Source organism: Castor canadensis, chromosome 1, assembly GCF_047511655.1.
Source record: "Castor canadensis chromosome 1, mCasCan1.hap1v2, whole genome shotgun sequence".
Taxonomy (NCBI): Eukaryota; Metazoa; Chordata; class Mammalia; order Rodentia; family Castoridae; genus Castor; species Castor canadensis.
Genome location: NC_133386.1, coordinates 112106166 through 112250344, shown reverse-complemented (window position 1 = coordinate 112250344; position 144179 = coordinate 112106166). Strand labels below are relative to the sequence as shown.

The window sequence follows — 144179 nt, the reverse complement described above, 5'->3', positions numbered from 1 at the left end:
TGGGTATGGCCTGAATGAATAGCCTTAAGTGATGGGTATTTTGTCCTGTGTACCCTGCTCTTTGTGCTCTCCTCCCTCTTATAGTCTGCACCTTGGCTATAGGTACCCCTCCCTGCCCTCATGATTGCAGTCACTATAATGCTGCGCCTGGTTGTTCCAACAGCAACTTTTAATGTTTAAGAAATGGGCAACTATATGGAAAGGCCTTAGGCACAGGCTTTGTTGGCATGTATGGTCCCAACCAAAGCCTTGGAAGAGAAGACCAGTGGGTCTGTTGGCCACAGAAGGAGACAGAGGGAGAAAATTTTAAAAAAAGAAAAAAAGGAAACTTTAAAAACAAAAGTTGAAAAACTACCTGACATGTCACATAAGGATCATGTAAACTATGTATGATGGAGACTCCCACTTCACACTCCCCCTCCCAGAAGAACAATAAAACCCCTGCAGCCTCAGCCACCTATAAATCTAGATCCTCAGCTGTACAGGTTACTAAACTCTGCCCACCATCTTTTAAACTCTACAAACCCCACTTTGGCTGAGGATTGCTGGCTTTGTCTCTCTCTTCTAAGACTTCCATAGGTATTGGCATGGACTCACTTGAGGCAACACCAGGTAATAAATTAAACCCTCTTCTAACAAGACCTAATATTACCAGTATGAAACTAACCCATCCTGCTCCCCAGTGCCTCCAAAGTTTACAGGAGTCAATTCCACTGAGGGAAATCTCCAAAAACCTTTGCATCAATATCACACAGTCAACAAATGACACTCTGTGTTTGTTTTCTCCTGGAACTTTTTTTGTTTGTGGAACTGCTGCTTACACTTGCCTACCTCCTGGTTGGAAGGGGATCTGTAATAAGGCTCTCAACCCCACAAGTTCATATTGTCCTTGGTAACGAATCCCTTCCTATTCCTCTAGAGGCCTGCAGCTGATCAAAGAAAGCTATCCAAATCATTCCTCTAGTGATGGCTATGGGGATCACGGCTGGAACAGGTACTGGCATTGTGGACATCTCCTTGTCAGTCTATACCTACCAAAAGTTGTCAACAGAATTTAATTATGACATAGAACAGGTCTCACAATCAATGGAGGCTTTACAAGACAAAGTAGATTCACTCGTATCAGTAGTGCTCCAAAATAGAGGTGCACTTGACCTACTAACTGCTGAAAAGGGTGGAACATGCCTTATCCTAAAGGAGGCATGTTGCTTTTATACTAACAAATCTGGGGTGGTCAGAGACATGGCCTGACAGTTAAGAGAACAGATTACAAAAAGGAGACAAGAGCTAGCCAATTCCCAGTCCTTCTGGAATATCATATGGAACTGGGCTCCTCAGGCACTACCTCTGGCTGGCCCCCTTTTTATGCTCCTTCTAATACCCCTTTTTGGGCCTTGCATAATAAATGTTCTCTCCCAGATTCATATCTCAACAGGTCCAGTGGATAAAACTCCAGCTCTTAGTCAAGGAATACTCACCTCTGCCTATGCATGAGCCCTCCGTCCTATTCTATTGGGGGCCTCTGGAGACTACATGGGTCAACCCCTGAGACAAGAACCACAACCCCTACCCCCCTGTTGCCCCATTGCCAGCATGAAGTAGTTAGATGAGTCATCACCCCTGTCCCCAATAGTAGTTGGGTACTTGTCTCAGAGGGGATTTGTTGGGTCTGGAGACTTAAAGGGCAGATGAGTGAGTATCTCATCCCCATGGAGAGCACTGTGATTCCTCATCCTAAGAAGGAGGCATAAATCTGCATTCCTGCATCCTGAGAAGGAGGTGTAAATCTGCACCCTGAAGAAGAGATACAGGGTCTCATAGATATGCCACAGGGTTCATGAGCAAAATGCTATCAAGTTTGTCTCCCTCTCCCCTCAATAAGGGGCAAACAGACCAGATCATCTAAGAGAGCCCATGAATCCAGGGCCAATGAAAAGAGCCCACTTAACCCTTACCCAAATGAGAGTTAAAATATCCATAAAAGCCCCAGCCTTCACCTGAGCAGGGAGCCACTGGTTTCTAGGCTCCACTGCACCGCTCTAGCTGTAGCCTTTCTCTCTATTAAATCCTACTTCATATACTGGCTTTGGCTAAAAAAATCAATCAGCTGCCTCATGAGTCAATTCTCTGGCCTATGATGGCATGGACCCTTGACACTGGCCCACAACATTTCACATCACTACGTAACAAATGATTTTAGAAACCCTTGGATATGAAGAAGTTGACATGGTGTTGAGAGCCTTTACAGGATGTTTTCATCTAAAAAGTTTCCTAGGGGTCTGTCTGTCCCATTTCACTTTCACATGTAGTCTGAAAGACCAGCCAAGATTTTTCCAAGCTACTTTCTTAGCTTGGAAAGGTTCTAGGAAACATCCTTTCTCAAGTGAATAATGCCAAATGCCACGGAAGAGTTTTCAGTAAACTGTGTGCTATCACACATAGACTTAGGTTAATTATTTTATCTTTTTCTTGTTCAGCAACTAGCAGCTACTTGATCTAGAAACTCCTACAGCTAAAAGAAAGCAATAAGTTTGTCTCCAAAGGAGGACTAATAGTTGGCACTAAGACACCAATAATAATAAAAAAAGTCTTGCAGTAGAAAAGAAAATCATTGAATTTATGTGAAAATCTTCAGTTGCTTATTCAGTGTATTAGTTGAATAATTTTAAAAGATGCTGTTCAAGGATCACAGGAAGCACTTCTTAACAGATGAGTCCACATTCTTCCTTCCTCTATTTACTTTTTAAATAGTCTTTTAACAATAGGTTTCAAATTAATCCAGAACATTCACATTGTAATAGGAGATTTTAACAAAGTATCCTCATATTTAGATTAATAAAACTAGAACACTGAATATATATATTTTTGTCTAAAGTCTTTTACCTACTTACAATGAATAAGCAGGATATTTAATAAATGCTTTATTTGTTGCCTGTCAGGACAGGCTCTCATTCTTCTCAGCATTTGTCAGCCTTTAAAATTGAAACAAATTCTTCACAGTTGACAAGTGACAAAGAGAAATACGTCATTTTATTCTTTCACAAGTCACATTGGACAAATAAGTTAGATGTCTAGATTATATCTATTATTGTGACTAATTTATTGCTAGGATTTTAAAATCTGGGTGATTTGTAATGGCTTTTCAAATAAAGTAGGTGATTACGTTTTCTTTAGTTATCTTAATACTCAAGTGAAAATAGGAATGAGTTCTGATGAAAAGTAAAATATCTCATTGCCTGTGTTTCTTAATCTTGATTTATATATGGATTGCTTTAAGACAAAGAGGAGGCAGAAGCTCGGTAGGAGTGCTTGCTAGCATGTTAAGGCCCTGGATTTGATGCCCAGCACCACATACAAGAAAACAAAAAGAATTCTTGTGGACTCAGAATAATAACTCTTCAGTTATTTTTGTTAAACATTTAATGAATGAGATTCTAGTAACATAGATGTGTACATTTATGGTCTTATCTCATCTAAAGTTATAAAGTAAGTTTTGAACTCAGTTTCACAGTTGAATTTGAAATAATATGGGGATGTTATAGTTCTTTTTGAATTGTAAATGTTAGTGTCATATCTTGTTTTGTTTTGTTAATAACTTGCCATGTCTACACTATTGTGTACTACTGGGCCTGAAAGGAAAGTGAAGAAATGGAAAAGAGATATACTGAGAAAGAATCTGTGACCTTCATAAGCAGCAGGTCATTATTAGGGAGAGGAGACCCGAGAGGGACCCTCAGCCATCAGAGTAACTCTCTGAGAAGGGCAAAAGCATGCTTTTCTTGCAGGCTGGGGATTTTAAACATCCTGTTGTGGGAAGAGGGAGGCTGGAGGGGTTGGGCATCAGGTAAGATGGTTGGGAAGGAGGATGGGGGAGGTGCTGGACATTAGTGGAAAGGTCATTGTGGTTGGGCAGGTATGCTGTGTTGTCATGACATTCCAGCAATTCCAGCATTTGCATTGTTTCAGTGTTTCCCAACATTCCAGCAGGGCCTCACAAATTTTCTTATCTTTTTGTCAAACTTTGAAAACATTCTTGTTAAATATCTGATCTTAGGTCCACCTAAGTTCTTTTAGAAAACTAAATCTTGAGACTTTTGATTACACTGTGAGACCAATATTGATTATGAAGAATTATAGAAATACTTACTTTGTGGAAGTTGTGGCCCCCTACAGGAATAAAAATAATTTATCATTGGTGATAATAAATGATTTCATATATTAATAATTATAAACTAAGATGACACATTTTAATCAAATCTTTGGTGTTATTATTTTTTTTTTTTTGAGATGGTCTCCCTATGTGATCTAGGCTGGTCTTGAATTCAAGATACTCCTCAACCTCCCTTATGCCAACCATGTCCAGCTTTAATCAGTGATATCTTAATACTTAGTCATATGATTTCCCTGAGCACAGGAGGAAGGAGTACAGTTATATTTACCTGGTTAGGCAGTAAATTGGCTAAAAGTGCCCCTGCCCATGTGCATGACTGTTGTGCTGTCACATTTCCTTGTAACTCTCCCTTCATCTGCTGCTCTCTTTACACCTCCCTTTTAATCAGCATGGTCACTCTTAGGACCAGTTCCATCTCTGCTGAGCTAGTCCTTCATTAAACTTAGTTCTGTCAGTTTTCTTCCCCACATCCTTGACATCAGTACTAGTCATGAATTTGAAGGTTACTCAAAAGATTTCTCACCCATGAACCATTTTCTGTGTAAAAACCTAGCTCAGTTCTAGTGTTCAACTCCTTACACCTGTGCCTCTGTTAATTTTTTATTCCTGTTAGGTGTGAGAAAAACAGTGTTTTCTATTGAAAGGTGTTGCCATCTTAGCTGCTTGCAGTTCCATGTTCTTGTTCACTAAGCTCTGTTACTACCTACTCCACCCCCAAATTCCAAGTGTAGCATTAGCCGGTCATAAGCAGATTGTGCACCTGAACTCGATCAATCCCAGTAAAGGTGTCAGGGCCCCACCACACCAGGGATAAAATGCAGACCTATGGTCTACTCTGTGTGCTTGCTGTGCCCGTGTGCCTGCACACCCTTCTACAGAAGTAATTTTGGCCTTGCTGAGACAACTCTGTTTCTGTGTCTTCAATTGTGATTCTGGTGGTCTTCAGAGGTCTTATTTCTAACAATTTGGGCACTTGTCCAGGATAATTCCATCCAGGAGAGGTAACAGGAGCCCCTTCCCCTGAGGGAGAGACATTCCTCCACCTCATTGCCATGGCCCTGAGGTATTGGGCAGCCAGAGCCCTTGGACTGGAAATTCATTCCAGGCCTGAATTATCTCAGTAACATAAGGAGAAAGGGCCTCAGTAAGCACCATGGCAACCAAGGATCTTGGAGAGTGTGTGAGAGTGAATGAAACCTGAGACATGGGGCAAGTGTGGAGTCCCAATCCACAGTTTCGTAGCTATCCAGGCAACTACATGTGGCTTAATGGCAGTCCATATGGACCTAGTTGGGGGCTTATGCTGACCTGCTAATTGCCAAGTAGTGCCACCAACTGGATATCATCCTGTGAGAGAATTGATCTGAGATGGAGGAAGCATGTGGGGAAGTGTGTGTAGGACAGTTCCAGTAAGTTATGGAACTTCCAGGAACCAGGCATGCTCACAAACCAGGTAGACCAGGATGGGGAGACATTGCAAGTAAAAAGAGCTCTAAGGAAGGTGAAACTAATCTAAATGGCATGTGGCTGAGGTTTGGAGCTGCTTCTCTCCTGGACTGTTTTCCACCTAATTCTAAGGCTCTAAATCTACTCTACTAGAGTTTAGACAGATTAACCCCTTTAAGTCTTGCTTTCAAGATGGGACACTTTTCCCATCACAGACATGTCAACACTAGGAGAGGGAATGGGTCATGTCCAGGTGCCTGCAGGCAGGAACTGGCTTGTTCACTTCCCTAGCAACACACTACACAGTTGGGATTGTGGACACATACTCTCTGCTTCATGTGGAGGACCAGAGAGGGAATTTCAATTTCCTGTCTAAGATCTTCTTTATCTTGAGGGGGGGGAGCGGGAGGGAGTGGAGTGGGTGGTAAGGGAGGGGGTGGGGGCAGGGGGGAGAAATGAACCAAGCCTTGTATGCACATATGAATAATAAAAGAAAAATGAAAAAAAAAATAAGATCTTCTTTATCTACTACAAATGCCCATGTGTTTAACATTGGGACCTTAGTATTCCAGGTTATTACATTAGCTAAAAGGCAGCAAGACAGCCCCCTTCTTGGGTTCTGTTATGGATTCAATAAGACATTTTTAAAAAATGATTATAAGGGACTCCTTCCCTGTAATTAACTCTTGATGGGCTAATTCATTCTACCTTTTCTGTGCTTACTAAGATAGCCAGATATCACCAGTTTCATTGCAGATGTAATCCTTTCTTCCTTGCCTGACATGCAGATTCTGATTTAAAAAAAAACAACAACAACTTATTTTTGGTGTAAATTAAGAGGCTGGACTCATGCATCCTGTATCCTTTTTCTGGAGGATATAGGATGCCAGATTTCCACCCAAAACTAGGTTCTCTAAATTTTCTTTAAAAGGTTTGGCTAATAACAAAGTTGCTGTAGACAAGGTAAACTATTAGTAGAGGTTGCTTAAAAAGCACCCTCTAGGGGTCTGAAGTCTTAAAAGATACCATTTTAAGATAAGATCCTGCTCTTTGATCCTAGTTGTATGTCTCAATATGCCTAGTAAGGGGACCCCCTAAAGGATGGGGAAGTCCAGGGACTCAGCAGTAAGGACTGGTGAGGTGCAATGATTAAAAAGGGATGCCGCCATTAAAAATAACTGCAGGTGTAATTAATCATGCTCATTAAGATGTAAGGAGATGTCCATCCTTAAGGGTATAGATTAATTGTTCCAAATAACAGCAACAGATGCAGATATGCATGGCTCCTTTTCTGTCTTTTTTTCCTTTGATCTTTCTTCACCAGCATAGGAGAAAACACAGTTCTGATGATTCTCCCTTAGAATTCTATGAGCATTGCTTACTACACTAAGGGTACTACTACATGGATAAAATTTTAAAAAGGAGGGATTAAAAAATAATAATACATGGCCAAACCTAACATTAAGATGCCTCAGATTTGGGCCTTTTAAAAAAAACTCTAATTGCAACTTTGGTATTTTGAGCTATCTGTGTTACTTTTAAACTGAATTTGAGTTTCTGCTGTTTGTCTAACAGTGAAATTTGGATTCTATTTTGGTCTTTAGCAGGGAAGGTATGGTACATATTAAAACAGGAGGTTTAAAGAGATCTGTTGTGATTTGCATAAAAATTAAAGGCCCTGGGCTTATCTTGTTGCTACCCTGAGAAAAATTGTAACTTACACATGGTTTAAAAGGTTTTATGAGTGCACTCTAGTTATTTTTGTATGTCTTTGTGTGTATGTCTATTTGATGTATGGATGACATGTGCAGGAATTTCAGGTGCTCAGGGTTCTTGAGCCTGCTCTGAAGATGAAAGCACTGGTGGACTCCAATAGCAGAGGTTGGAAAGATTTTCTTTGTAGAGAAGAGAAGAGAAAGACTGCATACTGGAGAATACAGGGGGACCCGGATCCCATGGGTCAGGGTGGGGAGTGGGTTTTATAGTCTATTTTTGCATTGCCTGAGGGTGGAGATGCCTTTCAGATGCAAACAGGCATTTCTTAGGGAGGAGAAGTATCTCCTTGACCACTTATCACCTTTTGGGACCTCCTGCAGTCTGTCCTTCAGTCCTTCATTCCCCCCACTCAATGCTCACCCTAACTGCTGTTAGGGATAGGGACAATGAGGTCTATTCAGTAACTGCTTCCTGCTGACAGGGGGTGATGAAGGGGCCAGCAGCATCAAAACTGACCATGAGAGGGGTTGTCAAAGGGACCATGGTAGTAGGTCATTTTCATCTCCACCAGAGGCATTTGTAGTTTGATGGATTCTAGGTGAGAAGAAACAAACTTGACAAGTAATTTTAAAATGCAAGGCCCAAACACAAGCAAGAGAGTAATGGCAACTATAGGGCCCAGAAAGGGTAGGAACCAAGTCCTGGAGGGGAGCCAGGATTTTATTTGTTCCCATACTGCGTAGAAACCTGAGTTTTAAGAGATTGCTCCCAGAGCCCTTTAGCCTGTTGGAGAATGTAATCTACACGTTCCTCTACAATGCCTTAAGTGTTTATATATGTGCAACAGGAGGCATTTCGATGGCACATACCCCACCTTGTTTGGCCAAAAGAAAATCTAGGGTCAGGCAGTGGTCCATTACCATACAGGCAAGGGAAGACAAAGACCTTTGTATGTCCTTAATAGCAAGGCCTACCTGGTCTGAGGTGTCCTCTATCACTTTGGTTAGGTTTTTTGCAGTTACATGATTGGCAATAGCTGATTCCAGCAAGGGCTGCAACTAATGCTGTTATCCCTAAAGCTATTAAAGTAACCTCTCTTATTTCTATGGGAAACTGTTCCTATTTGTTAGCATTTTTCTTTTTTTTATCCAAATGGTTGCATGAGCATGCAGGATCAGGAAGGCATACTTAGAATCTGTATAGATGTTTACTCTCTGTTCTTTTGACAGTCTTAGGGCTTCTGTTAGGGCCACTAATTCTGCCAACTGAGCACTTGTATTATGAGGAAGAGGACCTGATTTGAGGGTGCCAAATTCTGCCACAACTGCAAACCCTGAATGTCTGACACCATTCTTGACAAAGGAACTACCATCAGTATATAATTCTAGATCAGGGTTTTTTAAGGGCCAATCAGTTAAGTCAGGTTGGGCAGCATAATTTTCCATAAGTATCTCCTCACATGAGTGCTCAGGATTTCCCTCTGCCTCTGGTAGAAGGGATGCAGGATTAGGCTCTGACAGGTCCTTAAAGTTATTTCTGTCCCTCCCAGAAGCTGGGCCTGATATTTAAGTAGACGGCTGTCAGATAGCCAAAGTTCTCCTTTTGAGTTTAAAATTCCCCCTAGGTCGTGTGGGGTATAAACCATTAGGGGGCGGTTTTAGGATAACTTTCTGAGCGTCAAGCACTAGAAGGCTTACTGCGCCCATTGCTCTGAGGCATCCTGGCCATCCCTTGGCTTCCTGATCTAACTCTTTGCTTAAGTAACCTACTGGCTGGGGAGTGATGCCACAGAGCTGAGTCACCATGCCCAAGGCCAGTCCTCTCTTTTCATAGACATATAATTGAAAGTTGTCTTGTATTGGGAGACCCAGGGCAGGAGCTGTCATAAGAGCCTTCTTTAACCTGTGGAATGCATTTTCTGACTTGTCATCCCAGTCAATAAAGGGCTGGGTATCCTTCTGTGCTCCCTTAAGGATTTGATATAAAGGCCTGGTTAGGTCTGCATATCCCAGGATCCAAATTCTACAGTATCCTTTGACACCCAAAAAGACCCTCAATTGCTTTATAGTTTTAGGTAGAGGAAACATCAGGATTGGACAGATTCTATCTTCTCCTATAGACCTCATTTCTTTCTCCAGTACAAGACCTAAATATGTAACCCTAGACTGACACAATTGGGCTTTTTCTTTAGAGATTTTATAACCTCTATCTGCTAAGAAGCTTAGTAAGAACTCAGTGGCTCATGAAATGACAGGCTCATTTGGTCCACAGAGCAGGAGATCATCTACATATTGTAGCAGAGTAGGTTGTAGATATTGCCATTCTGCCAGGTCTTGGGTTAGAGCTAACCCAAAGAGGTGGGGGCTGTCTCTGAATCCCTGGGGGAGGACAGTCCAAGTGACCTATGCAGACTTTCTTGTGGGGTCCTCAAAGGCAAGGATAGGTTGAATTTTAGTGTGTAAGGGAATGCAAAAGAAGACATCTTTTAAATCCAGGACAGAGTAGTAAGTAGTACCCTGATGTATTTGGGCTAAAAGCGTATAGGGATTTGGAACTACAGAATGGAGAGGCACTACTGCTTCGTTGATCAGGCGGAGATCCTGGACTAGCCTCCATTGTTAGGTCCCTTCCTGACACCGAGAATAAGAGTATTTTAAGGGCTGGAGCATTCTATCAGCAGTCCCTGTCTCTTTAAGTCTTTGATTATGGGAATTAGCCCCTCCTTAACTTCTGGCTTTAAAGGACATTGTTTTTGATGGGGAAATCAGGAGGGGTCCTTGAGATGAATTAGGACTGGAACAGCTGTTCGTGCCCATCCCACACTGTGTCCATCTGTCCACACTGTGGGGCCTACTTGTTCCTCTATTAGGGCAAGCAAAAGTACTCTCCTGGGGTAAAAGTAGTTGTAACCCCAATTTGGATAGAAGGTCTCACCCTAGTAGAGGAGTAGGGGTTTCTGGGACAATTAAAAAGGAGTGAAAGAAACGGAAATCTCCCCAGGAGCAGGCTAAAGGCTGAGTGAAATAATGTTCTAGAGGCTGGCCTGATATGCCTCCAACAGTAATTTTCTTGGAGGGCCTGAGTCTGAGAGAGAAATGAATAGCTGATATGCTGGCTCCAGTATCAATAAGGAGGCTGACCTTGTGCTTTTCAATTATGAGTAAAACCCAGGGCTCCCCTGCTTTTATGGTGGTCACAGAAGCCTGTATGGGAGGCCCTGGGACCCGTCATTGGCTGGGAGGCTCTGACCTCGGTTCCCCTGGGAACCGGGGACAGTGTGCCTTCCAATGTTTTCCCCGACAAATGGGGCAGGGTCCCAGAGGTAGCTTTCTCTGGGGGCACTCCCTCCTAAAATGGCCTGCCTGTCCACATTGAAAGCATGTCCTTGGGTTTGGACTTTGCCCCAGGGAAGCCTCTCTGAGCGCTGCAATCAGAGTCTCCTGCCGCTTATCCTTGCTCTTTTCCTTTTCCAGGTCCTTCCTTTCTTTTTCTAAGTCCCTATTATAGTACACAGACATGGCTACATGGACCAATTGGTCCAGATCTCTGCTCCTTTCAGCCACCAATTTCTGAAGCTTTTTACGGATATCTGGTGCGGACTGTGTTAGAAATTTATCTTTTAGGACGATTTCCTCTTCCTGTGACTCTGGTATAATGTTGGTATGCTTTTGTAAAGCATCCTTAAGTCTCTGTAGGAAAGCTACTGGAGTTTCTAAGGGTCCTTGCTGTCCATCTGTGACTTGGGAGTAATTAAGAGGTTTCACCTTGGCTCTCCTTAGACCCTCAAGAATGCAGTGGATGAAATGGTTCCGACTCCATTCATCCTTGTCATTTTCAGGGTCCCACTTAGGGTCATACCTAGCCACTGCCTGATCTCCTGTTGGAATTGGGAATTGAGGCTCCCTTCTAGGTATCCAGTGCCTTTGTCTTTCTTCTTCCTCCCCCTCCTCCTCCTGTGAGGGTCCAGTATGAGACAGGCCTGTAGGGCCACTTTTATCGAAGTGATAATTGTCTCCAGCTGTGACTGCCTGATCTTGTACCCACTGTTTCTCCAGAGAATTGAGGGTCTGAGATAGCAATAGCATTACATCTTCCCAGCTCAGTTCAAAGTTTTGACTGACTTCTCTAAATGCCTGGATGTACTGATCTGCATTTTCTGTGTAATTTCCTAAATCCTTTTTTATTTCTTTAAGTTCACTCACTCTAAAAGGAACATGAGCTCTGTCCCCTCCAGGAATTAACTGGAGGGGGTAGAGTCCAGTGGGTCAGCATCCAATGTGTGAGGTAGCTGGGTAAGGGGGAAGAGAGGGAGCTGATGGAGATTAGATGGATTTTCTGGTTCAAGGGAGTTTGGGGGATTTTTTCAAAGAGTTATTATGGTCTGGGTATCTAGCCTGCATTTGTTTAGCCATTCTGGGTGGTCTCTTAGGAAAAAAAAACAATTGAATGTGTGGAACTTGTGGTCTACTTTCCCTCCTTTTTACAGAACATATCATCTAAGTGAAGAATGGTATTATAATTAATGCTCTCTCCTTCTGGCCATCTTTCCTCATCTCCCAGAGGTTACTGTGGCCAAGCTTGGGTGCAGTAAAACTTGAGTCACTTTTGCTGAAGACTTTCTGGATTGAGATCTTTCCAATGTTTTAATAAGCAGGCAAGGGGGGATCCTTCCCAGATCCTTGAGGCTTGATTGCTCATCTAAAAAGGGAAACAGGGAAAATTGGTTCACCTTAACAGAGGTTTCTCCTTTTATCTAAGCTTCCCTAGATGAGGAGAAACTCTAGTGGGAGAGGGCGTCCCACTCCCCCTTCCTTCTTCCACTGCCATTCATGGGTAGAGTCATGGAGGATTTACAGATAGATATCTCAGTTGCACCCACCCCCCTGAGATGATCTTTGACCAATCTCTCATCTATTTTGACTTGCCTGTTTGCCCTGTGACCCAGGTAGGCCTAGTTCTCCTCTATCAGCTGAACGCTTGTAATTAAAAATAACTCTATCAAAGTAACCAAGAGGGCTTGCATGGCCAGGAGGACCCCTTTAGAGGCATGGATGGGGACTCCTGATGAAGTAGACTTTTGTTCCCCTATATAGCCTGTGAAGCATATATGCTTTCTATGAAAGGAGAGAGAGAGAGAGAGAGACATCTGAAGGCTTTTGCTCCAATAAGGGGCAAAAACAGAGACCTGAGGTTTTTGCCTTTTAACTTTTTTTTTTTCTTTCCCTGAGGGCAGGCTGTGGAACCTGTTTAAACAGTTAATCTGATGCTTGACAAAGATAGTTAAGGCTAAATTTGAGACTATCACTTTCTGGTGCCTGTAGAGACTTTTTCCCAAACTCCCTGAAGAAAGAAGCTCACTGCTATTTACAGCAAAGGCGGGGAGGGGGACACTCATCCTGAACTGCCTGGGAAAGGGGAAGGAGAGGCTGAGGGTTGGGGGAAAAGAGAGTTACCAGGCTCAACATATGAGGGATTATTGATCATCCCTGCTGTCCAGGTCAATCCTGCCCAAAGGCAGTACTGGAGTACTGGAAGCAAAAGGTGACCTCCACTCTTGGGCCACAGAAACCATGAAGGAAGCATGAGAGATCTAATCATCTGTTTGCCATGGACATGGCTGGAGGGGTCCGAGACTTAGCCACCTTTGGGGCCTCATGGCTGGCCAGGAAGTTGTGTCTCTAGCCTTTGGATGACACCAGGGAGTACCCCGGCCAGAACACCTTTTGTGGCTGGAAGACAAACTTTCCTTTCCACTGGCTGTTTTCAGACCTTCCCTTAAGCTGGTCAGATCTTGAAAGAGAGTGTTAGTGTTTAAGGAAAGGAAAAAAGAAAAAGCCTTGGTGCACTGAAATCGAGTTCCACCCATGTAGCATTGGCAGTGCAGTATAAACCCCTGCCTGGCATCTGAGTTTCCTCAGATTGCCTGCCATACAGCTGTAGTGGGCTCGGACCTTTTCCTCAGTTTCCCAAGGAAGAAACCCTCCTTAACAAGACAGAGAGAGAGGGAGAAAATGTCAACCTGAGAGTTCCGCCATAGCTAGGCCGTGGTGGTGGGGGGGGTCTATCCTGGAAAAAAGACTCCACTGGAGTGCCAGATGCTCACAGTTACATTCCTAGGCAGTCTTTTCCAGTTTGGCACAACCTATACTGACCTCAGGTGATGGCTGGTCCCTTCGTGTGTCACCAAATATGATGCATGGATGACATGCGCACGTATTTCAGGTGCTCAGAGTTCTTGAGCCTGCTCTGAGGATGAAAGCACAGGTGGACTCCAACAGCAGAGGTTGGAAGGATTTTATTTGTAGAGAAGAGAAGAGAAAGACTGCATATTGGAGAATGCCGGGAGAACCAGAAATAGGTGATCCCATGGGTCAGGGTGGGGAGTGGGTTTTATAGCCTATTTTTGCATTGCCTGAGGGCAGAGATGCATTTCAGTTGCAAACAGGCATTTCCTAGGGAGGAGAAATGTCTCCTTGACCACTTCTCCTGCAGTCTGTCCTTCAGTCGTTCATAGTAGTCTTGCATTTATAATTGTTCTGGAATTCCAGGTCATCGATGCACACTTAAATTGACATTTATGGCATGCCTAATTTAAAACTGTTTTTGTATATGTGTGTGTTTAAAGAACTTTAAAATGATTCTTATTATAGAGTTAATATAAAGGAATTGCTGATTCTGTCTCTTCTCTCCCTCACTTCTCCTGATACTACTTTTTAGAAAAACCAGGTTTTCAAGGTTTTATTTTAACCAGATCTAACTAAAATCCAAGCATTATTTTATGGGCAGTAATCTTGACCTCTTTCATCCCGTCTTACATTCAACTCTTTCATAATTGTATGTGTCTTTAAGTTACTTGTATAGACAAACAGTTTAAAATTGCCTTTCTTCATGGGTCTATAAAGTAAAAATAAAGCTAATTGAAAACACAAATTAAAAATTCTTGTAAAAGTTATTTTATAAGTTACAAAGTCAACAAGTAGAAAGAATATAAAAAAGTATTGAGTGTGTGTTTGGAAAAAAGTTAAAGGGAGAAAGAGTGCTTTTGGATGAGAAGAAATTTTGTAAAGAAAGGTTTGACCTAAAGATCATTCCAAATAAAGAGGGATAAGGTTAAACCATCAGAAGGTTCAGAATGTCATATAAAGGTCCTGAGTAAGTCTTAAAAGTGTATGATAGATATAAAAGTGTATGACAGAGTTTATAAAAGTTTATGTGTGTAATTAAGTTGACTGTAATTTAATCATTATCTAATGGATTTCCTAAAGTAAAAATATTGCTTATGGAATTCATCAGGGTTTTCACTCTTTAGGAAACCAGGTCCTAACTAAATGTCTTTTCAGTGATTTTAATACATTTATCATGTTAAAAATGTGTGAGCTGTATGTCTAAATTTCATTTAAATGCCATGCAAAGTTTATGGGGTTAAAGTTATAAAGTTTAAAGTGACCAACAATTGGTCAATAAAAAAAAAAACCAAAACCCTAATTCTATCTGGGGGCACTAACACTGTCTCCTTTAGCTTAAAAGAGATCTACATGCTTTGCTAAATCTTACTCTAAAGTTAAAATTTTAAATTAACAACCCTAGCAAGGAAAAAGCAATGCAGCCTATTGCTTCCTATGGGGAAGCAAATGTAACTTATTTTAGGGTAAAAGGCATTCAAGACTGTGAGGCATCCTCATCCCCCAAGGCCTATAAATTTATGCTAACTGTAAGAAAAAGTATTTTTAAAAGTCATAGTTCAAAAACCATCATTTGCTCACAATAAAGTTTCTTTATATTTAATCCGGAGGCTAGTACTGTAACTTTTTGGAATATAACCTTTGCATATGGATCAGTTTCTCTGAAATTATTAGCTCAGTGTCTTTTCAACTCTATCATCCCCATCAGGGACTGCTGGCCCAGACTCCACCACTTGAATTTCCAGTGCATTCACACTAGGGGATTGCATCCTGATCCAGACTTGGAGTGGAAAGAAACTTGAGCCATCCTGGGAGGGACCTCTTCAGGTGGTTCTCACTACCAAGACTGTAGTGTGTACTGCTGAGAAGAGATGGACTCACTACACCTGAATTAAATGAGTTCCTACAGAGGAAAAATGGACTGTGTCTTCAGTCTGGCAATACCAAAGTAATTTTTAAAAAGACTCTAGTGCTACCATTTTCCCTATTTCACTTGGGAAACTGTATTTACCATTGTTGTCACCCAAACTTCTTCTCTGTTAAGTTTGATGCATGCCTTGTACTTCCCTGTGGTAATTCCCAGGGACCACATCAACTCCAGGCTAGGACTATATATATGTGCTTATACCCTGGCCCTTGAGAGGACTTTCATGATGATTTTGATAAAAACTTAGATGGGCCATGTGATGGATGGTCAGATGTGGGGTGGACTACAGAGTATAAGCCTCATCAGCCTATGGGAAGGAAAAGTGGAAACAATTACAAAGTAAGATCCAAATTAGTAGAGCTCCCTCTCCCTAATTGCCAACTCTACCAATGCAATCCCCTTTTGTTGGTCATAGATGATTCACATACCATGACCATATAGCCTTCCATCTTGAGGCAGTATGGATTGGGAGCCAATGTCTCTGGAAGAGATCCCGTAAGTACATTCATTTTCAGATTAATTAAAAATATTACAATTACATCATCTCCTGACAATAGGCCCCTATCTCCAATGTCACCCTTCAAACCCAACAGTGACCAAGCCAAGGTAACTGTAGTGGAAGTTAAAGATTTAAAAACAGACCATTGCTACTAAAACTGCTTATGGGGAAACTAACACCAGGTTAAAATGGATTAAATGTTCTATATGCACTTTAAATAAAAGCACAGTTACATGTGTGTGACAGGAAGTCCAGAGCCTCAAGTTTCCCTTTGGGATGGACATCAGACTCTGCTAAAATGAAATATATGAAATATATAATAACACTCTTCCAAAAAGGGAAGAGATTCATTGCCTGGGGCAATAAATCTTGTATAATCTGTCACTACTGTTTCCTGTTGTCAAAGATTGTGTGTGGGGGGGTGGGAGCAAAAATCATCCCAGTTGATTAGACTCCCATCCTAAAACTCTAACTACACCTCATGACTCTGAAGGTTGGGGAAGGAATTAGAGTGCCTGAGAAATGCATCTAGGTGAAATGAAAGTTGATTCTGAAGAGATAAGCAATAAGTCTGCTCTAACCATTGTCAGGGCAGATGTCTGGTAGTATTGTGGTGGCCCTTTACTTGAGACTGTTCTGGTCAAATGGAGTGGGACTTACATTCTAGTCCAATTGGATATCCCTTTCACTTTGGCATTTGGAAACCCAAACCCTCCTTAACCGAGGAAAGACAGAAACAAGATCTTGTTTCCCCTGGAGGGTCATTTGTCTCCCATGCCTACATAGATGCCATTGGGGTCCTACAAGGAGTCCTTGATGGATTCAAAGGAAGGAGCCAGATAGCAGCAAGATTCAAATCAGCACCATTCTGGTGGTCCACTATTAATAAAAATGTGGACTGGATTAACTATATTTATTATAACCAGCAGAGATTTGTCAACTCTACTAGGGATGCAGTGAGAGGACTTGCAAAACAACTAGGCTCCACCAGTAAGATGGCATGGGAAAACTGAATGGCTCTAAACATGATTTTGGCAGACAAAAGGTGGGGGAGGGTAACATGTCCTGATTGGGGGCAAATGCTGTACATTCATCTCCAACAACACAGCTCCAGATAGGACCATAACCAAGGCTCTCCAAGGCCTGACAGCCCTGTCAAACAAACTGGCCAGAACTCAGGGATAAATGAGCCCCTTACTAACTGACTAGACCAATGGTTTGGAAAATGGAAGGGGGTAATAACCTCAATCTTAATATACCTCTTTATTGTATTTGGGGCAATGGCTCTAATTGTGTGTTGTCTTATACACCATATACGGGGAGTAATTCTTAGACTCATAGAAACTGCCCTAACTAAACAAACTCCCAAATCATACCAATTATTGTTGAGTACAGATAAAATACAGAGTCAGATAATTTTAAATGAGTTTGAAGAAAAGAACAAAAAACAAAAAGAGGGAGGAACTGTGAGGAAAACAGTGTTTTCTATCAAAGTGTGTCACCATCTTAGCTGCTAGCAGTTCTGGGTTCTTGTTTACTGAGCTCTGTTTTCATGCTGAAATTACTACCTACCCCACCTCCAAATTCTAAATGCAGCATTGGCCAATCATGAGCAGATTGTGCACCTGAACCCTATTAATCTGAGTAAAGGGGGCAGGGCCCCACCACATCAGGGATAAAATGCAGACCTATAGTCTACTCCGTGTGCTTGCTTACACCTTCCAGATGCTGGGATTACAGGTGCCCACTTTTTTCATGATTAAAATTTGTGTTAGCATATATGGCACAAAAATAATGGGTCTCATTATAACATTTTCCATATATAATGTACTTTGATTAAGTTCAACCCCAATTTCCCTCTATTAAGGCTTTTCTTTTTTTGCTGTACTAAGATATGAACTTGGCTTCATGCTTACTAGGAAGGTGCTCTACCACTTAGATACATCACCACGATACCTTTTCTGTTTTAGTTTTTTTTTTTTTCCAGGTTCTGTCTTTTAGTCTTGCCCAGGGCTGGCCTCAGATCTCTCAGCCCTCCTCTCCATGGGCCTTCTGCATAGCTGGGACCACAGGCATATGGTATCAAACCCAATTTATTTGTTGAGATGGAGCCTTGCTAAATTTTTTCCCTGGCTGGCCCCAATCTATGATCCTCCTGTCTCTGCCTCTGAGTAGCTGGGATTACAGGCATCAACTAGGCCTGGCTTGTGTCTTGCCATGAAATTCAATTATATATTCCTCAGAGAAAATTTCTTTTGTGGGACTAGGGTTTGACCTTACAGCTTTGTGCTTGCAAAGTAGGCACTCTACTGCTTGAGCCACACCTTCAGTCTATCTTTGATCTGGTTACTTTGGAAATGGGGTCTGAAGAACTCTTTGCCTGATTGGCTTGGTCCTCCTGATCTCTTATTCCTGAGTAGCTAGGATTACAGGTGTGAGCCACTTGTTTCCAGCTCCTATTTTTTTTCACTTCTTAATGTAATTTGTTGCAAAAAAGCGTTTTTTTTTTTTTAATGCAGTTCAAGGTTTTTCTTTAGTTACTATACTATTTGTATTTTATTTCAGGGACCAATGCCAGTCAAAGGTATTAAGGTTCTCCAGAGAAACTGAACCAATAGGAGAAGATAGATTAGATAGATAGATAGATAGATAGATAGATAGATAGATAGTATGCTGAATTGCCTCCTATGATTATAGAACTGAGATGTCTCATGATCTGCTGGTTTGGAGACCAGCAACGCTGGTGGTCTGTGTACAGAGCCCTAAGAACCTAGAGAGCCAATGACAAAAGTCTAGATCCAAAGGCAGTAGATCAATGTCCCAGCTGAAGCAATCAGGAAGAAGGAATAAATTTTCCCCTCTGATTTTTGTGTTATTCATGTCCAATTTTGTTCTTTCTCAGGGTGATTTTGACTACTCTGGGTATCTTGCATTTCTATAAGAATTTTAGGATCAGCTTATCCATTTATACAAGATAAAGGCAGATGACATTTTGATAGAGACTGCATTGAATTTGTAGATCACTGGGGAATATTGCCATTTTAATCTTAAATCTTCCAAACCATGTACATGGGATGATGGGATTCATTTGTTTTGTGTTACTAGAACAAAATACCTGCAGTTGGGTACTTTTTGTGTACATGGTGCTAAGGAATCCAAGCTTCATGGATGCTATCAAGTGCTCCACCTCTGAGCTACACACTTAACCTCCTGAAGCTGTGTACTTTAGGAGGAAAAGAAGTTTATTGACTCATGATTCTGCTGGCAAAAGGGTCCAAAAAGCATGGTGGCAGCATCCTGGCGAGGGCCCCTTGGTTGCATCACAGCATGGTGGAGAAGCAGAAATGGAAGCAGTCACATGTACAAGGGGCTAAGCACATGGGATGGCCTCATTTTATAATAACCCACTCTTGCACATTCTAGTGAACTAACCTCTTGAGACCAATGTTCATCTCAAGAGTCTCCATGACCTAATCACCTGCCACTAGGTCCCACCTCTTAAAGCCTCCAGAACTGCAATCTGGCCATGCTGGGGACCAAGCTCCTAGCACATGCAAACTATAGCAATGACTTTCCAGTTATGTCTTCTTTAACTTCTTTAAGCAGGTTCTGTGGTTTCCAGTGTAAAAGTTGGAAACTTTTTAATTAGATTCCAAAGTATTTTATTCTTTTTGATGCTATTGTACATGGAATTGCTTTCTCAATTTTATTTTCAAATTATTGCCACAACTAATTTTTGTATTGTGATCTTGTGTCCTGCAATCTTGTAGAATGTATTAGTTCTCAGTTTTTTCATGTAAATTCTTTAGAGCTTTCTCTATATGATTGTGTCATCTGTGAATATAGTGTATTTTTCTTTTTCTTGCCAAATGCATTTCCATTATCTTCTGTAGTTATGAGTTCTACCAATTCCAAGTTTCCTAAATCACTGTTTCCTCTTCTATTTATTTATTAAAAAAAAAACTTTTCAGGTCTAAATTCTACCACTAGCAGTTTAAAGCCATGGTCTGATTTTATATCAATTGTTTCCAGCCATAATGTTCTTGATGAATTATATAACAGACTGCCAAGTCAAAGAAATATTAAAGAAAAAAAAAAGGACTGTTAAGATGTGCTTGGTTAATCAAGGCCATGTGTTCCTGAGTTGCTCTATTACCCAGAGTTGGTCCATGGTCTTACTCCCCTAATTCTTCATTAGTCTTCTGGGCACTGAATACTTTTTCTCTACATGCTTTGTGGAAAAAATAACCAACCATGAGGATTCAATTGTTCTATAAGTCCAAACAGTGAGATTAGTCACATATATCAAACCAACACATGGTGCTCCAGAAACATATACAGTTTTTATGTCAACAAATAAAATTTATTGTACAGCCTCATAAATAACACTCAGCAACTTAGATAAACAAGGACAAGCCAAATCTAAGGTTAGTAGGTAGAAATAAATAATAAAGAATCTGATGAAATGGAGACTAAAAAAATAACACAAAGAATCAGTGAAATGAAAAGGTGGTTCTTTGAAAAGATAAACAAGAGTGACAAACCCTTAACCAAAGTAACTAAAGAAAGAGGAAAAAGATCCAAATTAATAAAACTAGAGATGAAGAGGGAGAAACTGAGCAGAGATAACTGGAGGAAGAGACGGGTAAAGACCTCTGAGCAGATGGCATCTCCAGGACACAATGACACTTCCTTGAAGAATGGAGACCAGGAGGAAGAGAAGGGGAGGGAAGAGGTTAAGAAATGACCTGTAGTTTTTCAGAACAGGTCTGCTGGGGAAAAACCTTAAAGAGTTGAAGTGCATGGGCTGTTCTTGGGTTAGAGAGGTAAGTATTGGGAGGGACACTGATGTACTCACGGAGGATCAGAAGGCCCCATTGTAACTTTGGTGTGGTCCTGGTTTGGTCCTGGAAAAGAATCCAAGGAGAATGGCTGATTGGACCAAGACCCACTCTGAGTGGAGAGGAGTACCTTTGAGGTGTGGGAACCACAGTATCTAGGAAGCAGGAGACCAGGACTGGATCCATCTGGGTGGTGGTCATACACTGTACTGAAATCAGGGACCCTCAGGAAGTTAGGTGGTGTGGAAAAGGGGACTGTGTGGAGGACTGGATGGGGGATACCCTGGATGTGATTTCTAAAACATGGAATTATGGGACAGCTGTGAGGAGTCAGGAAAGGGACTGTAAAGTGATGCACTGTCACCTGCTGACCATTGTTTCCCACCTCCTGAGGCTTGAGGTTTGAGGCCCCCATGTCAGGGGTTTGCAATGTAGGAGGTCCAAGGAGTGGCCAGAAAGAGGCCTCTTAGGTGCTCCAGGAAACAGAACTCTGTGAAGGATGCCAGGAGCCATTGCCTTTAAAGCTGTGCATAGGCACCCAGGGAGACCTGGCCCCACCCTCATCTTTAGTGAGTAGGTGGGGTTGGGGGAGGGGCTGCACCTGCTCTCATTGTGACCCTGCCCATCCTTCACAAATCTTTTCTCCATCTTACTCACCCACCAATGGGGTGGGATGACTTAGGATATGCCCACTTTACACACTGCATGCTGCCTAGCATCCCCCTGTGTCTGCTTCTTCCAGCTTACACTGCTGCAAGATGTTTGAGTAGGACACAGTGCTGGCTAGAGATTGAGGAATGTGTCGTGCTGAGTGTTTCATAATGATTGTGGTGTGGGGGGGAGGAAGATAGTTTCTGTGTGTTGGATTAAGATTGCGGTGTGTGTTGGAGGAAGACCATTGTGTTGGAGAAAGATCACGGTAAGAGTCAGAGGAAGATCACTGTGATGTTGGACAAAGATTGTGGTGTCAGAGGAGGATCATCATGAGTGCTGGGGAAAGATTGTAATTAGTGTTGGAGGAAGCTTGTCAGGAGTGTTGGTGAAAGATCATCGTGAGAGTTGAAGAAAGATCATGGTAAGTTTTGGAGAAAGATTGTAGTGTGTGTTGGGCTACACACTACAAGATCTTGGTGAGTGTTTGAGAAGGAGCTCGGTTGATTTTGGGGTCATGTGGACCCCCCCCACCTTCCTCTGAGCCCTGTCTAAGGAAATCAGCTGTAAGAAATTGGTTGCAGTCAAGAAAATGCTAAATGCATTTCAGCATAGGAACAGTCCTGGTGTTCCTGTAGGAGTGGGCCAGCTGCAAGAAAACCTAGATGACCTGAAGGCTTTCATGGAGGTGAATAGCCAGGAGGCTCCTGGCTTGCAGGAGGAGCCAGACCAGTGCCTGTCCCACCAGCAGGAGGACATAGTGGCCCATCAAGAGCATATGGATACCAACCAGGAGCCAACCTGCAAGACAGAGGCACCAAAAGGCCACCAGATTATGAAGACCCAGCCCCTGGAAGCAGAGAGCCAAGAATCCATGGTGACTGGGGAAGAGCAGCCACAGCCACAGGAGCAGCCATCCCTGACCCACACTAAGGTGGAGAAGGACGCCCTGGGCTTCAAGAGTGGGAACAGCAGTGTGTCTGGGGAGGGCTGCTTCCTGGATGTCATGGCAGAAGATCTGGGGCCTGAAGAAGGTGCACAACAGCTCCCAGGAAGACAGGTGATATTGGAGGATGCGTTGCTCTCAATGAAACCCAGAGGGCAGTGTTGAAGGAGGTTGAAGATGAGAAGGTGGAGACCATCTGCAGGCTGGTGGAGACCATATGGAAATAACGTGGGATCTTCAGAATCTGAAGTTCCAGCTTGAGGACCAGTACAAAATGTGGCAAGGCAAGTTCTGGCAGTCACCCACAGCTGTGCTGCTGAGCCTATCACAGGGCCCCAGGGTCCCCAAGGGCAATGAGTTTTTCTTTTTAAAATTGTACATATTATTGGTGTACTGGATGTTCATTGTGACATTTTTAAGTTCTTACAGTATATCATAGTTAAATCAATCCTTTCCATAATTATCCTTTATCTCTCATCCTGGAACTGTTTCAAAATGTCTCATTTTTTCACTTTCATACATGAGTATATTGTTCTACTATGTTCACTCTCTTACACCCTTTCCTTATATCCTCCCCCCTTCCACTGGTACCAGTCCCTTTCCTGTTCTGTTTTTGAAAAAAAAGACATTTTTGTTTGTTTAATAGCACCTCTATTTTTCTCTTTCTACCTTAGCCCTATTCTTATGGTGGTTTCAAAAGGTTTAAAAATTCTATATTCATTTTTGTTTAGAAAATACATCAACCATATTCACCTTCTTAACTTCCATTACTCTCCCTCTTCCATTAGTGACTTCCCCTTAACATGACCTGTTTTTCATAATATTGCTTGTATTTGTATTGGGTCTGTATTCCACATATGAGAGAAAACATTTGGACTTTGGCTTTCTGAACCTGGCTAATTTCACTTAAGATGATGTTCACCATTCCTTGGGATGAACATAAAGTTGCATGCGATGAAGGGGAGTTTGAAGATGTCAGCCTCATGATGATGTGCATTGTGAGGAACCAGTGGAACAGCTTCACCACTCCAAATGCAACAGAACCTGCACCTGTGGGGGGACATCCCAGACCAGCAAGAGTGTGTAGAATTGGAGAACGACCTCTGCCTCCCCTTTTTTTACAGGGGTGACAAAAATGGTCAAGTGACCCTTACATGTATTTAATGTGGGGCCAGGGCTCTGCCCTACCCGTTTCCCTGCCATCCTATTCCTGCCACTCTTTCCCAATCACCCTTTCATCTTTAGTCAGATTAAACCCATCTTAAAAAGAGACGACAAAAATGTGCAAAGACTTTGGTGTCTTTGTAAGTTGAGAAAATAGAACAAAATGTAATAAATAGCAGTATTTTATTAAAGCTGAAAACATGATAAAATTTGATATACTCTTTTCTTTCCACCAATCATCCAAAATGCTAGAGTCGACCACCATAGTGATGAAGGGAGGTATGAGATGTATATGTGATATGAATCTATCACCAAGAAAGACTATGTCTGTCTGCAAGACACAAATTAAACTATTACATGCAGGATGCCTACACGATTCATCACTCACCAAGCTTCTTTTTTACATAAACTGCAAGTATTATTGACTAATATAAATTGAAAATTTCTTCCTAACAATATTGAGAGGAAAGCCAAATGTGTAGAAGAGATATTAATAGATAAGAGTTTTAGCTATATCTGACTTTCTATGCCTGAAAGATAGCTTTGATGTGCAATACCCTGGGTTCAGTACCACAAAACCAAAACCAAAGGAAGAAAGGCCAGGACTGAACCCTGCAGCTAGATATGCTCTAGTGTCTCAGGCTGTCTTTGAAAATCCCAGTAGGTGTATCTGTCAGTGAATTCTCAGTGCTCCCACACTCAACTGTGTCATCCAACTTCCTTGAAGGCTGAGGGGGCTGCTTCTGAGCTGAAATTCCTTAGCCTTTTAGCTTTTTAATTTAAAAGCTGAGAAATGGCTTTTAGGCTGATTGGGAATCAAGTCAGGCTTTTTCAATCTTTCTTTTTTCTAGTCTACTGAATGAAAATAAATGATCTAGTTCCTCCACCCCAGCCTTAGGAACCCTAAGTATTCTCAATGATACTCATTTGTAGCGGATATTTTTGGTGGAGGTGGGCTAAAGTATCCTACAATAATTTTAAACAGTATCCACAAGTTTGAGTTTGGGTGAGTTCTGATTTAGGCAAAATAAAAATGTGCATTTGTGTCAGCTGTTCTGCTACCCCCAAATAGGTTAGAATAGATATACACAGTAATTTTGTAAGTAAGTTGTACTTTGCTCCCTCCAGAAAATGTAACCAGGGTCTCACACTTAGAAGACATCTTCTAATGATGCTTTTAAGTTGGGGAGAATATAGGGCACAGGCATATAAAATGTCACAAAATTTTATTTAAATTTCAAAGATATCTTTCTTTTGATTTATATGGTTGCTGTAAGCATTTATATATGTTCTAGGTTCTGAAAAAATTAGTTCTAAAAGTTGTTGCTGGATTTTTAGAGGAGCTTGGAGATGCCTATTATACCATTTTGTTAGTGTCACTTTAGAAAATATTTGCCAAACATAATAAAGGAGGCAGCAATGGAGGAAAATAATAAGCAAAATGACACAAGACCTATAGAAATCAAATAGCAAATAGGCATAATTCTAATATCATTAATGCATTATATATAAAGCTTTTATATTCCAATTAAAAGAAAGATTAGCAAAAGAGATCTAAAGCCTTGTCCTATTACACAATTACTAAAAGAGAGACGTTATATTCAATGACACAAGCAGGCTGCAAATATGAAAGTTAAGACATAACATCAAAAAGTTAAATAAAAGAGAGTTGAAAGGGCTAAGTTAATTTCAGAAAAAATGTACTTACAACACAAGGAGACAGAGAAACAAAAGTCATTTTTATCATGGTTATGGTGCTAGCCCATCAAGAATACTTAACAAGGGCTGGCAGAGTGGCTCAAGTGGTAGAGTGCCTGCTTAGCAAACATGAGGCCTTAAGTTCAAACTCCAGTATTGCCTTAAAAAAAAAAAAGAATACATAACAAATATAAACATATATGCACCCCAAAACCTGGCCCCAGATATATTTTAAAAAACTAACAGATCTAAAGGGAGAAAGACATATTTAGCAATAAAATGTTGTGACAAAATATTTCTCTTCCAATAACAGATAGAAAATGATACAGAAGACTTAGGAAATAGAATAAAGATGGATGGAAAAATGAGTAGATTCATTCATCTATAATACAATCTACTAAACATTCAACAACAGAACTGGCATTCTTCTCAAGTGTTCATGGAATATGTTTCAGGAGAAACTTTCAGCTTAGCCATAAAATGAGTACCAATAAATTTAATAAGAATTGAGACTACATAAAATATCTTCTCTGCCCACAATGAGGTGTAATTGGAAATAAAGAACTTAAAAATATGAAAAATGTGGTAATAAATCATGATACTTCTAAATACTCAAATAGTCATAGAAGAAATCCCCAGTAAAATTAGAAAGCAATATAAAATAAATTGAACTAAAAAATGTCACTGTAGCTAAAGTGATGGTTAGGGAGAGATTTCTGTAGTAAAATGTGTACTTAAAAGTATAAAGGTCTTAGATCAATAACCTAAAATCTACCTTAAAACTAGACAAATAACAACAAAGCTAGATTGAACACAATCAGAAAGCAAGATACGATAAATATTAAATTTAAATAAGAGAAATTGAAAAGTGAACAGTATGTCATTTAAACCAAAATACTTTGAGAGAAAACAAATCTCTAGCTAGTTCAACTAATAAAAAGAGAAGACTCAAATTACTATAATGATGAAAGAAAGAAGGTCTTCACTGCTAATGTTACAAAAAATGAAAGGGATTATAAAGGAACTTAATTAACAATTGTATACCAACATATAAAATGGCCTAAATGAGACAACAAATACAACCTACAAAAATACAAACTAATTAGAGGAAACATAAATGCAAATGAACCTATAACAAATAAAAAGAACTAGCCAGGTGATGGTGGCTCATGCCTGTAATCGTAATTACTCAGGAGGCAGAGATCAGGAAGATTGTGGTTCGAAGCCAGCCTGGGGAAATAGTTTGCAAGATGTTATCTTGAAAATACCCATCACAAAAAAGGGCTGGCAAAGTGGCTCAAGGTGAAGGCCCTAAGTTCAAGCCCCAGTACTGCAAAAAAAAAAAAAAAAAAAAAAAAGAAAAAGAAAAAACAAACTAATAAAAATATCAGATAGAGAAAACATAGAAAGAGAGATTTTCTTTCAAATGTTTAAAGAATTAATGACAATCTTTCACAAAATCTTCCAAAAGAAAAAAGAAAAAAACACTTCATAGTTCATTCTATGAGGTTAGTATTATCTGAATTTCAAAACCAAAGAAATCACATTAAAATAAAACTACAAATCAGTATTCTTTGTGAATATAGATGCAAATATATTCAACACAACACTGGAACAGCAACATACAAAAGTTATACACCATGACAACTAGGATTTATCCTAATAATGCAAGTTAGGCTCAACATATGAAAATCCATCAGTAAAACATGTTATTAGTAAAATAAGATGATAAAGCATGATAACCACACACACAAATATTTATCGAAATGCAATTATTATTAATCATAAACACACTCAGAGAAGGGAACTGCCACACGTGATAAAGGGCACTTGTGAAAACCTCACAGGTGGCATCACACTTCATGGTTAAAAATTAATGCTTTCCTCCTGAGATCCAGAAGAAAAATAGGGTACCTAGTCTCATCTTTTTAAAGTCTCACTGCACTTAAAAAAAAAAGCCATTTAGATTGCAAGGCAAGGGCTAACTCTGCTTCTATTTGCAGGCAATTGTGTGAGGATTCATACATTCCAGTTTAAAAGCTTAAAATTAAGATTATAATGGCACAAGGAATTCAATGGAATGGAATTTCAATGCTAGGTATAAATATACACAGCTCTGGACAAATGATTTCCAAAAATCTCTCAAGATCATTCAATAGGGAAATAAGAGTCTTTTCAACAACGGTTTGGGGACAAAAGATTATCCATATAAAACAGAGTTAATTTGTTCTTCTACCTCACAACATATGCAAAAATTAAGTCAAAACAGATTAAAGACCTAAGTAAGGCTATAAAACTTGTAGAGGAAAATGTAGGTATCAATCCTCATGAATATGGATTAGGCAATGGCTTCTTAGACATGACACCAAAATCACAAAACAAAACAAAAATTTGGATTTCTACAAAATGTAAAACAAAGCAGACATCCCAGCTAGTGACAAGGTTGGCCCACAGAATGGGAGAAAACATGTGCTCCTGCTTAACAAAGTTTAAAAGTAAGACCTGAAAGAAACAAGGTGTTTCTAGGAAATTTAACTGTGTTCCATAAAAACCCAAGGAATATTTATAGGAATGCAAAAGATGTCTAGCACCCAATAATCACATTGTCTGATGTACAATAAAATAAGATGGCATGCAAAGAGGAAAGAAAATAAGATCCACATTGAAGACAAAAAACAAACAAAACCCAATCACTTGAAACTGACCCAGAAAAAATATAGGTGAATGAATTAGCAAACATTAGTACAGTTTTTATAATTGTATTTGATATGTTCAAGAACCTAGAAGAAAGATAGAATATGCTATGTAAAGGCATAGGTGATATTAAAGAGACCCCAATTAACTTTTACAAATAGAAACTACAATGTATGAGATGAAAAGTAACATTGATAGGATTAGGAATTAATAGGAACTTATCCTAACTGAATAAGATTGGATAGCAGAATGGATACCACATAGTGAACTTGAAGACACAGCAATAGAAACATCCAAAATGAAACACAGAAAAAAAGAGCAATAAATTAGTGTGTGTGTGTGGGGGGGGGAGGGCAGGCGGAGTCTCTTCAAGTTAGAAAGGATTCCTCCTGCTTGATTCCCTGTGTGCTGGGATATTGACTTTCCCTGTCATCAGTCTGAAACAGAAACACCATTTCTTCCTGGGTCTTAAGCCTGTGGCCTTCAGACTGGGATCACATCACCTGCTCTCTTGGATCACTTGCTTGCTTTCACAACCTGCAGATCTTGGGGATACTTGCTGTCCCTCCATAGCCATGTAAGCCAATTCCTTATTGCAAATGTATTTATATTTATATTTCTACCTCTACCTCTCTGGATCTCCTGCATAGTTCTGTTTCTCTGAAACAGAGAAATATTTATGATACCTATTTATCTCCATTTATGTTTCAATAATATTTAGTAGTTTCAATGTACCTTTGCTATTTTAACTTTTTGTCCAATTATAAATAGCATTTTATGCCAAAGTCTGATTTCTAATAGAAACATAAGTATACAAATATACAATATAAAATAATATAAGGAAATTTAAAATACATATAAAAACACAATTTTTATACTGATCTTAGGTTCTGAAACATTGGTAAGCACATGTATCAAATTTCTTATCTTTTTAAATTCTCCCCAGTCTTCAGAAAGAAATACACCTTGTCAAAGTTTTGATATTTTTTATTCCATGAGACCCATTTCAGACTTCTGACCTCAAGAGATGTAAGATAATAAATTTGTTAGACCTCAGTCCAGTATATATGTGGAACTGTCAATAATTAGTAAAAATGCAGTCACTCCAATAAAAAAATGGGCAAAATATTTGTACAGATACTTCAGCAACAAAGGGAAAACGTGGAGGAATAATCACATAAGATGGTCCCCACTGTTAATAATTAGGGAAATGCAAATAAAAATCATAATAAGACACCACAACATGCCCGTTAGAATGTCTAAAATTAAAAAGAAACAACTGTGTCAAAGCTGGTGAGAATGCAGATCAACTGCAATTCCCATTTGCTGCTGGTGGGATTACAAAATGGTACTAGTTCTGAAAATGGTTGGGCAGTTTTGTAAAAAGGTGAATATACACCTATCGCATAACCCAGCTTTTCCATTCCTACACATGTATTCAAGAGAATTAAAAGTATATGTTCATACAAGGTCTGAAAATTAATAGAAACTTTAGAAACAGTCCTATTGCCCCTCATCAAGCCACTGGACAAACCAACCACGGAAATCCGTATGCTATGGTTCAGGTGTGGTTTGAGTGGCCCCCAAGCATCCATTGTTATCACAGGTTTGACACACAGGGTGGTGGTATTTGGGGGGTGATGAATTTTGAGACTTGGGGCATGGTGGGATTTGGGTTATTGAGTGTGCCCTCAGAAGGGATTGTGGGACTCATCTCTCTCTGAATTCCTGTTTGGTGATGTGACTCTTCCACACACATAAACTCTGCCATGCACTCTGCCTGCTGATGCAGGCACCATCAGTCCTGAACCTCCATCTTATGAAACTGTAGAAAATGCAAATGTAGCTACAGTGGCAACAGGTTAGTGACTGCCTGGTGATAGGAGGATATGGCGAGATACGTTACAAATGGTCATAAGAAACTCGAGGATAAGGGATAGACTGTCATGATTGAACATGTGTGTACTTGAAAATTATCAAATTGTTCAGTTTAAATATATGCAGTTTATTTTGCAACAATTCTATCTTAATAGTTAAAATATAAAGATACAGAAAGGTTTCAAAAATGATGGAATAAGCTGTGTGGTGCAACAGTATTCAAGGACAAAGGTGACTTCAGAAAGCAAGTAGGAAATTGTTGAAGATAAAGGAGTATATTCATCAGGAAGATAAAAGCATTCTATATTTGTTCACTTCCAGCCTTGAAGTACAGAAAAATTTAAAGAACTGTAAGGAAAAACGGCAGTCATAGCATTATGTGATACCTTGATACAGGTTCTTGTTATTGTAGCCCAACCTGGCATGGAACTTATGATGTGGGCCAGGTTGACCTCAAACTGTGATCCTTCTGACTCCACTTTTCAAGTGCTGGCATCATAGACATGAGCCACCATGCCCCACTTACATGTGGTGCTTTTGACAGAGTGCAGATGGTAATTGATAACACAGGTCATTAAGTTTATGGAAGATTCTTTGGAAGTCCTGGGGATTGAGTCCAGATCTTGTACACACGAGGCAAGTGGTCTACACTAAGTTATATCCCCAGCCATTTCTTTATTTTGAGACAGGGTCTTGCTAAGTTGCTCAGGCTGGCCAGGAACTTGAAATCTTCCTGCTTCGGCCTCCTGAGTAGCTGAGATTACAACTGTGTGCTGTCATACCTGGCTAAATTTTTGGAAGATCTGAACATAATTTGCAAACTTGACATAAAGGTCATATCTATATCTATCATATGTATCAACAAGGGCAGAATGAAAATTTATTGGAAGTTCTCACAGATCATTTACCATTGAGTATGTTTTCTGACCACATACAGTGGAATTAAGCTAGGAATCAATAAAAAAATTAGAAAGTTATTAGATTAGTTCTGGGGGTAAATGTAGCTCAGTGGTGGAGTGCTTGTCTATCATGTTCCCAGCCCTGGGTTCCATCCCCAGAATTGCAAAACAACAACAACCAAAACCTCAAAAAGCCAAAAGAAAGAAAGAAAATGATTAGATTAGAAATTAGATAATACGTGTGTAAATAGCTTAGAGCTAATGAAAATGTCACAGTGGAAACTGAAAATATTTTGATTGAATGATAATTAAAATGCTACATAGTAAAATATTTGGGATGCAGCAGATACAGTACTTAGAGTTAAATGTATAGACTCAAATACATTCATAAAAAATTTAGAGAAACTGAAAGTTAGTCATCTTAAAATCCATCTCAAGTACTTAACAACGAAAAGCAAAATCTATCGCAAGGAAAGTAGAAAGGAAAAAATAAGAATGATGAAAGAAGAAATAATGAATAGAAAACATATTTACTAGAAAACCAGGAACTCCAAAGTTTCACTCTGATAAAATTTCTAAAGTTGGCAAATCCTATCAATTTTTATCAAGGAAAAAAAAAGAGAAGGACAAACAATATCAGGGACAAAAAAAAAGTGAAATTCTAACACTAAAAACATAGCATCTTTGAGTATGTGAACTTTAAAGGATTTTAGACTAGTTTACTCTTTCCTTCAAGAGTCATGCATTTATTCATTCATTCACTAAATATGAATGCTTGGGAAACAGAAATGAATTTTCCATAGCGTCTGCCCTTAAGAAGCTTACAGCTAAAAAGGGAGATACACATGAACACAAATATGTAAGTAAGTGTAATGATGTGCCAAAATTACTAGGATAGAAAATATTCAAGGTTCAGTGGGCAACAAACTTGTGAGTGGTAAGCTCGGAAGGAGGGATAGGGATGAGAGAACTCTTCATGGAAGAGGTGGCTCAAGCTGAATATTAAGAAGTAAGTATCAATAGAATTTCTAAACCTGTTGAAACCAACATAAGAAGGGAACTAAGGTAGAAAGAAGAAAAATAGAGATGAACCAATTTGGGTTGTAATACATATATACATGAAAATGTCCCAAGTTGTGTAGCTGTCTTAAACAAACAAAAATGTCATTTTCTTGCTTTTACAAAATCAGAGAACAGGAGGGCAGAATAGGTCCTGCCTGCAGGGGTTGGCACCAGTGGGAGGGGGTAGTAGATGGGGAAATGGTGGAGGAGGGTGAGTATGGAGCAAATACTGTGTACACATGAATGTAAATGGAAAAACGATACCTGATGAAACTGTTCCAGGAATGGGGGGGAAATAAAGGAGAATGGTGGAGGGGTGAATTCAAGTATGATATATTTGATTTATTGTAAAGGCCACAATGTACTCCCACCTAGCACAACAATAAAAAAATTTAAATATAAAAAATAAAAAATTTGTAAGAAACGAGTATCAAAAGGTGGGAATACAGAGAGGTGGCTGACTGAAGCATATGAGCAGAGACCACTAGCTGTTTATCAAAACTTCTCATCCTCTTCAGGTACCCTTGGGATTACTTTTCTCAGTCTCCCTTGCAGTCAAGCATGGCTGTGTGAACAAGGTCTCTGTATTGAAAGTCGTGTGTACCACCCCAAGGCCTGGCCAGTGAAATCCTCCCACACATCTTACTTCACTCTCACGCCCCTCTCCCACCAGCTGCATGCACAACGAGACTCTTGAGGAGGGCACAGCCACAGGTGGGAAAGAGCCAATAACTACAAGGAGGAAAGTTGCCCACCACACTCAATTCCTGCTGAGAAACCCAAAGAAAGATCATTGTTATTAGAGAGCAGTAGTTTATAAACACGGAGAAGTTATAGGTTGTTTGGGGCATTAAGTTTGTTTGTTTGTTTGAGATAGGGTGCCGCTATGTAGCCCAGGCTGGCTTTGAACTTCTGGTTCTCCTACCTCAGCCTCCTCAGTGCTGGAATTACAGGTATGCACTACCACGTCTAGCACACACTGTTCCTCTTTTTCTTTTGTGGTACTGGGGTTTGAACTCAAGGCCCTTACCTTGAGCCACTCCACCAACCCTATTTTTATGAAGGGTTTTCAAGATAAGGTCTTGCAAACTGTTTTCCCAGGCTGGCTTCAAACCACGATCCTCCTGATCTTGGCCTCCTGAGTAGCTAGGATTACAGGTGTAAGCCATTAGCGCTTGGCACTTTTCCTCTTTTAAAGGCAGTCAGAGGGTGAATATATACATGTTCCACTTTCTACTTAACTCCTAGATGTAAAGTTAAGAACATCCTTTTTGGAAATATGTTCTTTTGGACTTAATTTCTCATGCATTTTCTTTAAAAAATCTCTTATTTTTTTCTTCCTTTTGGGGAGCTGTAACTGGATTAAAATCCGTATGTAATGGATTGTTGGCCCTGCTTTTCTCTACATACACACCCCTTTGACTACAACTTAACTGAATGCTGGGATAACAGGTGTGCATCACTACTGGTTCAATATGAAGTTGGGTTTTTTGTTTTATTTTTTGTGGTGCCAGGGACTGAACTGAGGACCTTGCATATGCTAGGCAGGTGCTCAACTATTGAGCTACATTCCCCAGTTGTGTGACTACAGGTTCTACAAGTTAAAAAGGTTCATTGTATCTCTTTTCCCACCCTTTAGAGCATGATCATGCTTGTGGATAGTACAGGCTTAATACAGGCAAGGTTATCCTCTTGTACCAGGGACTGTCATCTTGGGAACACACCTTCATCAGCTGGATGGTATAAGAATGTATGAGGTAGAGTCATCTGAATGACCTGTAGACATACCTTAGAACCAACCAGCCTAATCTCATAGACCTGACCCTCAATCTACCCAGTGTGAGTCAGCACAGTTGAGATGAGTTAGTGTATTTTGTTTCTCTCCTGAAAATCTGCCCCCTCTCTTTCTGTCAGTAGGGAATGACTCCAAGTCAACCTCATATTCCGAAACACCTGAAAGCAGTTGATCAGAACAAGACTTGGCAAAGGTTCATAACTGATATGCATAATTCCTTAAATTAAGCAGTTTTGCAATTAAAAAACCCCATGTTTCCCTGTAAAATCATTACTAATGAAATATTTTCTTGTGGACTCAGGGACTGAAGTTACAGCATTGCTTCTTAATACTGTAAATATAACTTAATCTCACTAGGAAATGAAATAAATATTATCAATTACACGTTACATGCCAGAATCTTTGGTTTGTTGGAGACATTCGCTGTCGCGGAGTTTACAACTAACGGCAAACTAGATAACGAACTGAAGTACGCAGTGTAATTTTAAGCGCTGTAAATTTAAGCACTTAAAACTGCGCCTTAACTTGTACTCTTCGTAACTCAGACACGTTTCCACTGTAGGTGTGAGCCCGCAAACCTCAGTCCTCTCCGCGGCATTCTCATTGCCCAGAACCGGGGCCCCACTCATTTACTCTTCTCGGACCCTCAAACAAGTAACAAGCACATCGTAGACCGACACCAGCACGCGTGTCTCCACAACCCGCAACCGGACCGGGCCAACTCTCCAGCAGTCTGCCCTCCTCTCACAGGCCGGAAGCTTTCCGGACCAGCAGTCGGATGCACCGGAAGCGCTCCCAGCCGGAGCTCCCGCGCCTGCCCAGTTTTGTTCCGAGAGATTTGCGGGGCGGGAACCTCGCAGTGCCTTCTGGGAACGCGCTGCCCCTTGGGCTTTGTTTCCGCGCAGAGAGCGGGGTTTGGTTTCCCAGCGTTGAGGGCTTCCGCTGGGGGCCTCCGCCGCAGGCAGCATGTCGGGGGTCCGCGCTGTGCGGATCAGCATGGAGTCTGCCTGCGAGAAGCACGTGCAGGAAGTGGGCCTGGATGGCACTGAGACCTACCTGCAGCCGCTGTCCATGTCCCAGAACCTGGCGCGCCTGGCCCAGCGGATCGACTTCAGCCAGGGTTCGGGCTCCGAGGAGGAGGAGGCGGCGGGGGCCGAGGGCGACGCGCAGGACTGGGCGGGCGCCGGGTCCAGCGCGGACCAGGACGACGAGGAAGGTAGGAAGGTAGCTGCTCGGCCGTGCAGCAAAGATGCGCGCTTGGAAGCCGCCCCGTCGCGTCTCCATTGCAGCGGGACTTTCAGGACACGGCCTAACTCCTGATGCTCCTGTCCTGCGGGTCTCTGAGTGGCAGCGTTTGAGTCACTGTCACCGGTAACGTCTGATACGGTTTTAAACGGAGCGCCTGTAGTGTGGCACACTTAGTGGTTGAGAGCTCAGCAGCTGTGTGACCTCGGCATTTACTTTGCTTCTCTGCAGCGGGCAGGATGGATAGGAGCACCTGCCATTGAGAGGTTCTGTGTCGGGCTGGTGGAGTGGCTCAGGTGGTGGAGCGCCTGCCAGCAAGCGTGAAGCCCTGAGTTCAAATCCCAGTGCCGCCCCCCGCCCCCCAAAAAAGAGGTCTCTGGCGACTGGAATGTGAGATCAAGTTTAAGGTAGGCTGGGGGCGTGGCTCAAGTGGTGGAGCACCTGCCTCGCAAGCCTGAGGCCCAGAGTTTAAGCCCCAGTGCCACCAAAAAAAAAAAAAAAAAAAGTCTAAGGGAGAGGTCGGATCTTGTAGACCCTAGTAGATCAGGATAAGCATTTGGCTTCTATCAGAAGAACAGCCTAAAACTTTTGAGGATTTTAAGTAGGCACGGTGATTTGCTTGTTTATAAGATCACACTGGATGCTTTGCAGTAAATGAGTTACAGGAAAAAACTAAACTGGAAGGGAGGAGGCTACATAGTAGGAAATTGCAGAAGCAGCATGAGTGGGTTTTGTATTCTTATTGTCATTGTCAAACTGTTTTTTTTTTTTAAATCACAATTCTTGATTTAGTTATGCAACAGACCCAGTGTAAGTGGGAATTTAAAGATGCCCGTTTCAATATTGAGTGTGGTGGTACATGCTTGTAATCTCAGCCTGCAACTCCAGCGCTTGGGAAGCTGAGGCAGAAGGATCACAGGTCTACGCCAATCTAGGCTAAATAGTGAGAAGCTGTCTCAAAAAGAAGAGGGAAAAGATTGTCATGTATAAAATTGACAGAAATTAAAAAACTAAAAATATTAATATCCTGTGTTGGGAATGTGACTTGGTAGAGCTTTTCTTGGAAGGCAGTTTAGAAGTTTAATATGTGCTGGAATTTTAAATGTGCATCTCTTTTGGTCCACTAATATCACACCTAAATATTTAGCCTACAAAAAAAGTTGTACATTTACACAAGTATGTGTTTGAGATGCTTACACTATCAGCATTGTTGGAAGCACTCCATGTCTGTTGAATAGGAATGGTTAAAGTTATTGTACATCCATGTTCCAGAATATCATATAAGGAAGTGGACCCATGCATATGTGCTGATGTGGAAGTGTCTCTAGATCATATTAAGTGTGTGTGTGTGGAGGGGAAGCAAGTAACAGAAAAATGGAAATATATGTATGTAAATGTATAGGAAAGCCTTTGAAAGGATGCACTCCAGCTATTGCTAGTGGTTATCTCAGAAGAGAATCAAGGGTGAGAACAAAGGAAAACTTTCACTTTTTACTCAAATAGTTTGTCATCTGAACACTAAACAGTGAGCATGTATGAAATAAAAGACACTTGCAAGGAAGTGTAAGTATGCTAGTGTAGCTAATACCAGGGCTGGCAGTACAAGCCAGCTTTGGCTTCAAACTTTTCTGTTTCAATTCTTTGTAATTACTTGAATTCAAGTTCTAAAAGCTGGAAGTAAGCAGGACATTAAAAGGCTTGTATAAATTTAAAAGTGTCTAGCTGTAATATTGTATTGAGAGAGTTAACTTCTGGAATTGAGACATTTGTCATATCAAGAATGCTGTATTAAGTCTTAACAAAGATTCAAGAAAGGTTCGTGGGAATAGGATAAAAGGCAGACAGTCTAAAAGAACATTATTTCTTCTTTTAGTACTGTAAGCCTTCCAAATGAGCTTTTCTGTCTTCTATTCAATGTAACTTATACTTCTGTATTTCTTGTTCTTTTTTTTCTCTTTTTAGGATTGGTGAAGTTTCAACCTTCCTTATGGCCTTGGGACTCAGTGAGGAACAATTTGAGAAGTGCCCTGACAGAAATGTGTGTTCTTTATGATGTTCTCAGTATTGTTAGGGATAAAAAGTTTATGACTCTCGATCCTGTCTCTCAGGATGCACTTCCTCCAAAACAGGTATTTGTAGGCTTTAATTGAAACTTTTTATTAAGTCCCTGAACCATTTTTTGGTTGTATGTCTATTGTCCAGATGAAGATTTGGACTTTCTGGTCCAAAGCAAAAGCATAAAACTGCTTTGTATCTGTATCAGTATTTTTTTTTTTTTTCTGTTTGTGTGACTCTTGGAGGTGTTGAGATTTGTTAATGTAATGCTTTAAAGTTTCCCAAATCTTAGGAAATTCTTACAGGCTGGGTCTTTAGTCTGTGATATATTTCACACAAAATGTGATAACAGAATGGCTTTGGACTTAAACAGACTCAGTTCTGCCTCTACCCTCACTAGTTGTAAAGCCTTAAATGTCAGTTCTTTCCCCTTCCTTTTGTTTACGAGATTGGTTAGAAAACTAAGGCCAAATTATGGAGCATATGAATTGTTGGTATTAGATAAAGACTATATTCAGTATTTGAACATTTGAAGATGAAAGCGAGGTAGCAGAATGATGAATTAGTGAATGAAGCGTCAGAAACCAAGGAGACTGCTATGAAAGTCCTTAGGAAAACAGGCATCAGGAGTGTGGTAAGAGTGTGTCATGGAGAGGAGGTAATGATTGTTAGAACCCATGTGCAAATAAAATTAATTAAATATAATTGCTCATATAGTATATACTTCCTTCATTTTAAAGAGAGAAAAGTAAGGTCTAGAGGATTTGTAGTATGTCAGGTTTCAGTCAAGCTTGTAGTTTGGGAACCAAGACTAGAACTCGCACATCTTACTTGTGGCACATTGCTTTTTTCACTCCGTTGTAAACAGTCTCTAGGAGCGTAACGTCTTCAAGAAATTTGGGTTAGATTGTCTAATGTGAATTTTGACTGTTATACAACCAGAAAACTTTCTTTTATTAAACTTGTATTTTTGGAAGGATATCTAGGTAATAAAATACACAAATTGGTTATGATTGTGGATATATATAGAGAGATAGATTTACTGAGCTCAGTTTTCAGAAGTGAAGTACATTTAATATTAATACTGTGCAATTTCAGTCATAATTCCAAAAGCCCTTTGCCTCAAGAGGTAGAATGCCTCCTAGCAGGCACATGGAGGCCCTGGGTTCAAACTCAAGTACCACCAAAAGTACTTTGATAGGTTGTAGTGATATAATTTTATATTCATTCTCACTGAACTCATTCATTAAATCAGGTATTTCAAGCATTGTTGTAGTGTCAGTGTCTGTATAATGGTTTCTGCTGTCACCTAAATTACATTCCAGCAGGGATTATAGACTTTAGTGTCTGAGTACCACAGAAGGGTATATATGTGGGTAGCAGTTGAGATAGCAGTATACAAGAAGGGGTATTTCTAGTCCATTGTGGTACTTTTGGTTTAACAGAGGTCTTTATGTTAGTTGACTAAAAAATAGGTTCAGGCTATTTTTTATTATTATTTAAAAAAATATATTGTAAGGTGGCAGAGTGGCTCAAGTGGTGGAGTACCTTTCTAGCAAGTATGAAGCCCTAAGTTCAAACCCCAGTACCACAAAAAAAAAATTTTTTTGAAGTGCCAGGAGATATAAAGCGGTTCATTGTCCCTCTTTGCTTTTCCTTAATTTCTAAATTTTCTCTTGAAACGGTGTCTTGTTATTGAGAAAATGTGTAATTTTAAAGTCATCTGAAAATAATACAGAACTGCAGTTTTGGATAGAAAACTTGATAGATTATTTTTGATAGAATCCTCAGACATTGCAGCTGATATCTAAAAAGAAGTCACTTGCTGGAGCAGCACAAATCCTATTGAAGGGAGCAGAAAGACTGTCTAAGTCAGTTACGGAAAACCAAGAAAACAAGCTACAAAGAGACTTCAACTCTGAGCTCTTGAGATTAAGGCAACACTGGAAGCTTAGAAAAATTGGAGATAAAATTCTTGGTGATCTGAGCTACAGAAGTGCAGGTATGGATAATTGTTAAAAACTGTGCTTTTTGTGTACATAAATGTGTACACAAAATGTGTAATGTTACACATCCTTCAATAATACATTGCTTGTCAACTACATGTTAAAATTTCGAAAATTTAATTTCTTTATACTTCAGCCAAAACCATTCTTCTCATAGCCCTATAATAAATAACCTAGCTTCAATTTGAAAACCTTTTAGGCTCATTAAACAGAAGATTCGAAGATATTGTATATAAGGTTCACAGGTCAATGGGGTAAAAACTTTGAATGCTGAGAGATGAGGCAAGGAGTCCTGGTTGGGATACTTGAGAAAACAATATTAGAATGAGGTCTTAAAAGGAATCACATGGCTCACACCTGTAATCCTAGCTACTTGGGAGGCAGAGATCAACAAGATCAGGGTTAGAAGCCAGCCCAGGCAAATAGTTCAAGAGATCCTATCTTGAAAATAACCCAGCACTAAACAGGGCTGGTGGAGTGGCTCAGGTTGTAGAGTGCCTACCTATCAAGCATGAGGCCCTGAGTTCAAACCTCAGTACCACCAAAGGAAAAATAAAACCCAGTGGATTCATGTGCTAGTGTAAGCCATCGTTATCCTAAAATTAAAATTAAAGGAAGGGCTGATAAAAGGAAATGGAATCATGCTAAGATTCCACCTCACTCCTGTTAGAATAGCCATCATCAAAAACACCAACGACAACAGGTGTTGGTGAGGATGCAGGGAAAAAGGAACCTTCATACACCGTTGGTGGGAATGCAAGCTAGTGCAACCACTCTGGGAAAAAATTTGGAGACTTCTTAAAAAACTAAACATAGATCTGCCATATGATCCAGCAATCCCACTCCTGGGGATACACCCAAAGGAATGCACCACAGGTTACTCTAGAGGCACCTGCACACCCATGTTTACTACAGCACTATTCACAATAGCCAAGTTATGGAAACAACCAAGATGCTCCACTACTGACAAACGGATTAAGAAAATGTGGTACTTGTACACAATGTGGTACTTTTACTCAGCCATGAAGAAGAATGAAATCTTATCATTTGCAAATAAATGGATGGAACTGGAGACCATCATTTCTGAGTGAGCTACTCAGGAGGCAGAGATCAGGAGGATCGTGGTTCAAAGCCAGCCTGGGCAAATAGTTCAAGAGACCCTATCTCGAAAAAACCCATCACAAAAAAGGGCTGATGGAGTGGCTCAAGAAGATATAGACCCTGAGTTTAAACTCCAGTACTGCAAAAAAAAATAAAGGAAGGTAAGTCAAGGTGATTAAGTTAAATACTAGAAGACCTAAATACTTCACTGATGCAAATTTGAGAATTTTGACCTCTGAAGGTAAAAAAATCCCACTACAAAGCTGATAAATCCATTTTTTTACATGGTCTGTAGAAGCAGTACTTTATGGTTTTAGACATTGTAAGTTCTTTCTCACAAATAATTATGTGCAGATACTTAATTTCTCTTTGGGATGATCATTTATGATTATGAAAAGATTGAATTACATTGTTTTTAATGGCAAGAAGATCTAGAATATCTTCCCTTGTTATAAGACAGGAGTTGCACTTAATCATCCACTCATGTAATTTAACTGCACAAAAATACATCCCATAAGAATATGGGAATTGGCTGGAAAAGGATCCTGTACACAGTGTTCTTTTGTCTTTCTGTTGCTGGATTCAGAATACTTCACTTGCAACCAGATTACAGAGGCTGAGCTCCGGAAGTATATTATCCCTGAGGCTTAAATTTGAGAAATTTAGAAGCACACTTATTTTTAAAGTAAAACCCCACTGGAATACACAATTTGTGTGGCCTATGGAGTTCACATTATAATGATACCCTTACTCTAAGACCTGTTTGTTTTGCTTTGCTTTTGTGGTTTTGGGGATCAAATCCAGGCCCTCTAGCATGCTAGTGCTCTTCCACACAGCTGTACCCTAGCCCAGGAGTGTTGTTCAATTTTTATTTTTTTGATGGGAGTGAAGTTTGAACTCTGGGCTTTGCGCTTGTAAAGCAGGTGCTCTACTGCTTGAGCCACACCTCCAGTTCAGTTTGTTCTGGGAATTTTGGAGATGAGGTCTAGTCAGCTATTTGTCTGATTGGCATCAAACCATATCTTCCTGATCTTAGCCTCCCAAGTAATTAGGATTACAGAAGTGAGCTACCTAGCTGCTTTTTTTTTTTTGAAGATAAATATCTTTTCCCTGCTTCCTTTCTTCCCTTTGTTCACCATTCCTTTTCTTTTCCCACCAAAAAACCCACATTTTTAGGGGGAGCTTGGTTTACGGTTCAGTGATGTGGATATGAAGTATTACATGTTTAGTATGTATGTTGAATTAATGTGCTTTCTGTTCATTTTCCTATCTTTACTCTGTTAGGATCTCTCCCCATCATGCTACATTTGAAGTAATAAAGAACACAGATATTGATCTGGATAAGAAGATACCTGAAGATTACTGTCCCCTTGATGTCCAAATTCCTAGTGATTTAGAGGGTTCTGCATATATCAAGGTATTGATCAAAGTATTTTGTCAAAGTTGGGCTCTGGAGGCTCACACCTGGAATCCTAGCTACTCATATGGCAGAGATCAGGAGGCTCTCTGTTCAAACCCAGCCCAGGCAAATAGTTTGTGAGACCCTATCTTGAAAATACCCAACACAAAATGGCTGGTGAAGTGGCTCAAGCGTAAAGCACCTGCCTAGCAAGCGTGAGGCCTTAAGTTCAAGCCCCAGTACTGCTCCTCCCACCTCCCCCCCCCATAAAAAGAGTATTTTTTAAGTAATTTCTTTTTTTTTTTGCAGTACTGGTGCTTGAACTCAGGGCCTACACTTTGAGCCATTCTGCCAGCCATTTTTTGTGATGGTTTTTTCAAGATAGGTTCCCACAGACTATTTGCCTGTGCTGGCTTCTACCTGTGATCCTCCTGATCTCTGCCTCCTGAGTAATTGGGATTACAGACGTGAGCCACCTGTCCCGGCTCTTTTGTTTTTTGTTTTTCTTTTTCTTTTTTGTTAAAACTTTATTTGTGCTTCCAAGTGTAGGCCCAAGGCAGCGACTTCTCAAGAAGTCTACTCTGAGAAACGCTTTTCTAGTTTATGCATGTTCCCCGTAGTCTCCCCGAACATGTTACACACATGTTGCTTAATAGTTCACAATCACTGCAGTCCAACCTGCACATGATGTTAGGCTCACTCCACCTACACTAGAGTTGTGAGTGTTCTCCCTCACTCTAGTTTTGCTTATTATCAAAGGTTTTTTGGGATGATCTTAGTCATTTAGTTTCTTGGCTACTTTTGAATATGAAACCTAAAGAATTCTTAAGTGACTGTGTTTGTGGGAGGTTGTTTTATAGGCATTAGCAGTAGAAGCAAGACTGTAACTAATCCTGTCTGGCATTGCTAGCCATTTCGGCTAACTCACAGGGCCTGTGCCCCAGAGCCATCAACAAGGGCCGGCACTTCAGCAGGGCAGCTTTGTTTTGAGGTTTGGAGGGATGATGCACTAGGCTGGGTCTCAGCAGGGCACACAGCATCCTGTCAGGTCCTCTCAGCTTGATCCCTTATAGAGCCTGAAAAGTTTTGGGAGCATGGGTCATACTCCTCAGCCTCAGAATAGATTATTTTCCCTCAGTCGAGATTTTCAGACTCAAGTAATGTCTTATTACCCTGAAGCTAATTTGCTAACATTTTTTCTCTGTTCTTATTGTTCTACAGGTGTCCATTCAAAAACAGGCTCCAGACATTGGTGATCTTGGTACAGTTAATCTCTTCAAGCGACCTTTGCCCAAATCCAAACCAGGTGTAGTTATGTTCCACTCTCTAACTTCTTGACTTAACTTACATAAACCAAACATAAGTATAGCAAGGGGAAATAGGTGCTTTGGAGTATGACAGTATAGAACTGCTTTTTTTTGGGGGGGGGGGGGCTGGCCTTGAACCATGATCTTTCTGATCTCAGCCTCCCCTAAGTAGCTAGGATTACAGGTATGCGTTACTGGTGCCTGGCTTTTTTTTTAGACAGGGTCTTACTATGTAGCCCAGGTTAGCCTTGAACTTGCAGTCCTCCAACCTAAGCCTTCCAAATGCTGGGATTACAAGCATGTGCCACCATGCCCAGCTCTGGAAATATACTTTTTATAATTTGTAAATCAATGAATAGCTATACTTTTTTTTTGGTTCTGGGGCTTGAACTCAGGACCTACACCTTGAGCCACTCTACCAGCCCTTTGTATAATGGGTGTTTTTGAGATAGGGTCTCTCAGGCTATTTCCTTGGGCTGCTTCGAACCATGATCCTTCTGATCTCGGCCTCCTGAGTAGGTAGGATTGCAGGCATGAGTCACCAGCACTCAGTCTTTTTTATTTTTTAGATTGAATTTATTCACTAGTATTCTCTGGTTAAAGGAAGTGGGATTTTTATTTTTGGGGAAAAATACGTTGTACTAGGGGTTAGCATTTTCTGAACTTATATATTCAGGTCATCATTGAGGCTAGTTAATACATAGGTAGTATGGTCAGAGAGTCGAAATATACCCATATCTCTTGTCTTTCAGGTTCCCCACATTGGCAGGCAAAATTAGAGGCAGCACAGAATGTTCTCTTGTGTAAAGAAATTTTTGCGCAGCTCTCTCGGGAAGCTGTTCAAATTAAATCACAGATTCCTCACATTGTAGTGAAAAACCAGATTATCTCTCAACCCTTTCCAAGTAAGAACAGCCAGCCTTTTTTGAGACTTAAATGGTACTTTGTATTTTAGGGAACAAGATAGCTACTTGGGTGTGTTGGGAGAATAATAACAGCAAAGAGGCGACTAATAACACAAAAGTGTGCTGTCCATGATGGTGGCCAGGAAAGCACGTAACACAGTGCCAGTTTTATTGAGTGTCCTAAGGAGTGTAACTCTTGGATTTTAAAAGCATATAATAAAAATTGTACTCACATGGCTACTGTTAGCAACAGTTGTTTCCAAGTGAGGTTTTTCACCGATACTGCTTTGACTAAAGAAAATGTCAGTTTAAAAAATTTACTCATAATATTCCTACATTTGTAGAAGCTAGATTTTTATTCAAATACAATTAGACTTACTCTAGAAATCATTTTTTCATTAACTTTGCACTTACTCTTTTAATATAAATTCTTATGACTGTATATTAAGACTTAAAGTTTTAACACTGTGCCTTATCAAGGGAATAGGTTATAGAAGTGAAAAATTCCATCTCAGTTCTCATTGGAGCAGAGAAGAGTATCTGTTTTCTACTGGATAAGAATCAGATACGAATTCTGTATTAAAGAACAATAAAAAAAACCTTGGTTTAAAATTTTTTTTTTAATTTTAAAGGCAGGAAGAAAAAATATATAGCTTGTTCACCAGTCTTTAACCACAGCTCAAAGTCAGCAACCATATTATTATATAGAATTGACATGAACACTTCAGTTGTTCAACAGAATTTGAATTGTTAAAATGCACAGGAGTCTGTTATATTCATGAGTGGTCATTTTGGTGAGGGCTGATCTTCAAGTTTAGAATGTGTAACTTTTGAGGATGCGTTGTTATTGTACCTTATGAGGGAAGACATTTTGAGAATGGGCTGTGATGATACTTCATGAAGATAATTTGTACCTGTCCACATTGTAGGTTATTTGCATCTGTCCTTTTTATAAATAGGTTTGCAGTTATCTATTTCTTTGTGCCATTCTTCAAATAGTAAGAAATCCCAGAAATCTGCTATTGAGAAGCAAAGTCCAGAAGATCATCTCTATGTCCTGGAGCATAATTTGCACCTACTGATTAGAGAGGTAATAAAATAAATGTTTTCTTTGCATTGTGGTGAGCACATCCAGGGCAGTGAATATGTACAAACCTCCCCTTCGCTGAGTTTCAGTTATGCACATAGCAACAGCATTCACTACCTGATGAGGAAGATCCTTCTGTGTGCTGGGGGTTCTAAAATAATCAGAATAAAGTCCTTGTTTGCAAGCATAGTGGTAGGAATATTTATACAATGAAGTTTTTTGTTTTGTTTTGTTTTGTTTGTGGTACTGGGTTTTAAACTTGGGGCCTACACCTTGAGCCACTCCAACAGCCCTTTTTTTTTGTGATGAGTTTTTCGAGATAGGGTTTTGTGAACTATTTGCCCAGGCTGGCTTTGAACCACAATCCCACTGATCTCTGCCTCCTGAGTAGCTAGGATTATAGGCATGGGCCACTGGCGCATAGCTACAATGAGTTTTATAGTAGGACTATAGAAAATACATACTGAAGGGTGCAGAGGGAAGGCCAATTCTGATGGGGAAGGGGAAGAGAGAGATGGAAAAAGGTATGCTGTGGTCTGTGACTGGAAATGGAAGTCATCTACAGCTATGTTTCCAAAGTGCTAGTTCACAGTACAGACTCATTTCAAAGGGAGCTCCTGAGGTACTTCACAGAAGTATGTATTCTAGCCTCCCTACCCTGCCCCAAGATCTGGTGCAGTTGATTGTGATGGTGTGAAAGCTGTTGTTTTAAAAAATCTCCTCAGGTTGCTCATAAGCAGCCAAATGTGGGGCTCTCTGAGTCTAAGACATAGTGGAATAAATATCTACTGATGGCATATATTTTCTCGACGAGACTAAGTGAAGTACAATTGTTTTATATTTTAAATAAAAATTATAGCTCGGTGGCTACATCGGTAATCCTAGCTACTTGGGAGGTTAAGATCCAGAGGATCTCTGTTTCAGGCCAGGCCAACCCAGGCAAATAGTTTGAGATACACCATCTCCAAAGTAACCACACTGAAATGGACTGGAGCTGTGGCTCGAGTGGTACAGCACCTGCTTTGCAAATGTGAAACCCAGAGTTTAAACCCCAGTCCCACAAAAAAAAAAAATAAAAAAATAAATACAAATAAAAAATTATAACCTCGAAGGGGTCCTTCTCTTTACAGACTTGTATTGTGCATGATCTGGTAGATGCTAGCATGTATCTTCTGTGCCACGATTGCTTTTATGTGTAGTTCAAGCCTATTGCTTTTAGTGTTTCCAAGGTGTGAGCCCTGCTTTGATTAAATACTGTGTTGTATTTACTTCGTGGGTATTGGTCATTTCAAATGGCTGTTTTTGTCAGTTTCATAAATAGACCTTGAGTTCCATCATGATGCCTCACCCAGCAAGTGCACCTTTTGGCCACAAGAGAATGAGACTTTTGGGTCCTCAAGCTTTTGATAAAAATGAAATTAATTCTTTACAGTCTAGTGAAGGACTTCTGGAAAAAATAATTAAACAAGCAAAGCATATTTTTCTAAGGAGCAGGTAAGGATGAAGAAAGCAACTTTTTCTGTGAAATTGAGGTCCTTTTTCCTGTATTGCTTCATGTAATTAATTTTTGGAGCTTTAACCTTTTTTCCCCCAGGAAGAAGGTGGCTGTAGTGTAAGAGTTTATGGAGATAGACAAGGTCCTGACATGTATGGGGAAGGGTTAGATGCATGGCCAATATAACTTAATGTAGTGTTTCTAACACTGCACTAAAATTTTGCAGACAAGTGACTAGACATATGCATTAGGAAACTAGACTTTTTTATTTTACTAAATCTATGTTCATAAAATTTTATATCCTACCTTCTCCTAATACTGTATTGCAAATTTTTCTTCTTTCACCAAGTTCTTAAAGATAGTTTTTTTTTTTTGTGATCTGGGGATGGAACTCAGGGCCTATACCTTGAGCCACTCCAGCAGCCCTTTTTTTTTCCCATGATGGGTTTTTTTGAGATAGGGTTTGGAGAACTTTTTGTCCAGTCTGGTTTTGAACCTCGATCCTCCTTGCTAGCTAGGACTACAGGCATGAGCCACCAATGCCCAGCATTCAAAGATACTATAATAGCTGAGTCATATACTCTTAAGTGAGTATTCTGTAACTTCTTTCCAAATTCTCAGTCACTACCCAGTTTGTTGACAGATGCTGAGCAGAACATTCTTGCATCCGTGTCTGTCTGTTGTAGGAATTTTGATTCACTGTCAGGGAAGCAAACGATGGAAAGGGAAAGTTAAGAACAGATTAGAAGATACCACTACTGGAGCAGCAGGGGAAAAGAGCAAATCCTTGTTGTTTATGTGAAAGTCCCTTTCCACCATAGCTGTTGTCATTTCTTCCCATTTTCTCTAAGCTCTTTGTCTTTCCAATAAATTGCTAGAGTTAGATAATTAGAAAGTAAGGCCGTCCAGTAGTTTGATCAATTTACATAATTTATGTTTTGGATCTAAGCAGTGTGTCTAAGGTACAAAGGAAAGAGTACTTGCTTTGCAGTTGACTCCCAGGTTTTATACCCCAGCTTACAGCTATGTGACCTTGGCAAATTGCTTAACATTGCTAACCTTTTTTCTCTTTTGAAAAATGAAGAAAATAGTTCCTACCCAGCATATAGAGTTGTAAGATTAAGCAATACAATTCCTGAAAGCACTTAATTATAATATTTGGTATATAATGAACGCTTAATGTTATTTCTCATTTTTATTTATCATATTTTTCTTTCTTGGTGTGTAAGATTTTGATTGTGCTTAAGGTCTCTAGCTTCTCTTGAATTTGATTTTAATTCTATTATAATAATCTAAGTATGGGTGTCTCCTATGTCATTTGTTACCAGGGATCAAGTACTGATACTTGCGAATGATTTGTTTCAGATTAGTTAGGGCCTGAGAAGTATCTTTCTTACTTGTGGCCTGATAAGCTTTCCTGAATGGGACAAAACAAATGGAGTTGAAAGAGCATAAGTCTGTCATGAATTGTCATAATCACGAATGTGTGATTAATACGAGTTGTGAGATGAAGCTAAGACCAGCACATCAGTGCGGTGTGCAGAGGTTCTCAGAACTACCTCTACCTTTGTTCAAAATCTTTGCTTTTCAGGCTGGGGGTGTGGCTCAGTGGTAGATGACCTGCCTAACAAGTAGAAGGCCATGAGTGCAAACCTCAATAAGGAGGGTTGGGGGGGGGCTTTGCTTTTCAAATGGTGGTATTTTCAAAAAGTAGTCATTTGATTTCCATGTTTTCATATAATCAGTTTAAATCCTTTCATTTTATATGGTGACTTTTTAAGAACTTTAACTTTTCTTTTAAAGAACTGCTGCAACCATTGACAGCTTAGCAAGCCGCATTGAGGATGCTCAGATACAGGCCCATTGGTCAAATATCAATGATGTTTATGAGTCTAGTGTGAAAGTATTGATCACCTCACAAGTTTATGAGCAAATATGCAAGTAAGTGTCAAGATAAAAGTCATGTGTTCAGGATGTTAAGTTGCTTGTTAGGCACTGGTGTTTGCTAAGGGATTCTATTAAACTTTTGGTTTTTGTTTGCTAGGGTGCAGTAACATTTCAGTAATAATATCAACTGTCATGTTTGTAAGAATGTAAAGTAAGAATGTCTAAAATAATATCTATTAGGTAAATGTCACACATTTGAGCTACAGAAAAAGTGAACCCAGCCTTTCAGCTCTAGTGACCCCATCTCCTTAGACACAGGCCACACTGCTTCAGTTATTGTCTCTAGGCTATGACATGCCTAGTGCGCTTGAGACAGGACAGCCATTTATACTAGAGCCTGTACTCTTCATGTTGTGCCTAGAACAGCCCAGGATTTGAAGTTCTTTCTTGGCTGGCATTGATCCTGGGTCTAATCCAGTTCATGATTATGCCTTTTAAACCAGTTGATAGTTGTGTATCTGTGAAGTGGCAAAATGATTTTTGTCCCAGCATTCTTTGACATACTGTCTGCTTGATTTTACATTCACAATTCATAAGTTAATACAGTGTCTAGGAGCCACAATTTGTACCTCTTTGAAATTTAACAACTGATAAGGCACAGCTGAGGCCCTTTCCCAAGTTAGTCTGCGAAAGCCTCAAGCAAACATTTGTTAGGGTCTGTGAATACTTTTTATTTATTTTTCAAGGGGCAGATTTTATTTCAGACAGATCTAACTAGTTATGGTGAGTAAAACATGGTGAGACACAAAATCACTGATCTTTAAAGTAGGAACAGAAAATGCATTTATATTGCTTTTTGTTTTTGTCTGTTTTTTTTTGTTTGTTTGTTTCTTTGCAGTACTCAGGAGTGAACTCAGGGCCTTGTGTTTGCTAGGCAGGGGCTCTACCACTTTTGCCACTCCACCACCCCTATAATACTACTTTTTAATGGGGCAGTTTTAATTCACTATTTTTTAGTGAAAAATGGTAAGCATAAGCTCATAAAAGATAAAAGAGTATACAATGTAAAGGAAATTAATTAGTTTTGAAACTTACATGAAAAAAGATGGAATGAAACTGAATCATAATTTTCTCCTCTATCTAAAGAAATAAAATAATTGGGTGTTTTTGGAATGCGATGGAAAGAATGGGTGTTGAATACAGGGGAAACAAATTTGGAATGAGTTTCTACCTTTTAAGACTGGGTAATGGGGTCAGAGGTTATGATTATACTATAGTCCACTTCTGCTTGTGTTTAAACTTTTCCATAATAAAAAATGTTGAGAGAATGAGTGCAAAAAAAAGAAAGGAAACAATTAATGGCATTCAGTAGTTTATGTCCAATCCAAAGACCAAAACAACCTTGTGATTCTGGTTACAATATTCGATGTGAATTCTGTAAAGAAAATTTGATGATAGATCCTTGACAGAATCAGGAAGGGAGAGTTGAGTGTTGTGGAGCACGACTGTAATCCCAGCATTCAGGAAGCTGAGGCAAGAAGTTTTGAGTTTGAGGCTAGCCTGGGAAATATAGCAAGAATTTGTTTCAACCAAAAAAAGAAAAGGACAAAAGAAAAGGGGATCACGAGAGATCCTCATCTTTTAGAGGCTACTTAGAGTTGAAAGCAATTTTCAGAACATCATTCTAGGAAAGTCTTTGTGTTCTCAAGTATGTATATCCCACCTGAACCTTACTTTTTTTGTGCAGCCTTCTAAAAAAAATTAAAAATTTTATTTCCCTGTGTTGTGTAATCATCATAGTTATCTAGTAGTTTAGAATTTCTCCATCATCCCAAAAAGAAACTGTATATTAGCGGTCATTTACGATCTGTACTCTTTTTTTCTCCACCTTGATGAGATAGTCTCACTATATAGCCTAGGGTGGCCTTGAACTCATGCTCCTCCTGCCTCCACCTCCCAAGTGCTGGGATGAAAGGCCTGCACCATCATTCCCAGTTTGTGTGCTGCTTTTTACTTAGTAGCAAATTAGTGAATTGACATTCCTTATATGGATCTGCCTCGTTCTTTTCTTATGCATATAATGTGTTCCATTATATGTATCAAGTGAGTTTTGTTGTTGTTGTTATTTTAAGTTGGACGCTGCTGGCTCACGTCTCTAAACCTAGCTACCTGGGAAGCTGAGTTGGGGAGGATCACAATTCGAGCCAGCCCAGACAAATACTTTGCGACACCCCCCATCGCCAAAATAACCAGAACAAAATGGACTGGAGGTGTAGCTCAGGTGGTAAGCCCTGAGTTCAAACTCCAGTCCCACAAAAAAAAGAATTTTAATTTTCCCTAGGTGGAGATTTTTGTTGGATGTCAGCAAAATAACTTGTGTATGCTCAAATATGTGTGTGTGTATATACGTACATGTATGTATTATATATGTATACATATATAATACGTGTATATATATATATATATTTTTTTTTTTTTCTGGCAGTACTGGGGTTTGAACTCAGGATCTCACAAGGCAGGCACTCTGAGCCACACCTCCAGCTCCTGCAAATATATCTGTAGGATTAAGTCCTTATAAATGTAACTGCTGGGTTGAAAGTGAGGACATTTAAATTTTTGACTAATACCTTCAAGTTGTTCTTCAAAGTGGTTGCTATAAGTGTACCTCATCAATAGTGAGTGATAAGAATTCCTGTCCCTTCACACTCTTGTTTAATTTTCTTTTTGTTTTTTTGGGGGGGAGGGGAGAACTCAGGTTTGAACTCAGGGCTTCAAGCAGGCGCTCCACCTCTTGAGTTACACCTATCTGCCTGGGCTGGCCTCGAAACACGATACTTCCGGTCTCATCCTCCCAAGTAGCTAAGGTTATAGGCATGAGCCACCAGCACTGGCTTGTTTAAATTTATTTATTTTTTAATTTGCTTAAGTCTGTGTCTTTTCCTTTAAGCCTTCTGAGCTTTGTTTTACTTTGAAAAAATAATGTAAGCTTTATCAAAATTACAATTTAGAGCCAGCACCAGTGGCTCATGCCTATAATCCTAGCTACTCAGGAGACGAACAGATCAGGAGGATCGAGGCTGAAAGCTAGCCCTGGGCAAGTAGATACACTCTGTTTCCAAAAAACCCATCCCAATAAAAGGGTGGAATGGTTCAAATGGTAAGAGCGCCTGCCTAGCAAGCACGAGGCCCTGAGTTCAAACCCCAGTTCCACCTTCCCCACCCCCCCCAAAAATTTACAGTTTTAGAGCTGGAGGTGTGGGTCAACTGATGGAGCACCTACCTAGCAAGTGCAAAGCCCTGAGTTCAAACTCCCTTCCCACCAGGATAAACAAAAAACAAAAACAAAATGCTTTATTCCCAAATATGTACTGTAAGATAAAGTTAAAAACAAGAAGTTCTAGTATCTAACATATATATTTGTTAGATTCAGATTGATTGATCGATCTGCTTGCTAGCAGACACTGCTTGAACCACGTTGCTAGCCTCTTTTTTTGTGGTAGTTTTTTTTTTTTTCCACAAGATAGGGTGTCCCAAACTGTTTGCCTTGGGCAGACTTTGAACTGCTATCCTCCTGATCTCTGCCTCCTGAGAAGCTAGAATTACAGGTTTGAGCCACAGGCACCTGGCTGTAAGTTGTTTGGAATAGTACTGTGGTCTGAATGGTATGTATTAAAAACTTTATGACTTTTTTGTTTGACCTACGCCAAGTTAATAGAGTGCATATTCTGATTTCTTTGCTGATTATTTCAGGATAAACTTTTTATAGTTAGCAAAACTTTTTCCCTTTCTGTGTGAGGTTTTTGTTTTGTTTTGGTTTTTTGCAGTACTGGGATTGCAAAGCAGGCTGTACCACTTGAGCTACCCCTCTACTCCATTTTTCTGTGGTTATTTTGGAGAATCTTCTGTATTCCCTGGGCTGGCCTCACACCAGGATCCTTCCAATCCCCTACAGGCATGAGCCACTGGTGTCCAGACACACCTAGTTTTTGTTGGTTGAGATGGGGGTCTGTTAAACTTTTTGCCTAAACTTACTTCAAACTGAGATCCTCCCAGTCATCTTCCAGAGTAGCTAGGATTACAGGCATGAGTCACCATGCCAGCGTCTATGTAAGAGTTTGACCTTTGGTTAACTCTGGGAAGATGTTGTCTATATTACTAGGCTAAATTACTTATGGCAAAAATGGTCCCAAACTGATGAGATACATCTAGTTTGGGAACAATTTTATATAATGACAGGTGCCTTTGGACTTCCTGAATTGTGTGACTTTTAAAACAGGGCTTCTCTTAATGGGGACCTTGGAAACCATGCCTATGGAGATACTACAAGAGCTTGTAGCTCTAGTGAGGGATGTCAGGGCAGGTCCATATATGCCCAGTATGAATCTTGTCACAAGGAGGTATGTGCTGCTGTGTAGACAGCTGCGTGTCCTGCTGTGAACTGCCAGAGAAGAGCATATGCTGTTGGCCTACTGAGTAGACTGGTGCTCTGTGTGGTCTGATTGTTTAGTGGAAACTAGGAAGACCACCCCACTCCTCCGTAAATGTTAGTATAGATTGTTAAAACTGATTTTTCATGATATTATAATTGAATGTTTGTGGCATTGTGAAAGATAATTTTGAATGTTCCTGATTTTTAGCGTGTGTATCTGTAAAGGTCCATTCAGCTGCAGTTGAACATTGGAGTTGAGCAGGTCCAAGTTGCTCACAGAGACAGAAGAGTGATTACACTATCTCATCAGGAGCAGGAGCTACAGGATTTTCTTTTGTCTCAGGTAGTGGTTGCAGACAAATCCTTAATCCCTTTCTCTCACAACTGCTTGAGGAACAAGCTAAGAAGTAATTAAAATGTAGCCAATTATAAAAGGAGGACCCCCCCCCACACCCTTTATTGCCTTTTATTCTTTGGTTGTACTGAAGGGCTGAACTTAGGGACTCACGCTTTCTAGGAGGGCACTCTAGCACTTCAGCCACACCTCCAGCCTGGATTTCATGTAATTTCTAATGACATTTGCAATCTGCTGGTTAATTCAAAGTGTTAATGAACTGCTGTAGATTTGTTTCCACTCACTTTATTTTGGTTTATTTGGTAGGTTTTTTGAGACAGGGTCTGTGAAGCCCAGACTGACCTTGCGCTCTCTATCCTTTCCTCAGCCTGTTCTTTTTTTTGGTAGTGGTGCTATGGATTGAACTCGGCCTCACGCTTGCTAGGGAGTTGTTTTACCACTTGAGCTACACTTCCAGCCCTTCACCTACTTTTGTTTTAGATGAAGGACCAGTTCTGAGACTAGCAAATTTTTGTTTCTTATGATTTCCAGGACTTACAGCCTCTCCAGGGCTAGGAGTTGAGAAGTATTAATCCAAGAAAACTAGAGAAAGGGAGATCAGATGCCAAATAATAATGAACATTATCCATAGTAATAAGTTGAATGTTGTACTCTTACAATAGCAGTATAGAAAGTACTGGAGTTTGGTCCCCACTTGACAACCAACTTGCTTTGGGGCACTAGATACATTTCTGGTCCTTTCTTTCCTTATTTGTAAACTAAGAACAGTATTTTTACCGCCTTCTCCCTGAAGTTACCACAGCTAGTCTAGTGAGATACTGAATTATGGGAGAAAGGGTAGAGGGTGGATTTTTGAAATGTTAGGGTGAGATCCTGTTTTTTCACATAAAAGAGAAAAACATTCCCCATCCCAGAAGCAATAATCTTGTGTTCTGATTTGCGTCTTTGGTGCCAAGTCAATAAAATGTATCTGTGAAGGATGGTAGCTCTTAGCCGATTAGATACTAAATGGCTTCGACCATGTATGCTTAAGCATACATGCAAACCTGTTGAATTGTTACTGCATAGCTTGTAGAATGAGTGGAAAGTCTAGAGACCAAGATTTGCAAATGGATAGAAATCCAAGGAGGCTGGGGGAATGGCACTGCTGCGCTCACTGCTGGGGGCAGAGTCTAAAGAAGAAACAGGCAGCATGTGTGGGAGGGTCCGTCTACAAAGTTGTGGGTGTAGGAGAGCCCTTAACGGTAGTCAGCAGCCCTAGCCCAAGGTTAACGGGAGGGACAAGGTACACCACAAAAGGAGAGTCACATAGAGTAAGCCACTTGAGAAGACCAGCGGCCTTTTGTTAAGAGACTCCGCCAGCCTAGATAACCTCACAGGGACGGTGCCAAGGGAGAAAATACCCTGACTCACTGTCCTCCTTGCTGTCTTGCTGGCAGCTATTGGATAGCCCCCATTACTTGGGTGGGTGCCACTACCTGAACCCCACTTGAAGCCAGAGAACTTAAGAGGCTGTTAACAGTTGCGCCTCCCAGGGCAGAGAGTAGGGTAGGGACTAGACTTGAAGAGTGAATGGAGGTTATTTAGCATACCTGCTACTTTTAGTGTTGCTTCACATTCAGTGATCCGGGTGGGAGACTCCATTTGGAGTTTAGGTCATGTGCCTGTGCTCAAGCTGCCAGGGGACAGGGAAAGCAAGTACCAGGAATTCAGTCTCCTGCAATGGCAGGAGGGGTCTTGCTCCCTCTTTGTAGTAGTCACACAGAGGAGGGCTCCTAAACATAAGACAGGGTTGCTGTCTAGGTACTGCAAACCCTTAACAGAAGCTTACAAGGATGATGTCAAGTCACTGCAAGTAAAAGTACTGACTGTCATATTTCCTTTTCCTTTCACAGATGTCACAGCATCAGGTGCATGCAGTGCAGCAGCTGGCCAAGGTTATGGGCTGGCAGGTACTTAGCTTCAGCAATCATGTGGGACTTGGGCCCATAGAGAGCATTGGCAATGCCTCCGCCATAACAGTGGCCTCCCCGAGTGGAGACTGTGCTATTTCAGGTACTCTCTGCAGCTCTGAGTGAGTAGGAATCATTGGGATTTTGACTTTTAACATTTTGCTTTAATAGTTAAATATCCATAAAAGTAATTTATCTCTAGTGAGTTGATTTTTTTTTTTACAGTGATGTTTATCTGATCATATCTGTTACTCAGAACAAAAGACTATTACTTCTCTTTCTAGTACTTAAAACCATTTAGCTTGTGGGCTGGGCTGTAGCTAAGGAGTACAGCACTTGCCTAGCATGCATGGGGTCATGGGTTTGATCCCCAGTATCACAAAAAAAAAAAAAATTTTTATCTTAGCAGCACATTAGACCTTGGTAGATCCTCTAAACAGTCAGCATTGTTATTCCTGCAGTCCCAGGTGTTGAATGGATATGGTGCTATACACATGGACAGAACCACAGAGGTAGAACCAAGAGGAGGTACTTAATAAAACACCTACTTTTGAGGGGACTCCCTTTTTTTTTTTTTTCAGATGGTTGTACTAGGATTTGAACTTGGCCTTGAGCTTGCTAGGCAAGCACTACCATTTGAGCCATACACCAACCCGTTTCTGCGTAAGGTATTTTTTTCAGTTAGGTTATCGTGTGTTTATATGGCCTCTGGCCATAGTCCTCCTACCTATGTCTTCTGGATAGCTAAGATTACAGGTGTGTCCTACTACACATGGCTTGTTTTTTGAGGTGGGAGTTTTGCTAACTTTTTGTCCATGGTGACTTCAAATATTGATCCCTCCTTTCTCTGTCTGAGTAACTGAGATTACAGATGTGTACCACTGTGCCCAGCTTATCTTGCATGATTTTTGTAGTGCACACAGTTTAGAGATATTTACAGTAGCTTGGTGCGTGTGTGTGTGTGTGTGTGTGTGTGTGTATGTGTGTGTGCATAAATTAGTTTTTAAAAGTTAGCATTTTGGGTGGCTCAAGCCTGTACTCTCAGCTGCTCTCTCCGCTATTCAGAAGAGAGAAACCAGGAAGACTGAGGCTCAAGGCCAGCCCGGGCTGACAGTGAGGCCCTGAGTTCAAGCCCCAGCACCGCTCCCCACCAAAAAGCATCATTTAACAAGATTGTTTAAGTTGTTGAACAGATAGGTTTTTATATTCAATAGAATGAAATGGGATTTATTTCTCTTTTTTTTTTTTTTCCCCTTATGGTAGTACTGGGGCTTGAACTCAGGGCTTTGAACTTGCAAAGCAGGCACTCTGCTACTTGAGCCACACGTCCAGTCTGTTTTGCTCTGGTTATTTTGGAGATGGAGTTCTCTCGACCTGTTTGCCTGGGCCGGCCTTGAACTGTACTTCTCCCAATCTCAACCTCCTAAGTAGCTGGGATTATAGGTATAAGCCACCAGCACCCAACTATCCTTGGAATTTCCTTGTTTACAAAATGAGTCTATTGATATTTTGTTTTTTCCTCCATAGTTCGTAATGGACCTGAAAATGGCAGCAAAATTATGGTTCAGTTTCCTCGTAACCAGTGTAAAGATCTTCCAAAAAGCGATGTTTTACAAGATAACAAATGGAGTCACCTTCGTGGACCCTTCAAAGAAGTCCAGTGGAATAAGATGGAAGGTCGGAACTTTGTTTATAAGATGGAGCTGCTTATGTCTGCGCTTAGTCCTTGTCTACTGTGATCTTTTCCAGGACAGCTTCCAGAAACCTTGACTTGAGATGTTTGCAGATAAGTTATAAGCACAAGGAAGGGAAATCTTCCAAAGGTGTATTTTTTTTTTTTTACGAAAATAATAAATGTTTATCTAGCAGTTTGAAACCTTTCACTTTACAGGTAACAAGTACTTTGAAATGCAGAAGTTTAAAAACAGTTGTAGGTCTATATTAGGGGAAGATGTAAGATAATATTTTTATACAGTTAACCTGAAAAATGTTATTAATTTGCTTTTTAAAATGGCCCTTCTTTGATGTTAACATCAAATAAAGTGTGTGTTTCAAATCAACTATTCATTCTACTGTTTATTTTTGTTGTTGTTTGTTTTCTTTGGCAGTATTGAGGGTTTAAACTCAGGGCCTCAGGGGGCTGTATAACTTGAGCCACACCCACAGCCCTCTTACCATTTCTTAAAAAGATCACATAATGTTGAAGAAGCACTCTTATGACCTAGCTTTCATACAGAGATTCACTTACACTGAGCAGACCCAGCTCTTTCCCAGCAGAAGGAAGTCCTCTCTTTATTTCTAGGACTCTTAAGCTGTGTATGTTAGAAAGCCGAGTCCCTCCTCCAGCTGTCTTCTTTACATGCCCAAGTCATAAACATAAGCAGTTTAACAACTTCCTCAGAAGGGGCACAAGGCAGATTGTACCTTCAGGGCTTCCTCCTGTCCTGTTGATCTGTTTTCCCATTTGAGTGACCTCTGTCCACTTGATACTCTTAGCATACTCATACCCAGCTGTCCCCTTGCCTCCCTTCTGCCTCCTCAACTGACCTGGGTTGCTTTCTCCAATTTGTTCTTCCATTAGATCTCTGCTTTCTCTAGGGAAAAAAAGAACTAATGGACCCATGGGTTGGTTTTTCTAAGTAACGTGTTTATATTTCTTGAAAACAGTGCCCCACTCCTAAAGTGTGTGTGAAGAATTCACATTATAAGAGATGCAGACTTGGGCTGGCAGAGTGGCTCAAATGGTAGAGCACCTTCCTAGCGAGTGTGAGGTCCTGAGTTCAAACCCCACAAAAAAAAAATACAGGCTTATGGACCTTTTGGTACCACCAAAAAAATACATAGTAAAGTTTCCTTTGAAGTAAAACTGAATTTTTTTCTTTTTCTTGTGTCTTTTTTTTTGAGGGGGGCCAGTATGGGGTTTTGAACTCAGGGCCTTATGCTTGCTAGGCAGGCACTGTACCACTTGAGCTACTCTGCCAGCTAAAACTGAATTTTTAAAACTTGTTTGGACTGGAGTTGTGGCTCAAGCAGTAGAGTGTTTTGCAAACTCAAAAGCCCTGAGTTCAAACCCCAGTTGCAATGAATCAATCAATAAAGTCTTCTGTTTTAATAATTTCTAAGATAATGGCAGTAATCCATCTTCCTCCATCTTATTTTGCTTTTAAAGAAAAATGGAGCGTATGGGCTGTGATGCAACATCTTTGTGCTTTTGTTTGCTTTTTTCCTCTTCGGACCAAGATTCTGCATCTTGGCTGAGGGTGTAGCTCAGTGGTAGAGTGCTTAGCCTGCGTGCCTGAACCCCGAAGTTCAAACTCCATACCGAGAAAAAAAGAAAGCCCTGCATCTTTCCATGGAAATTTTAAAAATTGGTAAGAATTTGCAGTTATTTATTAAAAGTCTTTAGTGCTTCAGAAATTCTGGTGGCTCACAAAATTTGCCTTGGCTAGCAGGCTAAACTGTACAAGTCTCATGTGTGATTTTTGGAGGCTTACACCAGAACAGTGACACATCAAGTTTTTACTGAAAGATCAGTTTTTGGTTTTTTAAGTTTCCCTTAATTGCAGATGAATACTTTGGTAAGTTAAAAAATGAATTACTCGTATAAATTTTTAAAAAGATAAAAGGTCTTTTTATTTGATTGTCATAGACATAGAATTGCTGTCAAATATAAAAGTCCTGAACAGCTTACCGACCAGGACCACACTGAGTAGAACAGATGAGAACCCATGCATAGGAGTGGATAACTGATAGCTGTCAAGATCTTATGTCTTCCTTTCTCCATTCAGTTAAGTCTCTTAGTGAACAGCCATTACTCACCTACAGAACGGTAGAAACTGAAGCAGCTGAGTTGCTGAACCAGCCTCACTCTGCCTTGTGTTTACATTCCCAGCTTGTTTCAACCTGAATTACGTGGATCTGAGGGGGTATGTGCAGAGGAACTTGGGAGGTGATAGGGGAAAACCAATTAGTCCCAAGTATTCAACAGGTTGGCAAAAGAGCTGTATTTGGATATTGGCTCTACTGTTCGCTATCTGTATGAGCCTGGCAATGTTAACCTTTGAACTTGTTTTCTTACAAAGAAGTAGGGATAAAGAAACCCCTTTGCTAACCTCACAGCTATCAATAAGGTTGGTAATGGATGTTAAATTCTAAAGGTGCCATGCAAATATAAAGCAGTAAGCAGCTGTAATTCTAAGAGTCAAGCTGTAAGAGGTGCTTAAAGCCCTTTTGCTGAAAAGCACAGACTCCTTACTTAGTCCCACAAATTAACTAAAAACAGGAAAAAACCTTGGCATTTCTGTCTCCATTTTCTACTTGTCCTTTGCTCTGAGCCATTCTGTCCTGCAGCCAGCTGCAGGCTGAGATCAGGAGGCTCACATTTTGAGGCCAGCCTGAGCAAATACTGTTTGAGACCTCCATCTCCAAAATAACCACAACAAAATGGATTGGAGATATGGCTCAAGTGGTAGAACTCCTGCTTTGCAAGCTCAAAGCCCTGAGTTCAAACCCCACTCTCCCCCTCACCCAACACAAAAGCATTTAGAAGTTTTAGAAACCAGATTTATAACCTGGAGAGAGCATTTCACATGTCCTATATCCTACTTTAAATATTTTGGATGTGGAAGAAGATTTGGGGGTTTTCCAGGTAATTTTTAAAGCCATGCTCTGTGTTTTACCTCTCCTGAGACTCCCTACCTTTGTCTTTAATATGTTCAGTCTCATTTCCCCAGTCTTGCTCTTTGTTGATGCTTGACATACTTGGGAATAAAATAAAGTCTCTTTGATCTCATTTTAGGATGGTAACTATTTCCCAGGCTGAGAAACCCTGTGACACAGTACCATGGTGCAAGTTCTCTGAATTCAATAGCCATAACTGACATTGTTCACTATCTCCAAACCACATGTTCACATCTAGAAATGTATCCTATGAAATACCACACAAAGCACAGATTCATAAGAGATCATGGTGTAAGGATTATCAAGTGGTCTGTAAAAGTGAAGAATTAAAAGAGAGCTCTAAATGTCCTGCATAAATGAAAAGCAAGTAGACGATACCAGAGGAGCCCCACATTCAGGTGCTCATTTATTACTTTTCTAAAAGTACAGCTGGGTACTGTAGGAGTTTTCTGGCTCCCTTATCTAAGAACCAGGAACACTTCCATGTTTCACTGTTTTCATTTCCCTTTTACTGGCTGTGAATGAATCTTGCTTTATAGAAAAGTTTTTTTTTTTTTTTGTGGGACGATAGACCTTATTTGACTTGAAATTTGACAGATGAGGACATCTGAGGTAGAAAGGTGACATACAGACTGATAACTTAATGAATATGCCAAGGAGAGGTCAATGGCAGATACTACTGCCAAAATGTATTCATGACTTTTCTTGTAACTTTAAGTGTGCTCAATCTGAGCCCTGTGGGACCCAAAGAAACAGTAATGGAGATCTATGATGTGTTCAGTATCTGAAAAAGCCTACTGGAAATTATACATTAACCCTCTCCAGCTTCACCAGATTGCTTTGCTGTGGCACTGTTAAACGGTACCCCTGATTATCTCATTTAGTTAGAAATTCTAATTGGCACTTAGGTATTGTCAATGAATAAGAATAGGAAACTGAATTATTTAATAAGTTCACCTTGTTTAGTAGGAAAAAGTCCTACTAAAGGTAGGCAAAATTTGAGGTACCCAAGGAAAAGTATTTCTACACATAGAACTGCCTGAATAATCACTAGTTTTTTACAACAAAGGGAATTTAACCAAAACCACAGGTTTTCTACAGCTAAAACTTTTGACTTTTTTTACATTGGCTATTGCTAATGCAAGGCTATTCTCTTTCTCTCATCCCCAAATATTAGTCTCCCATAAGCTTTTACATAAAACCCATTCATATAAAACATTGACTCTGAATTTCCTGAAAGAGGTAAGAGTTGAGTGCATTCAGTAATGCGGAAACAGTGTTGGGTGAATGCAGCATGATATAATAAAGTTTGTCCAAGGTTTTTCATTTGTATTTTAAAAAAAAGGTTTTCAGCAAACAATTATATCCATGCTATGGATTGCATTGTGCAGGCAAAAAAAAGTGAAATTTAGGAATAGGTACAGACATGAAGTAACACCCATGCCACATTAAGGAAGATCAGGTAAGTTGTAGGGTACATACGTACAACAGAATGCAATTTAACTACAAGCAAAAATGGTTGAATATGTTGTAGAATGTAGACTTGCATATGCATAAATGCATAAGGGTTCACACCAAATTTGACTATTGTTCCCTCTGGGAAGTAGAATGGAAGAAGGGGAGAATTTTTATTATGTATCATTTAGCCTTTTGAGAAGGATTTGTATTTAAACTAAATCAAACATACCCACCTGGTTTTTAAAAGACTGGAAAAAGTGATCTCTGCAACCATGCTCTCCTTAAGGATGGGAAATGCTGACATCTGGGCTAGAGGGTTCAGATGTACAGAAAGGCACAAACATTGGTAGCTCACACCACCTGTAAGGGGGAGTTGATTTGTGGATAGTCGTGCTAACAACTACTGAGATTTGCTCTGCTTTCAATAAACTTGAAGTGTCTGACACTTCCCTGACCTATACTGGATATGTGAAAGGTAATGATTGCAGGAGGCAAGAGTTTCCTCCGTGTTCCCCAGCTTGTCGAGGAGACTGTGCTCAGAGTGGGATTTGCCCCATCACTTTTGAGTCCTTGGCTGGTCATGGCACTCGGCACCTCTTCTCTCCCTATGGTTACACTTAACCAGCCATGCTGAGTGGTATCCTCCCCAGACTGCATTCTTGCACTGGGCAATACCCGATAACAGACCTCTCACTGCCCTCTTGTGGCAGTGCTTCAGATCAGAGTAAGTCTCAAGTATCTCAAGTATTTGTTGTCTTATGTGGATTGTGGAGCACATGGGTTCTCTGTTTCAGCTCTTCTGCCAACCAGTAGAGCATGAAATGAGAAAGAACAATATCTTTTTGGGTTCTTAGGTTTTATTGAGAAGATACTGTTGACAAAGCGTGTGTGTTCTATAGGGTAACATATGCAACACTGAATAAGGCAGACCGATCATCAGTAGTTTAAGCCCTTTCAAGAAGAAGGAAGGACACAATGGAAATACTAATTGGTCTTTTGGCTACAGTAAAGACAGGGAACATTGGTGCTAATAAGGTGGTGGTTTTCTTAATTGCTAAAAAGTACTTACTGTTAGAACCAATGTGATTAGTTCCATTGTCATTTAAGATCTGTGCCTCACCCAGTGCTGTGGTTGAGAGTTTGGTGTGCATTCAACATTAACTGGAAACATCACCCCGAGCCTTTGCATTCTTGGCAGGCAATGGCTGGCACAAAGGACAGAAGGACCAAGGCTTTATTTTCACTCATTTTTTAAAACATTTTTTCACAGTTTAAACATAACATTATACTGGACAATCTCCATTATTTAATATTTTCTTCTCTTTAACAACAGTCAAAAACTCACACTCTGGAATTTTTAAATGGGGAAGCTTTAAAAGTGCCCAAATAAATTTCCTTTTCAAAGAACTAGTAAGCATAGAAAATCACCTTTTATTAGTTTCTTCGGGATATGTAATTTACATCTGAGTTTGCCCATGGAGGCCTCCACTGACCATTCTTTTCCATTACCACCCCTGACCCCTGACAAGCTGAGGGGCTCCAGCAGCATCAGTGCCATCCTGCTGGCAGGCCTTCTGTTACAAAGAAGAGTACGCATCAGCTTGTCCTCCATCCCCTCTTTTCTCAAGCACTCCTCATATCACTTCTCCATTGTCAGTGCGGAAAAACGTCTTGGCACGGGGCCTGGTTCCCCTGGCTGCTGCCTGGGGAAGGAACACAAATGTGTGTATCTCCATGTGTGTGCCAGGTACTGGAGTGACCTGTCAGTTGTGCAGCACAGTTGCTGTCTTGCCATCTGAGTTAAATGCAGTCCTTTGGAGCCCTTCTCTACAGCACTGTCAGTTCCTTCTGAACCTGTCAAAACATTCCTTCTTATAGCTCTGGATTCATTATTTAGGAAAATGTCACCGAATGACTTCTCCAGATAACTCCTTACCTGCCACACGGGAAGTAGAAAAGATACGGACATTGAGGACGTGAAAGGAAAGGGAAGAAAAGGAATACCTAGCTCTTCTTCACCTTTGCATGCACGACTTCAGTTTCCACCCATAGCTATTAATATTGGAGAGGGAAAATTGAGTGTAAAATAAATTTATGCTTGCTTATAGGGCTTGCCTGATAGAAGATGGCATGAAGAAACTTTCAGGTAAACGTTGTCACTAACAACCTGAGAGGATAAGGGCAAAGGCCAGCTGTGATCCAAATCCCCAGACAGCTGGAGCTCCAGTACTCTAGGACACTTTAATTTTAAATACACAGTGTAGCACATTCCAGTATAGATTTCCAGATCCTTGAAAAATTCTCATGCTTTTCTTAAATTGCTCAGAGCGCTCTAGGCGTCTGTAGGCTTCTCTTGACACCCTGTGAAGTAGCTGAAGGCCACATGTTTCTCATCCCAGGTTAGGAGAGAGCAAGGGCCTGACCAGACACATGAAGTGCTGGTGACTGAGAAGGATAGACGCAAACAAAGCCCCCACAAGTTTTCCAGTTGTATCACCAATTATACAGGCCCAACTTTCACACAGGTGGCCTTAACCTAGCTGACTGGGGATGGGGGCTGCTGCCCATGGTAAAGATGAGCTGTGTTCCCCTCACACTGGCCTAAGTTTGGGTCATTGGGGAAATCCAGTTAATTTTGAAATGAGGGAGAATGAGAAAGAGGAATTTCTCCTTATTCCTTGTATCTGAAGCTGGTCCCTTGGGAGCACATTCCATAAAGCTGCACAGGGTTGCATCCTGGCAACTCACTACAGCACAGCACAGTAGCAGCTCTGAAGCTTCCTACCTCTGCTGAGGCAGCAGATTGTGCACAATCCTCAGGTTTTTTCACATTAGTTCTGCAGCAGTGTTTACGGGATATAAGATAAAGGGTTACAGGGTACAGAAGTGTGCACAGAGTTTGCACAGAAAGCATTTTCCAATGCTGGCTGCACATTAGTCAATCTGGACACACTCTGGTCCCCAAGACAGAGACTCCTCCAACAGGCTCTTCAGGACCAAAGCAAGCATTATGCACAGCAGCCAGTACACACACTGTGGCACTGGCTCCAGGTTACCATGGCCCTGAAGTTGCAGTCAAGCAGAGCCCCTGGTTCAAAGCCTCAGTCATTCTTCTCCATGAACTTGGTGCAAATCCTAGAACTGACTTTGTTCAATCCACAGTCTTCAACTGAAGGTGGTCAATGTTTTTTAACCTTCCTGCTGTTCCATCAGGGATGGTTTGCATGGTAGGACACAAGAGGGTGTAGGATGCACTGACTAGGTTTGTTCCTTTCGTTGGAAAATGTTTTCCTCTTGAGGTAGCAATGTATTTGGGCCCAGCCTTGGCTAACATTCTACATCTTGCAGTTCAGTCTCCTCAGTTGTGCTTTCTGCAAAGCAAAAGGCAAGTCAATGAGCTGAAAATCAGCCACACAGTGGTTTCTTGGTGTGAATAAGAGAACACATGCTACCTCTGGCCTCAAATGAATGATGCTGGGCACTGGTGGCTCACGCCTATTATCCTAGCCCCTCAAGAGGTTGAGATCAGTGGGTTGCGGTTTGGAGTCAGCCTGGGCAAATGGTTCATGAGACCTATTTCAAAAAAACCCATCACCAAAAAAGGGCAAGGTGTAGCCTTGCATTCAAACCCCAGTACTGCAAAAAAGAAAAAGAAAAAGAAAACCATGAATTGATTATCCAGAGCATTACCTTTGAGTTTATGTCTCCTCTTCTTCTGGAATTTATATGCACACCTGTTACAAACCCACATGAGGCTGATTAACACTGCAGCCACAGCACCAAGCAAAGCAAGGAAGACAGCAACAAAGTGGAGGTCTTCGTAGAGGATTTCTAGGGAAAGGGAAGGGGAGAAGAAGACAATGTTGTTTAACATTATGAAGCTGGCCACCCACACTTGCAGTTCAGAAGAGCCCCTGGGATGTCTTACCAGACACGTGCAGCACGATGGTGCCAAACTGACTGCTCCCCAAGCTTTCTGTCACAGTGATGACATAGTAGCCGGAGTCCCTCACGCCCACATGGAAGAGTTGGATGGAGCCATTGTCGAAGGTGCAGACTCTGTCCTTGTGGCTTTGAGAGATGTTGGCTGGAGTCCCTGGTTTCCACTCCACAATCTTCTGCACACCCCAGTTGGACGTGTACTTCCATTCAATGGTGGGCACCCCGTGGCAAGTGTAGTCAACAGAGAGCAGGATGTCTTCTTCAACGGTTGCATTGATCGTGGATTGGGGAATGTACAGCGATACACCCTGACCTGCAGGATGAAGTGCTAGATGTTAGGTACACATATGAACTTATCCTTAAGTCAGCTTATTCAATTCATTAATTTATTTCATAAGCATTCACTAAGTGCCTATTACATGCCAGGAATGGCTCAAGGTTCTGGTGTTGATACTATAATTGTGGACAAGACCCAACTTTCCCTGTGTCTAGCTTACATTTTGTTTTATTTTTGTGATACTGGGGCTTGAACTCAGGGCCTACCCTTGAGCCACTCGACCAGCCCTTTTTTGTGCAGGGTTTTTTCAAGATAGGGTGTCGCCAACTATTTGCTTGGCTGGCTTACATTTTATAGGGGAGACATACAAGGAGTTGATAAACAAATGAGAAAATTTTAGCTAATGATAAGTGCTTTAATGATAATAAACAAGGGTAATAGTGATTGGTCATTAGGGAACCCTCACAACTTTAGATGGTCAGGGAACAGAGGAAATGACAATTGAAGTGAGACCTAAAGGACAAGAAAGAGGGAGAGGAAGCAACCCTGTGGAAGATGAAGGGCATTTTAGGCAGAGGGAATAACAAATGAAAGCCTGTGTGTTGAGAATGAGCACGGGTATGCGTTCAAGGACACTATGGCAGCCAGTGTGCTGGAATGCAGGGAGTACCGGGGAGAGTTGGGACATGAGGTTAGAGAGCTGGGCAGCAGCCAAGTCATGATGTCAGGGAGTCAAGGGAGAGGGGAAGCTATAGGAAGGCAGGAAGGTGTGTTTCCCATTAAGCTGGGGACTTCTACCATGGAGAACATACTGGGGGTCATGGGGGTAAGAGAAGAAGTCAGAGGAGCAGTCAGGAGGCTACTGCAGAAAAGAGACAGATTAGTAAGGAATGGCCTGATTTGGAACATACAAGGGCAGAACATGGGGACCAGCTGGTGTGGTTAAGGCAAAGAGGCATCAAACAGATTTCTGCTGAGTGTGTGGATTAGTAGTAGTGCCATGACTGAGACAGTATGTGCTGTACATTACTAAGTAGGTACTGGAACAGGATAGATAGACGAGGAGATAGGGAACATATATTTGCTTGTTTCTTTCATTTTGCCTTTTGGGAGTGTTGGGGTTTGAACTCAGGGCCTTGCCCTTGCTAGACAAGCACTCTACCACTTGAGCCATGCCTCTGGCCTATTTTTAATAAATATTAAAAGGGCCAGACTCAGACATTGGAATCAGGAAGTAAAAATGTTTAGATGCTAAGTTATAAGACTAGGAAGACACAGAGAGGCTATCTGCATCTGCCTTCCCTTCATGATGTTAAGAAGCTGCATGAAGAGACAGAGACAGAAAGAATGAAAGGCACGTCTGCAAAGGAAAGTTCTAAAACTCACCTACTGTCCCTGTGTTTTGGAGAGACAAGATCCCATCTCCATGTTTCAAAATAATAAGCTGCTCTCATCCTGGCCACCCAGAACCATTGCGTATGATTACAGTTTGCTAAACTTTGACTTGATGATGTGTATTTCCTCAGTTCAGACCATATAGAACCCACAAAAGGGCCTCCATTTTTGAACTTGTCTCTTTCCCTGCACTTCTGGCAGGAGGTACTTTTTCCTCTCTCTTTAAATTTCTCCCTACTTCATCCTGTTACACCAAAATAAATCCTTGCTAAAACTTCCACCTTGAGACTCCTTGTTCTGAGATACCGTGAAATGCTTTTCACGTGTGGATCTCAACTTCCAGTGATTTTGCATGGAAACTAGGAAACTCAATCCTCCTCCAGTGGATTCCAGGCCCCGTGCCAACTGCTGTACGTTTATTATTTCATTAAAGCCTTACACAATCCATTTTGATTCTATCAAGGATTAACCTCAGGCTCAACCAGATGGAAAAACTTGTCTAAGTTCACTCTGCAGGGCTGAGATTCACATGAGGACTGCTGACGCCAAACCTCTATGCTCAGTGGAGGGAGCAAAATGTGACAAGTGCCTCCCACATTGAGAGGAGTAGTCAGGGCTGGCTAGAGACTGGGTGGTGACTAGCACAGGGGATAATCTTGGAGCCCATCACTTGGTTTCCACCTTCATTTGCTGTTTAGTTCTGTCATTCTCTGGATGCCCAGTTGCACTGTGAGCCCTGCTGTGTGCTCTAGGTAACCACACTTGTCACTTTTTCAGCCTCTACCATCCCCAGCAAATCTCATTTGTATCCCTTTCCTAAGGTCTGGCTGAGTAACTAAAATAATCCAATAAATTCCATGCTGAGAAATTCCAGATTTACAGCTGCTGAGTAACAAAAATATATTGTTTCCCTGTGATACTGTGATATAATAAGAAATGTATATTTGATCTCTGACCCTCCTTCTTGTCACACAGCTCCTAAAACCCTGGGAATCTCTGGAGTGATAAAAGTCCTTTTTGTATGCTGATGGCATGACTGGTGGTTTAGGATTGGAGCGGATTATCAGAGAGACCAAGGCGTGATTAGAGGATTGGAACCCCAATCCCTAGCCTCCAGGGAGGGGAAAAGGGATGAAAGTTAAGTTGATCACTAATGGCCCAGGATGTAGCCAGTCATACCCATATAAAACAGTTTCTGTAAAACCCCCAAAGGACAGTTTACAGAGCTTCTGGAGAGCCAAATAGGAGGAGGTTCCTGGAGGGCGGCACACCAGAGAGCACGGGAGCTCTGAGCCCTCCCACATACACTGCCTTGTGTATCTCTTCACCTGATCATTGGGATCCTTCATAATACCCTGATAGAACATGTAAGTGAAGTCTTTCACTGAGCTCTGTGAGCTGCTCTAGCAAATTAATTGAACCCAAACCAGGTTCTGGAGAAACAGACCCACCAAGAACCTATTGTCTTCTTAACATTGTCCTTTTTAAACTTCTGAATCTGGCCTCTTAAATATTTTCGTTATTTTTAATTTCCATGTCGTCTCATCTCTCTAGCCTGTCTTAGTTACTTGCAGACCATGTGACTACACTGTCACCAACACAGTGCACACATTGATTTTAGCATGCACCGACTAGCCCCACCTGCAAAATGGTGATCTGCGGTTTACCATTCCTCTATATTTATTGCCTGACCTATCCCCTTTTCTTAGTGTCTCTAGACTCACAGATTTTTTTTTTAATTTCAGATGGCACACTCTATTATCATCTTTATGTTTCTTTCTGGGTTATCCTGGGTTATTTGGTTAGTGGGAGCCTCTTCAGGCTCTAAGTGTTCTCTGAAATAACCTCACTGGTTTTTAAGCATTTTCTTGAACCAATTACATTTTAACAAGGACCCTCATATCTCAAAGACAAAGAATGACAAACTTGAGAAATTCTGGCATTGGGGAAAATGGTGAGGAGATTGTTTTGGGTACATAGTCTTTTTATATCCCCTTCTCATACCACTTGGAGTGACCACTAGTTTCACACATGGGCCACCTTTGGGAATAGAAGCCCAATGCAGAGTCCTGCTCTTGTGGTATTCACTGATGGATCCCAGACTCTTCAAAATAGAAAGTATCTAACTGGCCAATCTTCCTCCCAGTATGGGAATTCAAAAGCTTTTAACAGGTATTTGAAAGCTGCTTTTGCTAAAAGCCCTGACTCCTTACTGCCTTTCATTGGAAAATTCCCCTAACATCTCCCAACCTTAGCAAGCAGCAGCAGAGGAACATGACAACTCTTTTCCAGAGAAATGGAAGGAAAAATTAATGGTGGTGGAAATGTAACAGGGACAGACACCTAAATTAACAATTTTACAGTCACCTACTGAGTCATCATGCTCCCTACCTTTGGAGGAAACCTTTTGTTAGCAGACTCAAACTCAGAACTTGGCGCCAACAGATGGATGGACATTGACACCAATGGGAGATAAGCCAGAGATGGGTGATCAGCATCAACAAGACTCAACCTCAAAAGTTGGTACCAACAAAGACATTCACACCAATGGGAAATAAGAAGTCCTGGAAATTCTGAGAGTTTGGGGCTCTCCCTTTAAAACTCATCCTTCTCCTTGGGCCAGGGTCTGCAGTCTTTAGGATGGTAAGTCCACTTCATACCTTAATTTGCTAGCAAATTTATAAAACCTTCATTTCCTCTTCTCCCAAACGTTGTTCTCGTTTTTTTTTCTAACTGATATCAAACTCAGGAAACCTAAGTTTTGGTAAAAAGCTTAGCATTCAACCTCAGCCAGGACTCTTTCCTTGCAGTGACACAGTGTTCTCTACTCTAAGCAACTTTTTTCCACTTTGGAGAAGCTCAATTTAGAAAAGTTCCTTTTATTTCAACCTGGAACCTATCCACTTTGTAGCAACACAGACTACAGGAGATCTGTCCCAGCATATGGAGCCCTTCAGGCACCTAAGATCATTCCCATGACATCCTTCTCACTCTCATTCAGACTCTCAATGTGCGACACAGTTATTCTTTAACACAAAACAAGTGAAGAGTTTAAGGCTTGGAGAAAAAATAAGAAAACAGGTCAAATTCCAGGTCAGACTTTGGAGGGCAAGAATCATATGTTTTCTTCATTCTTGTACCCCCTGTGTCCAGCACAATGCCTATTGGTCAATAGTGTTTGCTGAGTAAATGAATAAGTGAATGACCAAATATTTATGGAAATAAGAACTATTAGCTGTTTCCTGCAAGGAATGTTGCTGCTTTTCATGATTTGAAAATTTAGGTACATCAGAAAGTTAACATACAAAGAGGGAAGAGAGTTACGATTTAATTAAGGCTTTATGTGTTAATCATTATGTACTTTACACTCATTTTTCTTTTCTTTCATTATTATTATTTTTGGTGGGACTGGGGTTTAAACTCAGGGCTTTGTGCTTGCAAAGCAGCACCTTACCTCTTGAGCCACACCTCCAGTCCATTTTGCTGTGGTTATTTTGGAGATGGGATCTCCTGAGCCATTTGCCCAGGCTGGCATTGAGCCATGATCCTCACCATCTCTGCCTTCCAAATAGCTAGGATTACAGCTGTGAGTCACTGGTGACTGGCTTTCTTTTATTTATTCATTTATTTTTAATATGAGAGTCAGCAATACACCCACATAGCTAGGTGGCAAGGATGGAATTTCAAGGCAGTTCTGACTGATTTTAAACTCTGTATCTTTACTTCGTGACTGTCTGTCTGTTATCTATCTATCTGTCTATCTTCTATTTAATCTAGGTTTCTGATTTCTCTAACCTCAAATATGAGCAGTTAGAAGAGTGATTACTTTTTGGAAGACTTTGAGGAGGACTCATATAAGAATTCTTGACCTGTTTGGTGGAATTCACCAGTAAAACCATCTGGTCCCATCTTTGTTGGGACATTTTTGATTACTGATTCAATCTCTTTTCTCATTATTGATCTGTTCGGGCTTTCTAGTCTGATTCAGTTTTGGCAAGATGTATGATTCTAGGAGTTTGTCATTGCTTCCTTGTTCATCCAGTTTGTTGGCATACGATTTGTGGAGAAAAGCACCCTCTTAAGGAGGAATACTGGAAACAATTCTCATGGAAACAGAATTCTCATGGAGTAAGGAAGCAAGGGACAAGTGTGCCAAATTCCTACATGAAATGAGGAAATAGGGGCTGAGTTATGAAGTGTTTCTGTGTGTACAAAATTCACACCATGGGATTCAAGGAAGAAACAACCAATCAGCAGTGCCACAAAAAAAGACAGCCAATCAGGAAAATCCAAAATTATTCCATAAACACCTCCCCCAAACCAAGTAGCAGCAACATTTCCCTTTCTGCTAGGCTGTCCACTGCTTCCCTTAGCCATATACGAACTTAGCCATATACATGTCTTGTCTTGGCAAATTCTTTTGCCAACTGTGGCTCCAAAGTCCACGACATGATTGTTCAGAGCAGTTTATTATGATCTTTTATATCCCTGTGTTATCAGTTTTAATGTCTTTTTCATTAAAATTTTATTAGAGTCTGTTCTTTCTTTTAATATACTATGAGTTTGTAAATTTTATCTTCTCAAAAAGCCAAATCTTAGTTTTGTTTATCTTTTCTATTGTTTTTCTTATTTCTAATTCATTTATTTCTGATCTAATCCTTATTATTTCCTTCCTTCTGCTAACTTTGTGCTTAGTTTCTCTTTTTCTAGTTCCTAGAGGTGTTGTTAGGTTGTTTATTTGACAGCTTTCTTTTTTTTCTTAATGTAGACACTATAGCTAACTTTCCCTCTCAGAACTGCTTTTGCTGCACCCAATAAATTTTAGTATGTTGAGTCTCCATTTGTGTTTGTTTCAAAAAATTTTTTTAGTTTCCCTTTTTGATTTCTTCTTTCACTCACTGGCTATTCAGGAATATGTTGTTTAATTTCCATATATTTGAGAATTTCTAAATTTCCCTGTTATATTGCTTTCAAGTTTCATACCATTACGGTCAGAAAAGATACTTGATATAAAATTTAAATCTTGAATTTGTTGAGAAAAATTTCCTCTTCATTGGACAAACTAACTAGACATTTAACTAGGTTTTAGGTATAAAGAGTTCCTCCTCCTTCAATCTACCTAATTCCTAATCTATGATTAGGAATCTATGATTAGGAATAAAATATGTATAACAAGGATAGAAAATTAATAGTTCCGAGTATTTTAAGGTCAAATGCTTGTCAACTGCTTAAAAAGCTGAATTACTGAGATTCTACCATACCCCAGAACAAGTCTAGAGAAACTTATAGGCCTGGCTCACATACACTACTTAAGGGAGTTGGTTCAATGCATCATATTCTACTCGTAAAGTATATGACAGGAAGCCAGTAATATGAGTGAGTTTTGTGACGGAGATATGTAGCTCAGGGGCAGAGCACACAGTTAGCATGTGCAAAGCCCTAGTTTCACTCCTCAGTGTGTACACACACACACCCAGAAAAAAAGAAAAAGAGCTTTGTATGGACAATGAACAATGTCTATGATGTCACTAAGTTAAAAAAATATATATAAAACAAGCCAGTCATGGTAGAGTGCACGCCTGTAGTCTCAGTACCGAAGAGGCAGAGGCAGGAGCTCAAGGTCAGCTTGAGCGACCTGGTGAAACCCTGTCTCAGACTAATGACCTCATTAGTATTTATGTAAATAGGTACTAGTAAATACATGAATGGATAATAAAAATACAATTTATTATTTTAAATATTTTTAAGATTTCTTCTTAGACAAAGCAATCTGACCAGCAAAGTTGAAAGGAAAGTTTAAAAGTTTACCATCACATCTTCACTTGAATTCTATGTGAAAAGCAGAGAGGAACTAAACTTCTAGCCATCTTCAGGACAGATGGGGTTACTTCCTTAAAGAACAAACCATGGAAGGAAGTGATGACTTAAGCAGAGCCCTTGAATGGAAGGGCGTCCTGAAAACCTGAGTCCCTGGAGCTGGTGAAGTTCTCTGGGAACTAATCTGAGAGCTATGGAAAGTACTAAAGTACTAGCTGAGTGAAATAACAATTGCTGGAATAGAAGCACCTCCCCAGGCTTCCTCAGCAGCAGGACTGGCTTGCTTTGCTAGCCTGGAGAAGAGTATATTGTTATTACCTCCATTTTACAGGGCAAACTGAAGTTCCCTGAGGTTAGTCATTTACTAATGTCACAGTCAGTGACTGAGAGAGGTTCAAACCTGGGTATTTTCTACTCTAATGAGCCAGGAAATTTGCAGGAGTCAGAGAAGGGGAAGAACATAATAATAAGGTTTTAAAAGCATGGGAAAGGGAGGAAGACCAATTCTAGCTGAGAGAACAGGGAGGCCCTCAGGGACCCGAGGTTTGAGACCCTGAGAAAAGAAGTGCAGACTGCTCCTGGAGACGGCCAGAAGGAAGTGCGTATGTGTAGGTTAGGCTGGCTTAGACCCTGGGATTTTTGCTAGGAGGACTTGTCCTATGCATCTCAGTACTCCGAGGGCCCAGCATACGGTCCAGCACTTTGTCAGTGTTCAAATATACTCTATAAATGAGCAAAGGATGGAATGCATGCTCTGCCTGAGACTGTTGCCAATTTAGAGGTCAGGAGGAAGGGATCTGTGTTGAGATGAGGGGCACTGGATCTGGCTGAGGGAGGTGCTGGTAGCACCCCTTTCCCAGCACTAAGTCTGCTGAGTCAAACATCTAGGAGGGCCAGGTACCAGTGGCTCTCACCTGTAATCCCAGCTACTCAGAGGCAGAGATCAGGAGGATCGTGGTTCAAAGCCAGCCTGGGAAAATAGTTCTCAAGACCCTATCTTGAATAAAATCCATCACAAAAAAGGGCTGGTGGTGGAGTGGCTCAAGGTGTAGGCCCTGAGTTCAAATTCAGGTACTGCAAAAGAAACCCACACCATGTTTTAAGCAGCAACTGCAACACTCACATCCCTGGCCAGTTTCTGGCATTTTTGAATCAGGTGAGCCTGGAATTTGGGGAGGCCAGCACAGCAGCCTCAAAAAATGGTCTTTCCCTTTAGCTGCCAAGAACAGTGTTGATGACTGACATGTGCACAATTTACAGGGGTGCCTAGCCCCCCTGTTCATTCAGGAGGTGAATTTTCCCTCTCAGTGCCTGATTACTCAGAAACCAAAGTTCAGCCCATCCTGGAGAGGCCTCTCCATGATCCTATGACCTGAGAAGTTACCCAAATGTTGTCCAAATCCAAACAATGTAGCCAAAGGCAGGTTTAAGTGGAGGCCGCCAAGCTGTTCCTTTCCATCAGGTTTCCGAATTTTTACCCTAATCAGAAAAATCACTCCAAAAGAGCAAGAGTCACCATTTCCTATCAGTAACACCTGTTAGGCACCAGACTAGTATCACAGTCCAAGAAACAAAGGGTGCGGGAGTTGAATGACTTGGTATTATCAGACTGGTAAAGATGAAGAAGTCTGCCAACTTCTTCTGTGTAGCAGAAGTTATACTCGAACATGACTGTGATGATTGTAAATGGGTGTAACCTGCCATTTACAAAAAAAAAATCTATGAAAATATTTAAATTGAATATGACTTTTAACCCAGAAACTCCACTTTTAGAAATTTATACTCCAGGCAACGTGGGCACACAGATGCAAAGACACACGTGTAAGTCTTTTTATGAAGCATGGCAGAGGAAAGTGCAGTAACAAAAGATGGCCACTTTTAGAAATTTATACTCCAGGCAACGTGGGCACACAGATGCAAAGACACACGTGTAAGTCTTTTTATGAAGCATGGCAGAGGAAAGTGCAGTAACAAAAGATGGAGATAATTCCTGTGTTCCCTGCTAAGGGACGGGCTAAATAACATTAATATTCACACATTGGCATACTATAAAGATACTAAAAATGTGAAGCAGATCTATGTGTGTTCATATTAGATGACCTCAAAAAGTTTTAACAGCCCAGGGCAATGTAGGGAATGCATCCACTTGAATAAAGTAATTATGTGTATAAACACACACTCACACATAAACACTCAGACACATTTCTCCATATGAATACATCGGATACCTCTAGAAGATGCAACCATCTTTGTGATGAAACTGGGTGCTGGATATCTGAATGGAATGAAGCTTTGCATTTCCCTCTCTACCATTTATTGATTTATTGACTGATTGGTGGGACTGGGGTTTGAACTCAGAGCCTCAAGATTGCTACACAAGTGCTCTACCACTTGAGCCACCCCTCACCTTATCCTTTGAGACTGGGTTTCGCTACACAGCCCCAGTTGGCCTTGAATTTGTGGTCTTTCTGTCTCAGACTCCAGAGTGCTGGGATTGTAGATATAAATCACCATACCTGACTACCACTCTCTTCCCTTTCCAACAGCTGGAATATTTTAGAAAGTTTGTGAGTTACTTAACAAATAAAAAACTGTAATCCTAAAAACAAATAAAATGCACACCAAGTCTGAGCCCTATATGTTTCTCATTTGAAAATGTTATTCATATTTGACAAAGTACTTTGCAAGTGTTGCATCTACTCTTAACAGTTGACAGGCACCTCAAGATCAGCATCTTCAAGGATGAACACATGCACAATTGTATCAAAAGGCCTTGACCACCTCAGGAAGGATACAGAAGAAACTGGTAATGCCCCTTGGCTCCAGGAAGTAAGAGGAAGACCTACGTGGTTGGAGGACAAGACTTTTAAGTATAAATATTTTGAATTTTGGACTGCGTGCAAATACTACATTAAAACATAAGCAAAATTCAACAGAATTTAATTGATCTAAAACCAAAGCAATAAATGTACAATTTACCCATCTCTCCTAAATCTGGTATTCTCTGACCTTGAAGAAAGGTACTCCCAGCCAAACAGTTCCACAAGACCCCATCACAATACTTCCTTCTTCCTCACCCTACAACTGTCACAGGGTCTTGCGGAGTTTACCCATAAGTGTAAGTTGAATCTGACTTGTGTGCCCTCTTTCTTTCCCCATCACGCTAGTCGTGGATGATCGCAATGTTCTTCCCATTAGTCTCACTATGGCTGCTTAGCTTCCTCTAGCCTATAGTCCAGGAAACATCCTGGTGATGCTTTCAAAACATAAGTTGCATCATGTCTCCTACTTAAAACCCTTGTTGGATTCCCATTGTCCAGCAATAAAGTCAAAGACTCTATCAGCAGACGACAGGGCAGGTGTGGTCTGGACCCTGCTGGCTACTCAGACCTCAGTGTGACTTAGTCAACTCTGGGCTCCCAGTGGACTGCATTGCAGCCTCTTGATTTATCATCCTGTCCCCAGCACAGGGTCTGTGCACACGCTGCTCCCTCTGCCTGTCTCATCTTGTGTTTGCCAGTTACATTTATTCATCCTTCAGACCTCCCCATTACCACTTCTGGAAAGCATGGCTCAACCCCAGGCTGGCCCAGCTCTCTCCTCACATGTAATCCGGCATCTTTCCTGTGTAGTACTTATCACAGTTTGTACGTGTACACTTATGTGATGATTCAGCATCACTCTCCCTTTAGACTGTATTTCCATGAAGGCATCCTGTTTGGTTTCCCATTGCAGCCCTAGAGTGCCACAGAATGCCTGGCTATGGATGGCAATGACTTCCTCCCTTAGAGTGTTATGCATTTGGCCACGGAGTGTGGGGTGCTAAACCCAGGACTATGTCAAGCTGAGCACAGATCAGAGGTTAGGAGTCCATGGCTGGTTCTGGTTTGATCCTTGGAACCAAATTTGCCTCCTTTCCCTGTCTGAAGTATACATATCCTCTTGCTTAAACAGTCCTGTAACACAGACAAGCATGCAAGGGACCCGCATGTACACTCATTCACACAGCCCCACACAGTATCTTACTTTCTGGAAGATGAGAGCCATATGTACAAAGAATCTCAAAGTCTGGGTGCTGGTGTCTGACGCTTGTAATCTTAACACATAGTGAGCCTAGGAAGTGGTCTTAAATCCCCCCACCACCAAAAAGGAATTTTTAGCCAGGCACTGCTGGCAAATGCCTGTAACCTTACCTACTCGGGAAGCAGAGATCAGGAGGATCTAAGTTTGAAGCCAGCCTGGGCAAATAGTTTGAGAGACCCTATCTCAAAAAAAAAAAAATTCATTGCAAAAAAGGGCTGGTGGAGTGGCTCAAAGTTAGGCCCTGTACTAAACCAGTACCATTAAAAAAAAAAGAAGAAAGAAAAAAGGAATTTTTAAAACAAAGAAAACATCTGGATGTAGTAGCTCATGTCTGTGACCCTAGCTACTCAGGAGGCAGAAACTAGGAGGATTGCCTCTGGAGGCCAGCCCAGGCAAAAAGTCTGCAATATCCCATTCCAACCAACAAGAAGCTGGGCATGGTGACAGCATCTGTGGGAACCCTAAATAAGATCTTGGTCCAGGCCAGCCCAGGCCTTAACCCAAGACCCTATCTGAAAAATAACTAAAGCAAAAAGATCTGGGGGTAGCCAGGTGCTAGTGGCTCATGTGTGCGATCCTAGCTACTCAGGAGGCAGAGACCAGGAGGATTGAGGTTCAAAACCAGCCCAGGCAAATAGTTCTCAAGACCCTATCTCGGAAAAATCCATCACACACAAAAAAGGGATGTGGAGTGGCTCAAGATGTAGGCCCTGAGTTCAAGTCCCAGTACCACAAAAAAAAAAGTTGATCTGGGGGCATGGGTCAAGTGGTGGAGCACTTGTCTCCTGAGTTCAAACCCCAATACCTCCAAAAGAAAAAGAAAAAAACCCACCAAAACCCAAAGAAAACAAGTAAATCACTTCTCGGCAGGCTGCATAAGAGGTCAGCTCTCCTCTCCTCCTATGCCAAAGGCATACTGGTTTAGGGCAAAAAGGGTTGGGGTCAGGAGTGGAGTGGGTGTAGCAGAGGATGGCAAGATGCTGGCTGGGGAAGCCAGGAGAGCACACAGAGTGGAGCCAGAAGACCTTCATCATAGGGATTCAGCTTGGCTATAACCATCTTGCTCAGCAAGAGTCCCGACATGCATTGGAAACTCACAGCATAAACACAGTTGTTAAGCTAGCTAGCCAAGTGCTTCACACTGGCCAATGACACCCAGACGGTTTAACTAATGATGATACATTCATAGGTTGCTTTTTTGTTTCTTTTGTTTTGAGGAAGACCATGTACGTCCCCATGGGTCTTGGGCCACCTTTGTCTAGCTTAGCATATAAACCCCTTCCTCCTGTCTCCCAGTACAGGGATCTTCCTGTTTTGCTGCCACACACTTACATCTATATGTCTCAATAAATTGCATTCTCGTTATCCTGGATTTGTCTGCCTCTGTCTTTATCACTGGGCACCTTCTACCTTTGGCACTCGGTTCTTATACACTGGGTTTTTCCAGACTACCTGGCTTTATTTTGGCTGCATGTATTCTAGCTGAGCAACTTTTCACAAATCCCCTCAACAATCTAAGCTGATATTATCTCATTTGTAATTAGGGATTTTTGTGGTTTGGCTGTCAAAGGTTCAATCAAAAACAAACACCAAAAGAGCCACGTGCATAAGAGAGCTTGACAGCTAATAACAATTCCTGAGCACGGGGGCTCCTTCCTTTGCTTTTTAACCCAGAGGAAGCCCTGATTCCAGGTAATAACAATTCCAAGCAATCTCAGTCCAATCCTGGGGAGAAACCTGGCTCTTCTGTCCTTGATAGATAAAATTCCATTATTTACGCACGTTCCGTTGGTTGTCTCCTATTCCTTATGAATCACTTAGCTTCTGACTCTGTTTCTTCCTCTGAAAAGTGGGTATATTGTAACCCTTACTTTGCATGGTTGTTGAGTCAGTGTCTGACAGGCAGTGAGAGTTCCCTAAGGTGGGCTAACACAACATTTCAGAGTTTCAGTTTGAGGAAGTTGTACAGTGGCAATGTCACAGGCTTGGTAAGGCCGGGGTAGGAGTCACAGGCTACATAGTGAGGGAGCGAATCAAAGTAGGGTATGGATCCACCCAGACCGCTCTCCACCCAAGATCCCCACCAATTTTTTTTTTGGCTCCTTGTTTTGGCTTAAATTGTGCCCCCTCCCCCTCCAAAAAATGATATGTTAGCATTGTAGATATATTCAGGATGTGACCTTATTTAGAGATAGGGTCTTTACAGGGGTAATCAAGTTAAAATGTTCTTCAAAAATGGGAAATTTGGACCAGAGTCACACATGTACACAGAGAGAACAGCATGTGAAGATGAACACAGAGATAAGGTGACGCATCTACAAGCCAAGGAACACAAAAGGTTGCTAGCAACCAGCAAAAGCTAGGAGAGAGCAGAGTCTTCTTCAGTCCTCAGAAGGAAGCTGCCCTGCCTGCCAACACCTTGATCTCAGGCTTCCTTCAGAACAGTCAGGCGGGAAATCTGATGTTGGAGCTACCTCATTGTGGTAATCCTGTGGCATTTGTTTCCAGGAGTAATGGTCCTCGGGTAGTTAGTTTTCCACCTACCTAGGACTGAGTCAGTAATCGAGTTGTCAAGCCGCAATTGAACACTAAACCATCTGGGGAAGCTTTTAGAACACTACCTTGCACTAATGAATTTAGAATCTTGAGGGCATGGCATCAGGGCTTTGTGACTTTGTGACTTTTAAAGCTCACCATGTGAACCCAGTGTGTAGCCAAGATCAATTGCCCTGAGCTAATCTGCACAAAAGGCATTTGTAGCTAAAGCTTATTTGTAACTCCTTCATGGTGCACTTTTACAAAGCTTAGAGCCAAAGGGATGTGTGGAAGAGGAGTGTTTGAGACACTTGTGATAGCCCTTTTAGGGATACATTTGGGGGAACTGTTTCTGTCTGGCCCTATTTCAGGGGAGGGGCAGTGCTGGTAATCAAACCTAGCGTTCCACGCATCCTAGGGCCCCACACATCCTAGTGAAGCAGTCTACCCCTGAGCTACATCCCCAGCCCACTGGCTAGTTCTATTTCTAGTGATGCTTTGGGTAGACAGGCTAAGTAATTCCATTTGTTCCTCCATCCTCTCCAGTTCTGCAATGCAGTGGTTCTCAATGTGTAGCCGCATCAGAATACCCCAGAGGCTTGTTAAAACACAGATTGCTGGGCCCCATCCCCATCTTTTGGTCCCGGCCACCTTCTCATTCAGTAGGTCTGATGTGAGGCCTGAGAGCTGAATTTCTAATAAGTCCCTAGGCGATGCTGACACTGGTTCCTGAACCACACTTTCAGAATTTATGCAGTAATGATTCTACAACACCAAGGAGTACCCAACATGCTCTCCAAATCCCAGCAGCTCTGACTCCTCTTCTCCTCCAACAATGTTAACACCACTTCTGTCAGACCTCCTGTGGTGCAGAACAACTCATCCTGGAGAAGGGAAGACATGGGATACCCAATCCTTGCCAGAAAGAGGACCAATAGGTAAAGATCGAAAGAAGCAGACTTGAGGCAGTGTGTGTATTAATGGATTCTGGAGTCAGGCAGACTGTGGTCAAAATTAAGTTCTGCCAGTGCCAACTGTGTAATCTGGGATAGATAAGTTAATTTCTTTCAGCTTCAGTTACAGTGCCTCTGCAGTAAGGACACTGTAACAGTACTAGGACCACCTTCTGCAGCGGAATGAAGTTTAAACAGGACAACACCACAATTTCTAACACTGGGTAATCACTCAATAAATAGTAGCTATTATTAGAGTGAATTCTTTGAAGATTCACAGAGCTGTATTCTGAGACAGTGAGCTCCCATCCTCAGGGATGTGTGAAGAGAAACTTGAAGCAGTACATGTGACACTGGGAACTGGCGTGTTGGCTGGAAGAGGCTGGTTCTTCAGTCTGAACCACAGTAGGTGTGGAACTGGAGTAATTATTTGCTGTCATGTAAATGTTGGTGTACCCCACCAAATTCACATGTAGCAACCTAATGCTCAATGTGACAGTTTGAAGAGGTGGGGACACTGATGGCTCATACCTGTGACCCTAGCTACTCTGAGAGGCGGAGATGAGGAGGATCATGGCTCAAAGCCAACCTGGGAAAATAGTTCTTGAGACCCTATCTTGAAAATACCCAACACCAAAAATGGTTGGCAGGGTGGCTCAAGTGGTAGAGCACCTACCTAGCAAGTAAGTGTGAGGCTCTGACTTCAAACCTCAGTCCTGCAAAAAAAAAAAAAAGGTAGGCTGCTGGGAAGTGATTAAGTCATGAAGGCTCCACTAGCACCCTTGTAACAGGCACTCTAGCAAAGTCCTGTAAGGACACAGAAGATGCAATCTCTATTGAACAGCTCCTCCGCAGATCCTGAGTCTGCTGGCACCTTGACTTGGACTTCCCACTCACAGAACTATTAGCAATAAATCCCTGGGTTTTGCTTTTTGTTTGTTTGTTTCTATGTTACACAGACTGTTTTCAAACTCTTGGGTTCAAGTGATAATCTGGACTCAGCCTCCCACATAGCTGGGATTATAGACATGCGCCTCTCTGCAACTGGCAATTTATGTTGTTTATTTTATTATGGCAGCCTGAAAAGACTAAGACAGCAATTACAGACCTGTGATTCTCTTCTGGAAGTGTGGCAAGAGATTGGGCAACCTGAATTTCCAACCTGTAAAATTCCTTCTGGAATATTTCTGTCATAACTTTTCCAGGTATGAATAAGGGCCAGGCCATCCTTGTTGGAAAACTGGACTCTTTTCTGAAAGATCATAACTATAGTAAAGTCACTGTCATACTTCTAATCAGATGTCATGGAAACCAGCTGTGATGGTGGTGACTGTCTAGCTCTGTACAACCCTGGGAAGTGAGGAGCTGGCTTGGTGTGCCCTCTGCAAAACTAGGCTGCAGGCAACAGGGTCAGGCCTGGTCCACTGGCCAGTCTGGGAAATCAGAAAGAGGTCTCGCATAGACAGGTCTGTAGGAAATATGTATTGAACAGGAAGACACACGAAGAAATGAGGTGGCAAGGTCTCCTAACAATTCTTTTAGGAGGAGTTTACAGGATGCTTGAAGGCTCTTGGAAGACAGGTGTAGAGTGACCAAAAGATAATCTAGGCACACGCGTTACTGGATACCCCAGACTAGACTGCAATGCTCCTCCAGAGAAATGAACGGGGCTAGGGATGTGGCTCAAGTGGTAGAGCACCTACCTGCAAGTGTGAGGCCCTGAGTTCAAACCCCAGTACCGCAAAAACCAAAACCAAAACAAAGAAAATGAGTGGTCCAGTTCCTCTTTGTCCATTAGGTCTTAGTTTAATCATTTCTTCTTCCAGGAAGCCTTCCCCAGTCCCTCAGTACCAAGTTAGGGTTCCAGTTCTGCATTTCAATTGCTCTTGTTCCTCTGTGTCCACACACTTAGTCCACGCTAGCACTCTGCTGTTATTCCAATTCATTAATGGGCTCATCCTCCCAGATCAACTGTCGCCTCTCAGAGCACACAGAGGCTGGTCCATGTTGGTCACAACTGAATCTGCAGAGTCTACACAGTGCTCAAGCTTTCCATGAACACTTCCTGACTGAATGAATGTCTTGAGGCAAGCCCCTCAACACTCAGTTTCCTCATAAAATGGGCATGCATAGCATGTCTTCGCAGGATTACTGTGAAGAAGAGTTGAAAGCAGCTATGGCACCAAATAAATGTTCAATAAATCAGTTATTGTTCTCTTGGAATTGTTATTAATGGTTATACAAACACAGGAGATACTGGTTGTTCTTCCCCTATGTTGTCTGGAAGCTATTATTAGTGAGCTTCCTGAACCACACAGCTGTGTCTCAATTAATCTAGCCCCAACTTCCTTTTCCATCCCCATCTCCCAGGATTCCTGCTCAACCCCCATTCCAGTTGCACTAAATTATGGATCAGTCTCCAATGAGCCTTTATCTCCTGAACCTCATCTCAGATCACTCCCCTCCCTGCTTCAGATTTCTGCTCACTCTTCAAGGCCTGTCATAATTGTCATCTGGCATGCCCCACATGGCTCCTGCAGCAGGGTTCCCAGCCTGCCTTGCACTCCTGTGAGATGAGTGACTGCGCTTAGGTCTCCATCACCAGCACACAACAGTTTGTGACATGGGGGACGTAGGCAAGTAATTTTCTCCCATAATTGATTTGCTGGGTTGAAAGGTACCAGTTAGCTCTGTGGGCAAAGGGAAAATGACACACTGGACCATAAAATCCTGTTCAACTAAAGAATGATCACCCAGTTTACTGGTCCACAGAGAGGAGGCTCTTCATGATTTCTGCAGTTCAGCTCTTTCTGTCCCTGCTTACCTGACCACCTCCTACTTTTTTGCCAAGGTTTCCTCTTCATGAAACTCCCTTGACTCTAAACGAGCCCCAACATTTCCCAGTGCCCCAGGGCATCTGGTGTCAAGTTATCTACAAGGAATCTGACTCCCCCTGGAGCTGTGTAGTCCCTCAGGGCAGGGACCTGCTGTTTGGCCCCAGCTACCGGCATGACGTCCAGTGTACAGTAAATGCTTAGAACTATTGAGACAAATGAAACTTCAAAGCAAAGCAGCCTTCTGTCCTCCCCTAAGCTTGGTGGGAAAGTCTTTATAGGTTTGTCCGGATAAAACCACAAATAAGTCATAAGTGAGACTCTATGACATAATGGTGGGTGTTCTGAGAACAGAAGGTAGGAAGCCATGTGTGTACTTCTTGACAAGCTATTCCCCTAGCACAAGACTAATGAAGGGAACTGAAAAATCTTCTAGGCCACACATTAGAATTGTTCCTAAAAGGAAAACAACCCAGAACCCAGGTCCTGTCCACAGAAATGCTGACTTAACTGGTCTGGGGTAGGGTGGCACCTGTCATTCTTACAAGCTCTTCATGTTCTAATGTGTTGCCTTGGTTAAAAACCATTAAGCTCTCTCACTCTCCTTGTACTATGTACTCAGAAGAGGGTGATGTCACATACAGGGCTTGCAGATAGCACTGGGACTGGGACCAGTCCCCTAAGCCCTTTCCTTCTGTCAGCTGGGGAGTCTCTACAGCAGGCCTCCTTTGGGGTCAGCATGGTGCAGGCCTGAGCTGCCCCTGAGGGTGTGCCTCAGCAGGGAGAAAGACCAGCATGCTTTCTTAACTGGCTGGACATGTGGACAAGGAATGTCCTGTGCTCCCTTTATGATCTACTTTGTCATTTCCCCTTTGCTCACGAGACTTACCTACCAGGTCTAGCAGAATAAGTTATGGGAAGTGTCATTTTCAAACTCAACTGCCAATTCTCTTTCTCTCTGACTCCATTTTAGCTGGCTAAGCAAACATATATCACATAAGTACAGCCTGCATATGTGCAGTGGTCCCATAGGATTATATCCCTTGGTGATATCACAGCCATTTCAGTTTGTGTAAGCATACTCAGCGATGTTCCTACAACAACAAAATTGACTAATGACACATTTTTCAGAATGTACGGCCATCTTAAGCATTGCATGACTATACTTTGCCATCCTAATCCCATTTTCCAGAGAAAACCAAGGTGTGGGGTCCTGAATGCTCAGGCTTTGGGTGACTGTGTCAGTGTGGCCAGTCACACATCAGCTATGTTCCCAGTGGTATTGCTAGAGCCAAACTTACTTCCTCTTCTGCTTAGCACATTCAGACTCTGCCAGGGCCCCAGAGATACAGTGTACCTATTTTTTGAGTCCCTTCTGTACAGTTGCAATTCTCTTCTTCACACTGTCCTGCTTCACACACTTCCTCGCCTTTCAAGACTCAACCTCCACTCCTCTTTGAAGCCTTTATGGCTCCCCAGGTTGGATGCCTCCAGTGACTGACAGTAACACTGCCTCTGCAAGGATTCAACTTCAATCCAGGCCAACAGCCACTGTAGTGAAGTTATTGATTTATAACAAGCATTCTGACTTTAGATATATTAAAATGTTTTAAAAGAGGGGGAAATAGACAGAGGATGAAGAATATAGCTTTCCTTAGGTCGTGGGGATAATGGAGAACAGTGGTCCTCTGGTCCCAGTCCCCCTCCCAGAACAGCAAAGAGTATACTTGGAAGACTCTGGAGATCAGGAATAAAGAAATTTGGGTGACTTTCTCCCTCAATAGCTTCATTTAGTTCCCGAGGCTGATTTTGAGTACTAACCATGTGGAAGGGAGGTGTATGTGCAGGGGGTGCCTCTCAACCAGGGAGCTGGCACCTCTTCCATACAACGTGCCAATCCCTAGTATTGTCCATGGCACTCTACACTGAGTATCTGTCTCTACCCTCATTGCAAGCTAAAAGCTGAAAGCTTAAATCCCATCAGGAGAGGCCTGGCTAGGTGAAAAGTAGCATATTTATCTGATGACATATGTACAGCATTTGAAAGGAATGCACAAGACCTCTGTTTACTAACATGAATGGAGCTGGAGAAAGTTGGTGTAAGAACTAAGCCAGTGAATAACAAGTACAGCATGATTGAATCTTTTCTTTTTTGGCAGTGTTGGGATTTGAACTTAGGGCTTCCTGCTTGCTAAGCAGATAACTGCATTTTTTTAAAGGACATTGAAAAATCATTTTTACCCAATGGGTATGTTTGTATGTATGCAAAACCATTTTCTATAAATTTGAAAGAACAATGCAGAGTGAGACCAAACCTCATTTGTCTCTCTTTCATCAGGGGCCAATCTAAAGCCTCATGCAGCATCATAGGTGCTTGCTTAGTAAATGAGTTCTGTGTGGGAATCAGTATCAGCACGTAATGAGGCCTGATTCTGAAGTGATGGACCCAGGAGTTTCCCAAGGGTCTCGCTCCTATGCCATTTCACCCTGCTCTTTCTCTGTATGCTCAGTTAAGCCCAGAGCCCACAGCTCCATTCTAGTAATGGCAACCATGGGTCTGTCCACTCCAGGTCTAGAGCCAGACTCCATTCCTACTCTGCTGCTCCTGGAGACTGGGCCATGAGTAACTTGGTGGGGCTGCCTCCTTCAGCCCTAGTCCCACCGTGTTAAAGGATGCTCATGAGTGTGTGTGTATGTGTGTGTGCGTGTGTGTGTGTGTTTGTGTGTGTGTGCTGGGGAGTGGATTGCTTCTTAAAAATTAGAGTTGGTGCAAAGGAAAAAGTTAACCATGTCCCAGTCTTGGATCATCTGTTTTCAAATGATAGGGAGCACTGGGTACTCACAGGCCTGATGCCAGGTTGAGGGTTGGGAAAAGAAATAAACAAGGGTTTTAGAAAGGCACTCCATGCTGGCCTACCAGCTTTCTGAAGGTACAAACCTTTAAGACCCTTTCTTAGTTGGGAATGCTGTAATATATACCCAGATCCAGTGGCTTACAAAATGAGCATTTATTTCTCATAATTCTGGAGGCCAGAAAGTCCAAGATCTAGGTGCTGGCAGATTTGCATCTTAATGAGGTGAGGGCTCTCTTCCTGTCCTGCATACTGTTATCTTCTTGCTGTGTCCTCACAAACTCTGGTCTCTCCCTCCACCCCAGTACTGGGGATTGAACTCAGTCCTTACTGTGTCATGCTCTATCATTTGAGCTCTTGAGCTAACTTTGGCTGGACTGTCTTTGAACTGAGATCTTCCTCCCTCCACCTCCTGAGTAGTGTGCACCACACCTGGGCATCTTTTTTCTCTTTCTTATGAGGACATTAGTGCCATCAGGGAAGTTCCCCCTCAGTATCCCATCTAATCACCTCCCAAAGGTCCTACAATAGAGGTAGGGTTTCGATCTATGAATTCTGTGAGGACACAAACATTTAGTCCACAACCTTCTGTCTCTGATCTCCCCAAATTCATATCCTTCTTTCATGAAAAATATATTCATTTCATACCAATAGCCCCCAAAGTTTTAACTCAATTTAGTATTAACTCTTAAATCTAATGTCTAATTTAAATAACACTAAGTCAAATATGGGTGAGAGTCTGAGACAATAACCTCTTCAGTTATGAACCTGTGAAACTACAGCTATGTGCTTACCAAATACAATGGTGGGACAGGCAGAGGATACAGACTCTCATCCAAGAGGGAGAAACTGGAAGGAGGAAAGGGGTGATGGGTTCCAAGCAAGTCCAAAATGTAGCAAGGCAAGTGCCATTGAACTGAGGAATCAGCCCTGATGATCTCTGAATCACTTTTGGTTATTCCTCTTCTGTCTGGAGGAACAGTACATGTTTACAGCTGCGTAGCAATATGGTTCAAGTCCTGTAGGATTTAAGATGTCCACATTCTTCCCTCCTTCTGTTGTGTGTCCCTTCCCTTTAATTCAAACTGGCAGTGTTGCTGCTGGGGAGACCAACTGCTGCTTAAGTTCACACCCACAGTAATCTTATCAACTGGCTGTTTACAGGCTGGGTGCGGTGGCTCATGCCTGTCATCCTAACTTCACAGGAAGCATACATAGAAAGACCGTGGTCCAGGCCAGGTTGGGCATAAACGTGAGATCCTATTTAAAAAATAACTAAAGCAAAAATGCGTGGAGGTGTGGCTCAAGTGCTAGAGCACCTGCCTAGCAGCTCTGAGTTCAAACTCCACTACTGCTCCGCCCCCCGCCCCCAAAATCATATGGCTATTTACCACACCCTTGCTGTTCTTTTCCAAACATACTTTTTTATTTTTTGCAATATGAACAGGCTGAGAGTTTTCCAAATCTTTTCCTTTTTGTTTACTAATTCTTCAAATCTCCGCGCCCTCTTCTACTGTAAGCAGTCAGCCTTTCCTTCAACACTTTGCTTAGAAATTTCCTCAGCTAAATATCCAAATGCATCAGTTGCAAATTGTTCCATCCACAAAACACTAGAACATAAACACAATTCAGCCTGACTCTTTGCCATCTTATAAGAATTATCTTTTCTCTTTTCTCCACCGCCCAATAATGTACTCCTCATTTCTCTGAGACCTCACCAGAAGTCCTTAACATCCATACTTCCATTGTGTACCTCAGAAGTCCTCCAGCCTCTACCCATCACTCAGTTCCAAAACACTTTCACAATTGTAGGTAGTCATTACAGCAGTAGCTCACTTCTGGGTACCAATTTCTGTCTAGTCAGCTTGGGCTACTATAAAAAAATACCGTACATTGGATGACTTAAACTAGTCATTTCCTTCTCATAGTTTTGAAGGTTGGAGAGTGCAAAATCAAGGTCTAGTAGGCTGTTTTTAGTGAGGGTTCTCTTCTTGGCTTGTTATATTGTGCTTGCTATGTTTTTGCAGGGTAGAGTGGAGAGAGAGACCAGAGCTCTCCTTTCTTTTCCTCTTCCTATAAGGACACCAATCCCACCTTAGGGGTTCCAACTTCATGAATTCATCTAAGTCTAATTACCTTCCAAAGGCCTCACCTCCAAATAACATCACACTAGAGGTTAAAGGTTCAACCTGTAAATTTTGGGGGAACACAAACATTTAGTTTATAACAGCACAATTTATAGAGGAAAGGCTTTAAAGACAGGGCATTTGTTGGCATACCTTTAACACAGACTTTCTGGATTGAAGCTCCTTTTTTTCAGGGCTGGGAATCGAACCCAGGGCTTGTGCATGCTAGACAAATGCTGTCACTGAACTGCATCCTCAGCTCTGGACTGAAGCTCTTGATCCATGTCAAGGAAGCAACAGTCATTAGGGCTGGTTTAACTCACAGGCCTCATTCAGGCAGGTACACGTTCCTTCATCATCTTTTAACGGGTAGTTCTGGACTAGCCCTGGGCAAGTGCTAGGGACTCTGAGCCGAAGGACAGCTTGCCTCCAGGGAGCTTAAAGCTGTGCAGTTACAAACATTTGCCTGTTAGCCAGGTTTTTCTTGTGCTATCTTGCCTGGGAAACCCTGCATTCCCTCTGTCCAGTTCCCCTGGCTGCTGGTAGGTGTGGCTCCCTTTGGAAGGTTTCCTCGCGTTCCCCTAGTCTGAGTCCTGAGCCTCTAGTGCCGCCAAATGTGACACCTACTGCTTCTGCAGGCTTGTCCCTCCGAGGCTGGCGCTCTTGTCTGCTTGTCTGCCCCCCTGTCCCTCATGAGAGATGGGCTCGGTGCGGAGAGGTCCACCTTCTCCAACCCGAGGAACTGAGGTCCCAGCGCTCATCCCCAAACCCCTACAATCACTTCTCCTTAGGATTAGGTTGTTGTGGGTTCGTCTGAATAAGCGGGGAGGCCCGAGGAACGCTCGGGAAATGTGGAGGGGTCCCTATAGGAGCGGGCGGGGTGCGTGCGCCCTTGGGAGCGGCAGTCTGGTTATTCCAGGAAAAAGAAAGAAATGTTGCAGAGGAGGCGGCCACCCGGCGGGGATCGGTTGTCACCCGGCGGGGATCGGTTGTCACCCGGCCGGCTTCCGGCTCTGATAACTGCGGGCCGGGTTCCCCGGGCGCCCCAAAACGGCCCAGGTTCCCCTGCGCCTCCGGCCGCACCCAGCCAGCCCCGCGAGCGAGCAGCGCGGTGCGGGGCAGTGGGGCTCGCAGCGCCCGACAGTCCGCACCACGATCCCGCGCCGCCCCGCTCCGGTCTCCCCCCTCCCCCACGCCCCCGCGCTTACTCTGCAGACAGCGGACCGCGGCCAGGCAGAGCGCGAAGAGCCCCAGGGAGATGGCGCGGGTCTTACTGCTCCCGCACCACACAGGCCTCATGAGCGCGCGGGTCGGAGGGCCAGGCGTGGGCCGCCCGGTGAGGGCTCGCGCCCGCCGCCGCTCCCACTCCACCTCCCGCAGGTTCTCCAGGGCAGGCGCAGAGCGCAGAGGAGCTGCTGGTACTTTTGCTGCACGAGTTCCCGACGGTTGCGGGGGGGTGGGGGGGCGGAGTGCAGAGGGAGGGGAGGGGGAGGGGAGAAAGAGAGAGAGAGGAGAGGATAGGAGAAAGAGAAGAGGAAAGAGAGAGAGAGAAGAGAGGAGAGGAGAGAGAGAGGAGAGAAGAGGGGAGAGAGAGAGAGAGAGAGAGAGGAGAGGGGAAAGAGAGAGAGAGAGAGAGAATGGGAAGGAGGCGTGGGAGGAACGAGCGCACGCTGAGTGGTAAATACCGAATGGAATGGGAAGGCACACACTCAGATAAATACTGGCAAACAATTAGCAATCTCTTGACGTCTACACCCACTTTACCGGCATCGATTCAAGATCCGATACCAGGGTGGCAGGAGGGAGGGAATACTAGATGTGGCCTAAGGACCGAAAGTGGTCAAAGGGAAGGCTTTTAGGAAAATGCAATGAAGCCTGGGATGAGAGGAGCGAGGGAGACAGAAAGACTCAGGCTGCTTTGGGTGGAGCCACTGGACAGTGATAATATTCATCCTCCACCTACCCAGGAAATGCTCACTGGACGCTGCTTATTTGCACAGGGCCTGGCACATGTGGTCACTCTACTCACTCATAGGACATTGATGAAATAAAGTTGGGGACCGTGCTAAGCACTAGCAATATAACAAGACATTTGGGAAGCTGGGCTTGGTGGTGGTGGGCTTCTATAGTCCTAGCACTCTATAATCCTAGAAGAGGACCTATAATTCTAGAAGGGGAATGCAGGAAGATGGATGTGGGCACTTCTGTAGAAATTCTAGCAAGGCTGGAGGGGTGAGTGTTGACCAACTGCAGTTCAGTACATATGCTACTGTGGCAGTGAAGACCCAGGCTGCTATGGGGTGTCAACAAGAGTATGTATGTATAAAGTGGGGGAGAGAAAGGACAGGACACAAGTATTGTGTGGTGTTTCTACTCCATTTGGTCAAAAGTAGATAGATTTCCTAGCCTCCCTTGTTTGTAGGGGTGTAGCAGTGCCAATCAGTGCTGGCCAGTGATATTTAAGGTGAAGTCTTCTTGGGGTGTTTCTGGAAAAGGTTTTGCTGATAAAAAGGACAGATAAGGCTGGGAGTGCTCCTACCTTGAAGACAGTCCTTCTATTTCTATCTGTGGCACCTGTCTTGCTTCCATAAAGTTACATGGGTGAAGACAAATTTTTCATGCTAAGTAAGGATGGTGAAGTAGAAAGATGGAGGGAACTATGAGACCGTGATAGTCCCTGGTGAGGTCAACAACAGCAGCACCCTGCTGACTGCCCTAGAGTAGGAGTGCCACCCAGGGTAACTGCTAAAAAGTACCCTCTTCACCAGCCTAAGTGTTTGGCTTAGGGATGGAAAAATGGGGCCGCCAATAGTGATGATATGAGTCACTACTGGGATTGCTAAAAGCTGGGATATGTCTATACCACCCTGAACACGCCCAATCTCCTCTAAAATCTGGGGTACTAGTTAGGCCATGCCTAGCATGTGGAGAGGGTCTGAATTGAGAATAAGCTGAACTAGCATGGCACATGTTTGCAATTGCAGCACTCTGGAGGCTGAGGGAGGAGGATTCTGAGTTTATGGCCAGCCTGGGTTAATAGTGAGACCCTGTTTCAAAAAAGGGAAAAAGAATGAAGCCAAGATGAGGCAAACTGAGCTGGGAACCAGGAGAGAGATACAGTCTGAATTATATGGTTTTCATACTGGGATTTGCAACCCTTCGTCTACCAGTTGTTAGCAAATAATCGTTTTTGCTTGAGCAAATTTAAGTTAGAGTTCTATGATATAAAAATGTTGGTCAACCACTACAAAGTTACACTGAGATAGGAAGAATAAAATTAACAGGTTTATTTCATTGTTGAGTCACTCTGCCAGTTCTGTCTCTCACTTACATTTCTCAGACTTTATTCTTTCTTATTTATACATTCATTTAACAAACAGTCATTAGTGACTATTAGGACCAGGTGCCAGGTAAATGGCTGTGAGCAAAACAGGCAATTTACTCTGTCCCCCTCTCAGAAGTAAGAGCCTGGTGCCTAGAAGCCTTTCTCAATTTGGGACAGCCTGTATCTACTAGTTGGTGAATTCCTTGGGACCATGTGTTATTCATCATTAAAGCTAGCACATTGCCTGGTACAAGGACACACTGGATAAATGTTTGGTGAATAAACAAAAGTGCAAGTGATTCCTGAAGTCTTTTACATGGAATAAAGAAAATAGAGAAATGTCAAGAAAACCACTTATAGTCAGGGACATTCTGAATTTTTAACTTTTCTTCTTTTTTGCAGTGCTGGGTCTCAAACTCAGAGCCTCGTGAATGCTAAGCAAGCACTCTGCCATTGAGGTACTCTTTAAGAACCTATATTTTCTTTAAAAAATTGATTGGATTCAAATTAAAAAATCACTTGAAGGTGAGCATGGTGGTGCATGTCTATAATCCCCACACCTGGGGTGCTGAGGCAGGAGGATTGAAAGTGTCAGGTCAGCCTGGCCTACACAATGAGACCCTGTCTTCAAAAGAGAAAGACAGAGTGACAGAGAGAAAGGGAGGGAAAGAGAGAGAGAGAGAGGAAGAGGAGAGAAGGGGAGAGAAGAGAAGAGAAGAGAAGAAAAATTACTGTCACCAACTAGCTCCCTGGCCACGGAGGAGTGACATCAACTCTCTGGACCCCTGAAGGGCTTGGGCTGTACCAGAAGTCGTCACTTCTGGCTATCTATTAGGAAAAAACACCGCAGTCTGGATGCTATTACATTTGAAGGCATCAGATTTTCTGGGAGTGGGACTGAAGCATCAGTGTTTTTAGAGAGCTCCCTGAGATTCCAATGTGACATATTCCCTGGGTGGAAAGGCTCTGCTCCAGACTGAAGGCTTGTCATGGCCAGGTGCAATGGCTATTAGATAAAGCTTATCACGTCTTTTCTGAATGCAGATTTCATAGAGGGGAGGGAGGGAGGCAGCATGAGTCTGTTTAAGACATGATTCTGTTCATATTTCACTCATTCATTCAACAAGTATGAATTGCATACAAGATCCAGGCATGGCACCAGTTTGATTGAAGCACAGGGCAACAAGGCGGAGGAGAAACTAGAAAAGTAGATTGGGACTAAGGTCTTTAAACTGAGTACTCTGAGGATGCTTGCCTTCCTTAAAAGGCTGCAACTCAAGATTCATGGGGTATGAAATGTTAGCTGCCCCTTGCAATCTTTGACATACATGGTAGCCCTTGGGTACTCGTTGGCTATTCTCACAAGTCAACCACTCAGGGAGAAAACAATCTGTGTTTATTTTCCCAAAATCAGAAGAAAATGATGTGTGCCTAAAACAACTTAGCTTTGTGACTGTTCCATATATATATATATATGGTTTTGTTGGTTTTTTTTGTGATACTGAGGCTTGAACTCAGGGCCTTCATCTTGAGCCACTCTGCCAGCCTTTTTTGTGATGGATGTTTTCGAGATAAGGTCTCATGAACTATTTTGCCTGGGCTGGCTTCGAAGTGTGATCCTTCTGATCTCTACCTCCTGAATAGCTAGGATTACAGGTGTGAACCACCGGCACCTGGCCCCCTCCATGCATTTTTCATTTTTGAGAACAGTCACGATTTTAAATGTTTTTTCATTGTTCCTACAAGTACCTATGAATTTGTGAGACTATATATTTTGGTATTTTGCAAAATTAATCACCATTTTCAGAGGCTTGTAAACTCTTGCTTCTTTTGTCTTTCTGAAAGATATACTTGTTCAGTTATGGGATGTATATCATGGTGACAGTCAGGTGAGTGAACTGGGAGAAGATTGTGTTGAGTGCTACAATACAGAAGACCAATGAGAACTTTTATTAAGGTTGGTTCCTTTGATCTGGGCTTTATGCTGCGACATAGTGATCTGAGTCTGTAAGGTGAGTTGCTTCGTCTTCCCAATGTCACCGTGGGACCACATGGAGACCAAGCCTATTAAAGGGAAAAACGAGTAAGGTAGTATCCTCCTTTGAACGCTAATTGTTCAAACCGCCTGTACTATGCAGGCTGTTTTTCGCCTGTATAACCAGAAGTGGTGATTGATGCACACAAGCCTTAGTTCCTTGTTAGACTTCAGGAACCTAAAGGGGTTTTAACATAGGGCATTTGAAATATTCCTGAATCAGTAGCCAGCTATGGCACTGTTAGTTTTGTGACCTTGAGAAAATTGCTTCACCTCTCTAAACTTGAGCTACTTGGTCTGTGAGTTGGGTAGTACTGTGTTATTTTACAAGGTTCTTGTGAAGATGAGAGTAGATGGCTGACAATGGAGACTGCCCTATTTTTTTTTTTTTGCCAGCACTGGGGTTTGAACTCAGAGCCTTATACTTGTTAGGCAGGCCCTCTTGCCAAATGAGCCACTCCACCAGCCCTTTTTTTGTGATAGGGTCTCACAAACTATTTGCCAGGCTGGCTTTGAACCTTGATCCTCCTGATCTCTGCCTCCTCAGTAGCTAGGATTAAAGGCATGAGCTATCAGAACCCGGAGAGAGTGCCTTACTTATAATAACTTATTTAATAATTGAATCCAATAGGAAGACACTACTATTATATCAATTTTAAGATGAGAAGATTGAGGCTTAGAGTTCCTAAGTGGCCGAAGTTTACGTGAACCCTGCTGCTTGTCTTAGGAGGCTGTGCTCGTCACTCTGCCATTCCGCTTCTCCTTGCTGTTAAATGAGATAGTATGTGAGATGTCCAGCACAGTGTCCAGCCCAGAACAGCACAATAAATATAGGTTTTCTCCCTCCTTTGGAACAAAACCACAGAGCAAGATGCCAAATATCACACCATTTACCTACAACTTGGGAACCATACAGGAAAATTTGCAGTAGGTGAAATCAGTGTCAGACTGTCTTACTTTCACTATCTTGACATCTCAGTTTCTTGGGTTTGGGACATGATTACAAGTACTTGGAAGCATGTGTCTGTCAAGTAAATCAGTTTCACTACACATTTCTCATTAAGTTGGTTGTAATTCCTTACTTATACTCAAGTCCTGGAAAGAGATTCCTGAGTCTCTCTTAAAGCAGTCAGGCTCTGATCCTGAGAGTGTCTAGGTTAGCACTGTAAACTCACCAACAACCTCAGGAGACCAAACATGTCAGAGTCAATGTGGGGCAGGGATGGATTAGCTATTTTTTTATTTGGACCATAAAGAACTCTGCTAAAAATAACTGTTTAGGAATAATCGGAGCGTTATAGGCCATGAAATCTGTTGAGAGTCTGTACAAAAGTGGCCAGTCCAGGAGAGACCCTAGATCCAGGGTGTGGCTTGGAGTGAGGGGAAAACTGGCTGGCATTGCTCACAGCAGCACAGCTCTGCCTCAGTGGGGCACTAACCCAGTGGAGGCAGGTGTGGTCTTCTGTGAGACCTGGTGGTAGAAGTTGCAAAGGAGCCACCCCTTTCCTTCTGGAGCTTCCAGCCCCACTGGGGAGGCACAGCAGGTCAGAAGGCTAGAGCTGCATTAGGGAGTACCGAGTGAGTGGGGTCCCAGACACTGTGAATGTTCCCCAGGGCAGAGGGGATGGGAGTGGGTGATAGGGGCACAAAGGTGGATTCTTAGAGTGGGTAATCTTGATTTTCCGCTACAGGGCTGACTTCATGGCTGTAGTGCCTGTCATGCTCCAGGGCTTCACATGTTTAGATTAATGTCTTGCTGATGCTACCTTTTTTTTTGGTGCTGGGGCTTGAACTCAGGGCCTCATGCTTGCAAGGCAGGCACTGTACCACTTGAGTCATCCTGCCAGCCCCATTTTTGTATTGAGTATTTTTGAGCTAGGGTCTCACAAACTATTTGCCTGGGCTGGACTCAAACCACGATCCTCCTGATCTCTGCCTCCAGAGGAGATAGGATTATAGGTGTGGGTCATTGGTGCCCACTTAAAATTCTTAATAATTTTTGAGCATGCAGTACCTGAGTTTTCATTTTTTACTGATCCCCACAAATTATGTCCTGATGAACCCAACCAACAGATTATTTCCAGCATCTATAATTTTTCTTTCCCCATAGACTTTTCCCTTTTATTTCCTGTCTCACTTCCTCCTTGTTTTCTGCACTTTAAACCTCCAGGCAACTGTTGCTCGTCTCACTGTGGCCCTCCATGCCTAAATGACTCAAGACCTCAGTATCATTCCTTTACATGGTTTGCATCCTCCTGCTTTTCCCCATTTCCAGAGCCATGCACCTACTTCAGGCCTACCTTGTCTTTTGTCTAGTCTCTAAACCTTTATTTGTGTGTGCTTTTAGAGACCACCTGCATTGGTCTACACTGGGAGCTTGTTAGAAATGCAAAACTTTTGGCCCTGCCCTCTGTCTACATTTGAACAAAATGCTTTAAAATGTGAGATGAAGTCTGATCAGTGGTTCTGGACTTTGGATATACATTAGAATCACCTGACAAGATTTAACAAATACCAGTGACTGGGTTCTGTCCTTAGATTTCTATTTAGTTAGGAAGCTTCATTTAAAAAATTTTTTATAGCTCCCCTTTCCATTTGTTTTACTTACCTATTGCTATATAACAAATTACCCTAACACTTTAAACAACCCACGTTTATTATCTCACAGTTACTGTGGTTGAGGAATTCAGATGCAGATTAGTGGCTCCTTTGCTTCAGAGCTTCTCACAAAGTTGAAATCAGGGTGCTGGCCCAGGGGCTTGCCCAAGGCCGCAGTCAAAGTTCAAGCAGGATCTGCTGCCAAGTGCACTCAGTGGTTATTGGCAGGACTGTTTCTCACAAGCTGTCAGACTGAGGGTCTCAGTACCTTACTGTTTGTTACCTGAGAGGTTGCCTCCAGTGCTTGTCCACACGGGACTTTCCAACTTGCAACTCTAGTAAGAGAGACCGTGTCACAGGTGTGAGATGTCACAGGGAATCCAAGGACACAATGGGACCCAGGATAGGGAAAAGCCATGAGAACCAGCTGCCAAACCAGTTGTTAGGTTTCCACCCATCCCAAGTTTGTACAGGGACATGGGTGATTTTTCTGATGTTAGTGGCAATGTTTGTTATCATCAATTTGAAGGCAACATCTGAATGGTTGAATTTGCCACATACACTCCCTTCCTCACTAGAAGATAGTCTAAGGCCAGGCAGTTTTGACATATAGCAGCACACATTTGGGTCTGTTGTCTGGCCAGTAATTCTAAGGCAGAAGCAGTCTGGTTGGTGATAATTTCTACCACTGCTTGTAACCTAATGATTCAATTGAGCATGTAAATGGGAGTCTGGAAACCCCAACTCCCATCTTGTGCCCAGAGATCCTTGGGACAAACCCAGCAGTTGGTGAGATTAGTAATTTTGACCAGGTAGTTGATGGTGGGGGTCATGGGTGGTGGTGAGGGACCTGTCCCATTAAAACAGGGAGAAAAAGACATACAAATCTCATAACATAAGGCAGATCATGGGTGGGACAGAGCACAGAAAGAGGAAACCAAAAATTAGAGCCCCATATGTAAGCAGGTCTACTATTGGGGAGAAGTCACCCATAGGACTGTGTTTAGAACTGTGGTTAGAGTGAGAGAGAGTGCAATGAAGAGGTAGGGGAGGAGGTCTGACATAAGTTACTTTCCTGATGGAGTTTTCTTCAAGAGAAATTTATGATCTGAGATGGGCTCACATGAGTAGTGAGTCTCCTTAGAAGCAGGCTTAACAGTGGCCAGGTAAGTAGGGGAAACCCAGCACTTGACTCTGGAGGTGTGGATAAAGATTCCAATCCAGCCACTAGGACTCCTGTTTGGGTGGAAAGCAGCAAAGGGTATGACCTCTTCCACAGGGGCTCTGAAGGCCCACTGGGTACATGAGGAATTTTAACAAGCACCAAATCACCAGGAGAAAGGGAGGAGGAGAAGAAGAGGGGGCATGAGAGAGATGCCTTGGTGTAACTCAGTTAGGATTTGTTGAACTTAGCTAGCTGGGTGATACGGGAGGTAAGTCTGGCTGTTTCACCATCCAGAATGAGGTCACTGGTGAGAAACAGACAGCCATAAAGAGACTCAAAAGGGATGATGTTATCTAATTTGCTGCGGTGTTTCTGAGGCAGAGGAGGGCCAAGGTCAGGAGTTTGGGCCAGGGAAGATGTGTTTCCTGGGCCACTTTGGTTAGGTAGTGCTTGAGTAATACATTGGTCTGTTCTACCTTCCCCAAGACTGGGGACTCCAGGCACAGTGGAGGTGATCTTTTAGGTGAATCCAAACAGAAAGGGCTGTTCTTGCCCTCCCAATGGTAGAGCTGTCCATGTAGACTGACAGGTCCACTTGTTCCTCAATGGGGCATGCAGAAATACTCTCTGGGGGGGAGTAGTATTTGGACTTTAAGTTTGGACAGGAGGTCCTTTCCCAACAAGGGGATAAGGGTCTTGGGGACTAGTAGAAATGAATGGCAGAAGTGGAGGTTCCCCCAAGAGCATGCCAAAGGCTGGGTAAAATATTGTTCTAGGGACTGGCTTAATATGCCCCAAATGCTGACTTTGTTGTTAGACCTGGGACCTGGAGAGAAAGGGATGACAGAGAAGTGGGCTCTGCTATCCAAAAGGAAGATGACTTTGTGCTTCTCAACTGTCAGGACTACCTTGGGCTCCTCGGTCTGGATGTCAAGAATTGGAGCCTGGACAGGAGACCCCTAGAACCATCATTCAAGGGAGCCATATGGTCTCTTTTCTGAGTGGAGATGGGGACCCTTTGTGGGGGGCACGAGATGTCATGAGGGAATCCACAGATGTACTAAAGGGTTCTTGCTCTCAGAACACTCTCAAGAATAAGAGGCTGGAGCCCTGGAGTTACAGGCAGGAAAGAAACTTTATTGGTAGAGAAAGGCTGAGCAGAGAGACACACAGAGGGTGTGGAAACCAGGTGCCCCACCGAGTGCTGGAGTGGGGATATATACGTATGTGACTTAGGCCCTAACCTAAAGAACAGTTTGTAGTGGAGTCCCGTAAGTCCATTCTTGGCACATGCTTGCCTCCTGTACCTCCTGGTCCTCTGGCCAAGCTGGTTCCTCCACTTCTCCCAGGTCATGGGGGCTTCTGCACTCCTAAGATGTCATGGGGCTGATTTATGTTGAGACTGCTACAACTGAAAGCAAAATGGATCTTTTATACCCATTTCTGGAAATGACATTTTCTTTTGGGTGGTACTGAGATTTGAACTCAGGGTCTTACACTTGCTAGGGAGGTGTTCTACCACTTGAATCACTCTGCCAGTCCTTTTATGTGTTAGGTACTTTCAAGATAGGGTCTCACAAACTATTTGCCCAGGCTGTCTTTGAAAGGCAATCCTCCTGATCTTTGCCTCCTGAGTAGCGAGGGTTACAGGCCTGAACCACCAGTGCCTGACTGGGAATGACATTTTATTACTTTTGCCATAGTCTGTTCATTGGAAGCAAGCCACTGCATCCAGCCCACACTCGGCTGGGGAGATTACACAAGGCACAAGGGCATGACAACCAGGAGTGCTGGAATTAAAGACCCTCTGGTGCTGAAAACAGACACATGAGAGAGAAAATCTTGACAAGGCAATTTCTTTTGATCAAAAGGGTGCAAGCATGTATTCACTCCACAAAATGGCCAATAGTGGCTTTTCCTTATATTCCTGGTGCAGTTGTATCTGCCTCTTACTTGGGATTTGTCCAGGTCAAAGGCTCACAGTCTCTCTCAATTGGCTAAAAGGCTTGGGAGATCGGTTACAGCACACAGTTTGGTGGGCAGCTTTTGAAGGCAATGGAGCTGTACAAGAATCTGGAAGAAGAAATAGGAACCCTTTAAACAATGCAAGTCATCTAAGATGGTGACCTGAGGAATTTCAAGTAATCTAAGAGGGTGACATATACTTTGATAGAAAAGATCATTTTTCTTACAGGAGTAAGGATTGCTGGGTCCATCTTTGAAGTCTGCCTACCCCTCTACTTCGGTGATTCTAATGGTGGAAACCATTGTTCTAGACATGGATGTAAAGAAGCCTATCCTGTACCTTAACTCAGATTAAACAGTGGTAGAAACCTGGAAAGATAAGAAGCTTGCGGCTATACTTGGGCTGTATGGTAACAGTGTGGAAATCGAATAGTTACATTTGCCGAGGTGAAGCAGTGCATCATCCCTGTCCCCACCTCCACTCTGCCAACCCAAATACAGACTTCTGCAATAGTCTGATAACTTTCTCCACTCTTTCCCAGTCCTTCAATAAGAGTAACAATGTTTTCTAACTTGTTTTCAGCATCAATTGTTCTTACTCAATAACACTACAAATAATAGCTGATACCTTTTGGTAGCTTACTAAATTCCAGGTGTTGTTCTAAATGCTTTACATTTATTACTCTATTTAACCTTAAAAAAATCCCAAGAAGTTACTGTTAATGTCTTCATTTCCTATAAGGAAACTGAAGCAGTGAAAGGTTAAGTTCCTAGATCATATACCTCATCAGTAGGGGAATTAAGATTCAAATATAGGTGGTCTGCACCTTATGCTCTGAAATTATTAGCTTGATACAAAAAAATCTTCAATGTCTAGACATTTCCAATGATATTTGTTTTGATAGTACCATGTACAACAGTGAAAAACTAGAAACAACATAACTGTCTAAAAGTAGGAAAATAGTTCAGGAAATTGTGCTATGTTTTGTGATGACCTTTAATGCCCATTAAAAGGGATGCTGTCTTAAAGAGTTTTAAAGATAGGGGAAAATACACAATGATGTTATGAGAAAAAGAGGTGAAATTAGATAATGAGAAAGGAAGTGGGCAGAAGATTAAGGAGGATAAGGATAAGGGGGAAGAAAGGGGAAAAGAGGTAAGGAAAGAGTAAGAAGTGTGCATTTAGAAAGAAGCCCACATAAAAGGGAGAGACAGAGATGAGAGATGAAGGAAGGAAAGAGACAAAGGAGAGGAAAAGAAGCCAGATCCTCACCAAGCCATCTATCCATTAAGTTGCCTCAGAATGCCCAGGACTAGAGGGAAATGCGTTTGCCAGAGGATCTGTCTGTGTTCCTGGCTGGCAAGAAACAGAGACAAGTAGTGTTGAGAGCATCTTTCATTAATATCAGAGTCTTCAGCCAACCCTAATGGCCCCTGGGCTGTGAGCTTAAAGAGACCAGGGAGTCAGCATAATGGTTGGGGAGATCTGGAAGCTCCTGGGTGGCCTGGACTAGTTTTTTTGGTGTAGGCTCCGAGTTCAAGCCCTAGTATTGCAAGAGAAAAGAAAAGTGTGAAGGTCATACCTGGAATTCAAGGCTTCTGACAGCAGCTGTAGTTCTCATTCCCCTGCTCCAGGTGGCTGTCCCCATGCTCAGTAATAGCTAGTGGAAGGGGGAGGTCTCTGAGGCACTTGAGTTTTTTGGGAGAAGGATTAGTAGTGGTGGAGGTGGGAGCAATGCCTCGATGCCAATGTAGCAGCTATATCTAAGTTATTTCATCTAAAAGCCACCTTAGAAGAGGGGATTTTTTTTCATTGCTAGGAATCAAACCCAGCATGCCTTACATATGCTAGGCAAGTGCTCTACCACTGTGCTATATCCCTAGCCCTTATTAAGAGGAATTATTATTTTCACTCTGGAATCAAGGAAGTATAATCAGGGAAATCAAGTAAACTTGTCCATGATCAGAGCTAGGATTCAAACCAGATCTGGATGGGCTTCAAAGCTCATACTCTTCCCATTGCATCATGGCTATTTGAGTAATTTTAGAAAGAGAACAAAGTGGTAACGTGGAGATTTCTGAGTCTTCTCCAGCAAGTCACAATTGCTCTGGGGTGGTGTGGGGATGGAAGGGTGAAGACTGTATTTCCAGACCTCAGGGTTAATTCAGGATTTCTTCCTTGTGAGGTGGATTTTATTTGGCTTATTTTCTAGAGAAAGGAATTGTGAAAAGACTTCCTTAGCTGAGGTGTCCAGGCAGATTCAGGACAAATCAACCAATCAAATTTAACTGGAAGGGAGAGATTCTGAAGAGAAAGAAAAACCTGTGACTACAGTTCTCTGAGGTACATGCTACCTCATGCCTGCAACTTGGCTTGGGAGATTTCATTGTCCATAGGGACAGTCCAGTCTCAGTTCAGCCGTCTCCTCTTCTCTTCTTAGCATACCCCATGGCCTTGCTATTACCAGGGACAGCTCTACCTCCAACATCTTAACTGGCTTCCTTGTAGTCTCTTCCTCACTGCCACCTGAATTCTTATGTAAGCCTCCAAACCTGGATCAAGCCCTCATCTCTCTATTGTCCTTCTCTTTCTCAGTTTCCATCAACAGTCAGGGCTTTTCAGTGGCAAGTGATAGAAATCCATAGTAAAATCATTTAAGAACAAAAAGATTTTTTGGCTTTTTAATTGGGAAGGTCAGGGTACAGTATCCAAGGTCAGAAGATGCCATTACTCAGGATCCCTGCTTACACTTATTCAGGTTGTGAAATAAATGTTATTCACATATTTACCTACATGAGCTCTTGTGGCCAGGTGAGGAAATTTCACCTGAGTACTAGAGCAGAGTGACAGTTTCCTCTTTAATAAACTCACATTAGCACAAGAAACCCCAGATAAGCTCAAGAGAATATGTATACACACACACACACAGAGACACACACACACACACACACAGGCCTATCCCAACCATTTCCTCAATGTGTTAGCTAGCTTTCTGTCACTGTGACAAGATACCTGAGAAAATCATCTTAACACAGGAAAGGTTTATTTTGGTTCATGGTTTCAGTCCATGGTCACTTGAATACCTTGTTTCTAGACCTGTGGTAAGGCAGAACATCATGGTGGCAAGTGTGTGGTAAAGCTAACGCAGCTCACTTCATGATGGCCAGGAAGCAAAGAGAGAATAGGGGACAGATAGGGGCTGGGGTCCCGATATCCCTTTAAGGGCTGCACTTTCAGTGTCCTACTTTCTCCAACCAGGCCTCACCTCCTAAAAGTTCTATCACTTCCAAATAGCACCATCAGCTGGGACCACACCTTTGGCACATGAACTTTGCTGGGGGGTGGGGGGGCATTCAAGATTGAAAACATAACATTGGAACTGCCCTAAAACTCTGAGAGGCAGGATTCTGGTCTCCCATTCCATAACCCTGGGGCAGAACCTCCTTTAGAGGGTTCCATGCCCAAGGTTATCTAACATGGTGGAAAGCACAGCTGCCCTTGTTCTTGACCCAGGACTTAGGGTTGCTCAGGTCAGACAGTGATGTATTAAGACTTTTTTTTTAAACTTGAGGAAAGGATGCCTCTTCCTAAATTACACAAAGATGCTGCATTGTCTAGGCTGTCTCTGGCCTGTCTTTCTTTACCTTTCAGCTCTGCTTCTGTCATTCTTACTATTGTAGAGGGGATATTCTGTGTGGTGATGGAGATGGCCATGAAGAGTCTGACTTTCATCTTTCTAAAATCCAGGACTCCACAGGCAATAGGCAGGATTTCAAGTTATTTCCAGCTCAGTGCTGGGAAGAGCTGTGATTGGTCTGCTTTGAGTCACATAGCCATCATTAGGCTCTTCATTGTGACCAGAGGAATGGAGTTCTCTTGATTGACCAGGCTTGGGTCACACGCTCACTCTTGTGGTCAGGCCAGTGGGAATTTCTTACTGGGAGAATGCAAACAATGTTTTGGGGAGTAAGTCAGTCACTGTCATAACCCTGTTGCTGGTCATCATTACAAAAATATTTACTGAGCACCTACTATTGTGTTATGTACTTTTCCTACCAATCATACCTAGTGATGCATTGTCACAATTAGTCTCTCACCAACACCTTTTCCTTTCAGGTCTCATGTGGCAAAATTATGTGGTATATGTCTCATTAACATGTCTTTCTGCTTTTATACCTTATTTGTCTATTGAAGAAAAATGACACCACAATGCAGGATGATGTCTCTGTAAATTCATGGCTAGTGCAGCCAGATCAATGCATCCAGGTAATGTTTCTTTTTGTCCTGGAGTAACAACTTCTCTGATTGATTTATCCATTGGCTCATGCAATAACATTGGATTTGCACACAAGGAAGACCCACTCTGGAATGTAACATTATATAGGCAAATAAACAGAAATCTGACACACATTTTGATTTGAAACAATATAAATGGTTCACACTCCTAATTTCTGGGTTCCTTGTAGTTTACAGAATAAAAAGAAAGTGGTTTGTTTGTTTGCATACAGAGCCTGGCCCTTCCCTCCTACTTACTGTGCTCTTTCCTGAACTCACTCACACTTTTCATGCTCCTGGGCCTTTGCTTACTTCATGTGATCCCTGCCTGCCTGCATCTCACTTTCTCCAACTAATAAATTCAAGTAGTAAATGTTTTCTCATTCTTAAGGACTTAGCTCAAGTGTCATTTCCTTTTGGTAACCCAACCCCTTTTCAGTATGTGATGCCCTTCCACTTGTTCTCGTGGCATCCTGGGTATATCCCTTTCACACCATGGATTCTGTCTCACTCATATTATCTGTCCTTTTCCCCCACCAGTTGGTCAGTTCTGGGGAGATAAAGGCTGTGACTTGTTCTGTGTGTCTCTGCGCTTTACACTTTGAAGGGCACTGAACCGACCTAAACTGACCTAAGCTTTCTGGCCACTTCTCTCTGAAGAAGACAACTCCCCACCATATCTCTCTCACGTCCCTAATAGATGCAGCCTTCACTCCAGAGGGGTAAGTCCATCTCACTCCCCAGAACAGCATGGTTCTGATAGGCCACAGAGCAGATGTTCTAGAGGTATTGAGAAGTCAGGCATTGACTGTTGAGTGCACACTCTTCATGGAAGCTCACAGGGAACAGTCTAAGAGCAGATGCCTCACACCAATGAGATACATGCCTCCTCTCCATGGCCACTGATACAGTTCTGTTGAACAGTCTAGAAAAAAAAAAGGAATGAATTTCTAAGAACAGTTCAATGTTCTCATCAGGAGGGCACAAAAGGGCAGCAGTCTAGGGCCCAAGTCTGGCAGGTTTGGACCTGGGCTGCTCAGAACTTGGAACAAGGAAGAAAGAAGACAGGGAGTAGACAAAGAACGGTGTGGCAGGCTTCAAGCATCAAGAGAGCCAGGATCCAGACCCAGCCTTGAAAGAAGTATTCAGGAGGCCTAAGGCAAGTTGTTTAAAAAGGACCACACCTCATTTCCTTATTGTGCAATGGGAACATAATACATGGTCCATATTTTTCCCACGAGAGCCACTGTCCAAGCTTACTTAATCAATGCATGTTGGGCCACAGTCAGTCAATACTGAGTACCCATGTTGAATTATAGGGTTAATTTTGTGTGTCAGCTTGGCTGGGCTATGATGCTCAATTGTTTGGTCAAACACTATTCTAGATGCTGCTGTGAAATTATTTGTGGATGTGATTAATACTTAGGATCAGTTGACTTTAAGTAAAGTGCATTACTCTCCTCAATGTGGATAGGCCTCACCCAGTCATTTGAATGCCTAAGAACAAAGACCATGGTTTCTGTGGTAAGAATACAACACACAACAGTCAGGAGGCTGAGATAGGCAGGAAGATCATGAGGTCTAGACCAGCATGGGCTGCATAAGAAGACTCCATCTCAAAAAATATATGCACACATATATTATATAATATATTATATATATAATGCATATATATGTATTCATAGAAATCTGCTTGCTTGAATAACTAGCCTGTCTGCTAGCCTATCCTATAGATTTCAGACTTGTCATACCCAACAATCATATGAACCAATTCCTTGAAATAAATTTCTCTCCCATCTCCCTTATTTCTCTCCCAGGTTCACACCTACATGTGCTGTGTTCCTCCTCTGTCCATGGCTCTTCTATCTCATCCAGTGTCTATGCCCAGTCTGTGCCACAAAGCAGTGACTGCTGTCCCAGTCCCCATAAGAACCAGAAGAAAGGGATACCCATGTGTGTACCACCCACTGCTGTTCTAACCAGTCTCCCCTTTCTAGTTTCAACAGTCCGACTGCCTTTGAAGTTTACACATTTGTACATCACCAGCCTCTCTGATGAGCATTGTCATCTGCCCTTCTCTTCAGCTTCATTCAAACACAATGCACACAGAAAATGCCAAAACAACAACAAAAAACCAAAAAAACCTCCACCCCATTCAACTTGAGAAATAACAAGCAGATGTTGAAAGTATTTAAACAAAGGCAAATAATAAACACAAAAGTTAAATAACTATAAAGCAAGCACTTATGTTACCATTGCTCAGGAAAAAAACCAGACTACCATCATCTCTCCAGATGACCCTTTCAGATCGCCTCTCCATAACTATCCTCATTTGCACAGTAACTGTTTTCTTTGTGATTTGAAGGTACTTTATTGTATTCCTAAGCACTATTGTTTCATTGTGCCTGTTTTTTTGTAAATAGAATCACATTTTTTGTGATTTTTGTTTGCATAATTTGTGACTATGTCTTGCTTATTTAACTCAATATTATTTTTATCATATTCTTTCATGGGTTTTCAAGTGGCTGTTGCTCATTAATTTTAAATAATGTGTACTTTGTCTATATCAGGAGTTGTAGACTATAGCTGTGGACCACATCCAGCTGGTAGTCTGTTTTTGTATGCTCTGTGAACTAAATGTTTTTTTACATTTATAAAGTTGCAAAAACAAAATAAAACTTCCAAGAATGTAAGACTGCATGTGACCTGATAGCCTAAAATATTTACTGTTTGTTCCTTCACAGAAAAGCTTTCCAACCCCAGCTCTACACGAATACGCTATACTTTATCTGCTACCTTTGTGATGAGCATTTTAATGGTCTGCATATATTTGTCTACTGAGAAGTGTTGCTAGGAATGTTCTTTATATGTTTTCTGGTGCACATGGACATGTCTCTCAGGTATGTGCCTATGAATGAAAATTCTGGATTAGTTAATATGCACATATTCAAGTTTAGTAGATAACCCCAGTTTTCCAAAGTTGTACCTACCAGACTCCCAACACTAATGTGTGAGTTCCAGTTGCTCTACATTCCCACCTACATTTAATAATATAAACTTAATTTTTTTTGTTTATTACATAGTGTTATATCTTTGTAGCTCTAATTTAGCACACCCCTGGAACTGATAAAATTTATTGAACATGGGCTGGGGATACAGGTCAGTGGCATAACATCTTTGAGGTCCTGGGTTTGATCCCTAGCACTGAAAGCGAAAGCAAAACCAACAACATTTCTGTCAGGAAGCTGAGGCAGGAGGATTACAAGTCCAAGGCAGCTTCAATACATAGCAAGATTCTGTTTCACAAAAACAAAAAAATTATTGTACAGTACAAGTCTTTTTTTATTTTTGTAAAGTGCTGTCACAATCCCAACATGTTTCCTATTTACTATTGGAATGTGTGTTTTTTCTTATTGATTTGAAGTTCTTTATTTATTTTGATTGTGAATATTTCATCAGTAATACATGTTGTGAATATGTGGCTTGCTTTTTCAGTCTCTGAATAGTATTTTTGAGCACCAGAAGTTCTTAATTTTGTATAAAAAATTTATTAGCATTTTCTTTAACAGTTATTCCATTTTCTGATTTTGAAAGAAAACTTTCTACTCTCAGGTCAGAGAGATACTCTCCCATTTTATCTTCTTATAGCTGTTTAGTTTTGCCTTTTACATTAAGGACTGTGTTACCTAGAATTAATTTCTATTTAACTCATATGGATAACCAATTGGCAAAAGCAGTTTTTAAAAAAACCTTTTTTTTTTTACTGCTCCAAAGTGCAGTTCAATCATATATTAAGCATTCACATAAGATTTTCTTTTTGGAATCTATCATATTGTTCTATTTGTTGACCTGTGTACCAGTTCACACTGTTTTAAATATTACAGCTTTATAACAAGGCTTGATATCTGCCAGTGCCAGTACTCTATTCTCCTCTTCCTCCTGCTTCTTCAGCTTCTTCTATGACTACTCCTTCAATTTCTTTTTTCACTTCTTTTTGTGTATCTTGGATATTCTTCTCCCTTTGCATGTTCACATAAGTTTGGGAACTGACTTGTCAAATACCATTAAAAACCTGTTAGGATTTTCATGGAAATTGCATTGACTCTAGAACTGATTTGATCTGGAGGAGATGCTCAAAGTGGTAGACCACCTGTCTAGCAAGTGGGGGCCTTAAGTTCAAACCCCATTATATATATGTATTTATATATGTAAATACATATATAAATGTATACATGTACATAAATGTAAATATATACATCTCTCTATCTATCTCTCTCTACCTATAAATAAATAGATATACAATTGATTTGGGAAAGTTGACATCTTCCAACCCATAAACATGCTATATGTCTTAATTTAATTATCTTTAAGGCCTCTCAATAAGTTTTATCACTTTTCCCATTACTATCTTACAAAGCTTTTATCATATTTATTCATAAGTAGTAGTTCATGTGTTTTTTGGTTCTGTTATAAAAGGCAGTTTAAATAAGCTGTTTTTTTCTCTTATGAGCATGTTGTCACAACACAGTGTGCTTCCATGATCAGCTGTGTGGACAGGTTTCCCCAAACATGAAGCAAGCAATCGACTCTGCAGGAAAGGGCACCCGTCCATGGGCTATCAGTAGCAATAACCGAGATGTCATTTCTTATTTAATTCCTAAAACTATTCTGAAAGTTAGGATTTTAATTTTCATTTAATAGTGAGGAAACAGAGTCTCAGAGAGATAAAAAGATTTGCTCATTGCATCAGTGGATGAACAGATAAAGACAATGTGGTACATATTATGAAATAATGGGAAATTCTATGTAAGATAGAATCACTGGCCAGAGAAAACCATTCTAAGCGGAACCCAGAGATCATTAGATAGGTGGCACATATGCTGACTCAGAGCCAGCCAGATACAGCATTAGCCTTTCACCTTAAGATCTCTGAGCTCCTGCAGCTGTAACCACGTGGTCCAAATGCCTGGAATTTACACCAGACTGCTACTGGCTAGTGAGCTATGGACTCATGGACTTTAACCCTTGCTTGAACCAATCATTGTAGGTTTGACTTCTTAAGTCTCAGCCCTTCATTCCTTCTTCAGAACACTTTAGGTTTTACCTGATGCTATGTCTCTCAAACTACAATTCCTGAAACCCCCAAAATATTTTTTAATCACACTTTATAGCCTTGATATTGATTGACATTACACACACAGAATACTATGCAGTCTTAAAACAGAATTCTGTCATTTATGGTGACATGGATATCTGAAGGATATTATGCTAAGTGAAATAAGCATGAAAAACATAAATACTACATGATCTCACTTATGTGTAGAGTGTAAAACAATTGAACTCATAGAAACAAGATCGTTGAATGGTGGATACCTGAGATTGAAGAAGGAAAGAAATGTGAAGGTGAGTCAGTTCCAATTAGATAGGAGAAATAAGTTTTTGGGATCTATTACACAGCATGTTGACTATAATTAATAGTAATGAGTTGAATTTTTCAAAGTTGCTAAGAAAGTAAATTTCAAATTTGAGGTCATATACTTGTGGTCATGGTGCCTGTCACGATGTTTTGGGCAGCATTTTTCTCCTCCTTCGACAGTGAAACAACCCTACTTCCTAAAGGACCTAAGTAACAACTCAATACGTCGAAGGCCCACCAGGTGGCGCTCCAGGTGTGCCTAGTGCAGGCCATAGTTGCTAAAAAGAATTCTGTGCACAGCCCCAAGAAGCTGAAATTTGATTTTTAGTTTAAAAGAAGGAGAAGGGAAAGGGAGAAGAGGCAAATCTCTGTGGCATTTTTTCCGTTTACAGTTGAGCCATAGCGTGAGCTCTTCTGTGATGGTTTTATTCAGGCATTTAGGATTCTCTTATATTAGATGCATTTTCTAGCTTGGCTAGGGCAGGGGCTGTCTCATTCTTGTACTCAATACAAGGTCCAGCACATAGTAAAGCCTGATAAATTCCTGATGGTATGGGAGCCATAAACCCCTCCCAGAATTAGGCTTCCTTTCCCTCCATTCCCTTTCTTGGTTGATGGCATATTTTACCCTGGCATCAGAGTCACAACCTCAGAGTTACCTCGCTACCTGGCAATCTGTCCAGTTTGATTGTCCACAGTAACAGTTGTGAACCTCACTTCTCTCCACATCCCTCCCTCCTCCTTCCTCACTACCCTCCTTTCCAGGAGGTAACTCCCACCTCCCAATTCACAGAGAATGTGAAAGGCAGCTTCCCAGGCTCCCTCAGCTTCCTAACTACACCTGCTTCCCTCCCAAGATGCTGGAAGGCGTGTCATGTCTTTTTAGTCCCCATGGTTCCTATCCTCCACACTCTCCATCTGTTTGTTCATGTATGCACAGGAATTTAGAGGTGGGGAGAAAGAACAAGCTGGAACTTAGAAGGAGCTGGCACCCACAGAATGGATGGAAGCCTGTGTCAGTACTTGTTCCTCTGGATCTTGAGGGGATGGCGTCCTGCAGAAGCTGGACTCTTCTTCATGATGCTAAAATGCACACCTGGCCTGGGAATCAGAGTCTTAAGGGAACCCCAGGAGAGGAAGGGCAGTTGCAGGCCCTGTTGCTCCCTCATGCCAGTAAGGGAATCCATCAGGTATGACGTGTGAGCTACAAAATGACTGCTGTTTCATCTGCATCCTCTACAACTTGAATAAGAATCTCTTATGGTCCACCCTAGCTGAAAACACACCGAAATTGCCCAGCCAAGTTGATGTAAGCCTACTACAGCAGCACTTTTATTTTGAAGTATTTGAAACTGAATAGCCACTATAGAAAACAGTATAGCAGTTCTTCAAAAAATTAAAAATAGAATTACTACATGATCCAAAAATTCCATTTCTGGGTGTGTACCCCAAAGAATTAAAAGTTGAGTTGCAAAGACCTATTTGCATATCCATGTTCGCAGCAATCTTATTCACAATGGCCAAAAGGCAGAAGCAATCCACGTGTCCATCACTGGATGAGATGGTAAAGGAAGTGTGGAGTATACACACAATGGACTGTTACTCAGCTTTAAAAAATGAAGGGGAGGGGTGGGCCAAACAATGCATACATGTGAGTAAATGTAAAAATGATAAAAGAGATTAAAAGAACCAAAATAAAAAAGCAAAGGAGGGGTTGGAGATTTAGCTCAGTGGAAGAGCGCTTGCCTGGCAAGTGTAAGGCCCTGAGTTCGGTCCCCAGCACCGGAAAAAAAAAAAAAAAAAAGCAAAGGAGCTGGAAAAAAAAAAGAAAAGAGAAAACATTTATCTTCTACAAGAATTGTGGTCCATGATCCATCTGAAAGTCCCTAAATTGCCTGTACTAAGCAATGGCAAAGTAGGGAAACAATTTACCAAAAATGATATTCAAAAGGGCTATAAACATATGAAAACAGGAATGTCTCTAGCACATGGTGGAGTGTTGAGGCACAATGTTTAATGATAGGTAAAGATCAGGAGTCCATGTACCCAATCACAGGCGCGAATTCAAGGTCTTCTATTAATGGAGATGCTTTTAAAAAATAAATCAGTTTGAAAAATGAGCTTCTATTCCTAGTTTATTGCGAGGTATTTGTCTGGTCTTTGTTTTTTTAATTGTGAATGTTTTCAATTTTTTTTACATCTGCTAAGACAATCATGTACATTTTTACTTTTTTCTATTATCATGAAGTTTTGTATTAATTGCTTTTCAAATATTGAATCAACCTTGCATTTTTGCTATTACATTTGTCCATGTTGTGTGTATGCCGTACTATGCTTTATTTTCTAACAATTGCCAGTTTTATTCTTATGGGTAATATATCTAAATCATTTGAGAGGTTTGTATTTTTGCTTTTCACTACTGCAATGAATGTTTACAAATCTTTATAAGATGATAGCAATTCTTTTCATTGCATATTAAAAAAGTAAACAAGAAAAGAAGAAAATTAAGGCGATTTGATATATGATATAACATAAATAAATCTTAAAGACATATGTTGAGTGAAATAAACTGGTCACAGAAAGACAAATATGCATGATTCCATTTACCTGAGGTATTGGTGTGTTTCTAGTTAGGGTAGGCCATCAATTCATCGAAGCAGAGGGTAGAAGGGTATTGCCAGAAGCTGGAAGAAGGAGTAAAGGGGGAATTATTGTTTAGTGGGGTAGAGTTCTGAGGCAGGTTAGGAAATAAGGAAAGAAGCCATGAGACTTTCAGGCACCGTGAAGCTGTTCTTAGTGCATTTCAAGCTAAACCACTTTTCTCAGCCCAATGCTAACCTTTGTACTTGTAAATTTTTTGGAGGTATAAATCAACATATATTTGTAAATATGTTAAGCGTAAATAAACTCTATGTCTAGATAAAAAGTAAAAATTAACTGATTTAATTAACAAGCAAAATCAAGTTACAACTTCAATAAGGTACTGTTAGACACCTGCCTGATTGGCAAACATGAAAATGTCTGATAATGCCAGGGGCTATCGAGGATAAGAGGCAACGTGGCTAGGAGGCACAGGAGGTGGAAATTTATAAACCTCTTTTCTGGGGCCATTTGTCATTGTTTTTCAAGGCTGATTATTCAAGAACTCTGTGACCTAGCACTTATGTCCCGAGTGAAATCCTAGAGAATCTTTCACCTTTGCTCCTGATTATATGTACGATAAGGCTCATTGATGGCATAATTGTTCATAAGACCCAAACTGCACACTAGTGTGTTTCGCTCCATTTCTCTCTGCATTCCACTGCTCTCCATCCAATTCTGATGTGCTCCATTCTGTGACATTCTTTTCCATTACCCCACAAATGTCCACCAACAGAAGAATGGACATATACGTTGGAATACCCTTCTGATGAAGTTCCGAATTCTTGGTGGAATCTCCAGAGAGTTTCTGATTCATGCTGCATTTCTTGGCCAAGGTACCAAATATGAAAGGGAAGACTTATATAGGACCTAGACTAGGTTCTTATACCATGAAGCTGAAGAGTGACAGAGACAATGAGAAAAGTGTAAAGCGAAAGAGTTTATTGAATAGAAAAGTGTAAAGTGAGAGAGTTCAGCCCCCAGAGTTGCGGGAGGTGTTCCCCCTTTTTTGTTTTGGGGGCACTGGGTTTTGAACTCAGGGCTTCATGCTTACTAGGCAGATGCTCTTACCACTTGAATCCCGCTGCCAACCCTTGTAAATTTCTTTTTTAATTGTAAATCCTTTGCAGTTGTAAATTGTACGACAGAAAGCCTTGAGAAAATTTGACCCTATTGATTGCATCTCATATGTGTAATAAAAATACCTGAGTGCTAGCCTAAGTGGATGCACAGAGTGCTCCAAAATTGTATGCCAAGACATTGTCAATCAAATCTATCAATCACCTTAGGCCATCCAGTGAAGACTGCTCAGATTTTTCCAGCAGTTTGCCCTTTGAATTTATAAAAGTCCCTTGAACATTTGGCTGGGAGCCATCACTGCTTTCTCTATGGTAATCTCCCCTCACTTCCAGTAAACTTTACTACATTTCTGCATCATGCTTGGCTTCTTCCCCTGCAGGACCCAAGTGCCTAGGATTCTTCTGACTAGAGCCCTTAGAGAACACCCACTGGTAACAGTCTCACCTTTGTAAGATGAAAAGCTCTGGACATGGTTGTACAACCATGTGAATGTACTTAACACCACTGAATTGTACACTTAAAATGGCTAAGATATAATCATAATTTTATGTTAGATGCATTTTACCACTATAAAAAATAATTTCAAACAGGAGATGATTTGAAAAAATAGTGCAATGAACACTTGTAGAGTCACCAATTGTTTTGCTTCATTTATCCTCAAATTTATGTATATTGTGAAAATGTTTGATATTATGATGTTTTTCAATTGAACATTTCTGCCTATATTTCCTAAGAAAAAGAATATTCTATATCTTACATTCAAGAAATTTAATATTGGTATGTGTTTAATATATAATCAGAATTTCCCAGTTATTCCTATAATGATTCTTATACTTTTTGGCAAATCAATTTTAGTTAGCTAAAATTGAATCCTTTCTATGTGCAACACAGTTTAAGGGAATGAGTGACTCAGGGAGACAGTAGACAGTAGAGGGAGACTGCAAACAAAATTGTAAATAACTTGTAGTGCTAAGGACATTAAGCACTGCAGGATGGGGAAGAATAAAGCTGGCAAACAGTTTAATATGTAAGAGAGGAAGCTGCAGTTCTAAACAGGTGGTCAGGAATGTCTGACAGCAAAGGGGATCAGGTAAAGGCTTGGAGGAGGCAATGAAGCCATCCATGTGGCTATCTGGGAAGAGGAAATCAAGGGCAAATGCCCTGGATGGAGCAAGAATGGCTCAGTGAAAGGAAGAAGAATTTAGGAGGGCAGAGCAGGGTGTCAGGTCATGAAGACTGCCCAGCTTACATTCACAGAGGAGGGAGCTCCTGAAGGGTTTTCAGTGGAAGAATGAAGTGTGGTCTGACGCAAAATTTAACAGGGTTTCTCAAGCAGCCCACTGAGAACAGAGTGTGAAGGTGCAAGGATGAGAGCTGGGAGACCAGTTAGGGGGTAGCACAAAATTCCAGGGGAGAGACGGTGGTGGCTGGCCCAGGTAGAACAGCAGAGGTGGGGAAGGCAGTCAGATTCTTGAGGTATTTTGAAGATAGAGCCCATGGGAATTGTTGATGGCTTGGTTGTGGGGGTGTGAAAGAAAATGACATGGAGTCCAGGGCGGCTTCAAGGATTTTGGGATGAGCAATGGAAGGATAGAGTTGTCATTTCATGAGAAGGGGAAAACTGGAAAAAGCAGGTTTGTCTTAACTCATGTAATTTTCACAACTTCAGGAGCTAGGCATGGTTATTAGTCACTCTTTACCTATGAGGCAAATGAAACTCAGGGAGATTAAGTAATTTGCTCAAAGCCACACAGCTAGTAAATGGCAGAGTTGGGACAAAACCTAGGTCGTTTGGTTCTCTTAATCACTGTGTGATGCTGCTTCTTGAGTGTTTAGTTCCTTATAAGGAACTCTGTAGAAATTCTTCTTCTTCCCCTGTTTTCATCCCTCCATCCTGCTGTGGATTTTGGGGAGCTGCAGGTTGGAGAAAGATACCCAGATAGAGAGTAGGAGAAAAGAGATTTATTAGAATGCCATTAAGAGAAGAGACAAATGACTGGTGGCTGTGCAAAGGGGCTTAGCATGCTGAGACAGGTTTAGAGTAAGTTTTATACCTTAGGTTAGGCTACTTTTGATTGGCTATCACCACTCTTGTGGACCTCACTGATTGTCTCTTTCTGGGATTATGGTTTGCATTTCTCATGCATGGGACCATCTCTGTTCCATCTAGGCCTCCCAGGGGTCTGGAAGGATCCTCCTCCCACATTCCATAGGTTTCTTGGTATTTGTCTGCCATGTTTCCTTACAATGGGGGCCTTCTCCATATACTCCCCTGACAGAACAACAAAACCAATTCTTTTAATGGGGCAGAGGTCTTACCTTCTTGGAACTGCTTCAAGCTGGGAAGGGTCATAGGGATGTCCCTGACTATGTATTTGCTGTCCTGGAAGAGGATGATGGAGCAGTCCATGGAGACATGGCAAGGTTTAATTGAATTCTGGAATAAAATTGTATGGAAGCCTGGTGGGGAGGGTGGATAAGAGGCACTGGAGTGTCAGGTGGCAGGGGATGGAACCCAAATTGTAACATAATTTATTACTTTTTGATCTGAAGGAGAGAAAAAACAAATCTGGTTGGAACATTTATAAAGCAAGGACCAGTGGCAAAAAGGACTAAAATAGACAGTAGAAGTATCAAAAAAGAGAACAGTCATGTAATTTTGAAGCCTATTAGTAGAGGTATGAGTTGAAGAGGCCTCCTATTCTTAAGAAGCTGTGAATGTTCAGACATATGGAAGAACATCTGGATTTTTCCTGAAGTTATAGAACAACCGGTGATAGAAAGTCTAGTTTCTATCTATTTGCAAGATAGGCATTGGGCTTTAGAGTTATGTAACCATGTGTATGAATCATTTCTTCAAAACCTCTTGGCTTTAATTGCTTTGGAAGGTCTGGAGCAAGTGACTCCATTTGGAATCTGAGAATTTCCTTTCTTATTGCAACAGTTCTCTCTGAACTATTTGACTTTGAATGGCCCCTGTCACTGGGAAAAACCAGTGCCCAATTGAAGCTTTGCTTGTGTAGAATGACAACAGATAATAGTCACAATATTTTACAAGGAAAATGCAAAACAAAACCCAACAGAACCAAGTATTTAAAAAGATAACCAGTTTGGTAGGTAAGTACTTGATAGAGTAATTTTCCATAGTTTGATTGTAAATGCTCCAAGAGGATCAAAACTATGACAAAAGATAATTGAAAATTAATTTAGCAACTGACAGGACTACTTGCTGATTTTTAAGAAATTTGAACTTAGACAATTAAAAAAATAGAACAAAACCCCCAAACATTAACCTCCCATCTACAAGCCCCCAATTTGGCAACCAAAACAGCCACTTATATGGCCTTTTCCCCTTGATCCAGAGTCTGAGAGTTAAATCCTAAATGCTTACATTTTAGTTAGACCTGATTGAGATAACTAGTTTTCTTTTAGAAATAACAGTTTTTACATATTCATAAAATAATACATATAAATTTAAGTATATTAATTTAGAATACTCTCAGATAGACCTTTTTGGAAGGTTACAAATGTCTTGAACAAATAACCCCACCTGAAGGCTACCTCAAAATTGCTCTCCTCCCCTGAACCATTGCACGACTTGCAAAATGATATACTTCACCCACCAGACACCTGTTCTCCCTTCCTGGAACCAGCTACCTGGTGACCTTTTTCCCCCCTCCCTCTCTACTTTACCACGTCCGTGCGCCACTTACTTTTGGATTCGTCTAGGTGTATTTGATGCCCCTCACTGGCTTTTAATAAAGACCTGTCTAGTCCATTGAGGTTGGTTTGTATTCTTAGTTTGTATTCTTTCTTATCTATCCTTAATTTGTTAAGTAGCTTGAACCTAACACTTTTAACCATTGATTAATTACAATCCTCCCTAGGGTGTAACAAGATGATGCAAACCTCATGTCTGCTCTCCTGGTTCCATCATGGTGGCATAGATGATTGCTGTGGAGTTGGGCTGCTGGAGGAGGCTCCTGTCTTTTCTCACTGAGTCTGGGACCACAAGGTTTTTTCAAAGGTCTTTCAGATGGGATATAAAGCTCTGCTATATACAACATACAAACACAGAACAAACAATAGGAGAATTTTTTTCCTCCTGTTGGGTCTCCAGTAGTCAAAGGGGTGGATCCAATTTAAGGGGCTCTCCCAATTTAGGGAGGCTTGTTGTAATTCTTGATAGCCTGGGGAGGCAAGATAAGACAAACTGAATACTCCTGAATCTGCCTGGACTTTAACCAACAGAGCACAAAGGAAAGAAAGTCTGAAGAGGGTAAAAGGCTTTCCTTCGGGGCAGAGGGTGGAACAGCGAAGTCAGCCTCAGAGGTTTTCAGAGGAAAGAAAACAAGGAGCAAGATTTAATTACTCAGGATACACAGAGTCAGGACAGTATTCATTGGTCCCTCCCAGAGGTCTCAATACTGCAAGAGGGATCTGAACATAAGGACCCTTGGACCATTTAGAGGAGTAATGGCAGAAAAGACTAAGTTGTAAAATGGTGCTATGATTAAGGTACCATTTTGAGGCCAGACTTCTCAATCTGGCAGTTTGTAATGAAGAGGAAGATAGCCTTGAAACAGGGTTGTAAAACATGGTAAACTGTCAATTAAAAGCTCGGACAGAGCTGTAAGGAGTTGCCCATTAGAGCCATGCAAAAGTTTGGGACCAAGATGAAAGGCACCATGCAGAGATAAGCACCCATTCCTGCCTTCCTTTGTCTCCACTTGTAAATAAACTTTCCAAAGCAGGCCTCCCCCTGCTGCTCTTATCTAAACCTTAGGTCTCTAACCCACTACTAGCCCTACTTTATGGGAGAGCACATTCCTTGTAACCTGATATCCTGCACTGTCTTTTAAATATCCTGTGAATCCTTTGTTCAGGGCTCAGACATAGGTACACGTCTGGGCCCGCTAGCATAAAAATTAAAATCTGAGTTCTCCACTCCTCTGAGTGTTGCTTGGTTTCTCCTCTGACTATATTGCCACAATAAATGGAGGCCCCAGCGAGATTCCAACCGACTGGCCCCTTGTGCCACCAGCCGGCGGCTGGGCTGCATCGGAGTAGGGAGGGACACAGGACTGAATGAGGTGGCGCGCCACCCGATGGTATTCCGGGTTCTTCTTCACCCTGGTGCCCCAACTCTCTGAGCAGTCTTGACCCGGCTTGGACTCCAAGGAGAAGTGGACCAACTCATCTGGCAGTCTTGTCTGGACTTGGTAAGCACCACCCCCAGGAAATCAGTCCTAAATCAGGTCCTGTCCCACTGGATGGAAGGGGAGCTTGATCCACTCCCAGGAACCTCCAAGAGGAGTTCCACAGGTCAGGCGCTTCTCCCAGAGGGGGGGAAGGAAGGTGTTATAACTTTGGTGTGAATGTGTGTGTGTGTGTGTGTGTGTGTGTGTGTGTGTGTGTGTATTTGAATTTGTTTAAAGCATGGGCAAAATTTAATTTGCTCCTGGAATTCCAGCTCATTTTATGCGCGCTTAAATTGACAGTTTTTCTGGTGTGCTTAATTTATAAAACTTTTTGTGTGTGCATGTAAACATCTTAAAATGGTTCTTAAATTGATACTATAAGGTTAATATGATATTCAAGGGAAAAAAACAGGATATTTGTTTTAAAGATCTTTGTTATAAACTGCTTAGACTTTTACATTTAAATATGTAAACACCTTAAGGATGATTCTTATTGTAGAGTAAATGTAAAAGTTATTACTCTGTTCTACTGCTACCTTAACAACAACAAAAAAACAAGCTTTCAAACTTATTTCAGTCAGGCATCACTAGGATGCAGACACTCAGGGGTTAACACTCTGGCTTAGCTAGGAAGGAAAAAAAAGAGGCTACAGTCTGCAACAAAGTCTTGGAATTTAGGTAGTTAAAATGACCTTAGCCTGTTTCATTCTGTCATAAATAAAATCTGGGATTTAATTCTCTCTTATAATATATGGGTCTATTAACAAATGAGTTTTCTATAAATTGCTTTTATACAAAAAAATAATTTCAGAGTTGCTTTCTTTCTTGTTTTTTTTCATGCAAATATAAGGCTCTAAGTTAAAAAATTTTATGAGTTATTTTCAACAAGTAACAAAATATATAAAAGGTATTAAGGATATGGTTTTTTTTCAAAATAAATAAAGGGTTAAAAAATACTTTTAGATAAAAAAGAGGATAAAGACCAGCTCCCCAGAGGATACAAAATAAATTGTCACAAAGATACAGAGTAAATTGTCATAAAATGATACATCTTATAGATGGTATATAACTAGTTAAAGTTAACTAAAATCCAGTTACATTAAAGGTTTTATAACTTCAAAGTTTAATGTACTGATGTTAAACTAAAATTTAATTCTCTAAGCTCATAACAACAGGGCTACCTTAAAAATATTATATTGGTCTAGATAACATTTACAAAAATTGTCTTATAATTGTTTTGTTTTGTCAAGATAACTCAAAAATTTTTGATACTCCAGGTTAATCCATAAATTTGTCAAGATAACAAGAGTTTATTAAAACACAGAGAGACAAGAGGCAGCTGAACACAGGGAGTACTGCTGCACTGATATGAGGGTTAAGACAGATTTACTTATGTAAAGCCAAAGTGCACCTTCCAGATAGGATAAAAATAAATAAATAAATAAATAAAAACTCCAAGAGGAGCACTACACTGGAAGTCAAGATCTCCAGTTTTTATTAGACATAACAGAGTGGAGATGTTAGTCCTACTCCTTCCACATGGCAGGTGGAGGAAATTTTTCCCTGAGATGACCAGATTGGGGCTGTTACTTTAGGGGGGGTTCCATTGACTGCAGGTGATGGGATTCTGCTATATGTCAAGAGCCATCTGTTAATGTCAACAATCTGGGATATGATTTCTTATCAACATCTGAGCCATGGTTCTTGGCCACTATGTTTCCTAACTTCACACTTAGTCCCCATAAATATTTACCTGTGTTCTCTGGTGATTTTTGTCAGGGTTTTAACTGCTAAGGTAACTGAGTCATGTTCATTTAAGAGTTGGTTTATGTTGGGGTTAACAATGAAGACAGCCATGTTAGGACTAGACCCCCCGCCTTGCAGCTGGCTCACCTTTGTCATCCTGGATATATGCCAGGGACAGCTGGGCAGACAGTGACTTTCCTGGTACTTTTCCACTAGCCCCCTATGTCTAGCCCAAGCCTGTATATGGCAATGGGCTCTTGCTGTCTTGCTGGGGTCCCCCTCCACAAGGCTCCTGCCTAAATAATAAACCCTGTACCAGTGTTTCAGCTGTCTCTGTGCCTATTCCATGCCTCTTATTTTCTAACAGTTATGTAAAACTTTCTAGATGACCTCATGGTTAAACAACTGTTGTCTTAGATGATTCTAACATAGTTTGTACCCTATGCTAGTTTGTGACTGGGCTGTTTGGGTTTGCTAAAACTGTTCTTTCCCCCTACAACTGATAAAAATCTAAAGTTTTACTTCAAGAGCAACAACTAAATTAATATGTGTATTAACCTCTATAGAGTTGTGATGCTGTTGCTGGTTCCTGTGTATTAAGTATATTTGTATTTTCAAGTATATCAAGTCTTCTACAATACAAAATTTAGATAAACATGGTAACAAAAAGCTAGTGGTACTGATGTACTGTTCTGTTGGTTGCTAAATTGTCCATCAAAATTTTAACCATGGCTCTTTTAAGTTTTTGTCATTTCAGTTCTGATCCTCCTGGGACATTTATAATCAAGTCTATAAAAATGACTAATGAGTGCCTATGTGTCAACCAAGGTAACTACTTAGACATCTGCTTTTGTTAGATTTTGTTTTGTATTGTCCTTGTCTAAAGGTGCACTGCCTAAGAGCCGTTCCTTCTAAGCCTCTTTGTTGCTTAAATTTGGCCAAAAGGGTCTAGTTGGCACTGACTCCCACCTGATCTGCTCATTATTCCCTCCCAACATGGGACTGAAACCAAACAGAATCCAGGAAAAAGCAGCCAATCAAGAAAGATCTTCAGTCTGCAGCCATATCACCCTGAATGCACCCGATCTTGTCTGATCTTGGAAGCTAAACAGGCTCAGGCCTGGTTAGTACTTGGATGGAAGATAGATCTTCAGAAGAGACTGTTTGGAGACTAACAATTTGGAGACAAAGGGAGGAATGCCATCAAAGTTCCAATGGAGTCATTGGTGCCAGACCTCTCAAAGATAACCAAGGCCAAGAGGATTAAAGAAATGGTTCTTATGCATGTGTGGCTATCTGACATTAAAGCTTTTCCAGACACAAACTCACATTTTTAGGCAGGGTCTTCTACTTAAATAGAGACAAAATAACTATTTTTACTGGATCTAAACATGTCCTTTAATACTTAAAGATGGTGTTTTTAACTTTAAAAAAAAAGTTTTCTTGGACATATATACTGACAGTATATTGTTGCCAAGGTAATTCTACTCAGTTAAAAAAAAAAAAAGGAGAGATATGATATATAAAAAAATTAAAAAGAAACTACTCCAACCCAGTTGTATGGGTCCCCATCTAGCAATGTTGGCAGCTCTTAGGACTGTTGAAGTTACAGGAGTCACTCCCGGGACTCATCACTCCTGGATAAAAGGACAGATGCCCCTGCAGAGCCCAGCGTCTGACAGGCTCTCCATGATTCAACTAATACCCCTCAGATTAAGGTTCCAGAGAACTTCACAACAGCATGCCATCACTGTTGAGATCTCCAGCCTTGCCCCAGCCATATCCCGGAAGCTGGTTGGTCAATGCATGGCAGAAGCCTGAGGATTCATTCACCAGGACACAGATGTATCCTCTTCTCTGTCACCCATACCTTATCCTGCTGATTAGCATTGTGCAATCTGTTTACATGAGGACTGGCTGTCACTGCTCCCCAAGATTGAAATGTAAGCCAGAGATTACTGCTGGCCTTCTGTTACCTCCTCATAGTAGGAAGCCTTACTGCTGTTTGGTGTCATCTGTAGCCCAGACTCCAGTCTCAGGCATGAGGTCTCTGATGTGTTATTGCCTTCTGACTCTGCTACATTTTGAGGTTGTCCAATTGGGAGGCTGGGATGACTGCTCGGCCTGCATAAGGCCACCTTCCTTCCAGGGAAAACTTAGGTATGCCTTCACCTTTTATCAGTATCTGTCACCCGTGTGCAGCATATCAATCTCTGAATGCACCAGGAGAGGGATGATTTACTATAAAGAAAGCTGATAGCCTAACTGGGTTACAAAAAAAACAAAGACATTATAGGGCATATGGATTGCTGGGAGAAAGACAGGGACACCTTAAAGTCATAAAACAGTGGAGGAAATAAACCTCCTTGTGCCACCCTACCCTTCTACCCCACTCCCATATCAGTTTACTACTAAAGGGAGAGCCACAGATCTAGAGAGGCCACCCAGAGGTGATTACCTAGGTGGACCTGGGCCAATAAAAGACATTGATCTGCCACCACCATGACCCCCGTTAAGGCTTCCTTCTAGGACAGGAAACCTTAACTTGGAATCTCAACTGTACAGCTACCGCCATTCGATGTACAGTTGACAGGCTATGGTGCACCAGCCTGGGATTCTTCCTTGTCTGAGGGACCCTTGCTTACCAGTACTTGCCAGCTGACTGGAAGGGCATTTGCACATTAGCATTCCTCACCCCAGGTAAACATACTGCCTAACAATCAGACACCCCCACCTTTAATGGCTCATGTGCGGTCGAAGAGAGCTACCCAATTCATACCTTTATTAATTGGATTGGGGATAATGACTGGGAAAGGAACAGGCATAGGAGGGACTGCCTCATCAGTCGCCTACTATAATTAATTATCTGTGGACCTAACAAATGACATAGAACAAGTGGCTAGGTCTATAGTGACCATGCAGGACCAGCTAAACTCTCTAGCATCAGTGATCCTCCAAAATGGGAGTGGGTTGGATTTACTCAATGCCAAGAAGAAGGGCTTTGACTTTTCTCAAACACAGAGTGTTGTTTATGTAAAGCAGATAGAAATGGTCAGAGATATGGCTCATTCCATTACCTGGCCTCTCCTTATGCTTCTGTTGACACTTGTGTTTGTATGTGCCGTCTTAACGCTATAACTAACTTCATTAGCTAGCAATTGGAGGTGATAAAGTTACAGCTCCTGGTAACACAATATAGGTCTTTGGGACAAAAAAAAACCTTATAAGATTTCTAAGTCTAGTGTTGATGCTTGTCCACAAGTGGAAAAAGCATCAAAAGGGGGGAATGAAGAGGAAGATAGCCTTGAAACAGGGTTGTAAAACATGGTAAACTGTCAATTAAAAGCTGTAACCTCGGACAGAGCTGTTAGGAGTTGCCCATTAGAGCCATGCAAAAGTTTGGGACCAAGATGAAAGGCACCATGCAGAGATAAGCACCCATTCCTGCCTTCCTTTGTCTCCACTTGTAAATAAACTTTCCAAAGCAGGCCTCCCCCTGCTGCTCTTATCTAAACCTTAGGTCTCTAACCCACTACTAGCCCTACTTTATGGGAGAGCACATTCCTTGTAACCTGATACCCTGCACTGCCTTTTAAATATCCTGTGAATCCTTTGTTCAGGGCTCAGACATAGGTACACATCTGGGCCCGCTAGCATAAAAATTAAAATCTGAGTTCTCCACTCCTCCGAGTGTTGCTTGGTTTCTCCTCTGACTATATTGCTACAACAGTAAAGCTGGTCATGCCACATTTCAAAGAAAGATTAAGCATTTCTTTGTGTTTGAGGATCAAATTTAGTCCAGTGCCAGAGATCGCAGCCCAGAAATGAGTTTGAAGGGATGAAAGCAGTTTGACCTATGTTGGGAGAGTGCTTTTCAGTGCCCTAAGTCTCTCTGAGGCTTCCCACCAGGAGAGAAGAGGCCTACTGTCTGCAGAGGCACAAGTTGGGATGCCTGCTCTGCTGGGGCATCCCACCAAGTGAGAGGGATCCCAAGTCGGTGTGCTACTCTCCATGATGAGAGGACCCCTTCCTGAGTGCTACTCTCAGCATTGAAGGTTGAGCGTCATGGTTGAAGTCAGCGTGCATAGTCCTGACCAGGGAGAGACAAGGGACAAAGGAGACTCACCACTGGTGCTGAAGCTCCTTTCATTGCCCTGGCCAGAGAATCTCAATTTTCCCCAAGTCCCAGTGTGGCACTACTGAAGTAGTAATAGTGAAGAAAAGAAAAGGAGTTCTCTGAATTCCTGCATGGGGTATGGGGGCTCCTCTTATTAATTCCTGTGAGGGTCAGCAATTTATGTCATGGATTTTGGAGCACTGCAGGTTGGAAAAAGAATTTACTGAGAGGGAGAGTGGAAGAAGGCAAAGATTTATTAGGGCGCCATTAAGAGAAGAGACAAATAGCAGGTGGCTAAGCAAAGGAGCACAGCATGCTGGGACAGGATTTATAGTAAGTTTTATACATTAGGTTAGACCACTTTTGATTGACTGTCTCCATCTCGTGGACCTCACTGACTGGTTGTCTTTTCCTGGGATCATGGTTTGCATTTCTTGTGCCTGGGAACATCTCTGTTCCATCTGGGCCCCCCAGGGGGCTGTATCCACCTCCCACATTCTCTCTGTTCCTTGATAATTGTTGGTCTGCCATGCTTCCTTAAAATGGAGGCCTCCCCCACACATCCCTCCTTCCTTCTGTCCTTCTCCTCTCCTTCTCTTGGCAAAGAGGCCAAATGGGAGGGGCGACACTTTGGGAAGATGAAGCCCTGGTCACAAGCAGGCATTGCTGAGCAGAACTTTAGCTGGGGACCCACCCTGTAAATAACTGACCACATTTATCCTAAGAGACAATGCACAAATGAGAAAGCTGATGTGCTTTTATGCCTTTCATAAATACATTTCCTACCTTCCTTCCTTCCTTGTTTTCTTCTTTTGTCTGTGCTAAAATAATCCATCCCATTGGCCATTAGGAGTGACATCATCAAAGAGTGTTCAGTTCTCTGACAGAACCTGATCCTTCAGAGAGAAGGGCAAACAGGAATAAAGAAGCCTCTGCCTTGGTCTGGGAGGATGGTACAAGAATTGCTTGGTCCGCCATTGGCTTATGTGTGGCCCCAATTATTCACCCCTACACCCCTAGGAGTCCTTTATTCACCTGTAAAATGGGTATATAATTTTTACCTACCTCCAAGTTGTGTTGGAAGTTATAATTAATGGTGGTTAAAGTACTGTGAGAGGCACGGATGAAAGGCCTTACGTAAATATACATCATTATTATGATTAATGGCATTTTTCTTTGAACATACCAGGAGACTGCCCTTTTGACTTAGGCTGTTTAACTGCATCTCTGCTCTCCCCATCATGCCAGAGATATTATAGGCTGGCCACATGAGAAAACTTTTAAAGGTCTGGAAATCTGCTGCTATCTTAAAAGTGATTTTAATCTTTCCATTACCCACCCTCTTTCGACACCCCTCAAGTAACCTGACATGAAGAGTGTCAGTTTTTGTATATTATGAACAATCTGTTTGATCCAATCTGTTTCAACAGGTGTGAAGCAGGAGAAAATTACTCTTCATCATTAATTAACCAGCCCTTCCTGAGAAGGAACCGTTTTGGGGTTCTCATCCATACCACCCTATCTCCTCTTCAGTGTAGACAGTGATCCAGCTGCCTGGCTTTCCTGGGGTCTTTCAGCAGGACTGTCATCCTGGGCAGCCTGGTCTGGATGCTGCTTCCTGCCTGCTTCTGTTTTGCTCCATGGCTTTGGGCAGGCTACACAACAACTGCGCTTCCTGAGACAGTCACATGCCCCTTTAAATCTGTGAGAGGGATTAAAAGAAAGCATGTGAAACACCCTAGTGCTTGGTGTATAGTAGGTACTCAATGTATTTTCCCTTCTTTCCCCTCAGTGGGTCTAAAGAAAACTGAATCTACTTTTGTGATGTAGCTGCATAAATGCTCAGGATTCTGACCACGAGATAATCTTCAGGGAGAGGCTGAGTCCTTTGCTGCCTTAGCTGCACGAGGATGTGATTATGGATTGTGCAGTGGGGCAGGTCCTCCTTCCTCAACTAGCATCCCAGTGGGAGGAGCATCCCCATCCTCAGGTGGGAAGACCTGAGGCAGTTCCTGTAGTGACCCTCAGACCCTCAATTCCAGAATTTTCCAGCTGACTTCCACAGCAATCATAACACTAAGAAGAATGGAAAGCATAGAGGGGTGAGGTCAGCAGTGTGCTTTAAAGTTATTTATCTTTTTTCTTTTGAGTATTTAAAATATTTTTATTATTTATCAGACTCTTAAGTGCCTGGCATTTTTGTGCATGCATTCAGAATTGGATCCATTCTCTGTATATGAAGATACATTGTGCTGGCACTGGCTACATTTATATCCTCTTTTGAGCAGGGCTCTCTTTGTTCCTTTTTCTCTTGATCAGGTGTGCCCTGGAGTGTGGTGCTTAGTTCTGGTTGCCACACTTTGAGGAGGATATAAACACAGTTGGAGTGAGCTTGGAGTTGATACTCAGCTGGTATAAGGAACCAGAGAGTTGAGAAGACACCATTATTACCAGATCTAGGTCACCAGATCAGGGGCCAGAAGTTCTTGGTGTCATCAGAGAAAGAACTCAAGGATGGACACAGAGGAGACCTTTATGCAGGAGCAGGCTTATGACTGCAAAGCAAGTGACTTTCCATTCCTCAGGGGTGGGGAGATTGGGCAGGCTCAAGAAGGAGGGCTGCCTGGAGGGGTCCAATACATCAAGTTTGTATTAGGCTCTGTGCGTATGAAAGTGGCATCCCTGGAAAACATCATTACCTCCTGAACACGGGGCTGCCCATCATCACCTCCTTGCACATGTTCAGTGAAGCCCTGGATGTCAGACCAATGCTGTCATTTTCCGCAGACTTTGGGAGTTGGGTCAGCAACTGTATGTCATAAGTTATTCTGTTTATGTCAGGGGGTCAGGATGTGATTTTTAAAAAATTAACAGCTAACCCATCATTCTCAGTCATTAGTTCCTATCTCTTTGCCTAACCTCTATGGCACCATCATCCTCAAGAACATGAAGATGAAGTGAAAGACAGATTAGGTCAAGACGTATCTCTTTCTGTTCTCCCAAATGTATGATTCATGATTCTGGAATTTGTCTAAATTAATGAACCATGTATAGGATATATGAGCTTTCTACTAGTCATGATATGTGCCTGATGTCACCACTTGGAATGTATGATTTACTATACTCATAAGCTTCTGCTTTGCACCGAACACTGATAAACGTGTGCATGTTTAAGCTACTCTGCCAGGCCTCACAGGAGGAGTGAACTGTGATGCACACTCTTCTTGGCAACCCCAAATCCCCTGACCGACCTCCTCAGTGTGGGTGGGAGCCATGAATTGATCTAGCCAAATTACTTGGCTTGCTGATGTTGGCAACACACCGCTGAGGGGGCTGACAGGCCCTTCGGGAGGCCCAAGGTTAGACATAGACACTGGAGGCCACCTTGGACTACTGTGGGATCTAACTGGCCTTTATAACTAAGGTATAAACAACTCAGAAATTACAAGACAGATTCTACACAATCTGGGAATGATACTTAGGATGTGACTTGAGCCAGATTCCTTAGACAATGACTTTACTTCTTTGCATCCCAGTTTCCTAGTTTGTGAACTGGAGAGGATAACAGGCCTATGGGATCACTGTGAGGATGAAAGGAATTAATAGAGGATGTTTTAATGTCTTAGCCATTTTGCTTTCAGAAGGTGAATGCTCAAACTTAGGAAAAAGTTAAATTGATTAAATTGAAGGCCATTACAGCATTTTGGAAGTGTGGCTGATCTGTACTGAGTGTGATTTACACTTTAGAAAAATGGCGTCCTGAGAAGCCAACCCTGAAATCTCAGAGGCAAGTGTTCACTAGACATGAGGAAGAAGAAAAGAACACTGGAGTCCTAGGACTCCTGTGGAACCTGTTGGACTTGTTCTTCTCTTAAGCCAGTGGTCTTCAAACTTGAGCAAGAGTCAGAGTTTCCTGGAGGGTTTATTAAAACCAGATTGCTGGGCCCCACCCAGAGAGTCTGAGTCAGTAGGAGTGGGTGGGGCACTTCTAATGAGTTCCTAGGCTTTGTGGATGCTGCTGACCTGGGCTGCACTGCTCTGGGGAAATGGATGGAGGAAGCTTATCTAGTCTTCAGTTCCACAATTGTCTCTGGGGATGAGATCAGGGGATGGGACTGGAGGAGGATCTTCTGCCTACACTTGCAGGGTGTGGGTGGATGATGGCAAGAAACTCCTGAAGGTGTGAAACATGCATGTTAGAGGCTGAGGGGTGCAATCAACCCCAGAGCCTGCAGGTGAACCTAGCATGGAAAGTGATAGGACCTCTGAGAAACTCAGATTGTGTGTTCCATGATGGTTAATTTTGTGAGTCAACTTAGCTAGGCTATTAACTTAGATATTCATAGCTATTTCTATGAAGGTCTTTTTTTTTAAGATGAGATTAACATTTATATAAATAAACTTTGAGTAAAGCAGCTATCCTCAATAATGTGGGTGGGTCTCATCCAATCAGTCTCTCTCCCTGGAAAAAAAGGGATTTCTGCCAGTGGACTGCTGTTGGTACAGAACAGCAACTCTTTCCCTGATACCCAGCCTGTCAGCCTGTGTCATCTAGTTGTGAATGACATGTTTCCACAATCTCTGAAGCCAACTCTTTATAACAAACTTGCTATGAGTATACATCCTGATCATTCTGCTTCTATGGAGAACTCAACTAATACAACCCTCATTGAGATGTGGCCACTGGCATATTAGGAATGCACAAGTCATCCCTTATTATTTATAAAAATTTGAAAGCACATTTAATCAGCACTGTTGTTTAAAAATGTTGATTCTCCTTCTGGGTTGGAGGTGGGTAATGGGTGGGCATGTTTTCTTTTTCCTGGTGTTATTGAACTAAATTTCACTCAGCATGAGTCAAAGAAGGAAATCTGATGCTGTTGGGGACACATCCTGGTGATAAAGGGGCAGGTATCAGTTTGGTGTTTTTTTTTAATGTTCTACTTTGGAATATTTAGCAATTTCAGCTTCAAAGGGAACTGCAAGAAGTAATTAAAATATACTTAAAGGCAGTATTATGAGGCAGTAGGTGTTATTTCCATTTTATGTCTGGTAAGACTAAGGCAGCAAAGATCGTGACAGGTTCAAAAATGTGGCTAGAGACCAAGTTTGAGACTCTCTGACACCTGTCTGTATATTCTATCTGGCCATGCTTCTTTCTGAAGAAATTCACAGTGGGGGATTGATATTCTTATTAACATTAATAGATACCATGTGTTGACAGCTACCAGTACCAGGTGCCACACGAAATACTCTGCATGCATTACCTCATTCAGTTCTTCCAGCACCATGCAGCTGGTGAAATTATCACCCATTCTTCATAGGTGAGAAGTTAAGACCCTGGAAGGCTGACACTTCTCATGGTTGCACAGCTGGGAAGTGAGACTGCTGAGGCTTGAACTCAGGTTTCATTGGCTCTAAATACTACCACAATCAAACCACCACACCTTAGTGCTTTATATATGAATTCTGAGGACCTACTGAAGAACAAGAAGTTTGAGGCCAGTGATTCTGAGGATTAGAGATTTTGAGCACTACTGGATTGTAAACAAAGTGAGGGGAAGGACCTGGGGCTTGGCTCATTCACCTTTTCTAGCCCTGGTGATGATCATAGAGACTGGATACCCAGAAGACACTTAGACTGCTTTGGAACTTTCCAAAGAAATGCATTAAAAAATAAGGTATCTTCTAGCTCTGTAAGAAGTTGCAAATATCATTCTGGTGCTCCAAGAATGAGGCAGACCCCCATGGAGGTTTAACGTAGGAAAAGATATGGTTGACTGGGATAGACGTTGAATAGCTCTAGGGATTTTCATACAGGCTGTTTCAGTTGTCCCTCCAGCCCATCTACAAGACTTAACCCAAATAGTATCTTCCTAAACAGAATACCAGCTTAAAAGAAGGGCAAAGGCATTTGTTGGGATATGGACAAAGGAGAAGGTGGCCACTTCTGTTTGCCAACTCTTGGCCTTGGGTACAGGCTCTCATGAGCCTTTTCATGCTTGTTTTTAGACTGGCTCTGGTTAGTAGACTCAGAGCTACTGGATTTTCCAGGACAGTATTTCAATTGGATAGGTTACCACATTTTATCTAACAGGAAATCTGGAGAAATAGTTGTAGGATTAAACATGTTATGCCAACAGGATGAATTGATGTCCATTATAATAGCATAGTCTTTTATGGTGCTTCTTGTCAGTTTCTGTTCATCAGAGCAAAATCAGCTCTATCCTTGTCCTCTTCGCTCGCTGTAATCTTGGAATACAGGTATTTATGTGTCTGCTTTATTCCTTTCTAAGACCCAGGTAGTGGAGAGATCTGCCTATCATTGGTTCATCCACATTGTCTCACTAGATAGGGCTGACTTGAATAAAATTACTTTAAATTAATCATATATGTTAAATTATAAAACACTTTTTTATAGTAAAGTTACACAAAATTTACCATTTTAACCATTTAACATATAAAATCCAGAGGCATTAATTACATTTGCATTGTATACAGCCATCCCCACTGTCTAGCTCCAGAAATTAGTTGTCATCCCAAACTGAAACTCTGCCCCCATTAGACACCAAGTCCTTATTGCCTCCTCCCACACAGCTCTGGCTACCACCATCCTACTTTCTGTCTCCATGAATTTGTCTTTTAATTAATTCTCCCTCTTTCACATTTTAGTTTTTAATTTTTATTAGTATATATTCATTGTATGGGGGATTCATTGTGACAATTCTGAATGGCTTTACATTGTACCTTGGTTAGATCCCAACTCCTCCCTGCGCCACTTAAAGAAATTGCAAGAGACTTGTCCTTGCTCTGTGGGGAATGATTGTGGCTGAAGCATGGACCAGAGAGTTCAATCCAGAGGAGGTTGGGCTTAGGGAGATTTTTCTGTGAACACGGAGAAGCAGCCGGTGCAGAGAATCTCCACTTCACGTTAAACGGAGAACCGAGGAGGGCCCCCGGGGCCGCCAGTGGCCGGCGCCCATACAGCTTGGGAAGACGCGGACCAGGTGAGCTTCACGGTACCGCGGTAGCCCCACAGACAAGCCTGGGCCAGAGCAGCATAGCCCCCTGGACAGACTGACCTCCACCCGGGAAAAAAAGAGAAACTGAGTACTAAGCAATAAGAACAGTTAAGACACGCTGGAAAGAGGGTGGGGCACCTGAGCGCTGAAGATTGGGGGAAGGGAATCCTTCCCGGGACTGTAAATAAACGAGCCAGGCGGGCCGGAGAGGCTCTGGCGGGAGCGGGGCGCGCGCCCAGCAACCAGGAGCGGGGACGCTTGTGAGAGGAGGGAAGACCCACTTCCCACGTGAACTGTAAATAAACACGCAGGCCTGACAACGCGGGGCAGTGTCACCTTTCCCAGTGCTTGGAAAGGGGAAAGCCTGTAGCAGAGGCCCCCCCGCACAGGAGAACTCTGAGCAAACAAAGCCTGTGGGATTAGGTGAGTGCTAGCTCACATCTGCATAAATAACGCCGCCAGCTACAGGCTGAGAGCAGCAGGCAGGCAAGCCACAGTTGCAGATACCACTCTCAGAACTGCCTCCAGACGCTTTTTTTTCTTTTTCTCCCTACCTTTGATGAGAGAACAACCGAATTACACCTGCAAGCCGAAAAACTTACTGAAACTGTATTGCATTTGAACTGGGGACACTTGGTGGGGATTTTTTTTTTTTTTTATCTTCTGTGTGTGTGTGAGTGTAGTTTTGTTCTACTTTATGCATCCCCTTTGATGAGACAACTACAGAACAACATCTGAGGCACCAACTCCAGGACTGGAGAATGAGACGGACATCCAAATTATTAAGACTGAAATTGCATTGCATATAAACTTGGAAGTTTTTTGGTTTTTTGTTTTTTTTTTTTTTAATTTTCTATTTTCCATTTTATTTTAATCCATTTTTATAAATAGATATTACTTTCATATACTTATTTTTTATATTTTTTATCTTTGATTTTCAATCCTCTCTCTGTCACTCTATTGTCTGTTCAGCTTACTGTCGATTAGTACACTAACACTCCCTGTTTATACCTTTGAAACTCTCTTGTCTGATACCTTGTTCTGCTTTCTCCCTCTTGTCTGTATATTTGTTTTCCCCTTTTCTTTAACTTCTTGCATTCCATCTAAGCTCACTCTTCCATTCTCAATATTACCATTGTTATTATTACAAGCTAGAAAATACTTAATTACACACAGTACAGGGACAGTAACAACACCAAGGACAATGACAGAAAGACAGAAAAAACAAGGGAACCAGTTTCCCCACAGCGAAAACTTAGTACAGGAACCAGAGGGGAATGAAGAGAACAGAAACTCAGAGCCAGACTCCAACAAAATGAAGATAAACTATGCCAAAGGACCCAATGAAGCCCACAAGAATAATTTAAAAGAAGACATACTACAAGTACTCAATGAGAATTTTATAGAGATGATACTGGATAGGGTCAACCAAAATGTACAGGAGACACTCAAGAAATTCCAAGACAATAAAAATAGAGAATTTGAAAAAGCAAAAGAAGAAATAAAGGAAACCATAGAAGCACTGTATAAACACCAAAGTGAAAGAGAGAACACAATGAATAAATGGATAAATGAACTCAGGACAAAAATAGACAACAATAAAGAAGAAACCAGCCAGGATATGGAAAACCTCAGAAAAAAGAATGAAACAGAACTGCAAAACAAAACAGAAGACCAATCCAGCAGAATAGAACAAACAGAAGACAGAATCTCAGAACTTGAAGATGAAATGGTAATTAAAGGAAAAACCAAAGAACTATTAATTAAACAACTCAAGACCTGTGAAAAGAAAATGCAAGAACTCAATGACTCCATCAAAAGACCAAACTTGAGAATCATGGGCATCGAAGAAGGAGAAGAGGTGCAAGCGAAGGGAATGCGTAATATATTCAACAAAATAATAACGGAAAATTTCCCAAATCTAGAGAAAGATATTCCCATACAGATGCAAGAGGCCTCCAGGACACCAAACAGACCAGATCAAAATAGAACTACTCCACGACATATCATCATGAAAACAACAAGTTCAGAAACTAAGGAAAGAATATTGAAGGCTGCAAGAGAGAAAAAACAAGTAACATACAAAGGTAAACCCATCAAAATCACAGCAGACTTCTCAACAGAAACATTAAAAGCAAGAAGAGCGTGGGGTGAGAACTTCCGGGCACTGAATGAAAATAACTTCAACCCCAGGATACTCTACTCAGCAAAGCTATCATTCAAAATAGATGGAGCAATAAAAGTCTTCCATGATAAGCAGAAACTAAAACAATATGTGACCACAAAGCCACCATTACAAAAGATTCTGCAAGGGATCCTGCACACAGAAAGTGACACATAACTTAACCATGAAAAGGCAGGCAGCACCAAACCACAGGATAAGAAAAAGCAAGACAGTAGAGAGTAACATCAAGTTAGGTACACACAATCAAACCTTCAAACAACTAAGATAACTAAATGGCAGGAATCACCACATACCTATCAGTACTAACGCTTAATGTTAATGGACTTAATTCACCCATCAAAAGACACCGTTTGACAAAATGGATTAAAAAAGAAGATCCAACAATTTGTTGCTTACAGGAGACTCATCTCACCGACAGAAATAAGCATATGCTTAGGATGAAAAGCTGGAAGAAGATTTACCAAGCCAATGGCCCCCGAAAACAAGCAGGAGTAGCAATACTTATCTCTGACAAAGTAGACTTCAAACCTACATTGATCAAACGAGATAAAGAAGGACATTCCATACTAATAAAAGGGGAAATAGACCAAAAGGAAATAATAATCATCAATCTGTATGCACCCAATGTCAACGCACCCAATTTCATCAAACATACCCTGAAAGACCTAAAAGCATATATAAACGCCAACACAGTGGTTCTGGGAGACTTTAACACTCCATTATCATCAATAGATAGGTCATCCAAACAAAAACTCAATAAAGAAATCCAACATCTAAAATATGCAATAGGTCAAGTGGACCTAGTAGATGTCTACAGAACATTTCATCCAACCTCTACACAATATACATTCTTCTCAGCAGCCCATGGAACCTTCTCCAAAATAGATCATATCCTAGGGCACAAAGCAAGCCTCAGCAAATATAAGAAAATAGAAATAATACCATGCATACTATCTGACCACAATGCAGTAAAAGTAGAACTCAACAACAAAAGTAAAGACAAAAAACATGCAAACAGCTGGAAACTAAATAACTCATTACTTAATGAAGAATGGATCATCGATGCAATAAAAGAGGAAATTAAAATGTTCCTGGAAGGCAATGAAAATGAAAACACAACCTACCGGAACCTATGGGACACAGCTAAGGCAATCCTGAGAGGAAAGTTTATAGCCATGAGTGCATATATTAAAAAGATTGAAAGATCCCAAATCAACGACCTAATGATACATCTCAAACTCCTAGAAAAACAAGAACAAGCAAATCCCAAAACAAATAGGAGAGAAATAATAAAAATATGAGCTAAAATCAACGAAATAGAAACCAAAAAAACCATACAAAGAATTAATGAAACAAAAAGTTGGTTCTTTGAAAAAATAAACAAGATCGATAGACCCCTGGCAAACCTGACTAAAATGAGGAGAGAAAAAACCCAAATTAGTAGAATCAGGAATGCAAAAGGGGAGATAACAACAAACACCATGGAAGTCCAGGAAATCATCAGAGACTACTTTGAGAATCTATATTCAAATAAATTTGAAAATCTAAAAGAAATGGACAGATTTCTACAACATATGATCATCCAAAACTGAACCAAGAGGAAATTAATCACTTGAATAGACCTATAACACAAAATGAAATTGAAGCAGCAATCAAGAGTCTCCCCAAAAAGAAAAGTCCAGGACCTGATGGATTCTCTGCTGAATTCTATCAGACCTTTAAAGAAGAACTGATACCAACCCTTCTTAAACTGTTCCATGAAATAGAAAGGGAAGGAAAACTGCCAAACACATTTTATGAAGCCAGTATTACACTTATCCCAAAACCAGGCAAAGACACCTCCAACAAGGAGAACTATAGGCCAATCTCCTTAATGAACATTGATGCAAAAATCCTCAACAAAATAATGGCAAATTGAATTCAGCAACACATCAAAAAGGTTATTCACCATGACCAGGTAGGCTTCATCCCAGGGTTTCAGGGGTGGTTCAACATACGAAAATCAATAAACGTAATAAACCACATTAACAGAAGCAAAGACAAAAACCACTTGATCATCTCAATAGATGCAGAAAAAGCCTTTGATAAGATCCAACATCATTTCATGATAAAAGCTCTAAGAAAACTAGGAATAGAAGGAAAGTTCCTCAACATTATAAAAGCTATATATGACAAACCTACAGCCAGCATTATACTTAACGGAGAAAAATTAAAACCATTCCCTCTAAAATCAGGAACCAGACAAGGATGCCCACTATCTCCACTCCTATTCAACATAGTACTGGAATTCCTAGCCAGAGCAATTAGGCAAGAAGAAGGAATAAAAGGAATACAAATAGGTAAAGAAACTGTCAAAATATCCCTATTTGCAGACGACATGATCCTATACCTTAAAGACCCAAAAAACTCTACTCAGAAGCTTCTAGACATCATCAATAGCTATAGCAAAGTAGCAGGATATAAAATCAACATAGAAAAATCATTAGCATTTCTATACACTAACAGTGAGCAAACTGAAAAAGAATGTATGAAAACGATTCCATTTACAATAGCCTCAAACAAAATCAAATACCTAGGTGTAAATCTAACAAAAGATGTGAAAGACCTCTACAAGGAAAACTATACACTTCTGAAGAAAGAGATTGAGGAAGACTATAGAAAGTGGAGAGATCTCCCATGCTCATGGATTGGTAGAATCAACATAGTAAAAATGTCGATACTCCCCAAAGTAATCTACATGTTTAATGCAATTCCCATCAAAATTCCAATGACATTCATTAAAGAGATTGAAAAATCTACTGTTAAATTTATATGGAAACACAAGAGGCCACGAATAGCCAAGGCAATACTCAGTCAAAAGAACAATGCAGGAGGTATCACAATACCTGACTTCAAACTATATTACAAAGCAATAACAATAAAAACAGCATGGTACTGGCACAAAAACAGACATGAAGACCAGTGCAACAGAATAGAGGATCCAGACATGAAGCCACACAACTATGAGCAACTTATCTTTGACAAAGGAGCTAAAAATATACGATGCAGAAATAGCAGCCTCTTCAACAAAAACTGCTGGGAAAACTGGTTAGCAGGCTGCAAAAAACTGAAACTAGATCCATGTATATCACCCTATACCAAGATTAACTCAAAATGGAGCAAGGATCTTAATAGCAGACCCCAAACTCTTAAGTTGATACAGGAAAGAGTAGGAAATACTCTGGAGTTAGTAGGTATAGGTAAGAACTTTCTCAATGAAACCCCAGCAGCACAGCAACTAAGAGATAGCATAGATAAATGGGAACTGATAAAACTAAAAAGCTTCTGTTCATCAAAAGAAATGGTCTCTAAACTGAAGAGAACACCCACAGAGTGGGAGAAAATATTTGCCAACTATACATCAGACAAAGGACTGATAACCAGAATATATAGGGAACTTAAAAAACTAAATTCTCCCAAAACTAATGAACCAATAAAGAAATGGGCATATGAACTAAACAGAACTTTCTCAAAAGAAGAAATTCAAATGGCCAGAAAACACATGAAAAAATGCTCACCATCTCTAGCAATAAAGGAAATGCAAACTAAAACCACACTAAGATTCCACCTCACCCCTGTTAGAATAGCCATCATCAGCAACACCACCAACCACAGGTGTTGGCGAGGATGTGGGGAAAAAGGAACCCTCTTACACTGTTGGTGGGAATGTAGACTAGTACAACCACTCTGGAAAAAAATTTGGAGGCTACTTAAAAAGCTGGACATCGATCTACCATTTGATCCAGCAATACCACTCTTGGGGATATACCCAAAAGACTGTTACTCCAGAGGCACCTGCACATCCATGTTTATTGCGGCACTATTCACAATAGCCAAGTTATGGAAACAGCCAAGATGCCCCAGCACTGACGAATGGATTAAGAAAATGTGGTATCTATACACAATGGAATTTTATGCAGCCATGAAGAAGAACGAAATGTTATCATTCGCTGGTAAATGGATGGAATTGGAGAACATCATTCTGAGTGAGGTTAGCCTGGCTCAAAAGACCAAAAATCGTATGTTCTCCCTCATATGTGGACATTAGATCAAGGGCAAACACAACAAGGGGATTGGACTATGAGCACATGATAAAAGCGAGAGCACACAAGGGAGGGGTGAGGATAGGTAAGACACCTAAAAAACTAGCTACATTTGTTGCCCTTAATGCAGAGAAACTAAAGCAGATACCTTAAAGCAACTGAGGCCAATAGGAAAAGGGGACCAGGAACTGGAGAAAAGGTTAGATCAAAAAGAATTAACCAAGAAGGTAACACCCACGCACAGGAAATCAATGTGAGTCAATGCCCTGTATAGCTATCCTTATCTCAACCAGCAAAACCCCTTGTTCCTTCCTATTATTGCTTATACTCTCTCTACAACAAAATTAGAGATAAGGGCAAAATAGTTTCTGCTGGGTATTGAGGTGGGGAGCGGGAGGGGGTGGAGTGGGTGGTAAGGGAGGGGGTGGGGGCAGGGCGGAGAAATGAACCAAGCCTTGTATGCACATATGAATAATAAAAGAAAAATGAAAAAAAAAAAAAGAAATTGCAAGAGATTTCATTGTTCTCTTTCATATATGTATATGAAATCCATCAATCATATTCCCTCATCTTCATCTCTTTCATTCACTCTTCTCCCTCTCACAAGTACCCTCCCCCACTATACCTATTTATATTTCTGTCTTTCATTATTAATTCCAAAGTCATACATTTTAGGTTTTTTTCTTTAATTTTTTTATTCGCATGTGCACACATTGTTTGGGTCATTTCTCCCCCCGCCCCATCCCCCACCCTCTCTCCCCTCCCCCCCCTCAGTTCTACATTTTAGTTTTGAATGGAGATTGGGAAGTGTCATCTCCAGGTCAACGGTTATGAAGATCCTCCATGCTTCAGGGAGATAGAATAATTTTTCCTACTGTTATTTAGGGTGGAAGAGCGGGTCTAGATGGTAGAAGAGGGGAGAGAGAAAAAAGATGTAACCTCCATGAGTCAGGCCTTGGACAAACAACCAACCTACAAAAGGGGTTATGTGTCATCTCCATCTTACAGAGAAGAGCAGAGATGCAGAATGGTGTTGTGACTTGTTATACATGTGGAACTGGGATTTGAACTGAGGTTTGACTTCTTGTTCAGTGCTCCTATTTAGGTCTTTTTTTCAGTAACAGCATTGTCATATAGCACAAAATTGATCCTTCAAAGTCTATAATTCGTTGGTTTTTGTAGCATATTCACAATGTTGTGCATGCATCACAGCTAACTTTAGAATATTTTCATCAGCTCCCAAAGAAACCCTACACTCATTAGCAGTCAATCCCCATTCTCCCTCGTATCCCAGCCTCTGGCATTCACTCACCTACTTCTGTCTTTATGGATTTTCCTATTCTGTACATTTTTTCATGCAAAATGTGATCAGAAAACCACATATTATATGGCGTGGCTTCTTTCGCTTAGCATGTCTTTTAGGTTCATCCATGTTATAAGACATATCCTTTTTCATTACTGACAATATTTCATTGTATGGATGTGTCACATTTAAAAATGTGTTATCAACTGAGGACGTTTGAGTTGTTCCTACATTTTAGCTGTTAGGTTTCTACTTTTAGCTCTTATATTTTGATCTCTATCTGCAGCTCTGTTTTATTCTTTTAAATTATGTTGTGAAGGAGACTGTTTCCTTATTTTTCATTGTTTGTTGTCAGTGTGTAGAAATACAACTGGCTTTTGCTTATTGATTTCATATCCTGCAACTTCACTTGAATTTGCTTCTTAATTCTAACAGTTAATAAGCGGTTAGATTCTATTAGTGAATCCTTTTTACTTTCTACTCATGAAACTATGTGATCTGATAATATAGTTGCAATTCTTCCTTTCTAATATGTAAACATTTTCTTTCTTTTTCTTGCCTAATTGCCTTGCCTGGAACCTCCAGTACAAAGTTCAATAGAAGTGTTGAGAATGGCTGTCCTCATTCTGCTCCTGACCAGAGAGGGAAACAGTCAATTCTTCACCATTTACTAAGATGTTAACTGTGAGTATAAATAGCATTTATAAGTTGAGGAAATTCCTCTGTATTCCTAGTTTGGTAAATATTTTTATAATGGGAAGATTTTGTCAAATGTTTCTTCTTGATTGAGATGATCACAGTTTCTTTCTTAGTTATATTAATAGGCTCTATCCACCATCTATCTATCTATCATCTGTTTACCTATCATCTATTTTAATTGAGGTTTGAACTCAGGGCCTTGTGCTGGCACTCTACACTTGACCCCCACCCCCCGCCCTCATATGGTATGTTACAGTGATTGAATTTTTTGATTCACTCCTAGAATAAGTCCTACATGATTATGGAGTATAATCATTTTTATTTGGTCAGTGCTCTTTAATCTGTTAGAGTTGCCTCTCATGGGTTCTTTTTCCTCCTCAAAGCAAGCCTTATGTGGTGGATGGTGTCTCAGATCTTAAACACTGCTGAACAGTAGATGGTAACCTGAACATCCAGCTGAAATCTTTTTTCCCCATGTTTTTATTAGTATGTAATAACCACATGGGGAGTTTCATTGTGACATTTCTATATGTGCATGTACTATACCCCAACTTGGTTCATCCCTGCCATTATTCTCCCTGTTCCCTCTTCCCTTCTCAGACTGACTTTTATGGGTTCCAATGTTCCATATTCATACATGTGTAGAAAATATATTAACCATATTCGCCCTCCTCTTTCTTCTTCACCTTCACCTGCCTTCTACTCCCTAACACACTAGTACCTTCTTCTCAGCATGACCTGTTTTACATTCTTATCCTTCATTATTTGTCTGTTCTTTGTTCAGTGGGTTTTTGCCTTGGCATTTTACCTATAAACATATTGTACTTTAATCCCCTCTATTACTCTTCCCTACCTTTCCCCCTACCCTGAATTGTGCCATAGTGTTCAGCGCATTTCATTGTTCTACATAGATGTGATGCATTTCAATATCATTCACTCTCTATCGTTCTCTTCTTTCCCTTCTCCCTTAGTCTTCTCTAACAGTCCCACTTTTAGAAACATGTTCTGTATATATATGCCAGCTGGATTTTTTCAGAGCTTGATTAGATCAACCACCAAGGTGCCTCAGGGCATGTTGCTGCTAATTTCTATTTCAGAGTGTGGAAGAGGCATGCTGGGAAATTGAATTTGAGTTTCGTGAGCTAATGTAACAGATCTCCTAAGAGTACCTATTTTCAAATGTTTGATAGTTTAGCACCAAACTATATGCTTTAACTTTTGGCCTAGAAAACATGACTTGTATTTGCCATCTTATCTATGTAATTCAGATCTCAAGCCTAAGCCACAGCAACATCTGTAATGTGGACCACTGCCTATGGCAAAGACTTGGAGAAGGGTCTAGCTCAAAACAGATGTTCTCCCATTTCAAACTCTCAATTTCCCTACTTTATCTTGCTTTTTTTGTTGTGTTTTCTTTTTAAACACTATAAATAATTTATGAGAAAAGAGTCTGAAACCCAAAGGATAAAAATTTTTATAGCCAGTCCCTGCTGGCATATTAATGACTCCAATTATAGTTCACAGCCCCAAATATACCTTCAGTAAATGAAACATTAGGAAATTATCTTGGATCAAATTAATAGATGTAATCATGGGAGAAAAGTAGGTTTAGGCTTGGAATTAAATTGAACTGAGAGAGTCCTCTGAGTTTATGACTCTGCACTAAGCACCAACATTAGGTATCAATATTGTTTGCGAGATAAAGGCAGGGGGATAAATAACTTGAGTCCTCCATGGAAGTTATGAGCCTCAAGGCTGTCATTCTAGCTCTGGCACCTCCTTATTCCTCTTGGAATGTCCACAAGGGTGATTTTAGCAGCAGTCTTAATCTACCCCCTTCGATAACTTTGAAGCCAGCTTTGTACCTGGCATAAAATGATGTTTGGAATGTACTTCTCCCTTCAATGCTTCAGCTGATCCTAGCCCTGTGAAGTCCTTGGGAAATTTAATTTGAGATTGAACCTCTGCTTCTTCTCTGTGAAATGAACTCCCATCCCTGGGTGGGTAGGATGATTTAGTGAGTGTCTGCGAGCTGAGCTTACAGGAGATGCTCAGTAAAAGTTGGTTGCTTTCTTTCCTTCCTTCAGTTGAAGCAAGAATATTCTCTGCAGCTACATAGACCCAGAAAAAGAGTGAAAAGTGTGTGATGGCTACAGGGCCACAGTCATGAAACCAGGCAAAGCCGTGTTGTAGAGACTCAAGAGCATGGACATGAAGTGCGGCCCCAGAAAGCCTGGGGTTTGGTCCTGGCTCTGCTCCTTACCAGCCATGTGGCCTAATGCAGCTATCATTTTCATTAAAGGAACAGATACTAATACTTCAGAATGAGGGACTTCTTTGCTTGCTGTTCTTTTGGCACTATTACATGAAGGTTCTTACTTCTTGTCTGTGCTGACATACTCATCAGTCTTTTGCCTTCTCCATCTCTGTGCTGCTCAGTGTTTGCTTGGATTTTTCTTTGGGGATGACTGGACTCTGGTCTGGTTAACATGGTGACTGTGAACCCCCTCAGCTGTGGCTGTGCACAGTTGCCCATTCTGTGCACATAGTGTGTACCGGTGTGGGATCTAGGTCAGTCACAACTTCACTGAGTCTGGAATCAGCACAACTGGTGACCTTGCTAAATAACTTTGTCTCTGAGTATTCATTTTCTTATCTGTAAAAAGGGACTAACGACATCTAGTATGTATGTCACAGTGCTGTGGTGAACTTGTATATCTCTTAATATTTATTGAACACTTAATCTGTGCATTATGTTAAGAGTTTCACGAAAGTTTCCTCACTGATGCCTCACAACAACTATGGGATTGATACTATTATCATCATCTTCACTTTACAGATGAGGAAACTGAGGCTCCACAGGAAATTAATCTTGTGCAAGGCCACAATTATTATATGACAAAGATCCACACCCACATCTTTCTGACTGAAAGGTAAATTCTCAGATGTAATGAGATGACGTGTATGCACTGAGAACGTGCAGGACTCATGATAAGCTATCCACTTTAGAAGGTGGTAGGATTGATACTTTTTCAGGCTTGGGAGAGAACCAAATACTCTGAGGACGGAAGCTAGAAACCCTGACACATCCCTTCCCACTCTCTCTTGCTGAACCTGCTCTCCAAGTGATCATTCTAAACAGCTTGGAAAGTTCCCAAGGGAGAGGGCCACCTTGCAGTCACATAGATACTTTCTCATACAGATCATCCCTGAACAGCTCCTTAGTGCTGGATAAAAGAAGAAGCAAATGAATAAACCAAAATGATTACTTAATCAGATCCTCTGTCAAAAGATGATTGTGTGAGAATGGACATGAAAAGATAGAGGTAAAGATCAGTTTATGGCCAATATTGGGTTTTCCACCCACTGGCTATGGAATGGGGTTGGGTCTAATGAGTATTTGCAGGGATCTTTGAAATTTCTGAGATGAAAGGCTATGCCCTATTTCTCAAGGAGCTTTGCTTGTTCTAATTGATCTGTTGAACTGCAATTGGGGGTGGAAGGTCATGAAATAATTTATTCACTTCAAAGATGCCTCATACCCCTTTGTATCCTAACCACCTAACTCAGTGTCCCCAGTATGGAATACTACTTTCATTGATACAGGCAGGGGTCTGATTTGTCTTCCCTTATTGGCTCTGTTTTTCTTCATTCAGACAATCTCCTTAACCTCCCCAGATATAAGGTGCCATGCACCTTGAGGTGGGGAGCTGTGGGGGGATGGAGTGGTGAAAGGGAAAGGAATGGAGTACTCTTCTTTTTTCCTTTTTGCATGTCAATCAGAATATATAATGGCACAGAGGAAGGTATTCCTAGCACTCCACACTCTGTGTGGAGCAGTTAATGAAAACCAAATGCATGGCAACAAAAAAATTACCAACTGTAAAGAAATCAGAATTTACTGCTACAGTAAAAGCTTCTCTTGAAGGGCCCGTGAAGCTGATCTGGCATTTGAACCAGAATTGCAGTTTCAGGAAACCAGGTCTGGCAATGAACACTATACCTCTGAAGCAATGCTTCAAGGCTTCTGTGCACCTCTCAGAAGTCATGTCAGTTGCTCATCTAAATCAGACTTCAGGTAAAATTAATCACATACATATTTTTTCCTGCCATTTCCATTGGCTGAGACATATAATTTTGATAGAAAGATCCTTGTATATTCTAGACCATCATTTCTGACAGTTCTTGGTTAAAAGATGTATGACCATGAGTGAGGCTTTCCATCATCCTAAGTTTCCCTTTGGCTTGTTAGCTGACTCCAGCATTTGCTTCTTGCAGGATGTCAGATAACATGATGTTGTCTGTGTTCAGTAAAGCAAGATGGCTAAGCTGGTTGGGTGTAGTGATTCGGGGCTACAGGTGACCTGTCTACATGCTTAGGAAGAGTATGGGGTAGGCTTCAAACTTTCTTCAGGAGAACTATGCCATTAGTTAAACTAATAAGCTAACTCGTGTAAAAGATATGCTTACACAAAGCCCTGAGTTCAAACCCCAGTTCTGCCAAAAAAAAAAAAAAACAGATCAAAAGATATGCTTGTGTGGTAGGCAGAATGCTGTATTTTGAAGGGGAAAATTTGAGTGGAAGTACTGGCTCAGCTAGGCAAAATTTGTGTGAAATGCTCAATCTCTCCGAAATTTTCTTTGCTGACTTTGTGATATAAGTATATTAATTTCTCCCATTTTTTCTACAAGTTGTTTTAGGGATCAATGAGATAATGAATGATAAGAGGTCATATGGGAGAATGAGTTTAAGAATAGTTTTGGGAGAGGGCTAGAGGTCTAACGAACATGCCTTATAATACCTGCATTTTAATCAAGATTTTATTGGGATATAACTCTTTCCTTTATTGTCTTACCTAGAGGAATGTCCATTTCAGGTCACTCTCAAACCACATACTGAGAATCCAGAGCTTAGAATAACAGGTGGCCTCTAATAGACACACAAATATCGGTTGACTAGATGACAGAATTATGGGGTGTATAATGGAATGTGGTAGTAGGTTCCTGCTAGGCAGTATGGGGGGCATTTAGTTACTGGGCTTACAAGCATACATAGAAGTATAGGAATTCAGATACCATGATTAAAGAAAGGAGGCTCTAAATTGCTCAAAAGAGCATTTTGAAAGTACTACATTAACTGTTACCGATTACAGACTTAGTATTATCTTTAGTAATTTCAAAGTAAGTGAGTATGAAAATTTTTAAACTATTGTCTCCAGGTTTTAAATCAGTCATTCTACACTTGACTCCTTTGCCAGTTACTCTTTGGTAGGCTTTGCCAGTAGGGGGTGCTAGAGGAAGGCTGGAGGAGAATAGGGGCTACAGCCCTTCCTGTTATCTTCCTGTGTCTGATCATAGGAACACTTCACCATGGGAAGGACAGTTTGTTCTGGGAGCAGTAGGTGAATCCAATTGCAGTTTTAGCAACATTTGCAGAATCAGCTTCATAGCAACACTCTTCTGTGCCTAACCTGGGCCATCAGCTCCAGTGGCCAGTGCCTCTTCCTTAGATGTGCCCCCTCTCAGAGGGTACTTACCCCACTGGATCCCTCTTTCAAGCTTCTAGGTTCAATAATTTCA

At 41.5% G+C, this 144179-nt stretch overlaps 2 protein-coding genes across 2 annotated transcripts; one reads left to right on the top strand and one right to left on the bottom strand.

The window, feature by feature from the left end:
• The first annotated feature begins 34399 nt into the window (after positions 1-34399).
• LOC141425012 (mediator of RNA polymerase II transcription subunit 17-like) lies at positions 34400-56852 on the top strand. Its single transcript, XM_074081016.1, is given in 13 exon segments — positions 34400-34785; positions 36777-36943; positions 38652-38871; positions 39993-39996; positions 41261-41393; positions 42597-42681; positions 43435-43587; positions 44547-44677; positions 45984-46168; positions 47973-48110; positions 52711-52828; positions 54736-54895; positions 56320-56852. Coding segments are annotated over 13 exon segments (1956 nt in total). The 5' UTR covers positions 34400-34535; the 3' UTR covers positions 56532-56852.
• Positions 56853-62146: 5294 nt separating this feature from the next.
• LOC141425011 (V-set and transmembrane domain-containing protein 5-like) lies at positions 62147-89158 on the bottom strand. The gene is made up of 4 exons (XM_074081002.1): positions 88953-89158; positions 64859-65185; positions 64621-64761; positions 62147-64301 (listed from the first exon to the last, which is right to left on the bottom strand). The coding sequence occupies exons 1-4, from the start codon at positions 89041-89043 to the stop codon at positions 64258-64260; spliced, it is 603 nt and encodes a 200-aa protein (XP_073937103.1). The 5' UTR covers positions 89044-89158; the 3' UTR covers positions 62147-64257.
• Positions 89159-144179: the final 55021 nt, after the last annotated feature.

What these genes read in the sequence shown, in the direction of transcription:
- LOC141425011 (XM_074081002.1), bottom strand. Translation starts at nt 89,043, where the DNA reads ATGAGGCCTGTGTGGTGCGGGAGCAGTAAGACCCGCGCCATCTCCCTG. An exon ending in CATCGTGCTGCACGTGTCTG is followed by an intron (nt 64,762 to 64,858) that starts GTAAGACATCCC and finishes CCCTTTCCCTAG; the next exon opens with AAATCCTCTACGAAGACCTC. An exon ending in GAGGAGACATAAACTCAAAG is followed by an intron (nt 64,302 to 64,620) that starts GTAATGCTCTGG and finishes TTTGCTTTGCAG; the next exon opens with AAAGCACAACTGAGGAGACT.